Source organism: Falco rusticolus, chromosome 4, assembly GCF_015220075.1.
Source record: "Falco rusticolus isolate bFalRus1 chromosome 4, bFalRus1.pri, whole genome shotgun sequence".
Taxonomy (NCBI): domain Eukaryota; kingdom Metazoa; phylum Chordata; class Aves; order Falconiformes; family Falconidae; genus Falco; species Falco rusticolus.
Window position 1 is genome coordinate 30,661,409 of NC_051190.1, and position 143,464 is coordinate 30,804,872.

The 143,464-nt window shown below is 50.3% G+C and overlaps 1 protein-coding gene across 4 annotated transcripts; it reads right to left on the reverse strand.

Annotated features, from left to right (window-relative positions):
• Positions 1-5,396: 5,396 nt before the first annotated feature.
• ELFN1 (extracellular leucine rich repeat and fibronectin type III domain containing 1) lies at positions 5,397-114,365 on the reverse strand. 4 transcript variants are annotated; one of them, XM_037386659.1, is made up of 4 exons: positions 113,781-114,365; positions 90,906-91,018; positions 54,623-54,757; positions 5,397-8,969 (listed from the first exon to the last, which is right to left on the reverse strand). In XM_037386659.1, exon 4 carries the CDS (start codon positions 8,531-8,533, stop codon positions 6,143-6,145), a length of 2,391 nt encoding a protein of 796 aa, XP_037242556.1. In that variant the 5' UTR covers positions 8,534-8,969; positions 54,623-54,757; positions 90,906-91,018; positions 113,781-114,365; the 3' UTR covers positions 5,397-6,142. The 4 variants fall into 4 exon arrangements, with proteins under 4 accessions (XP_037242556.1, XP_037242552.1, XP_037242554.1 ...); XM_037386655.1 differs by having other exon boundaries at positions 5,397-8,972; XM_037386657.1 differs by lacking the exon at positions 113,781-114,365 and adding an exon at positions 110,493-110,947 and having other exon boundaries at positions 5,397-8,972.
• Positions 114,366-143,464: the final 29,099 nt, after the last annotated feature.

A 143,464-nucleotide genomic window follows, 5' to 3' on the forward strand; every position in this document is an offset into this window, starting at 1 on the left:
CTGGACCCCTCTTCACCCAAAGGATTTCTACGACCAAGCCACCTCCACCATGCTGTCCCCCGCCCTTGCTAACCCCCTGCTCCTGCAAACGAGGTGATTGATTGCTCCAGAGCCCGACAGGCAGCCAGGCTGCAGCAAGCGCGTGATCGGGGTTTTGTGTTGCAGCTCCTGATTTCTGCAGAGCCACATCCACGACAGCGACGAGACTGGGGGTCTCGGGCAACAGAGCTCTTGGTTCAACAACACCCAGCCCCAGTTCAGGAAGGGCTGATCTAGAAGCAGGGCAGAGGGGAGTATTGGGAGGGGGGTTCGCTGGGGTTGTGGCGAGTGAGGGGACGTGCAGGTGCAGGAGCTGGCTGGGCTGCTGAGGTTTGTGCCCAGGGCCCCGGGAGAACCACTGGCAGAGCAGACCTGGGTGTGGATGCTTGGGCTGACCCATAAGCATCAATGGGGCTGGAAGAGAGATAGCTCCAGTGGCACTTGCAGCCCTAGGAGAGGTCCCACCACCCAGCAAGCGCTGCAGGACACTGGCTTGAGTTGAGCGGAGCCACTGCAGTCTGGCTGTTGTGACCGCCTGGGTGGTGAATGGGGAGCACCTTTTCGCCTCAGGGCCCCAATGCATCCTCGCAGATGCCTTCCCATGGGATCTGCACCTGCTTTCATGGCAGACTCAGCTGAAGCCAGCAGGATGCTCAAATGGCAGACTGGGGGCAGGTGTGACACCTCCAACAAGCATCAGGTGCAAAGAATGAGGCAGCCACCAGCTCCAGGGCTGTCACATCCCTTCTTAAGTGCTTTGCTGCCTTGGGGAGGAGCCTGGCCAGGCAGTGCCTGCCACCACTGCCACTTTTTAATTTTTTTTATTTTATTTTTTTTTCCTCCTCTCTTTCCCCTGTGTTTCTGCCTGTGGATGTTACACTTCTCCCAGGCCATGCTTTGAAACACGTGGATACAACTGCCATGCACGCCGGGGCAGGTGGGTACCCTCAGGAACACTGGGCTTAAATGGCCCATGTCTGTATGGAGGGATGCTTCTGTCCTAATTTACAGACTTTTAATTAATAACCTGGCTCTAGATATCACGCAGGCTTTGCAACATGTGGCAGGGTCCTTTGCTGACTCTGGACCAGGGCAAGGATTGGGCTGTGGGTAACGTGGGGTTGGATTTACACTCCAACAAGAAGCTGTCTTTGCTGGGATGCTGGGGGAGGGTTCAGAGGGGGGATTTTCAGCCTTGCCTCAGTTTTGCACTTGAAGATTGCTCAAACAACAGCAGTTTTGTGGACACTAAAAGGGAATCAGCAGAATACATTTACATATGGCCCCAGGGCTATCATTGTCCTGCAGGGAACAGCAGAGCCCTCCCAGAGGATTCCCATACAGCAGCTATAGGTGGTGGGCAGGCTCACGGGCACAGGGCTGGGAGGGAGCAATGAAGTGGGGGGCTTCAAGGGCCACTGGTGATAGCCCAGCAGCACGGAGTGGAGAGCAGGCACAGGGGCACGCAAGCACCCAAAGAGTTTTGGGAGAGCAGAGGCTGGAGAGTGGTGATGGGAACCTGAAATCCTTGTTGGAGGGCACCATTGTGTCTCACATCGGCTGTGTCGGTGTCCCTTCAACACCTCCGCTGGTGCCTGTGACAGAGGATCTGAGCTGTGCCTGCCGCGGTGGGTTTGGGTCTGCATCCCCTGCCCACCATGCACACCCCATGCCTGACAGGTGGCCCAGGGACCCTGTGGTACAGGAGTGTTCGTTCCCTTGGGGCTCGTCCTGGGGAGGTGACAACACTGAGGGGTAGCTCAGCGCAGCCATGGGCAGCTGCCTTTGGAGCTCTCCAGGAGCAGACATGGCTCCTTCTGACCTTAGCTGGCAAGGAATTTTCTGAGTGATGCGGGGCAGAAGCAGCAATGGGTCCCTCTGCTCCTTTTCTCTGTTTCATCGCCGCAGGGAAACAACTGCTGTCTCTTATAAAAAAAAAAAAAAAAAATCTCTCAGAGCAGCTTTGCTTGCTGCCTTCACTGGCCTCTCTGGGGGCTGCTGCCTGCCCCGTGCCGGGCACAGCTGCTCCCACCGCCTCTGCCTTTCCCTGCCTCTGCATCACACGCCTCTCCCTGCCTTTCATCCCTCTCCCTCCCTTTCTTTTCCCTTTCCTTTGTTCACACTCTCCAGTGGCAGAGCCCAGGCTGCTGTGGGAGGGGGATAGGGGGGCCTGTGTCCTCGGCGCTGGCAGTGGTTTTCTGTGCTGGCCCCCAGCCCACTGGTCCCCACTGGCCCCTGAGGTGGGGCAAAACGAAGGAGAAACCTTTCCCCTGGCCTCCCCTCCACGTGGACCTGTCTTTCCTGTGCCCCCTCCTTTCTGCTTGGCAGGGAGCCCTCCTGCTTTGGATGGGTTTGGGCAATAGGCACAGCCTGGCTGGGCCGGGTATCGTCGCTCTTCACAGAAGCAGTTTGAGAGCTTTGGTGGCTGAAGAGGAGACAAAATAAAGGAGAAAAGCACCCAACACGTCCCAGGTGCTGGAATTATCCCTCTGTCTTCGGAGGGGTCTGTAAAGTGGCTGCTGGCAGGGGATGGAGGATGCTGTGGACAGAGCTCACTAGGCCCTGTGCACAGGTACCCCAGGAGGTCCATGTATAGGGTGGTGGTGGCTTTGAGGGTAGTGGAACTTCTTCCCTTTTCTTGCCTGGTTTCTTTTTTTCTCAGCTCATCTTATGGCATCTCATGCCAACCGTCATGGACCACAGCTGCCGGGACTGCGCCCTGTCTTGGAGGGAGGGCAAGAGGCTGGAAGGTGCTCAGCAGCACAGCATTGCTTCATCACCCAAGGAGCTCCAAGCCCCATGGTGATGCCCTACCAGCTATGGGGTATGGGGAGCTGCGTGTGTGGGTACCTCTCTTGGAGATAGCTTGGAAATGGGGGGACCTAGACCTTTTCTAAGCCTCCTTTTTTCCCAGTTGCAGAGAGTTTGCATCTGGGAAGTGTTTAATTTTGAAAGGGCAGTGCTGCTGTATCACATTGCCTATGTCTGTCTCTGTTGGTTTATGACCAGTGAAATCCTGGTGTGAAAACAGAATCAGGCTTTGATTTCATCTGCCCCTGCTGTTTTATGCCACTAACAACTTTGCATTTCTATAGCGGCTTTTATTCTAGGAGCTAAATGGGCTTCACAGACAGGCAATTAATTAATTGAGCCTCCCCAACCAGCCTACGCCCTCAATGCCATAAGGAAGCATTTTGCAGAGGAGGAAACAGAGGCAGAGGGAAGCAAAATTACTCGCCCCAGGTAAAGTGATGAACTCGCTGTTGACATGCTGCTGCCTCCACAGTGAGGTGTTATGCTCTGCTGGTTGTGCCATTGCTCCTGGCTACGGTGGAGATGGTCATGATGTCATTTCCAAACTGGTGTGGGAACTGGTCTCGATGGGGGGAGTGGCTGAGAAAGGTCTTTTGGTGTATCTATCAGTGACTGCCATTGCCGGAGCTTCTGAGCCCAAATTAACTCACAAACTGCCACCACCTTTGAGCATCCCAGCCTCTTGCTGAGGAATCCTTGGAGTCCACAAAACACTGCCAGGAGGCCCCGCTACCATTTCCCCTATCCAGTCTTGGTGACCAGCTCCTGGTTCTCCAAGAGGCACCCAGGGCTTGCAAGGGAAGGTGGTTTCAGCTGCAGGTTTTGCTTTGGTCCAGGTGCTACAGCTGATATTTGGGGAGGGACCCACCATGGTGTCATGGAACAAGAAAGGGGCGATCCTCAGCTTCCCTTTCCCAGTCCTGCTCGCTGGCTGGTGAGCACAATGCAGCCCTGGGAAGCTGTGTGCTGGATCTGGGGCACCTGGAGGAGGTAGAGGGATGCGCCTTTGCTCATGGCAGAGTGAATGTGTTCCTGGGGAAATTGCCTGCCTTTTATTATGAAACCCTGCTAATGGTTTGTTGTCTACACAAATAACCATGGGGAATGAACTAGTGCACTTCCCAGCCTGCTCCATGTCTTCCTGGCTCAGCTCCTTTCTGAACAAACATAACCTTTTGCAAGAATACCTGTCAAAATCACTTTGAAATATTGAAGTAACAGGATGGGATACATTTTGCTCCTGGGCCCTAGTGCTCATCTGTCAGGACTCAGGATGTCCATCCCAAGAGACTTGTGAGCAGGATGCAGGGGAAAAACGCCAGCAAGCAGCAGGGCCCCGAAGGGCTGCTCTGGGGGCGCTTATTGCCTCACTGTGCTGGCTCACTGGGCTCCCACCCACTCACTGGGGGGGGCACAGCAGCTCCCTCACCCTCGTGTGGCCCCCACTTTGAGTTGGTTATGGGGTGAGGTGGGAGGGCTTGTGACTCAGCTGGAGCTAATCAGGGCAAAACTGTGTCCTTCAGCCACCAGCATGGCCTGGGATTGCCTGCATGGCCTCAACACTGCCATCCTCCTCCTCACCCCATGAGTAGGGCATCATCTGGGAGTATTTTAAGGATGGGGCAAAAAGCGAACGAGTCTTGGACAGGCATTGGAGAGCAATGGTTGAGGGGCATGTGGCTGCTTGGGTGGACATGAGATATGAACGTGGGGCCATCTCCTTCCCTTCCAGTCTTGGAGTCCCAAGGGCTGTTGAGGGGTTTCCCAGAGCGTCCTTCTCCAAAGCCACTCACATGGAATGAGTCCAACTGGCTCATGGGCAGCACTAGGGCTGTGGGCAGGAGGTGCTGCAGTCCCTGCCCGAGGCTGTGCCTGCATTTGGGGTTACCCATGGAGGACCTGCTGGATGTGTGGTGATGGGAGTCCCAGGTGTGAATGGCAGGATTCCTGCCCCGGGGCCTGTGCCTACCCTAATAGCTCTCAATACGGACAAGCTGTAAACACTTAGTGTCTTCTCCCTCAGCTAAAATCACCCTCAATGATGTCCTTCTCTGGAGAACGGCCGCAGGCTTTCTGCTCTAGCTCATCCATGGCTCCCCATCTTGAAAGATAACCCCTGCCCCCCCCCACCCCCAGCGGCTGGCCCCAAGGGCCACCGCTCTCCTGATATGTCTGTTTAGAGGAGGAGACCAATACCTTTTAATTTTCAGGAGAAATCCCGTGGCATGGTGGCACCTGCTCAACCAAAAGCCCTTCACTTCTCATCACCTTCCCTGTTCCTGGTGGTGATGGTCTCCCACCTGGAATAAGGTGGGGGATTCTGCTTTCCTGGGTGTGTTCCTCTGTGTGCTTGGAAGTGATGAGAACTCGGACACAGACAATTGTTGGGAGATATCAAAACAAAACACTTAGAAACCCAAGCAATCCCCTGCCTTGCAAAAAACATCCCATCAACCATCCAACCACCAACCAACAAAGTAGTCCTTCAAACCAAACTCCGTCTCTTTCTCTAAAATCCATGATTAAAACCTGGTACAAACAGGTGAATATAGATATATATATATATATTTTTAGTAGATGTAGTATTGTGGGTTTTTTTCTCCTCTCTCTTTCTCATTATACAGCAAACATTGCAAATATAGAAATTTTCTCTGTACAATTAACGACTTCGGTTTACAATGCAATGTGTGGTAAAACCTCTCAGTGAGTGAAAATGTGAACGGGCCTTCAACCGGGTGAAAGTCTAAACTGGAAGACTCCGTTTGCAAAAACAGCCCAAAGGATGGATCTCCTTCTGGTCTCTTTTTGGGTTTTGTTGCTGTTTTTGTTGCTGTTGATTTTGGAAGGGAAGGAAGGAAGAACACAAACTGTTCACAAAGAATCCACAAAATCACGGAATAGGGACTCATGCAATGTAATATTGGGAAACGCCAGACCTCAGCTCTCTGCCCGCTCTTTCACTTTCTTTTTATATTCAATTTTTTCTTTTTTTCTTATTTTTTTAAAAAATCAAAATGAAACAAAACTTTTTTTTTCACTCCACAGTTTGTTTGTTTTGTAAAGTTTGTGTTCAAATTTGGTGCGTGTCTCACCAAAGTGAGGACATTTTAATATCTCGCTTTATATATTATCTAGAATATTTATAGATTTTCATAATTTGTTCTCTTTTTATTTTTATTGATTCTTTTTTTTAAATTTTATTTTGTTTCAAAGATAGTCTGAATAAAAATAGCTGCTGCGGATTTCTTTTGGTCCAGTTAGTGTGTTAAGTCACGAGTAGTGTGAGGACTCAGGACTTTTGCTGGGCAGAGACGCCCTTCCAGTAGTCTAAGATGTCGTGAAGATCCTCATCTTTGGCAAACTGGACCTTTTTGCGTAGGGCATGGCCGGCTGCCATATACTCCTCCTCATCTTTGTGCCGCTTGCGATTGAGTTTGAAGCGCTCCCAGATGCTGTGCGATGGTTTGCAGGTGTACTCTGGGCTGGAGGTGTAGCTCAGGTTGTGATACTGAGGCGAGAGCTGGGAATAGGCCAGGTCTCTGGGGCGAGGACGGGTCAGAGGCTCCAGGATGGAGGGCTTTCGCCCAGCCATGCTGTCGTGCTGCTCGCCTTGGTGCGAGCTGGGATATGAGTGCCGGTGTTCGCTGTACTGCCGGATCTTCTCTGCCTCTGCCCGCAGGATGGCCGCAGCCGGTGTCACAGTGAGGATGGTGTCGGTGGTGGGGGACGTCTTCTCGATGTATTTGGCTTCTGATTTGTGGCCCGATCCCTCAGAGCGGTAGGACCTGGGGCTCCGTATGGAGCCACTGGAAGAGGTGCTGGAGCGTTTGGGGGCTGCCTCCATGCTGTGGTGTCGCTGGAGAGGGTGGTTGTAGCTTTCCTTGTAGACGGGGGAGAGGAATCCATGCTTGCTGGGGATCTGCTCTGATAAGAGCACCAGCTGAGGCTCCACCGTGGAGACTGCCCCCGATTTCACCCCTTGGAAAGAGGTGGACTCAGATTTCAAGGCATCGATGCAGTTGTTGATGATCTGGTTCACCTTGTCCACCTCCTTGGCAATGGTGGAGATCTCAGCCACAGAGCTCTGGGTGTCCGGTGGCAGGGACAGCTCGCAGTCTCGCCTCTCAGGCTGCTCGCCCGTCCTCACCTCCATGTAGTTGCCCTTAGTGGCCTTGGGGGTCTCGCTGCTGTCAATCAGCTTGTACTGCTCGACCTCACCAGCAGAAGGCAGGTAGGGGATGCGGGTGACCGTCTCCCCACCCAGCATCTGTCCCTGGGACAACTGGGTGATGCTGGTTGTCTCCATTTCTGGCCCGTATTTCAGCTCGATGATGGTCTTCTTCATGCTGCTGGCAGCCTTTTTGTGCTTCTCCTCCTGCTGGCGCCTTTTCCGGAGACAGTAATACACAACGCCCAGGACAATCACCATGCCAAAGAGACAGCCCAGGATTGTCATGATATAATGAGTGGCAGTGGAAGGGGTGGGGACCGGCTCCTTGCGGCTGGGTCTGGTGGGTGTGATGGTGACGCAGGTGTGGTTGTACTTGGAGTATTGGTGGACAGAGACTACACAGTAGGTGTAATCTCTTTGTGCTACTAGGTTGCTCACGGTGATGTTCTCCTCCTTCTTCCTGAGCTTGGTGATCATGGAGGAGAAGCCGTTTTCAAACTGGGAGAGGATGTACATCTTGCTGAAGGGGTAGGGGATCTGCACGGTGAGGACAGCTGAGTTGTGGTTGAGGTGCTTCACCTGGATGTTGGGGCGCACCTCCATTTCGCTGATGGGCGTGAAGAGGGAGAACTGCGGAGTCGTGCCGTCACCAGAGGAGCACTCCTCCTCGGAGCAGGGGCTTTCGGAGGGCACGGTGGTCACCTGGTACCTGGGAGGGATAAAACGAGGGATCACAGTGTAGGAGCCACCAGTGCAAAGGGAAGAGAGCATGCTCAGAGCATTGCGGTAGCCAGTCCGGCCTTGGCCTAGCAAATAGTAGCCCGTGTAGTCAGGTGGGGAGTCGCACTGCATCCGGTCATACGTGCGTGTCATGTTGGTGAAAGCCTCCAGCCATTGCAGGAAGCCGAGGAGCTCGCAGGAGCAGTAGAAGGGGTTACTGTAGAGTTCACAGACAGAGAGCTTGTTTAGGCCCCGAAAAGTGTTGCTGTCGAGTCTCTGGATCCTGTTCATGGACAGGTCAATGTTCACTATGTTGGGGCACTCCCAGAAGGCATTGGGGGTGACGGACTCAATGAGGTTGGCCTGGAGATAGAGGTACTCCAGCTTCCCCAGGCCCCGGAGGATGCCCTCGGTGAGGTTCCTCAGTCGGTTGTAACCCAGCTGCAGCACCTGGAGGTTGAACTGTCCTGAAAAGGCACCGTCCTCGATGTAGGAGATCTCGTTCTTTGTCAGGTTGAGGTATGTCAGGTTGCCGAAGCGGCTGAGCGAGGCGTACTGCACGCTCTTGATCTTGTTGTCATTCAGCCGCAAGTCCACGATGGTGCTGTTGATCTGCTGGGGGATGGACTCATAGGGGGGCTGGTTCTGGCTGCAGATGGCCAACCAGACAAAGCCCTTGTCCCCCTCGATGAGCCAGCAGTCTGCTCGCACCCCGCTGGCGTGCAGGAGGGAGACGGCTGCCACGCACATGCAGAGGGCTGACGTCGCGGCCCACCGGCGACCTGCCATCTGGAAGGGCGGCGCGGAGAAGGGGTTCCTGGTCTGCTGGAAGCGGGGAGCGGGACGGGGGCCGGGAAGACGTGGGCTAGTGCTTCTTCGGCAGCTTCGCTCGCCTCTCCCTTCTCCTCATGGCTTGGAGACGGGGGGGAAGCGTCTGTGGAGAGAAAGGACCTCGGTGCCCACGGTACTCGGCAGCCACCGGCCAGGGGCTACTACCAAGGCCTGGGTGGCTGAGGCTGGTCCCACATCACCAGGGCTCTGGCATCTCGGGGAGGGAGTCATGAAGTTCGGTGCCTGTGTGGAGGAGTCCCTCTGGCTTAGAGACAAGCCTTCCTCTCACTTCTTATAGTACATCTCCTCGTTTTCTTTTTGCTGCCCATCGTGACACTGGTCCCCATCTCCACACGCTTCCGTGGGCCTGTCCCTTCTCAGTCCCTTGGCTCACCTGCTTAAAACAAAACACAAGCACAAACTGAACACCACAGAAAGGCACTTAGCACTTAGGGGCGTTGGAGATGCATCCAACTGCCCTCTTAATGTTAGGTGTTCGCCTTCTAGCTCTGGCCACCAGCTCTCAAGGAGCCAATTAAACCTCAACTTTAATTGGGTGCTGCCACCAGTGGCACTTGGCAGCACAAGGGAAGGTGGTCATTGACTGCGGAGGTCATTGACTGCGGAGGTCATCCTCTGAGTTTGTTGTCCAGCATCACGTTATACGCAGATGAGAGACGAACGCACATCCAAGGCATCATTTGTCTGACCTATTTACGTGTCTACCTTAGCAGGGGAGGAGTGATGCCCCAGAAGTGTCTGTTCCTCTCTGCTGAGAGCAGATGAAGTCTAGACAACTCACTCTGATGTAGATTTGATGCTGCAGTGTTTTGCTGAGGGGAATCCTAACTGTCTCCTGTGCTGGTGTGCACAGCAGCAGTGCCCACAGAAGGGGATGCAGGTTGAGGACACCGTGTCTCTCTGACTGCATTGCTGCCTGGCATCTAGGATAAAGCCCAGCATCGAGCTCTCATCCTGTTTCTGGGAACCTGAGCAGCAGTTCCAGGGCACTCTCTGACTGCAAAACACGCTAGCATGACTGTCCACCATCTGACGTCCTTGTCTGGGGCTGGGTCTTGCTGCTTGTCTCCAAGACCTCTCTCTCCCTCTTGGGTGAAATGATGCAGAGGTGGGGAAGAACCTCCAACCTTTCAGTGGTGTAACAAGAGTATTTGCAGAAGATGGGACAAGATCTTCCCTCCACAGCCAGAAGCAACTGTTTGAACACCAGGAAGTCTTCACCAGACACAAACCTATGGTGCTGCCAGCAACCTCACTTCCCGCAGAAAAATTCTCATTCCTGGTTTACATTTTCCATTATTTTTCCTGCATTTTTGACTTAATATAAATATCCATGGACAGCCCTTCTACTTCTTTTGTAATTTCTCAGGGAAACAGGAAGGCGAACATAGAGAGGAGGGAACTGCATGAGCCTCAGCATCTCCTGGGTCATACTTTTTCACAAGATGTTGCAAATATCATCCATGGACATCTCTGCTGCAAAACAGCTCTCTGGGCTGGTAGGACAGATGCAGTGAGGTGTTGTAGCAGAGATGGAGTTGCCGACAAATGGGGAAAAAACATCATGGCCTACCTAGAAAAATCCTTCTTGGGATTTTGTTGGGAACAGGAGCTCTGATTGTCTCCCTTGTCCCAGGGCAGACTGTAGGAGGCAGGGAAGACACCACCAGTACTCCTTGAAAACACAACTGGTAGGAACTGGAGGTTTCTTGGGCATCCATGAAGGAGACAGGGGCACATCTTACATCTAAATTGCCTTTCATTGGATCTGCAAAATAGTATAAATCCAGAAATTGGTTTCCAAACCATTCCCCAGTGCCCAGGCAGTGAAGGGACTGTGCTTGGTGCTGCATGCCCGAAAATTGTGTGAGGCTGATTGTCAAGGGGTGTTTAGATGCAGATGCCATACCCTCACCCTGTCCTGAAGAAACCATGTTCTTTTCCACCCACAGTACCAGGCAATGAAGCAGACCATGTTTCACTGCAGAGATTGCTGTTAACCATCCACAGTTTATACCTCAGTAAACAGGCCAGTAATAATCAGCAGCAAAACAGTTTATTTGTTCTTCCTGCATTGTGTACAATGAGTCTATTCCCTGGTGGTCTAGCTGGGTTTCTATTACATGAATAACAAGATCTGCTCTCACGTCAGCTCCCTGCACATGAGACTCTCCAGCCACCTTGTCCTCCAGCAGACACCCCACCAGCTGCTCGGGGAGGTGAGGCTGTGGGGGAAAACAACAGGCAGACACTCAGTGCCCCCCCAGAAGGCAGGGTGTGCACTACACCCTTCTGGAAGACTGTACTGCCTGCAGCAGCTGTGCAGTCACACATGGTGGGATGTTCTGGCCCTAAGGCGATGCTTCTGTCGAGCCCTGCCTGGTACTTGCAGGTCTTTGCCTCCCCAGCGAATGGTGCTGTCCTAGCCCAGCTACGTATGGCAGAAAGCTCAACAAAACCAGATTTTCAAAAGTTTAGTCTAGAAGTGGAGCTTGGTGGAAGAGATGCTGAGGGTAAGGCAGCTGAATCTCACCTCTCCTCTTTCCTGGGGGTAGAAACCTGGACTTTAGCATGCTTTTACGTTGCTGTTCCAGCTGAAGCCCTCATAGCACCACAGTGATACTGATACTGTAGGTAACCCTGTTGTGGGGAACTGTACCTGCTGCACTGGCAGGAGCACATTTATAAGGATGTGCTGTCCCTGCCCTGGGAGGCTTTGCCAGGACCTGGCAGCCCATTTTGGCGTAGCTGAATCCTTGGAGCCAGTGAGGAAGGGAAGAGGGACTGTGCTCCCTGGGGCACTGCATATGAATGTCCCCCCTTACCATCCCCCCAGCTGGTGGGGAGGCACGGGCTGCAGTGCCATGCTGAAAGACGTCTGTCTGCTGCTACATCCCTCCTGGCACTGGGCAACTCAATTAACCTCGCTGTGCTCCAGCCTCCTCTCCAGTACCATGAGATAATGATAGTGCTTCAGAGGGCTGTGGGAGACAAGGAAAATGCCCTGAGCACCTCTTGTTAGGATGAAAATCCCAGCACACGCGTTGTGCTGCAGGTGGGGACTTTCTCCCCTTCCAGCTGCAGGCTGGGCTCTAGATGTGCCTGCTTTCCTCTGCCACAGGGACCAGCCTGGTCTCCAGCCCGGTCTCCAGCCCTCAGCCTGCCTCCCGTGGAGGTGCACATGGCCTCTAAGGGTGTGGGAGAAGGGTCGTCCTGGCCTGCAGAGCCATAAGCAATGGCTTGCCCCGGTTGTCCCTTTGGGATGGCACAGAGGGTGCTTTCCTTGCCTGCTGCCCTGCAGTGCCTGCCCTTGGTGTGACCATCTCCCCGTCTTCTTCCATGGGCTTGTGCATTATGGGGACCTCCCACAGGCAGGGGAAGCCCTGCCAAACTGAGACAGCACAGGCAGCAGGGAGTGATGCATCTTGGCATACTCTCTTTAGCAGGCACTTATTCTGTCTCCTCTAACTCCCATTTTGACCTAACTATCCTCTCTGGGCAAACCTGTGGTTGGGATTGCTCTGCAGAGTCAAACTAGCCTTTTTCTGGCACAGGAAGGTTTCTTGTCACTCCTCCCTGGGGAGGCTGTGGGCTGCAGCCTATGTCAAAGGGTGTTAGCTAGGGGAGTGGGACCATCCATGTGAGCAAAGAGCAGAGACAGACTCTCCACGGACCTTGCCAGGTTGATATCTGATAGCCTTCTCATCACCTGTGTCCCTCTCTCATCTAATTGGAGGTGTCAGGGATGAAGAAGAGCAATGGTAACTACTCAAACACGTTCAATAAGGCTCCTGCTGTGTGTTTTCTCTTTTTTCCTGTACATTGCCTATCAGATGAGTCCTTCCCAACAACAGAAAGGAGAAAAAGCATTTTATCAGCAGCCTGAGTTTAATTTCAGCTCATTAAAGCAAGCAATTTGCTGGTTTATTTGCTTTGCAAAGTGTGAATAAAATGACAGCATTAAAGAGACGTAAGAGAGGAAAGAGGGGCTAATCTCCCTCTTTATTAGATTGCCAGGACATGACTGCGGAGTGGAGGAGTGGGTCTTGTTTCTTTGCACAGTAGGCATAATTGTTCGTCTTGTTGGCTTCTGAAAGTCTTCTTCCCAGCATCACTCCGACACGGGTGCGCATGGGTGCGTGCCTGCGTGTGTGTGCTGCGACATCAGCCAAGCGCTGAGCATCCCACAAGGAAGGACATGAGCGGGGGCACTCACAGCAGCTCCCGACTCATCTCCCTGTAACGGCAGATAACAGACATGCAGGAGGTTTCTCCTCCCTCCCTTTTCTACCTTTTACCTCACCTCTAGTCTCCCTTTTCTGTTTGTTTCTGCTTCTGAAATCCCAGGTTTATTCTTGCGTGTTAGAAATAGAGCAGCCGGTCGGCCAAGGAGCCTTTGCTGTCCCTGACCTGCTGCAGCTGGGACGTGGCTCTGGAGGGGAGGGGAGAGACCTCCCTACCTCTTCCCCACAGGCTGAATAAAAATCAGTAAGAAAAGCTAGTGTTTTAACCCTCCTGCCTGACTGATTTGTCCTTACCCAGCTGTCCTGGCTTTATTTTCCTGGTAACCCACTGGCACACCACTTTTCCCAGTCCTCTGACCCTCCAGGGCTGCCTGGGGAAACCTGGGAACAAACCAGCTACAACTCCAATGTGAAAAACCACCAGGAAAGTGGAGATTTGGGGTTCTCCTTCGCTGGTTGAGAAAGAAGCTGAAGAGAGGCATGAAGATGGTGTGGAATAACAATAGCAACAATTTGAAATGATGAATTTAATCTCAATCAGAGGTGTCTTGAACCATAGCATCATGCTGAAGATGACAACAGGCCACGTCCATGGGGAGCCCATGGTACACACTGAGCACCTTGCAGGAAATATCATTCCTGCACAGTTACCTGTGCACTGCAGACGCTGCTGTACGTCCCTTTACTTCTGCTTTCACAAAGCAGCATGGTTTGAGATGTCAGGCTCATGTGGCTCACAGAGGCCAGCAAATGGGCAGCGGCAGCTCCCTCACTCCTTGATGCTCCTATGCATTACCTCTGATCTCCAGTATCCCTGCTGGAGCCCGGATCCATGCTTCGCCCTGCTAATCCTCAACCCTGACCTGTGATGTCCTCCCCTCCTACCTGTCCCCTCTTCACCAGCTCTGGTCCCCAGCAACAACCCAGCGGCAAAGAGGGACTGCTGTGATTTTGTGATGTGCACAAGGCTGCAGCTGGGTTTTGGAGCCCCACTTTGTCTTTTTCTTTCCACCTCCCTTGCTGTGGTTTTTCAGCCAGGACGAGGTTGCTGCTGCTCATCCAGTGCAGGCTGGCTGGGAAGTTTTTGCTTCTATCTCCCAACTAATGGCATCTCGGTAAATTAAACCAGAGCAGCAGCTGCAAGAAAGCAAACAAAGCAGCCATGGGGGCTGGGTAGGTAAAGGGAGGGCAAGCTGGCCAGCACATGTAATAATATGCTGTCCTGGCACTCAATGCCTGATTTTGTTATTCTACTGAATGAGTTATTTCAAACTGTGGATTAGATTTACTGAGTGAAGGCAAGGAGCCAGATTAACATGCGCGTGTGTGTGTGCGTGCGTATACATGCACACACACTAGTGCTCCTCTCCTTGGCATTTCTGCATCTCCGTAACTTCATTCTCCCTAGCTGCTCCATCTCCTGCTGGCTGCACTTCAGCTTCTCTTAGACCCCTTTCACAGTTGCTTGGGCCATTTTACCAGTAAATGAAGGAGCCCCACTACACAGAGAGCCATACTGAGACGGGAGCAATACATTACAAATCAGAAATGTCTAGTCACCCAAAGAGGTGGGGAGATAAAACTTGGCTAACAGCCACCAAATTTTAAAATGAACCTCGGCTCTTCATTATATGTAAAATAATCCAAGGAGGCAGCTCCAAGATGGCAGAGAAAACATTTATCAGTGATGAAGTCTCCCCTAAATGGCTTGACGTCCATCCTGTATATGTCAGGTGGGGAAAGGAGGCTTCCAGGCAGGTTTTTTCTGCTCATTCGTATTCCTGGTGTTTGCTACATGCCTCCTGCCGGGTGATGTTGGTCAGAATCACAACCACGCTGAATAATAAAGATGCCCAGGCCTGTAAAATTCAAATTCATTTTGTATCCAGAGGTCCTGGTACTAATATTGCCTGCACAGACGGGGTTTAGGCAGCTTTATCTACATCCCAACCTTATTCCCAAATGCTTCACAGTGTTAGATAATAGAGTTCTCCAGCCAATTCTACTCTCTCTCCTGCTATTATTTATTATTTAAGAAAAATAGGCAAGGGAGAAGAGATACATTTTACCACTGAGGTTTGAAGAGAGATGAAGAATGAATGAAGCAGAGCGGTAAAAGGGGCTGAGCGAGAAGTGCCCAGTATCGCATACAGGATAGCTTTTACTGAGACCTTGGGACCAGGTGACAAGTAGCCATATGGGAGGGATGGGGAGGATATCACTTTTCTGGGGTAGGCTGGGAGAAAACAAACAGAAATTACACGCTTGGTCTCTATACAGGGGCATTACTATTACTGGCGTAATGACACTTGGGGGCTCTATGCAGAGCTAGGGCCAATGTTTCTCTCCTTGGGTTGTTCCTATCAAGGGGAATGCAAGTCAGCAGAGATCAAGACACTGATGGCTCTGCAGTGTCCACAGACTGGCTGATGGATCATTTTGCAGCCTCTTTGCAGGAGGCATGGGCCTGTCTGCAGACCAGTGGCTGGATGAATGTCAGTCTGAGGAGCCTAAAATGCACCTGGTTGCCAAGACCCTGAAGACACTAATGACCCTGATCAGCCTCACCTGGGGCCTCCATTCACACCCTCTGCCCACAGGCTCCAGAACTCCATATAAGCTCAGCCCTGAGTCTCCAGCCTCCTTCCTGAGCTTTGTTGTTGGGGTCCTGCCTTCAGGATAGACCTCAGACCTCTGTGGTAGGTGGCTTATCTTCTGGATGGATCCCTCAGACATGACCTGTAACTTGTGTCTGGTGCTGCTCCTGGCCCCATCTCCTTTTGCTCCTGGCTGGGCTCCTTGGATGGACCCTGGCTATGGCTCACCTCTTGCCTTGCCTGGGGCTGTCAATGGACCCTGTTGCCAGCACCTTGCCTGCTGCGTTCCTGTGCTGGGAGACCACCACCCTTGGTGGGGAGGGACCCCCCTGAGCTGAGGTCACCCCTGGCTCCTGCATGCCTTCCCTTTGAGCAGCCAGCCCCTGCTGCTGCCTGACATGGACTGCCAGAGGAGGCAGCTTACTCTGCGGCTGGTCACGTGGGGAGTTCACCAGTAAAATGGTTTTCTAATGTAAAATGCACTTTCTGGAAAATTAGTCCTTTAGCTGGAAAGCTGTCATCTTTCTTGGAAGTTGAGATTCAGGCTAGTTTAGTTGTGAACTTGCGGGTGCTGTAGTGAACGGCTGGAACAAACACATTTGCACCAACATTTTTAAGAACATTTTTGTTCTATGGCAAAATAAATTCTGGGTTAAAATGACAATATTTTCCAGACAGGTTACCTCTTGGGATTTCAGGAAATATAGATATTCTGCTTTTCACTTGGCTGCAGTCTGAAGTCATTTACATCCATCTCGTGCTGCTTAGCTTCCAGGGTCTATCGAGATGACAACCCTATTGCACACTGCTGTGGGCCACTGAGCAAAATTCTCCACTGAGTTTAAGTAAATGCATAAATGATCTTCCTGGTGAAGAACCCCTTAAGCTCAGCTGGGTTATCTGTGCATTAAACGGCCCCCTGAAATATCATCATGGGCAGATAGGAAATGTCAGCTCCAGCCCAGGACAGTGCAGCTGAGCCCTCAAAGAGCCAAGGAGAGCAATTAGAGGGGCAGTCAGAGCAAGGTGAAAAGGAAAAAGATTTTAGGGGATGTAGAGAGCGAAGAGCTCTGATCAGGTACAATACTAGTAATAAGAAAAGCGTGTTTCTGTGGGAGAAAGCCTCTCTAATATTTACTTGATGGGGTTCTTAGAAATAATCAGCCTGAATCACAGCTCCATTATGGATGGTTATACTGACGTTAGGCTGGGGGAAAGCAGAGGTCTGGTGTGGAAGCAGGACTCCCATTTTCCCCCTGCAAATAGTGCTGAAGATCAAAGCATGTTTTTCCAGCACTGATACAATGGAGGAAGCCAGCGCCATGCTGGGAAGCAAAGCTGCCGGTGTTCCTCAGCATTGACAATCTGAACTGTGCCTTCTCTCTGCTGCATTGTCATCCTCCCTCAGATCTTTGCTGCTATTTGGAAGAGAGTTTTACTGCTTTCATTCATTAATTTATTTTTGCAGGAGGCCTGCATAACCCTTTGCTTCCCAGATGGGAAAATCCGCTTCTATGGAGAATGAAACCTGGGGGTGGATCCATGAAATGGTAAGCTTTGTTAAAAATTACTTTGAGGTGCAAGTGTTTTGTTGGGATTTTTTATGGTCCTGTTTTCGAAAGGACTCTTCCCTCTCTGCCCCACTCTTTCCCGGTGGAGGGGTCTCAAGTTAGAAGGTGTGGGGGTCTCCAGTACCTCAGTTGCAGTTTCCATGTAGGCTGTACTGGCGAGTGTCGGCAGACAAGAAAATACATTGCACACGTAGGACCTCGTGGTAATGGTCTGCTGTGATCTCCAGGTAGGCAAAAATGAATTCACCTTTTTGTCAGAAGTGTCCTGCACACAGGACTTGCTGTGGCTGTGCTGTAGGCAAATACCTTTGCTAACCTCTTACTGACTCATTCACCTTCAAAGGTGGTCCTGCTTCCCTGGCTGGAGGTGACTTCCAGGTATTTCTTCCAACCTAAATTATTTTGTGAATTTTAATGATCTAGCTCTTCTCCTCTGGAGCTAAGCAGCCCCTTTCAGGCTGAACCCTCTGGCTCTCCACTTTTTGAAGGGGGTTTCAGCCCAGACACAGCATGTCTGGCAAGCCCCAGTGCCCTACAGGCCTAATTTTAGCTCAGTGCTGCAGGCTGGCTTCTTGTCATGGGTCGGGAGAAGGTTAATGATCGTCTGGGCAGCTCTCCAAAACCAATCTAATGTTTATTCAGGATAACAGCATTGCAGAGGAAACCAAGCATGACCACCTTCCATGCACAGCTTACCCAGCATGGCCCTGCTCTTGCACGCAGCTCTGCTGGAGGAGCTCAGCTCTGTGTGCTCCTGGAGGAGGGACCCTCTTCTCCTTCCCTAGGTCAAGGCAGATCCTCTGCCACACTTCCAACCCTGCCCATGCCCTGACCTCTTAACCTGAACAGATGCTGTATTTCTACAGGGAAACACTTTAGAAGTCTGTGGGTCTGTTGCTTCAGCAGGAGAAATAAATGCTCGGCTTTCCTGCTAAAATTTTATAGGACACCCATGGGCCAAATACCCATACTCCAAATAAATGTCCATCCCACAAGTACCCTTGTTGGCCTCTGTGAAGGGAGGGTGCTCAGCCTCACTGCACCCTCCAGGTCCCTGCAGTGCTAGGAGGAGCTGAGGGGGGTGGGATGGTGGTGGCTTGGTGGGCTTGGATGTTGCAGGTCTATGCTTCAGCTGGGTCTGGGATGGGAGTGAGAGGATGAAGGGCTGGTGCAGATTAGCATGTGAGGCTGCAGAGGGACGCAAGATAGCGGTGACTGTACCCTCTGGCAGAGGGCAGAGCCCATAAGATGGTTGTGGTAGGTGTTTATTCACCTCAGCTCCTTTCAACAGCTTAATTTCAGCCATGAACTTACAGCCTGTTCCTCCCATCAGCGCAGCCCCTGCCATGCCTTTGACACCACATGAATGGCCATGCAGTGGACTCATCCCAAGGATACCCTGCACCTGTAGGGAGGCGAGTACACTGCTTGCTTGGGGCTCCCCTTGGGGTCCCACAGGGCTCCATGAAGAGTTTGGCTCCAAGAAGAGCCTGAAAGTCTGAGACGTGTTGTGCTGAGGGAAATTACTCTCCTTCAGCAACAAGTACTCACAGACATACATGGCCAGCAGCAGAGCTTTTGCTGCTTCCCTTGGGGTCCAGAAAAATTGTACTGATAGCAAAAAGTGCTGTCTGAGAGAGCCCTGAGATGCTGGTACTGGCTTCACCAGCAACAATCCCAAAATAGCTGGTACTTGCTGGCTTCACAGGCATGCTCTGCGAGGCGTCATGAGAACACCTATTTAGTAGGGTATCTGGAGAGTCTGGGGAAGTGCTTTCTCCTAGCTGAAATGGTCAGGGAGTTGGCTGGGAAGCCAGGTAGTCATATTTGGGTGGAGCTGATATTAGTCTTATTTGATTGTTTACAGCATGGTTAATGTGGCTTCTAGATTTCTGAGCAGGTATCTTTACTATGTTAAATCCAAATGGAATAAAGATATGGCTCTGCTGCAGGCTTGGCTGGTTAAAGTGGGTGCCAGTCAGTGTTCCTCTCAAGGCTAGCTGATTTCCCACTGAAAATTGGGTGAAAAAATGCACTCGTGGGAATAAGCAAAGCCCATTCTTGCCCATAGAGGATGCTCAGCCACGGTTATGAGGGACCATTGGCTCTCTCCTCAATGGTGCCGGCAAGCCTAAAGCCCAACTAAATGGCCTTCCACCCAAAAAATGTGTGGGTGGAAGCAGAGAAGCTTGGAAAAATGGATCATGTACCTGCTAAGCTCTGTCCAAGATAAATTAGTTTTGTTTTGACACATGGTTAATGCTGAATTGCTGGTGGAAAAGCAGCTGTAGGAGCTACTGGTGTGTTAGCGAGGACTTGCCGCATGTCAAAGCCCTTCTTTAACATCATATCTGCTCCTCAGCAGAGTCTGTGGCCACTCTCCGGGCCAGTGTATTACCCTGCTTGTCCAGAGACCTCCAAAAGATATGGAGAGTGGCAAGAAAAACTTGCAAGTCCAAGACAAAAGCAGCAGGGAGCTATGCCAGGATTTGGATTGTCTGTCCTTTTCATAAACATTTCCTGTGGAGGTTACCCAAGTTGAAAAAGCAAGTGAACCCAGAACACCTACCCTCTCTGGAGGAATGGAGTTTATCGTTAATAATCTACTGCTAAAAGAGTAACATCTGTTTTGGACAAACTGTAATGAGATTTAAACCCCAGGTGGAGGGAGGACTTCACAGTAATAAATGACTTTCTGTATGTCTAAATAGTTTTAATTTTTTTTCTGGCAGAAATAGCTGCTTTTCACCTCAGGCTTCTTTTTGCCAGCTCTTTTTGTTTAATGATTGCTATTAATTTCCAAGGTGGCAGATGGATTCTAGCCTGGTGTAGTCTGAAATGAGGAAAAACAGCCCATGAAGGTGCAAGCTTGCTGTGAAAGTGCACAGGTCACACGTGCTGGTGGGATGCCATGTGTGGGTGTTTGCTTTCCAGGGGAACTATTGCTTCTTGGTAGCTGCTCCCCACTCCTGGGATGTTTGAGCATCTCTCCCTCCAGTAGGAAAGAGAATTAACTTTTCTGGTCACTGCTAGTAGCTCTGCCTGTTCAGACCTTGATTTGACAAAGCTGCCGATTTTGGCAAGGCTTTGGGAGGAATTCAAAGCAGCACTTAAGTGCTTTGCTAAATCTAAGCTGAAGTGAGCTAGAGAGCAGCATGTGGTCTCCAGAACATGGGAAGGAGCTCCCTGCCCTGTCTGGCCAATGCCTGTGGCTGGGTGCTTGGGCATGAGACACAGACATATTTTCAGTGTTTTCCCTGTGTATTGTGGTTCTTTTTTTTCATAGTGTGGGATACTCCAAATAAGCAATCCTTCCCTATCATCTGGCTGTGGAGCAAGTGGCTGCTGTTGAACCCAGCACACCCTGCCACAAGCTCCTAGTGCCCAAAGCAGGACTTGATCCTGTCTGCCACCACCTCCTTCTCAAGTAGAAGCCCACTGAACAGCTAATCCCAATTAATGCTACAGTGTGCTGGGGTGCCCTCCTTTCTCCTTGCCCTGCCATGGAGCTTCTCTGGACTTTGCTCAGGATGCAGGTGTGAAGGTTACGTGGGTGGCCAGGTGAGAAGCTGGGTCCAGGAAATGAGGCTGATGGACCAGCATCACCAGCAGCGGTGCCCTGGCTGCCCCAAGACACGAGCATGGAAGAGGACAGGGGAAGGACGGAGAGTTTTTGTTGCCTGGGACTGAGTGAGCCCTGGGGATGGGAGGGAAGGGGGTAGAGATAGAAAGTGCAGCATCTCAGGTGATGCAGATAATCTCCTTTAATCTCCTGCTCAAAATAACCCAAAGTCAAGTAAAGGAGGGATTATATGGCCTAAGCCACTGTTATCGCTAGGGTGTAACAGACTTAGGTTGCATCCGAAGGGCTGCTGAGGAGGAAGAGGAGCTGCAGCAAATACTGGTCTGCTGGAAATGCCTCCCCAGTAAGGGTGGCTGGGTGGGCTGCGGACCCTCCTGGGGTAGCCCAAGGAGAGTAGGTGCTACAGGGTGGGCAGCTGCCGGCAGACTCAGGAGCCTGCACAGGGACCTGGTCCCAGGGGAGAGACTGTCTTAGATGCCCACTTGTCACCTTGGCATTACTGATGGGTTTATTCTTAGTGCAGGATCCAAAGTGCTTTATAGCCATTAATTATCCTAATGGGGAAGCAGTGACCATCAAACTCACTTTACAGATGAGAAACAGAGCCCACGAGGAGGTAAATGACACATCAGGGGCTGGGGCAGGGCTAGAGTGAGGTGGTCGGTCCCTGCCCTCCCAGCTCCCTCCAGTTTTACTGGGCCTCTTGCATCCTCTGGAATGCATGTTCGCAGCAGCCATGAGGCATGATGCTGAAGGCATCAGCTACCCTTTTCCAAAAAGCCGTACCAAGGCTTGGCTGCTGTGCTGCTGCCAGAGAAAACTGAATTGCAGAGCCCTATTCATCAGCTCTTGGCGATGCCCACAAGATAGCAGCAGCACGGAGATGATGCGAGGCGGGCTTGCAACAGGGAGGGAGCAGAGCATGTTCATTTTAATGAGCTTGTCCCTGCCTAAAGGAGAGAGAAAGCGAGAGGCCAACCTGGTTTAATAAACTCTAGCATGCAGATTTAATCAGATGGATCATTGTTCCCCTGCACAGGGATGAATATATTAAAAAAAATGATTCAAACTTTTTCCCTTTGTTTTTCATTTGTATTATGTACTATGGTGTGATAAAACATCCTGGGGCCAACTTGCAAGGCAACAAAAGAGGCTGTGAAGGAGAGCAAGATGTGAGTGAGTGCAGGCGCAGTGGGGAGGGAGGCTGCTGGTGGGCAGGGCTCGAAGTGAGGGCTGCGGCATCCTCAGCCCCACACCAAAACCCTGGGGAAGATGCAGCTCTGGGGTCTGACCTGCTGTCAGCTCCTTTTCAGGCCTCCAGCACCAAGCCTTGACAGTGCAGGAAGGTTGTGATCTGGGATGACTAATAGGAGTTGAAGTCCAGTGCACTAAAAGCTGTCCCTGGTCAAACTAGAGACCTCCGTCTCACTACAGGAATGTCTGTGCATGAGTGTATCCCTGTGCTCCTGCCCCATGGGGTAAGTGGGACTCACCCAGTCCCCTACATTCTGCAGGGACACCAGCTAGGGTGGCGTGTTGGTGGTGGTTTGGGGTTAGATGGCACTTGCCTTCAAGGGAATCATGCAACAGGACAAAGTTTCCTCTGGATTCTCTCCTCCTCACCAGGAGTCACTTCACCGCTGCCTCTCCATTGCACCATGTGCCAGGCAACTAGGAGTGGGGTCTCAGGTGCTGCTTGGTGGAGAATTATGTACAGAGAAATTAAATGTCTCTGGCTGCAAACTGTTGCGTGCACAGCAGCAAGGCAAGGGCTGTATGACATGAGGGAGCAGGGCTCTGCCACTGCTCACTGGCTGAGTGCCACATCAGTGTGCTACTGCCTGTCCCTGGGGGCAGTGGACACTGCAGCGAGGCATGGGAAGATGTTAATCCAGCACAGCGCGAAATGGGTCTACAGGCAGGATTGTATGAGTGCGTAACTCGGCAGCGCATGGCTCTGGGCTTGAAAGTCTCTTGCTATGTGGGTGTGAATAAAGCCAGCTTAGGCAAAACAGTCTCTTGTGCTAAGTCCTGGACAGACCACCTGGAGCTATGGTCAAGGACAGCCTTTAGGGGCCTCCGAGCTGCCTCTGTGAAATTCACCTCCTTTGCCCTGCCCAAGCTCATTGTCCTTGGCTTAGGCACAGGCTTAAGAACCTCCAGCCCTTGCTTTGCTCACTCTTTTCTGGCCCCTCAGGCTGCGTGCCACCCTGAGACGTGAGGAATTGGCTCTCCAAGGCTGGGACAGGGCAATCAGCTGGATTTTAATTGCTTTCCTCTAATATTAAAGCCAGAGCTGCCTAGCTGCATTGATGTATGGTGAGAAAGCCATCGGGAGGAGAGACAGCCTCCCTGGCAGGTTACAGGGTGACATTTGGCTAACGGCAGCCCAGAGGCATTTTTAGTGGGGGCTACAGGTCTTCCTGCCACGGAACAAGGCTGTGCCTGGCAGTTTGCAGCCCAGCCCAGGACAACAGGCTGGGTTTGTGGTGAGAACCCAGGAATGCTCTCAGCTTGGTCCCCACCTTCCTTCAGGACTGTCACCCCACCAGTGAACCGTGGGGGCAATGGTCGTGTTGGAGGAGGGGGAAACGGTGTGTCCTTCCTTTGGAAAGATTGCTCTAAATGTGTGTCATTGCTCGTTCACGGAAAAGTCACTTATGGCCACTTGGTGTTAACATCACAGACTTCGGGCTTCTAACACACCCCCATGCTACTGCTTCATTACTTTATCCATTACTGTTCATAAACACTAATAAATAATTCTATTTTCATTCCTACCATGGTTTAAGTGGTCATTAATTGTGGTTTATATGCTGTCTTTGTGTATTTGTGTACGATAGCTTCTTCATGATTCCTTGATTAACTGTGATTGATTGTGTATTTTAAAATCAATTAAAAGTTTCAACACTAAAAGGTAGAGTCTTTAGCAGTAATGCTCCAAGACATTGGCATTTATAATGGAGCTATTATAGTGCTGGGATGCATTAGTGTGGCACGCGGTGATCTTATTTCCAGATCTATGCGGATACGTACGCACATGTGAGTGTGCATATGTCTGTGTCTCTTTTGTGTGATTTATATGGCTGGGAGAGGGTGTATGGTATGGGAAAGAAAGCTAGCTTCTCACAGGGTTGTTGGACCACATCGGGGCTGGCTTTGTGAGCAGCCAGGTAATCACCCGCTCCCTTCCCTAAGACACAAATGCAAGGGCTGGGTCCCAGGACCCCACAATTTCCTTGCTGGCCTGATAACACTCCGTATTAGTTTTCTGTTTGAAAAGAGGAGCTGGCTGCCAATACCCTCAGCTGAACGGGGCCACAAAGAGGGATGTGCGTCTTTCTGTGCTGCTGTTTTACCGAGTGTATCTGTGCCTTGGTGGGGTGGAGGTGGGGGATACATGGGAGGATAGAGGGGACTGTGAAGGCGTACGTTCATAGCGGTGCTGATACAATGCTGATATGATGCAGGAGGAGGGAGCAGGATGGCCACCACCTGGGCACAAGGGCATGTGCTGGAGCACATCTCTCTGCCCTACAGCATCATGCCTGTATTATATCAGTCCTCAGCTCCTCATGTTGCTGTTGTGCCGGGAAAATGTCTGTGACCAGCACCAGAACAGGAGGAAATGGGGTTAACGCAACTCTCTGTGCTTCTTGCCTTCCCTGTAAATCTGAACTCTGCATACCTCTGTGCACACCAGAGCATCTCTGCCCAAGCAACTTCTCCAGGCCCATGCAGTGGATTAGGGGTGAGAACACCACAGAACAGATTTTGTGCAGGTGCTCTGAGGGGGAGCAAAATCCCCAAGGAGCCAGTGGGAAATCGGGCCCTTGTAATCAATCCCCTGCTTGTCCCCGCATCCTCCTGGATATCTGGCTGCTGCAACAAGCAGGGCCCTCCCAGCCATCTGCCAGCTCGGACAGAGCATTCCTGCACGTTAATCTTCTCAGAGACGTCACCCAACCTTCACCTAGCTGCATGCTGCAAAAAATGCCTCGGTACCCCCAGTACAGCTGCTGGGAGCACCCGTTAGGGGAAATCACCAGTCTTGTTAGATGATGGGGGGACCATTTTGTGCAAGCCCTGGAATGGGATCACTCTGTCGTATTAACTCGCCTACTTGCATTGATGTTAATGAAATAAAGAAATATAATGGTTCCAGACTTTTAAACTTCTTATAGCTCGATTTGCATAATGGCCACTGCTACCCTGAACAGGAACCGATCTGTCGAAAAATATTGTTCTAGTACTCTATCATTCAGCTCAATGGAAGGCGCAGATTGGCCCACAGGGGCAGTTTTTTGCTGATGGAGTGGAGTTTGCCTAGTGCCGAACATAAAAAGCTAAAATTAGGATGCAATCCAATATTGTAAAAAAGAAATTGGTTAAAAGTTATAGATCAATAACTGTTAACGTGACTCTATTTTTCAGACAGATCATGTTTACTGCTGCTGGTGACGTGGAGGCAGGCGCCTTTGTGCTGGCTGAAGCAACTCCGTGGTTCCCCCTTGGAGGAGCCTGCAGCTGCCAGTCAAGGCTCAGCTGTCCTGAAGAACCCTGTGAACTTACTATGGTGCATGGAATTTCTTGTGGAAGTTTGTCCCCCTTTTCCCTGGACTATGAAGAGGTTGGTGAGAGCTGTACCCAGCACCTAGGGCTGGCTGCCAGCCCCGTCTCTGCCTTCCTGCATGACCCTTGCCACCAGGCTGTGAGCCCAAGGAGTGATGCCAGTGCTCTGGGAGCATCCCTGGAAGATAGATCATGTCTCACTCTTCAGTGTCCTGATCTCCACTCCTCGATGCCCTAGAGCAACCCTACTTGATGCCTACTTGATTACCTAGACCTCTGCTCTTCCATGCCCTAGATCGCTGTTCCTTGATTATCTAGATCTCTGCTCCTTGATTACTCACATCTTTTCTCCTCCATACCCTAGATCTCTCCTCCTTGATTACTCACATCTCGGCTCCTCTGTGCCCTAGATCTCTTCTCCTTGATTATCCAGATGTCTGTTCTTTGATGCCCTAGATTTCCACTCATCAGTGCCCTAGATCTCTGCCTGCCGCCAAGACTGCCTCTCCCAGCAGATGATTCCTGCAGTGCTTCCAGCTCTTCGAGAGCAACTGGATGCTTTCACCCCTGTGGGGAGCAAGGACTCAGCCTTGGCATGTGACTATCATATCTATAAAGTGAGGTAAGCATCCTTCCCCTTCACTGGGTGTATTTAAACCATGACGCCCACACGGCAGGGACTGTCTCTCTCCATCAGAGTGTGTTTGGGTGTACAGACCCGAATGCTCAGCTACGGTGAGGGGAACAGGGGAGCATGCAGGAGCGGGGAGCCAGCCGAGCATCACAAGCCAGCGTGACGATGGCCCTTCTGCCCCAGTGACCTTGGGCTCGCCTCCGACAGCTCATTACAGTCTGCCTTTGATCACTTGCCTCTCCCCTTCTCTGTACTTGGAATGCTGGAGAGCTTTCCTGACCGATATCATCAAAAAGGACATTTTTATTTCCAAAATATACAATGTAATTAGAACTGCGAAGGGAGAGAGCAGCCAGTCCATAAAAACACCCGCTCTGCGACAGTCTCTGTCCTGACTCTGCGGGAACTGGGGACAAAAGACTCCTGGTTTTCATGAGAACAGGGTGGTTTCCAAATATTGGAAATACCCCTCAGGTCCTAGCTAAAAAGAGGCTCTTCCACTGCGTGAGAAGGGTTTGGTGTGGAAATGCCCTCACCTGCAGTCAAATGTGCTTTGCTGAATTGGGACCCGTTGCAAGCATGGACTGAATAGCTGCAGCCAGCAACAGAGACCCTCATATCCCACCATCACCCACAGTCTTGCTAACACTCTCCCTGAATGGGGACCATTTACAGCTTTCCAGGGTCCTCTCCCTGCAGGAAGCTGGGCAGGTCCATCTCATGGCACGGGAGGCGCGGGTTTGCATCCAGCTGCGGGCTGTGGAGGGGGCTGCCTAACATGCCAAGGTCCAGCCGTTCCTCTCTCTGCAGCTGCCTCATGAAACAGCTGACGTCTTAAAAATTGATGGGGTTCATTTCCTGCCTCCGTGCACTTACTCGAAGCACCCGCTCTGCCATTACTAGAGATGTCCACATTAATTACTATCACAACCCAAGTACCTTTGCGTGCGCGCCCTTGCCTGGAGAGTCTGTCCCAGCAGTGACCTGCATTTCTCTCCCCTCGAGACCTTTCCCATAACTGGGATTTCCAATGCTGCTGCCTGCAGGAGAATATAGCTGATGCTGAGTTAGCCCCGGGGGAGGAGGACAGGCAATCAGATAGGTCTGCTGACAGGTTGTCTCTAGCCCAGGCTCAGAGGCTCACCTGGAGCATGGGGGTTTCCTTCTCCTCTTTCTCCCCTTGCCTCATTGAGCAGCAGAATTGGTCCTGCCCCATCTCTGGGGCTTGGGCTTTTCCACATTGCATCAGTGATTTAAATGTTCATGGGGAGCAAAAGGCTGATGCTATGGCTAGGTGGTGGAAGTGCTTCCCTGGGACTGTATGGAGTCCTTGCACTGAGTCCCTATAGGTCTGAGCCCCAGGGACCACCTTCAGGTTTCCACTAGTGAGCCTTTCTGAACAGAAACCTCTAGTTTCTAAGGAAAATAATCAAGTAATGGAAAAAAGCCCAGCTCACTCTAAACATAGCTTCTGGGGGGTGGGGACAGGCCATTCTGGTCTGCTTTTCAGTGCCCTGTGGAGTGCAGAAAATTAAAAATCTCATCTTTTTTGCATAAAATGCTGATTATCCAGTGTTAACTTAGACCGTGAAAGAACATGCATGAAAGAGATAAAGCACTAGAAATTACGAGGGAATGGGAGCCAGAAACTTAAAGGATCATCAGTAAAGCACCTTCAGCATGGACTGAATAGCACCCAACCTAGATATTGCACAGTCTAGTCAAAAGCCTGACCAAAAGTGTACTTCGAATGCATGAACACACCAAAATCAGGACCTGGACGAGATCAACAAGTACAAGAGAACACAACCTTCCTTCAGGATACTTCATTCCTGCCTTTTGCTGTTCACTTCAGAACCTCTGGGAAACACCAAGCCTACAAAACAATCAGCAGCAGTTCTCTGGAAAAAAGTCTACAAATTATAGCGGGTCATGAGCTGAACATGAGGTATCAGTGTTGCATCAAGAGGCAGACAGTGCCCTGGGATATACAAGCTGCATGTGGCCTAAAGACTCACAAAATCATCTTTCTTGTTCATTCATGGCTGGTGAGGTCTATGCTGGAGTAGATTCTGGTACTGGCAGCTTGTATCAAAAAGGAGGTGGCACTGCTGCAGGCAGCGCAGAGGAACAGAATGATCAGAGGTCTACAAGACATGACCTACAAAGAAAGATTGAAAGAACTGGGTTATTTAGCCTAAAAGAGATGATGGAAGAAGAGATGTGATAACAGTCTTCAAGTGCTTAAAAGGCTGCTGCCACGGGGAAGAGAATAATCTGTTCTTTATGTCCATAGTGGACAGGACAAGAAATAATCGGCTTAAATTACAGCAAGAGAAATCAGGTTAGACATCAGGACAAAAACAGCTCGTGGAGCATGGCAGTGAGTTACCTGGGAGGTGGAGGGGCTCTGTCACTACAAACACACGAACGCTGTTTGGGGGGCAGGTTGGAAAACATCCATGGGGGGGTGATGTGCTGGGGCAGGACTGCACCCTCTCCATGTCCCTGTGGTGCCTTCAATGTGATGCCTGCTGCTCTGGATGGTCCAAAGCGACACTGTCCCACAGCAATTGCTGCAGCGGGCTGGCTAACTCCCAGGCACCTCACTTTTTGATAGGAAAATCTGATTTTGTGGCAGACTGGGGACACAAAATTTTGGGTTATTTTTCTTGCAGCAAAGAAATTCTTCCAAATGGATATCCCCTCCCCGCCTCATCTCTTCCAGCCACTCTATTGCAACACAAAGTGAGGCATCCCAGCCACTCTGCACGGGCAAACTGAAATGACACCATCCAAATGAAACCTGTTTGATAATGTCCTTGCTGAAAACATCAATGAAATCAATCTCTCCCCTCCAAACAATTAGGTGGAACTGAATCACCAGTTTCTGAGTGAATAGACCTGCCTTGAGATGTTTTTCAGCCAGCTCAGACGATTGTTGCTACCTGAGAGGCAAAAAGAAAACACAAAAGGGCTCCTTCCAACCCAGGTGTGTCCCGGCTGGGCAGCAGCCAGTGTGCCAGCAGTGAGCATGGAGCATCCACCAGGATGTCCACGAGCAGCTCAATCCACTTCCACTCAGCAGCGCCTCCGCCACGCTGCTAAACATGCACCTATGGGCTAAAGGTTAAGAGATTCTGCATTCTCATGAGAAATTGTTATTTCCCCTGGATTCCAAGAGCAATCCTTTATTTTAAAACCTGCCTCCTAATTAATTTTATATTTACCCATAAAATCTTGGCCACGCTTTCTGAGAGTTGCAGTCTTTTGGAAAGGCCAAGTTTTAAATAGAGCTGACTCAGCAGAAGCTAGCTTGATTGAAGCAGTGCCTGTTGGAGTTTATACCACTCCTGGGCAGAACTGAAAACAAAGCAGCAGCAACTGGGCTCTCGCTGGTTTGGTTTTTTTTTCTCCACAGGCTCTTGGCTATGTGCAGCAAACCTTGCTGCTGAATTGCAGGGCTGGGGCTGGTCAAGTGGAGGAGAGCAGAAGGGAGCTGGAAGACTCCCTGCTGTGCACCCCATATTCTGTTGACTTAAAGTTTAATACAGCTGAGATGAAAATATATTAAAAAAAAAAAAAAAGAAGAAAAAGGAAGAAATAATGAAAAAAAATTAAAACTCTGCAAGCAATTAATTTTCAGCCTCACTACCCAGCATCAGTCTCAAAGACAGGAGTGGGGATGCAACTAATACTTAGCTTATTAAAATATCACTCTGATTCCCCCCAGGATGCTCTGGGACAGGCAAGCCCTGCCCAAGGAAAGATTGTCCCAGCTCCCTCCCACACAGCAGGGGCATACTGGGACTTGGACTCATTTTAACACAGCCCACAGTGCTAAGCCTGCTTCTGCCTTTCTTTTCCTGTGTTGTGATCGCCTTAGTTGTTGTGCCTGTGGCGCAGCTTGGCTTCTGGACACGATGGCAGCATATCTTGTTTGTTCGTGTTCACAGGGCAGTGCTGCCCCAAGCAGCTCTTGCCTGGCAGATCAGTGTCTCCTCCACAGCACTAGAGCCTAGCCTTCATCCTCAGGCTCTCATCCTCATCCAAGAGCTGGAGCTGGATGGAGATGGGTCATGGAGGATGGCCAAGCTGTCCTGCCAATGTAGCATGGGGGGACTGCAGTGGGATCCTGTCCCGGGTGGACCAAGATTCCTTTATTTCAAGGAAAAAAATCATTTTAGGCTCAAGGGAAAAACAGAAGAGTGCTGGAAGTTGACCATCTTCTCATACCCTGGAGAGTGTCTGCTTCTGATGTCCTCACTGTTATGAGGCGTTTGAGTGACTGCTGGGCTATGAAATATGACTTTTTGAATTGACAGCTCATGCCATGTACAAACAAAGCCCAAAAGACAGTCCAGAGCTGCTTAGCAGGAGCAGGCTGATAGCTAAGTACACAGCAGAAACCTAACGAGAACACCAGCACCTCCTAACTCCAGCTTCGTTCAGAAAGCCAAGAATACAGAAGTGAGTCAATTTGTGTCCGATGTCATAGTCAACATGCCAGTGGAGATGCCTAGAAGGAATAATACCATCAACTGGCAAGGTGGCAGCTGCATTCATCAGTGCAAACAAGAGCTGGTCATCCATAATCCAGCAGTATCGAAGACCAGTACTTCAGCTCCAATGTTATTTCCACCATTAAAGTATGGATAGGAACGCTTGAAATTTGTCAGCAGCCCCAACAGATGTGTCACTGCTGAGGGCCAACGCCAGACAGTGATCCTGGGGTATGAAATGCTATGAATTTATCTTAGCAAATGCTGAGAATCATCAGGGGATTCAAACCTCCTCAACCCCCAAGTCCTCTGGAGAAGGCAGCAAGCATGTTCCTGGGACGTGCATCAGTAATGATGATCAATGACCTGTTGAAGTGGAGCAGCCCCAAACCTGCACGTTGGGCACCCTCCCCCCGGGCTGGAGGTGGGGACCAGCCTGCACTAGGCAGCGATTTGGGGCCACCTCTAACACAAGCCGAAACGTGGTGCCTGGTGGGTTTGTGCCACAGAGACAACACACGGGACCCTGCTGTCTTCTCCTCTATGTGTGGGGTTTGCCTCCAACCCGCCGGCACGAGCATAAAACCACAAGGCAACCTGCCAGCTCCTGTCCTTCCCTTGGGAGCTGGGAAGGAGGGTGGGAAACATGCTGCAGGTCCCCAGTAACTCATGCCTGCTGCCGCCTTCTTGCGAGAGCACTCCATCAGCCGTGCCTGTCATTTGCCGATGGGGGTTCACCGCCACCGTGCCGATCCCTGCGAGAGATAGCATTATCTTCACCCTGCCACTCGCGCCGCTGCTGCTCTGTTTGCCAGGGAGTGATTTGTGCAGGGAGATAACTTCCCTCCAGGGTCACATCCTGCCTTCCCCTGTGCAAAGTGATGGGATTCCTGACTGTCACAGGGCTGTGATACCCAGGGAGAAGCACCGGGTGCAGGGTGGGGGGGTTGCCAGCCTCAGGGTGGTCCACAGTGCAGTGGCTGCAAGGAGAGAAGCAGTGAGTCCCCAGCAAGGACCCTCCTCTTATTTTCCCCTTCTCAGGGGGAAAAGGGTGATTTGAACCCCATAGGCCTCCGAGAGTTGCGCGGTGTTATTCATGTAGCAGCTAATGGAGCTCATTCAATCCGTAAAGATTTTAAGTCAGGGGTTTGATGTTAATTATGGACCAAAACATTTAATAGCCCGCTACACTTCCACGAGGCATTTTTTTAATTAAAAAATGATATATTGCACAAAAGGGGGAAAAAAGGGAGAGGAATAATTGAAGATTGTTTTATTCCAGAATGAGCCGAGGCAGGGAAGGCAGCGAGGAGCCGGCATGTCGGGGAACGTGATGGCAATGCCACAAGCCAGGAGCTGGTGGTGCAGGAAGCTGGGGAGGGAGCAGCCTCATCCTGCCAGGAGAAGGTGCCCAGGAAGGGGAGAACAGCCTGGACAGAGGCAGGTAGGTGGCCATCCAGGTTGGGCTTTTGGCCACTGCGTTGGCTTACCTCTACCTGTGGAATCATTTGCTTGTGCTGCAGAAGACTGTTTCACATCCCTTTCTGAATCTCTATCAGCTGTCTCTCAAGAAAAACGTCTAAACCCCCAGGGTGGAAATTAGTCTGGAATAGGTCAGGGATGAAAAAAACCCTGACATGTCTCGCTCTGATGCTACTCCATTTTTCATTCAATATTTAAAGACGTGTTTGAGCACGGGCAGGCCTGAGATGCATTCAAATAGCTGTGCAAAATGAAAGATCTTCAGCAGAGCAAACCAACACTTCCCCTGCCTTGGGCAGTGCCAGGCTGCTGGTGGTCCACAGGGCAGGGGGCAGCAAGAGAGAGCCCAGGAGGGAGCAGCTCCAGGTAGGAGGTTGTTATTTAGCTAACTCAAGACAGGAGGAAGAGAAGTGGGATGGAAACATGGCCCAAGGCTGCCCAGGTAAAGTTAGTGACTGCTTAAAATTAGAAGTAGCAGCAGTATGACCCCCAAGTCCCTGGCCATGGACGGACTTGTCCAAGTCCTCCTGCATCTCCAGCTCTGCGCCTTGCTGTTGTTCACTTCCCCCAACTCTACAATGGGAATAATGTTATTCTCTCCTCACAGGGTTTTGAGATGCTCAGTTACTATGGTGATGGGGCCATAAAAGTACCAAAGATAGCAAGAACAATAATAATATCAGACATGGTAGGAGCCAAATAATTGCATTTAGGGCACGCACACAACACAGAAGAGAGCCACCTCCATGCACCGCAGCTCTCAAACCCTGAAGACAAAACTTTTTGTTGTATCAGTGGGTTCACAGCCTACTTAAAGGGCTAATTTCCAATTCCTGCAACATCCACCCAAATGCGAGGAGAGGCCGCCAACAGCCACAGCTCCAGGACTGGTCCTATCTCTCCCCCATGCCAGCCAGGAAGAGGGGGGCCAACAGGACTGACGGCCCCTCGCCAATGCAGACATCAAATGTTCCTCGCACCAGTGCTGTAACACAAAGTCCCCACAGATGTTTGGCCACCGCATTGTTTGGCCAGCTGAGCGTTTTGCCGCCCAGAGAGGCGAGTGTGCCCAGCACAATGCTGCTGATGGCTTGCCTCTTTGTCTCTGCTGAGTGGAGTGCTCGCCTCATTATTTTTTTTAATTTATGGGGTTTTAATTGAAAAATGTATAACATCTGTGGCTGCTTAATAACACCTGTGTGCGACAAGGCTGCTTTTCAGCAGTGATTGTCACAGCGTTCTCATCTGGGCAACGCTGAGCCAGTGCTACGTGGCCTCCTCTGAACTGCTCAGGCAAGTATGATCCTTGGAGGGCACGTAATTAACAGGTGATGCACAGTAAGATGCTGTGAAAGAAATACGAGAAACATCCCTTCTTACAAGGGGAAAGCTTGGAGATGAGCAGGTGATGAGTTTGTAATGCCTTTTCTGTAGAAGTATGAAGAAATGCCTGCTGGCACGCACACGGAGAGCTGGGCTGCCGACTGAACTCTGGTGTTACGGCCAGAGGATGTGCAGAGGGGACAGCACTGTGGGCTGTGTTTGCACCCCAGTCCTTGCCAGGTCCCCAGCTGGTGGCTGCCCCCAGCTCTAGCCCAGGAGGTGCCTGCTTCCTGATGAGGGCACGGGCAAGGCTCACCCCCCCACGCCACACCAGCCCTTCCCGTGCCACCGGCAGTGACTTACTGCTCTGGTATTTGCTGAGCCCAGGGGGGCTGTTGGCAACAGGAATATAAACTGCCCTTCTGCCATTTACACAGCAGCTCTGTGACAGCTGCGGGGGCCCGCCGTGCGCACTCGTGCTCTAACAAACATTTGCATGTTTGCAGCATCCCAGCTGCGGGCTGGGAGGTGTCACCACTCGTGCTGCTGCACGAAGCACGGGGAGCTGCTGCAGCACTGGCGTCGCAAGCCTGGGAGCTGTGGACCTTGCCACAACAAATGCAGAAGGCAGCAGGTACCCCTGGATGGCCGAAAGCCCAGAATCCTTCTCCATCATCATGAGGTCTGGTGCCCCAGCACTGCCCAGGTAATTTTTACCATGAGTAAGAGGATCCTTAAGCTCATTGCTGGTGTTGCCACCCAAATCCTCATGGTTTTGTCAGCCTTGAGTGCTGAGGCAGCTCCTAACAAAAGCTGCCTCCTTGCAGCATCTCCTGGGGCTTGCTGGTGCTGGCTGTAGCAGTTTGCCTGTTCAGAAAGCAGCCTGGGAGGCTTACAGCTCACAGCAGAGCTGGTGGTAGCGTGAGCGAGTGGGGGGCAGTGGGGCCACAGCTCCGGCTGTGCCCAGGCTGAGGTTTCTTACTTGCAGGAGCCTCCCTGCACAAAGCTGGAGGAGGTTTTATCCACTCCTCACAGCTCTGGGAAGCTCAGGCTGCTCTGAAATCCCTCTTCCCGCTGTGACTTGGTAAATAAATAAAATCCTGTTCCCTGCTGAGCTCAGTAGTGGAAACAGGGCTGCCAGGGCAGCAGACAACCAGCCTTCTCTGGGCTTCACCAGGGCTGGCGGGTAGAAAGCAGGGGCCAGCAGAATGGTTTGGCCAGGGAATAATGGAAACATTTCCATGTCCAGCCCTTTGTCACTGCAGCTTAGTAACACCCTCCATGTAACAGGGGGTATTTGAGCAGATCTCCTCCTTGCACATCTCCAGTGCAGCCCCTGCTGCTCTCCCCTTCAGCACAGTGAGCTTCAGCATCACACCCCCTCCCTCACTCAGGCGTTCAGGCTATGAATTCCCCTCATCTCTCAGAGTACATAAAAAAATCAATGTAATTATGCAGCAAATATTAATTATGGTAAAAAAATGCAATTGAGAAGGATTGATCTGGAGGAGGGCTGCAGCTAGCCACCAAATTACTGAAAATAAAGTCAGCGGGGCTGGTCCAAACAGCAAAGCAACCTTGGAGACACCTGGCTTCGCCATTTTAGTCTCTGGTTTCTTTTATTGTCTTTTCCAGCCTGTGGTAAGGCAAATAGAGGAGTGGATGAATTTGAATGTGTGTGTAGATGTACCCTGGTGCCCCTGGTCATGCTAGCCAAACCCTAAAGGTTTCGGCATGATCAGGCATGGAGTCACTGCAGAGACATCGGAGGGGTGGGTGGTGCAGACCCTTCTCAGATGGTACTGTAAGATACAGGAACAACTCAACCTGGTAATTTGCTCACTGCAAAGTCATGCTTGTCTCCATCTTCTTCCCCAGTCTTAGACCCTGAATAGGCTCTTTAGATATCTCCACGATGGACAGAAATGAAATTGTGGTTTGACAGCAGAAGAAACTCGGAGCAGAAGTGTGGCTGGGAGCATCTTGCCCAGGTATGTGAGGGACACAGCCAGCAGGACCCTGGGTGGGTGGTATGAACTTGGGACACTGGGGATGTAACCCCTGTGGGCCCCGGGAGGTTGGCCAAGACCTGGTATGGCTGGTAAGAGGACATGAAACAACAGGAAGCAAATTGCTTGTCTGAGCCTGGTAATCCCAAGAACATGGCTAATCCTGCTTGGGGTGCTGGTGAAACCTCATCCCTGCGGTGTGGGAGAAAGTGGGACAGATGCTTCTTCATTTGGTTTTGGAAGCCCTCCAGGGGACAGGGCTCCCACAGACCCTTTACAGCCTGCACCAGCTCTCAGCCAACCTTGCTTTTAGGAAGCTTCTCCTGAGCATTTAACCCGAGGCCTCTTGGCTGCAGTTTAAACCTATTACAGCTTGTCCAACCCTCAACCAATTGATGACTGTCATTTTTATAACTGCACGCTGGATGAATGCTACGCATCCCCTCACCTTCAGTCATCTCTATCCTTGGGCCCCAAACCAGCTCCTTCAGTCTATCTTCCCAGGACATGTTTTCCAAACTCTCCAAACCCCCTCAATTTGTCTGAATCTCTTAAAGTCTGATGCCGAAAACTGGAGAAATATATCTCCGGCTGATGCCTCGCTGCCACTAAACAAAGCCAAATAAATTACCTCGCTGTCTTCCATCTGAAACTGTTACTACATCTGCGGGCAAGATGTGCCTTTTCTTTCCCTTCCTAAAGCATCAGGTTATTGCCTGCTGCTGAGTTTTAGGGCTACTCTGCTGCTCCAGCCTTGGCCGCTCTCCTGCTGGCTTGCCAGTTCTTCCTCCTCTTATATCTGCGATTTTGATATTGCCTTCCTAAGTGAAACACTTTGCACTTGACTTTATTGAATTTCAGTGTATTGATTTTGGGCCATTTCTCCAATTTATCAAGATCATTTTTCTCTGAGGAATCTTGCAGCAGCTTGTCTTGTGTCTACTCTGTTGACAAAAGGTCTTTAGTCCTCAGGGCTACCAAGCCAGGACTTTGCATTAGTCCTTAAAATAGTCGGAAAGAACCACATGGGAGGCATGGGGACAGTGGAGGATGGAGGTGGCAGGCTGGCCCACACAGAAATGGCCCCATGCTGCCATCTCAGCCAGGCAAGGTGCAGAAATGACAGAAGGTGACAGAATATGATGGAAATGTTAACGGGTCCCCCTGAGGGTGAGAGCAAGGATACCTGCTGAGAGATGCTGGGACCCTGCTGCAGCCCCAAGGTCAGCCCTGGAGCCGGGGGGTTGGAGGGGAGGTGAAAACAGGGATTTAATGCTCCCTCTTTCTTTTTAGGCCAGCGCATGATGAGCTGCCCTGTTCCCACCTGGGGGCTCGCCAGCAGACCAGGAGAAGCCCTGCAGCATCAGACATTGATGGCACTATTTGGGGACAACAAAAGCTGGACTGTGACGAAGACAGAAATCCACCCTGGTGTGTACAAATCAGGTCAGATGGTTTTGTTGTTATTATTGTTGCCCAAAGGTTGAGTGCTCCCCTGTTTAAGGCAGAGAAAGAGGCTTGAGCCACTGCTTGTCCCAGGGTGGAAGGAGCAGAAGCACAAGGCTTTGGAGGAGCCTTATGGACCTACACCTATTCTCCCATGGCACTTTTCTCCCTTTGCTTCTCCCATGAGCTTGCCAGCAGCACCTTCCCCTGTCTCCTCCTCCTGCCCCCTAGGGCAAGCTGACATTCAGGCAACAATTACCCAGGAATTTCCTAGAAAACTTTGCAAAAAAACCACCTCCTGCAGAACTGCCTCCTGCTAAGTCCCCATTCTTCCACAGGGAGCTGGGGAAACAGCTGAGCTTCACCTGCAGGCATAGCAGGAAGGCTGGGGAAAGCCTTAGGAAAGAGAGATGCAAACAAACCTGGGGAGGGGGCAAAGCAGAGGCATAATGGAGAAGCTGGAGCAGCTTGAGAGATGGCAGTGAAAACAGTTTCCTTGGGAAAAGGCTGGCAAGCCTCTACTGGTAAAAGGACAGCAAGGGAGAGATGGGAGAGCTCCTCTGGGTGTGGAGACCATGGGGAGAGAAGAGCAAGGTTCAGGTGAAGCTCTGGCAGCCATAGGGGCTCACCTTGGTCCTTGACATGGTAATGATGCAGACATACACGTGTGATGAGCCCCGATCTGCACACACTTTAAAATCTAAGTAGCTTATGAATAAGTCATAATGTCTTATTCCCAGTGCCATAATCTATATTTAATTAAGAAAATAACTAAACGGTGGCAGTAAATGGGGTTGTGTGGAGAAATGGAGACAGAAACACTATCAGATAAGCTGCAGTAAGGAGAACAAATGGCAGCCTCAGCATGGCAGAGGCAGCAGAGCCGTGGGCTCCAGCTTGGCTGTGAACTCAAGGCAACCTGGCCTGCAGAAGACCTGTCTATAGCAAAGTCTGCCACAGGCAGCTTCTTTGGTCAACAGATGAGCTGCAAGTTGGCCAACAGTGACTGGTTCATTCACATGCAAGTGTGAATTTTCCCTCCTGTTCAGTCCTGGTGGTGATGCTGGACTGTGCATAGAAAGCAATGCACCAACGTGCCAAAGCCGCCCATGCCCTACATGGGAAAATTCAACAGCACCCAAAGCAGCACCTTCAACACTGCTACAAGCTGTCTGGTGCCTGCTTCTTATGACATTTCTGTGCTAAAGCATCTTTGGCTGGGATGCTCCAAATGTCTTGCAATGGCAAATCAAAGCAAGCCCTGCAGCTGACTAGCACTCAGGGCTGGCACGCCAGAGCAATCCACGCTGTCAGACTGGAAGGTGCCATGCCAAGCCAGCACCCAAAGCATGTAGAGGCGTTCATATTACATATGCAAGAGTTTGTCAGACCAGGCCAGAACCCATGGCAGTCCTCTGATGGATCCCTTAATGTACCCCTGGGACCACTGTCCTTTTCACCATCACCTCGGTGCCCATGGGCACTAGCTACTTTTCAGAGGTCTTCGCCAACTTGCAGCCAGTGCCAGGCCAGAGACTGGAGTTTGGCTTTTCTCCTGGTCTCTGTGCTGAGAGCACTGTGGATGGTGCTGATGTCAGCTCTGATCAGCTCCTCTTTGGAGAAGAGAGAAGAGAGACAGCAGTGTGGCCATAGATAGCCCAAGGGCTCTGCACCTGTGTCCAGAGCCCTTCCAACACCACCAAAAGCACTTCCAGCTACAGCCTTTCCCACCTGGCATCTTCCATGAGTTCCCCAAAGCATTGCTGTAGCCTTGCTCCGTTAACCGTGTTTTGCTTATCATTTCATTCGTGGGGTCTGCAAGTGACAGATACCTCTCTGCTTCCTTGGATTGTCAGTAGTGGAACTTAGAACAAGTTTTAAAGGCTGGGTTAAGAAAAACAAAAAAAGTCTCAGTCCACATACTATATATTATAAAGAGACCATCTGGTTTTTAAATTGAAAAACAACAATAATCACTGCTAAGAGCCTGCTGAACAAAAGCAGCCTTATTACTACTGGGACAGATTCATTTTTACGAAAAGAACACAAATATTTTTCAAGCTGCTCCTGAGCTCCTGAAGTTGCTAACGTCCTGCTGCTTCCCCTCCTCTCTGTCCCAGGGAGCCCCAGGAGGCACAGAGCTGTGGCAGGGATGGGGAGCATCGGGTGGGCAGTGCAAAGCAGGGACAATCCCTTTGGCTGTGGGCAAGAGAGAGGGAAGTCCTGTGGGGGAGACCCAGCTAAGCCAGGCTGCAAAGCGTGAGAGGTGCTGTCTGGTTTTAATTGCTCTCTTTTCCTCTGACTGCTGTTTTATGGCAGGGTGACAGGAGGTCTGCAGAAGCCCATGGATTAGCCTGGGTGTAGCTGAGGAGTGGGGATGGGACAGGCTGTGTTGCAAGGGGCACAGCCATTCAGGTAAGCTTGTCTTTCAATTCCTATTAAGCAAAAGAAAAGCACAATTTCCAGAGAGGCCCTGGTGTGCACAGAGCCCACAGTGGGCACCTGCCACTGTGAAGGTACTGTGCTGAGCAGTATGGTCCGTGGGGGGCAGGTGTATGAGCTGCAGGGACTTCTTGGATTTGGATTATCACGGGGAGATAGCTAACTCCACCTCGCTGTCCCATCAGAGCTGACACACTGCCAATAACAAGGTCCAGAGATAGGCAATGGATGTGCTGGTAGCCCTGCAAAGCCTGGAAGTAGAGGGATGGGATCCCCAAAACTGCCTGCCTGCCACTCCTTGACCAGAACATGCAGGGAGATGGGTCTGCAGCAATTGCCATTGGGAGCAGGGTGCACCTCAGCAAGAGCATTGCCACCAGGTACCAGGGCTGGGAGAGTGCACAGCAGCGAAGCATGGGAATGGGATAACCATCACTCCTGCAGGGTGCTGCCCCTGAGGCAGGTTGCACTTAAGAGTGGTGGCCCTGCAGGAGCATCATCCTGGGCACCACAGGGAGTCCAAGGGCTGTCCGGGGGGTGCAGAGCAGGCTGAGTTCTTATACAGCACAAACATGGGAATGGAAAATGAAAGCAGCCCCATGCCAAGGTCCTGAGATCTTTATTTCCTCTCTTCCCAGGCCATAGTATGGTGAAATGCCCACAAGCCAAGTGCTGGCTGCTAAATCCAGTCTGCCACGTACTTTGGGAACAGCATGGCACCATGGAAATCACCAACAGGGTGCAAAGGTGGCCACCAACCCAGAGCCAGGAGCATGGCTTGAGCCGGTGGGAGACTGGAGCCAGTGGAGCTAACACTATCTTATCTGGGTTTCAGTCCCTGAATCCGAGGGCTGGACAGCATTACCCAGTACTGATGCAGAGCCAGCATCTGAGTGACTGCAGAAGAAACTCACACGTGCTGGATCTCTGCCTGGGCGCCGTTTCAGGCACGGCTGCCAGCAGGCTCATACAATTGGCCTGTCCTGTGTTATGATCAGAACAAGTGACGTGGGATTGACAGTGTCCCACAGCCCTGGTCACACCAGCAGTTACCCCGAGCACAGGGCTGGAGCAGCCATGCCTTGGAGATGGGGCTAAGATGGTCCTTCTCGCTGCCAGAGTCTGAGTGTGGCTGCAGGGGAGGAAGCACGGACTTGTAAGGTCAGTCTACCAAGTGCTGCTGGCTTCTCCATGTGGGAAGCTGTCTTTCTGAGTGCAAGTTCAAAAGATACAGGCAGCTAAGAAAGGTGCAACCTTGGAGAGGGAGGAGAAAGGAAAGGTACAAAAACAATTTAATAATGAATATATTATGTACACATGTCATGCCGCTTGCCTGCTGGCATGGATTAATATCCATAAATCAAAGAGGAAGGGACTGTTTTTAATGCTGGGGATGGATGCTGGTCCTCAGAAAATTGCTAAGGGGGCATTAATGAGGAGAGACATCTGGGAATGGCTCCAGGTGCATTGGCTGCATGCACGGGAAATTCTGCAGAACTGTTATCAGAATTTATTCCTGTGCTGTGGACGCATGCGGTCCATGATGAAAAAAGTGTGGGGGCCATGGGTCCCCATGTGAAGGCGTTGGTCAAGCTCAGGAGGAAGGTGTACAGTCCCTTGGTTCTCTGCTCCACATCTTCCTTTCTCCAAGCCTGGGCTTGCACATCAGGAAAGCTGCCCTCGACTTTTGACTTTGTTCAGCAAGAAGATCCACAACGGGCTAAGTGACCGGACAGTCTTGGCCCGTGAAAGCCAGGAGCCAAAACTAAGGTGGGGCATGCTGTAACATCCATGCTGCCTCTGCTGGGCATGCAGTCACCAGAGACAGGAGTCAGGGACAGTGTTATCTCACAGCCACCAGGATTGCCATGACACAGAGGATAGGGAGCCTCTTCCCACCGTTTAAATAAGCATTGGATCGGGCAGAGATAAGGCTAGCCCCTTGGTACTAGAAGGAGCCCTCCAGATGCAAAAGAAGGAGCTCTGATGTTACTTGGAAGGGACAGAGGCTGAAAGCGTGGAGCATCCCTCTGCAGCATTCCTGGAGCCCACCCTGAGGGTGGCTGGTGGGTATCTGAGCAAGGGGCAATTGCCCTGCTGAACAGGCACAAGCCCCAGCACATTAATCAGTTTGCCCTCCTCAGCATGATTCCCCTGCAGCAGCCCAAGGCCCCTGCCAGGATACCAGAGGGACGTTAAACTCAGTGGAGATGGCACAATGCAACCCCTCACATCCCGGGGAAGGCTCCGCATGGCGGGGGCTGCTGTTGGGAAGGGGTGGGGGGGTCACTTCTGCTGTCAGGATTTTTTCCAAAGGAGAGGGAATTGAGTGCCAGGATTTCATTAATCACATTTCATGTGCATTTTAAAAACCCATACAATCTTCACTTTTTAAGAACATCGCCCTCGCCTTCTCCTCTCCCACCCGCCCTGTAATCTGGCATTGGTGGCCTCTTGTGCCTGATCTCCCTCTGCCCTTCTCGGGACCACCTCCTTCCACTCACACTGACCCATTTTAGCCATCAGATTTACAGCCAAGTGGCTCACCCGTGGGAAGAGGCTGGATTCACAGAATAAATTTGCAGAGCCAGGGAGGCAGACGGGGACAAGTGAGCAGAAACAGTCTCTCCAGGAGAGAGATACCCACACCCGGTTGCGTGGGGAGTGATGAGAAACCTGTCAGGGAGACAACTGGGAGCAAAGGATGCTAAGAAAGCATACATTCACAGTGTGAATGGATTAGAGGGGAAAAGAAAACAGAGCATGGAAGAGGGGAGCACAGGGCAGCAGGAGGGAAGCCCACCAGTCAGCCAAGGAAACAAACCCCATCATGGCACGGCTGCTATTTTTCAGGTTGCACTGCAAAGAAAACGTGATTTAGGAGAAAGCTTGGTCCTAGCAGGGGGAAATGTGCTGCCAGGAGCGTGACAACGGACATGGGTAGGGCAGGACAGGGAGCAGGTGAGTTGCTGGCTTGGAGGACGGAAGGGGGAAGCTTGGAGGCTCTCAAAGGCTGCAGGGACTGAGCCGTGCAGAAGGAAAGGAGGACTGGAGGAGGCTGAGCATTTGGAGACGCCCCAGCATTTCAGGGCTTACTTGAAGTGAACAGCCAGCTCCTTCAAGGTTCACATCTCATCTGATGGAACAGCCTCAGCTCCTGAGAGTGGAGCAGAAGTAACTGCTGTCCCAGGGTCCCGGTGGAGGAATGGAAACCCCAAGCAAGAGATCCAGAGGGTTGCTACAAGCAAACCCATGTGGTAACACAAGAAAGCCATGCTGGGGCTGAGCTCACAGGCAGACAAGCTTAGCCCTCGGAGAGCAGGGAATTGCTGTCTGTCTGTGTCTCTCCCTGTTTTCCCTGATTTTATTGTGTTTTGTTTAATTGAATCACACACACACATGCACACAAAGCACTTGTGGTGTAAAGTCTGTAAGGAAATGAGCAGCAAATTAACGTTCCAGGAGGAGTGATGCCGAGCAAACACATGACACTCGGCACAAGCCGCAAGCAGGAGGGGAGTGAAGCAGCAGGAGGAAAGGGAGAAAGAGGAGAAACCTGCAGAGAGGGAAGAAGGAGCTGCATGAGGGTTTTCCAGGGGGGAAATGCAGCTCAAAAGAAGCAGAACAAGGGAAAGAGGAAAACCAGAGAGAAGGGAGACAGCAGCAGAGATGATGCTGGTGTTACCTGTGAGGTCACTGTGCCCAAACTCCCTGGTCCCTGTGCAGAGCAGTTCAGAGCAGGGGAAGAGGAAGCTCCCACAGCTCAGGGCTGGGGGACAGCTGCGCTGAAGGGACAAAGTCCCAGGGGTCCTTCTCTGCTCCAGGGTTCTGCTGCCCAAATACAAACAAAACACCCCTCTGGACACAGCACATTAGTCCACCCAGGCCTCAGTCGTGAGCTGCTCAGCCTCTCTTGGCATGGCAGTTGTGCCCCTCTCTCAGCCCACAGCCCAGCTAGGACCCCTGCTCCCCTTCCTCTTGTGATGACTGGTGTACCTGCAACTCTATGCAAGATGCTTGTCCTCAGGAAAATATCAGATACTGAGGAATGATGGACATAGAGGGTGAGACCGTGATGTGCTGGGGGATGTGCTCCAGCACTCCTCATCCCCAAGGAGCAGCACCCCAATGCACCATCCAAACCCTGGATGACCGGTGCAGCCCTCAGCCGAGGCAGAGGTGGAAGACCAGCAATCTCCTCCACTGTGACCGCAGTGCAGAGGGCAGGGATGCCAGAGGGGAAGGAGCATCTCCAGGACAGAGGGCTGACTGTGCGGAAAGGCAGCTCTCTGGCCTCTCCTCACCTCGCAGCTCACCCCACGCAGGAGATGCTGGGAGGTCGTGCAACACTGGTCAGCCACTCCAGGAGATGAGATGCTCTTCAGCGCTGGAGAAGTGCAGTTAAAGGACGTAAGCATCCTGCCCAGGCTTGCTGTGACAGGCCTCACATGTGTTTAGTCACATCCAGGTATGAAGCCACTCTGGAAACCAAGACATTTATTCAAAGGAGCAGTAGCATTGCACACACATCTCCCTGTGTGAAGGAGAACTTCAAAACAGCTGACAGTCACAGAGCCCAGCAGTAACCTTTGGCTAATTAGCTGTCTTTATTTCCTTGCAGTTTATTTTTACACTTCTTGGGCTCTGAAATGCATTTGCTGTAATGTCATAAAGGTTGTGGTAAATATAAAGCTTCCTAGCAATAACTATATCCACCCCGCTGGGCTTTTGGGACTGATAGCTACAGCTTGCCTTGGGACAGGCGGGCTGACAACGCGCTGCTGAGGTTTTTGTCTTGCACAGGACTTATGGAGACTGCACTGGTGGCAATGACAAAGGCTCCTGGGGCAAAGCAGGTACCTCTATCTCCTAAGGTCAAATCACAGATGAACAGGAAAGACGGAGGGACAAGGAAGCCTGCAGGATGCAAAGCCATGATCCAGCTCAGGAAGCAAGAGGTAAGGTCAGGGAAAGTGGGCAACTAGAAAGGTGGGAGTGATGCTGAACTCGCAGAGGAGCAGGTGGGCTCCATTCTAAGCATTAATTAAATCTTCAGCTGGAGCTGCTGTCCAGAGAGCCTCCCTGCTCCTGGGCAGAGGAAAAGGGAGCTGGGAAAGATGCTGTTGTCAGATCTCAACCAAGAAGGGATGCGATAGCCCCAGGCCCCGTTGGGGTAGATGACTGTGCTTATGGAAGTGGGTCACTCTGCTCTCCACCCCACCTACGCTTGAAACAAGCCTGTGTTTCATGCACCACTGCACAGCGCCACAGCCTCCCAGTGACCCTTGTCAGATGGTGGGGACTGTCACTGGCTGGGACCTGACCTCCCAGGGCTCCCCTAGCAAAACTGACCCCACAGCTGCTGGAGGAGCTCACAGCCCCCGCTGACACCCCCTCCTTGGTCCCAGGAGCTTCCCACTTTTCACACACTAGAGCAGGTTTGCATGTCAGCGCTGACGACTTCCATTTGGGCAAGGTGTTGGGGTTAAGCTGAGGGTGACCACAGCCTGAGCTATTCCTGCTTCTCTCCATAGAGGCACACAGCCCACGCTGCCGGCAGCTTGCAGAGCATCTGCCTCCCACTGCCTCCTGCGGGTCCAGACCCAGCGCTGGGCAGAGGCGTGAGACCAGGCTGAGCGGCACTGTCAGGAAACGCAAAGGGTAAGAAAACAGCTTCATTATCTCTGAGCTGTGATCTCCAGCACAAACCACTCAATATGTGGCTCCCCCTGGACTGTGCACAGAGATCAGTGAAACCAGAGAAGACACCATTGCATTAATGATCAGAAACGAAGCAACACTCCTCTGTCCCCAGATCAGTGCTACACTGGTGAGGAGACCTCTGAGTACCTGCAGATGGGTGACTGGCACCCAGTGCTTCAAACAGCCTTCACCCCTTGGCTGCTGCTCCACCTGCCTGGCTGGGTGTAAGTCTTAGGACTGCCCCGGGTACCAGTCGGGAGAACTCGGTGCCAATTAAAATCCAGGCTGCCGTATCCTTTGAACTGCAGGGAAACAAAGCCTGTGAATTCAACCCTTCTCTTTTTTTTTTCTCCCAAATGATGTCAGGAGTTGAAGAGACAGAACAGCACTGAGTGCAATTGTTAAAAGCTGCTGGCTATTTCAGCGTGCTGCTTGAACTCCACCAGCGCAGGCTGTGCAGAGTTGGTAGCCCAGCCGCTTAGCTCCAGATCTTTAATTTTAAGGGTCAAATCATTAAGAATGGTCTCAGTGAATTTAATAGGAAGTTAACCTTTGCCTCAGCTATGTAAAATCAACAAGAAATTCCCAGCTGACCATAGTGATATGCTGTCCCACCTCCAAGCCAAAGCATCCCTTCCTATAAGTCAAACTCATGTATTTTCATTTTTAAACCCACTCTTACAATTAAAGCTTACGCTGCCTGATCAGAACCAAAATGCCTCAGATGACTGGCAAGAAGACAAAAGGCTTGATCTGGGGCCTGACATCAGCCTGAGCCCCCCCACTTCTGCTGAGTCTCAGGTATTTCAGGACCGAGCTCTCTGCTGGGATGATACACCTGCATCTTTGCAGCGCAAGGCACAGCACGGCTCCGTTCAGCCCCTCGGTGTGCAGCCAGTGGGGCCCTGACCGCACCAGCACATCTCTTTGGCTAACACGCAAGCACCTTCAAAGCCCTTTGCAGCTCCCTGTACCCACAACCTGCACCTGAGTTGTTTTAAAACACAAATAGCACGGGCACAGTTTCAAAGCATCTTACCAACCATAAGGCTTGTGAGCGGAGCAAGGCACTTCGTTACTTAGTCTTAAAACCACACACAGAGATGATGGTGAGCGATAAGCAGTAAAGGTTTCAGTGACAAGGAAGGAGTTATAGTTCCAAGCAGGTAAGGAGGGACCTGCAGCACTGAGCCCTCACCTCTACCAGCTCTTTTATTCCCCATCCCCATACACCTCAGACACCTGTGGGGGACAGCTGTGTAATCATCTGAGCTCTCTGGCTTGGCCAGAGCCATGGCATGATGCAGGGATCCTTTAAAGGAGTTGGTACCATTCAGGAAGGAAAGGTCCTGAGCTCATAGGTCATGCATATATACGTGCGTATACATTATTTATACCCTCCACATGACAGCTGCTGGCTGTATCTACAGACTCTTTCCACTGACGCCTCTCTCTGAGTCATGGCTGCGTAAAGCTCCTTGACAGACCTGGAGGATGAGAGATGTGGTAAAATCCCAAACATGAGTATTGCATCAAAGGTACAGTGATTATCAGAGTGCAGATAAATAACAGCTTCCTCACAATTCTGGGGGCGGAGGGAGAGCTAGGGCTGTCTAACCAGCCTCTTGGAGCTTTCATCCCAGGGGGTGGTAGTAGCACGGGACCCAGACCCAGGGACAGAGTGTGTCTGTGCTTGTGGCTCCAGGGCCAGTCCCAGCTGCTCCACTGAGGTGTGCCGAGGGTGTCTGTCCATGCTGTTGGCAAAGGAGCTGGGAAGCTCGATGAGGAGCTGGCAGGTAGACTTGAGTGGGATTTCTTCTGCATGGAGAGCTCTGACAGTCCTCCACATGTGCCTGGCTGCGTAAGTGTCTTCATTTGGCTGATACTCAGGAGAAAGCCTCATGTGAGACTTTCAGAGGATGTTGCACACAAATGGTGGGAGATTGCCCCACATAACCTTATGGATGGGCTGTGGTGAGCCAAAGCCCATGGCCCTGTGCAGTGCAAAGTGAAGAGGGGTGGCTGGGACAGTACCAGCAACCTGTCCTGCCACTGCATCTCCCCTCTCCTGATGGTTTTCATTCTCTCATTATCATCTTCTTTATTTTCCCCAGGACTTTCCCCTGCTCTGAAACTGCTGCTGTGTCAGCTGCGCAAGATGCGGGAAGGATACGTGAGCATCCTAATGGATACAACAGACACTTTCCAACAGCAGGTACCCTGTGCTGCAATCGGCATTCACATTTACAGCCACTATTTCAACCAGTCCTTGAGGCCGGACAGGAGGTTTTCCACCCATACGATGCTGGAGCCCAGCTCTGGGGGATAGCTGCAACCCCAAAGAACCAGCGCCCATGTACAACCCTGCCCAGCACCATTAGGCTCCGAGGCCTTGGCAGCAGCACGGGGTAAAAGCTGCCCCATCCTACCCCCCCTCCACTCTGTGAATAGCTGCAGAAGCAAGACATTGGGGAAGATCGTTACTTTCAGAGTGGGTTCACTAGCAGGGAAATGTGCTCCTTCCAACCCCACCTCTCTACATTGTCAGTGACTCCCCACCACCACCCCGTATTACATTTTATTCTAAAAGTGCAAAGCAATTTCCATTGAGGGTAGGGACACTGAAGCACAGAGAAAGAGGAGAATAATATCTTATCTTTCTTTAATCCCTACTATCCCAAAGGATCCCGGTGCCATTTGCTTTACTTTCTATATGTATGCACAGTTAATTAGCATTACCACAGAACTGCAGGTATTCAGACTTAGTAGAGGGAATATCTTGTAATAGGAGGGTAAGCAAATTGTTTCTGCTGTTTCTATTACAGCCAACTTTGATTATCCAGGGTAATGGGATAACAGGGACAAAGCAAAAACATGGATAACATGAAACCTATGCAAATTAAGCTAGAAAAAAAGTGATGCTGAGAGTAATGGAGGAAAGAAAGGTCAGCGATACTGATTTAAGGAGCATGGGAGATCCCTGTGCTAGCACTGCCCTAAGCTCATAAATTCATACATGCCGGTACCTGGGCATAGTAGTTACAGAGCAAATCTATAGGGTCTGTCACTATGCAGGGGAAGCGGAGACATCCCCTGCACAGCAAAGCCAAGCTGCAGCAAAGGGAGGCGAATTGCATTAAAGCCGAGCATTTCCAAGCCTCCATGTGAGGGATTTGTCATTAAAATGAGTAAGATTTGGGCACTCAACCCACCTCCTCCCTACATGAACAGGAAGGAGCCCAATTTAAAGGTCAGAGTCTTAATGGCTTTCATTGTGTATATACCAGGATAAATCCTCTCCAAACAGAAATCCAGCACCTGCTTGGTGAGCCACAGCCACTGAAGGAGCACGACAAGAGCATCCATAGCTGAGGAGGTATAGGTATACAGATAGGTATAGCTTCTCCAAAGGGGAAGCTGAGAGTAGAGCTGACTCCAACCGCATCTCCTGATAATTATGGCCCAAGCTGAGGAAGGAAAGAGCACTTGAGTTCCTCTGTAGTCCCCCGTCTCGGCAAAGACCGGATTCACTCTGCTCTGCCAAAGGGGATTTTCAAATCCTCAGCACCAATATCGTGGAGGCAGCTCTGAAAAATCACTGGTGGTGGGTGGATAAAAAGGGCACCAGTGGAGATGAGACAGAAAGAAGACAGGGAGGAATCTTTGAGGAAGACGAACCTTCTTAATAGGTTTTATTGATTTAACCCAAAGAGAGAACAGTAGGGGGAAATTTATGCCATTTAAATGCAAACCAGCAATAAAAATAATCATTAGAGTCATAATCTCAATCTGTTAGCATTTTATGTAGAAATGAGCTTAATGGGAAATATTTTCCATGTAAACTATTTGCATTTACTTAATACGAGTGAGCCTCTTAAATATAACTCAATCATTATCACAGACTTTTTTTTAAGGGGTTGTTTGCAGCCCCTGGTTCTTTGAAATGCCTGATGATTTCACAGCCTGACTTGGAGAAGCTGCTGACCCACCCCAGCTGTGGCCCGGTACCCATATCCCTGTGGATATTCCTGTTTCCATACTGGAAATACATGCAGATTTCGATGGCAGTTAGAAACCATCACTCTTCGCCCAAATGGTGCTGAGATTTCATGACCAGCCATGAGGGCTGCATCGCCCACTCAGATCTTGGGGCCTTTAATTCAGGAAAAGTAACTTTAAAGCGTGTTTCCAGGCCCTTCATCTTCCAAAAGAAGTGCGAACCACCTGACAATCTTTCTTAGCTTTCCCTCTTGTAAAAGAGGAGGAAAATGTGGGCTTTTCCCTTTGTGGAGGAGCTGCAGGGCTGGCAGTGAAGACGCCAAACCTGCAGCCTGGGCAGGATGCCCTTGCCCAGCGCAGGAGGGGGAACTGGACCTGTCCGCCGGCTTCCCAGAAGGAGCTTTTCTGGCCAGGATCAGCCCCCATGGGGACACGGCACTGCCCACGTGCAGGTGGTCAGGGGAGGTCACTGTCCCTGTGACTCCCACGCCACGCACATCTCGGCCACAAAGAAAGAAATAAATACCCTCATCTGCCTGGGGGCACCTTTTAATCTTCTTGCTAGATTTTCATACACTAGTCCGGAGTCTCAGCTGGGCCAGGAGTGATCTCATTTAGCATTCCATTCACAGGGCTCTGCTAAACCCAAGCTGCTATTTCATGCCACGTGCTGATAGGGGCTAGAGCCACCCTCCTTCATGGCACCAGGGGGGTCCCACCACCCTGCAGCAGCCCATACCCAGCCCCAGCGGGGAAAACACCCCATGGAGGTGGCCACCCACACCAGCATCCCCAGTGCTGGGAAGCTCCCAAGCCCCTTGCAGACCCGCTGGTGGCTGGATGCTTGCAGGTGGTGGTTGCTGGAGCAGCGGCTCTCCAGGAGCCAGGCAGCTGCCAGGGTCCCCTGCCAGGGGCTGCATTGGCTGAAGCCACCGCAGCTCCTGGAGCGGGTCTGGCCCTGCATCCACAGCCTGAGGAGCTGATCCAGCCCCCAGATCATCGCCAGGTCTCCAAATGCGCACGGAACCTCATGCTGGGTGGGTAATTCAGGCTCGCAAGGGGGTTATTAAAATCCGTTCAAAGCTAATGTCAGCCATTTCAGTGTTAATGTCAGTGGCTGAGAGGCACAGCAGGAGCCGGGGGAGAAGGACTTTGATTTCCCCACTTTAATTTCCAGGCGGGGTGGGCTTGGCGGGCAGTGGTGGGAGATGGGGAACAGCAGCAGCAGGTGGGAGCGTGTGGTGCCACATCTCACGCCACAGATGTGTGGGATCCACAGTTTGATCCCATCATCCAAACATCTCACTCTGTGTTTTACTTGACAGCATCTATCTCTTGCTGAGTGTTTCAGAGGCACGTTAGCTGCCAGGATCCCAGCAGGTGAGTCTGGCTGGAGCACTCAGCTCCAGCGCAGCAGCTGGAAAGGGGATGACGGTGCTGCTCTGCACTGGGCTTCATCGCGTCTGGCAGGTGGGACCGGGCATCACACCCAGGCACTTCCCATCAGCTGCATTTTGGAGTTCAAACCTCTTCCCCCAACTTCAGCCTTGGGTCTGTGCTGACTCACAACCCCTTGGAGCCGCTGGGGATGAAAGCAGGGCTGGAATTTGCTCATGTTGGTCAGGTGAGTCCAAACCAGCTCCTGGATTTTGAAAAAAGCCAGGTAATTTCAGGATGTGGTTACCATCATGCAGGCTAAGTTAAGAGTAATCAGAGCTTCGGGCTATAAGCCGATTCTCTGCGAGTCTCAGGAAGGAATTAGCCCCATCTCCTTCGCCCTGTGCCACCCAGCAGCGTTTGCACACATGGACACACACCTGGCAAGAGGCTGAGCCATGGGGACACGCGCGTCCCAATGCTTGCTGGAGACAGGGTGACAAGGACCCTGTGCAGGCACTGCAGAGGTCCCATGGGCAGAAGAAGAGGCATGCAGAACAAAGAAAATCTGCTCTGACCATGGGCTGCAGGGCAGTTATTGCCCTACCTCCTTGCACAGGCACGGCAGTGCTGGGACTTTTGAGGTGTCTTTCCCTGGGAGGTTCCCACCCTGTTTCTCCCCTGGTTTCGGCATGTTTGCAGCAGGGATTCCTCCACACTGGCTGAGAAATGCATCATTGCAGTCTCTTAATAACTCGTCCTGGCTGAAAGCTTCTCCTTGTCTGCAAATACTATGTGTATAACAGTGGCCTCATTTCATACTATGGAAGAGCATCGGATGCAGCCAAACTTACTGAAGATGGCTTAAATGATCCAGTTTTGACATGTCGTTATGTAGTCTAAAGATTTCATTGAGTTTTTAGGTTAGAAGGCACTGTAACTGTAGTCTGACCTCCTAGACAGGGAATTTTACCCAGTGATTTAAAGCAAATCTGACCATTAAGCTCCATCCTTCTGACAGGCAAAAATTAGCCTGGTTCATAAGCAAGAGGGGTGGCTGCTGAAGGCAGATTGGTCACAAGTCACAAGGCCAAAATATTGACCAGCATCTCTGAAGGGCAGCAGGTCCTGGCTGATGATACTGCCACAAACTGGGTTGTTTTGCTTTAGTTTGTCTGATTTGTGAAATGAAGTAACAAAACAGTTCTGAGGTCAAAGCTAGCATTCAAAAGCAATACTGGTACCGCTGTTGGCACCTATAAAAGTGCTGCTACTCAAAAATCAACAGTATCAGAGAAAAATGAAAGTCTAGTGGTTGCTAGCGCTGGGCCAGATGGGTCGCTGAGGATGACAGGAGATGTGTCCCATGACAGGAGATGTCCCCCATCCCATGTCCCTGCCCTGCTGCCCCGGTGCTGGGGTGGCTGGGGGAGAGGGACCAGGGAGGTGGGAAGGAGCTGCGTCTCCCTGTGGCCAGCATCTCTTGCCATGTGGCAGGTTACCAAGCAGCTGAGAGTGGGCAACGATTTCTTTCGCCAATTTTCTAATTTATGAAATAAGCAAGAAAATAAATCAAGCTGACAGTCACCCAGGTGGTTTTGAGCCTGGGCTCCTCACAATCGCCTTGTTCTTCCAGCCCATTTTATAACAGGGTTATAACCTGAGGACACGGCAATAACTCCTGCTATAATCTTTTCTTTACTAACGACACTTAGCAGATGGAGTCATTTAGAGGTGCTCACGTTTAAATGAGTGGCTTGCCCTGAAAGGGACAGAGCTGGGGCTGCTGGCAAGGTTTTCGGGATCATTAGCCTAGAAAATGCTTAGCAGGGGAAGCAGTTGGCAGGCAGATTTCACGGACATGGCACCGTTGTCCTCTGCCAGCAAAATTACAAGGCTGAAATCCTGGAGCTGGATGGGGCCAAACTGTTCACAGCAAACAGTTTAATTGATGAATGAAGTGAATTGCCCAGGAGATGATTTTTAGTCATCTGCTTATTGCATGAAGCCGCTTGGAGAAGGGTTCATACAGTCAGGTGTAACCAGCGACCTGCCCACAGCAGGGATGGCTGGCCAGGGCTCCCCATCATGTGGACCTTCACCAGAGTCACCTGGGCATCTGCTGCCTGTATGAGCAAGACAGTGCCGCGAGCACAGCTAGCTCCAGGCTTGCCAATCCAAAGATGTTATGCTTCCCTACAAATGTTACTGCTCTTAAGCCTTCATGGGTAGACCAATGACGGGACCACACAGAAGATCTCAGCACTGGCTGTTTGAGAGGAAGCCTACACAACGTAAAGGACGGCACCAAACTGAACAGCAACACCTACTTTTCAGCTTCTGCAAGAAATTCAGCAGCAATCTCAGAGGACTCTCCTCCCTAGCTCCCTGACCCCTGCACAATGTTGCACAGGCCACCTTCATAAGCTCCTTTCATTTAGTCTAATAAAGTAAATTAGCTCTGCAGCTCTTCCAAGGAGAATAGCCATGAAAATGTACATTGAGAAGAATGCCTGTAACCCTTGAAAATAACTCTTGCTTGTGAAAAGGCTTCTGAGAAATTAATAGAAGGGACAATAATTACCAAAGAAAGGGGAAATATTGTTCATGCTGTCTGGGCAGCATTTGACCCAGCCCTTGCAGAGGCTGGGGAGAAGAAGGAGGAAGGAGGCAGGGAGCTGAGACATTAATGGCAATCTTTGTTCTGTGGGGAGCAATATCTCACAGTGTCCACAGCGACCAATCCCAAATTATTCAGCCTAATAGTTGTCAAAACAAACTCTTATTCCACTCCTTTGTGGCAGGCATGAAGCTTTCTCTGCAAGTCCCATTTTACATCTTTGGTAACTCAGTGCTGGATGGTATAACACTCAATTGTGAAAACCCTGCAGGAGCCTTTGATGCAAGCGTCTTCGAGACGAAGGGCTTATCAGCTCAAATAACACGACTGTCTTTTATCCTTTGTGTCCCAAGCCTGCTGTTTTGGCACTTATATTTGTAATTCATTGCCTAGCTCTGGGTCTGGATCCATCAGGACAGGCAACACTGTCTATCTATCTGTCTGCATTGCTGAGATATTTGTGCCTGCCCCGAGGGACCTGAGCATCTAAGCTCTGCTTATCTTCAATGATGCTTAGGTTCCTAATTGGTTAAAAGTCACTTTGGAAAGGGGGTCTTAAGAGCTGTAGACTTGTAGATGCTTTCAAAATGACTACCCCCAGGCCAGGCTGTCCATCTTTCCCTCCCTCAAATCAAGGACTGTATCCTCTTGGTCCCATCTGGCCTCCAGAGATGCCTGTGTAGCTCCAGCACCTCTGTCCCTCCCTTCCAGACCAACGCCAGCCTGCAGAGCTGCACTCCTTTCACCAGCACTACATTTTCTTCAAAAATGGACAAATGAGGTGGAAGAAGAAAAGGTGAAAACATGATAATAGCTGTGGGAAAAGGCCGCTGAGGTAGACTTGACAATGCTGGAAATGGAGGCTTGGAGAAAAGTTTTTCTCCAAAAATTACTCTTTTCAATCTCAACAGCACACTGAAGAGAAGTTTAAGCACACTTTTTAACACCTTTTGTACTCAAATTCCAAATTCACCTGTCTACCCAAGCAATAACAGAAATAATCTTTTTTTATCCAGCTGCACATTTTGCTATAGAAATTTGTTTCCATTAAACTATTCCCTTTTGTCCTCTTAAAAAGCATATTTTAAATAATAACAGTGTAAAAAAAAATTATATACTACCCAAAAAACTCAGCCCTGTCGACTGTGCACTTTTATACAAAAGTTATCTCTTTCTTTTGAAGGATTGATGAAAACCCTTTTCATAATGTCAAGGTGGAGATGAGAAAGAGGGAGAAAATTCCTGAGTGCCCAGCACAGCTAGCCATTTCAACAGGAAACACAGGGCAAGCTCTGGTCTTAGAAAACTAAGTCACAGCACCAACATGAACCTGATGTTCTCTTTCTGCTTTGTAAAATACAATTTTGTAGAAGCTGAGGTGGAGGCACACATTGTGCTTCTCATCTGGGGGGAAAAAAAGAAGCATTTTTTCCATATTCCTTAAACCTTAACAGGGGATATTCCTTAAAACTTAACAGAAGGTATTCCCTAAATCTTAACAGAAGAATGGGAATTCAATCTTAAAAAAATAAAATTAAAAATTATAACCATGATATCTTTCACTGCTACCACACTTCCAGGAGTGCAGCAGCCCCAGCTCAGCCATTCAGGGCTTCCCCAGGAAGGTCCACACTTGGCCAGTGCTAGAGAAGAGGTCCACCAGTAAATCACCCCAGGAGCAGCAATGTGAGAAACACAACCCTGGATCGCTGTCCATGTCCGCACCAGCCTCTTCCCTCTTGGAAATGAATGCCATGAGGCTCCCCTTCGCAATCAACTCCTGGGGAAGATGCCCAGGTACTTAAACCCTCCCCGGAGAGTTTCCATCCACACCATCCCTGCTGGCTCTCTCCCGTGGCCAGCTGTCTCACACCAGCTACTTGTCTCACTCTGGAGATGCAATCGCTAAGGTCACTCCTTACCTTTGTGCCTGTGTGTCACTGCTGGTTCTTGCTACGGTCATGAATGTCTCCTAGCAGTTGTCTGCAGGGGCTGGGAGGCACACGGGGCGCAGCATTCAGGATCCCGCAAGGTGGTCACCAAGCCCAGTATTTGAACTGCAAGGGAAAAAAGAACACATGAGAGATCAGGGGGTGTGAAAGATGGACGGCTTGATTAACGTGAAACCATCCCAGGGACAGTGCAGCTACTCAAGTCACGGATCAGGCACAGAGATGTAGGGACAGACATAAACGAGAAGAAGTCCAAGGGGAGGTCCAAATGAGATCAGCTGCTCGGCATAGTAACTAAAAGGGAAAAGAAATCCACCCGCCAGCAGCGGAGGGACCATAAGAAATGCTGGAAGGAGACCTGGGACTGAAGTAAGAAGAATGGGACAAATGCCAGATGGGGCCTGAAGGAGATGCAGGGAAGATGGATAGCTCTGGGCACGCACGGGGCAGGCGGTACCAGACAGACACTAACGCAGAGCTCCTGGAGGAGTGTCACCCAGCACGGACAGATTTTAATGAGCTTAATAATCATCCTTACTCCTGGGGACTGGTCTCATAAATGTGGATTTAAATCTTCAGTGTGATTTTATTGTCCTATATATATATTCCAACCCCCTCTCTGTTTTCCTTTTACTTTGGGATGCCTGGCTGGCCAGGGCTCTCTGTGCTTACCACTGCTGTCAAGCTCCTGCTCACCTGTGATGCAAGACAACCAGTATAGCAAGAAGAAGTGACACTGAACGTAACAGTACTCATCTTTGTGATATTCAGTGTCTTGTTTTATTATCATCAACATAATAACAATAATAACAATAGTAGTGACAACAATTTTATTATTCCTCCTGCTGGTAATATTCAGACGTGACTGAAGAGGTATTTCAGAAAGACGACACAAATCCAGTGCAAGATCCAGGACAACAGGGCAGTTAATTAAATGTCAGAGTGATGGACAGAGCTGAGACAAGCCTGGAACAGTATCAGAGAGCTGGACAACCTGTGACAAGTGCAGGGAGATGGATGGATCTAGGACACATCCCAGACCTCTCCCTCAGCGGAGGCAGAACCCTCCTACCTACACGCATCTTTAAACACAACATTGCTCCCTGCTCTGTCGCTGTTTCATTGACTTATGCAGGTGAGGAAATTTTCTGGAGAAAGCTGCCTTCCAAGCCGTATCACCGATCACAGTCTGATCCAGTGACATTTTATTACCTCCAAATGGTGCAAAGGAAATAAAGAGCCCCATTGAAAATGACAGCATCTTAAATGTGGTTTTAAACCAGCGTATGCGTGAACTCACAGCAGGTAGGATTTTTTTTCGAAAAAGATTTCTTCTCCTTTTTCCAAACTAGACATACACAAGAGAGGCAAGCAGAGGACAGTGAACAGGGAGAGAGAATGGCAGCTGGAGGGTGTTGCAAAACTCTTAAGAATAAATATTACAGAACGAAAGCAAGCCTGTGACACACTGGACAATCTGTACGTCATCGGGAGAGCGGAGAGCATAATAGAGTAATCAATCAGGTAGACGAGGGTGAGAAGTGTCACGGGGAGGCAATAGGTAGTTGGAGGTCAGTTATGAAATATAATCTCTAAATTGGAAGAAGGACAGTAGCACAAGAACAATGACAGGTATTTGAATGCAGGTAGGCGAACATCAGATTGGTGATTTCCAGGAGAGCGAATGTCAGATGAGAATATTATGGGGGTAAGAAAAAATAACCTGGTATTTTAGAGATGGGCACATATTCTGTAAAGTGAAAGGCTGAACTGGCAAGACTTTAAAGTGTAGCTCCATTTCAGAAAATGCTGTTGAAAGTCAGACAGTGGGGCTCCCTGTTGCTTGTTCCTCTGAGTTTCCAGACAAAGTTTGTCAGGTTAGAAGCAAAACAAGTGATGCTTTTCCTAAGCGTGTCCTGCAAATACCACTTGGGATCTGAAAGCCAAGCCAGATCCTTTCCAGTTTGTGCTTTCTCATCAGTGATCCTGGCACACGTAATCTCTAATCTAGTTAGTTAAAATGCAGGGAAGTTGCACGTTGCTATGCATGATAAGATGGGGATTCTGCAGGTGAATTTAATTATTCCTTCTACAGGGAAAGTGGGAGTCAATAACGCACAACTCACTCTTCATTAGCTATCTGGGCTGCACAGTGACAAGAAGCCAGGCAGCATCATTTACTTCTCTTGCTAAGATAAGCAGGTATAGTACTATTACACCCAAAGAAAAGCTTGACTTAACATCAGGTTGTTTCTACTGACACTTTTCTGACCTTAACTGCATATTACAAAGGATCACACAGTCCCTCTAACAACAGCTAGACCCAAGCAATTAGAGCTGAATGAACAATTTGTAATGAATAATCGGTTTGGCAAACTTCACCTCATTTTATGCTCAGGAAATGTTCACACGCAGATTGCAAAGTTCTCACATTTCTTTGTTAATGGAAATAACTTGCCATTTTTTCCCCTGAGCAAACAGCACCGTAACAGTTCATTGAAAACAATCTATATTCCAAACATAGGCTGCGCTGATGGGTTATGCCGGCCACGTGGTGCTGTTTCAGCTTCTCCATTGGGTGAGGGACCGGAGCAGCTCTAAGAATTGCAAATCATGACTGTTACTTCTCTCATTTGAAATCCCCTTTTGCCGAACCTATCAGCGTTAGAGCACATTCACTGGACCGAATATCAGCCATGGATACGGGCAATGTGGGAACAGAGTCAGCTGTGGCCCCTCTGCAGCTGATGGAGAGGGCCAGGTATGTTCAGAGGCCACTGGGAAGGTGGACACCAAGGACATGCTGGAGAACCTGGAGACCTTAGGATGAAAAGCCTGACTCCCTTAAACCTTGTGCTTAACAGTCCATGTCCTGCACTGGCTGGGGCGGGCCAGATCCTGCAGAGAAAGGGGCACCCATCTGTACCCCAGCCAGGGGGACTCTGCCTGCGTGGGGCTGGACCAAGGGCCAGCAGCTGCCCTGCCTGGCTGCTAATGAAGCCCAGAACAATGTGTGCTCTAACGGGCCGAGACACGCAGGGAGATAAGTGAGCACAGGACAATAAATCAGGTTTTCAAAAGAGAGCATATTAGGAGATCAATGGGACAGATATTAGACCAAAGGAGCAAGCACCAGAGACAGGAGCGATTCTGTTCCTCCTCCTTCCCCTCGTTGCTAAGGTGTTGGGTGGTTTTTTTCCCATTTAATAACATCCTCGTTGTTTTTAAATGAGCAGCAAAGCCAGTGGGTTCCACGTGGCATTAGCAATGTGTTTGTAAAAGGGAAAGTGACTGGCTCCTAGCAGGATTTGATAAAAGCCTCTCCAAGCTCTGAGTGATTTACAGCTCGGGAAAACAAACACGGACTGATACAAATGCAGCAAGAGGCAAAGACGGCACCGACATCCAGGTACACTCAATTACCAATTCATCAGCCCGAGTGAACTTGAAGGGCTTTTCAAACTCTACACGGCTCTAAATTAAAGGAAATCCTTAGATGGATAGCATTCTGCGATAGGGGGAGAAGAAGACTAATTTGTTCATCTCCAGCTCAGGAGCCCTTGTCTTTTGTGGGCAAAGGGGGCGGCTGGCAGCTCCCACTCCCCACGTGAGACCAGGGAAAGGACCAAATGTCAAGATGAGTTTTGCGTGCAGCTGCAAAGCTGCCGGCACACACCTTTCCCTCCCCACCATGCCATGCCCCAGTCCCCAGACAGCCTTTCTTTCCTGTCTCTACTAGAAACTCCACTTTTGCCTGCCCTGGAGGTATTTATGGCAAAGCTGTGAAAATAACCGATTTTTTGGATCATTGGCTGAAATTAAAAAAATGGACAGAAAAAAATCACTGCACAGTGACCCCAAATTGGAATTGCCCAGGCTCTCCACGGCAAAATATATATAGAAAAAAAATATATATCTACAGTCAACCAATTGTTTAATTCAATCTGAAACTAACTCATGGGGAATGTCATTTTTCCCTCCATCCCCTGCCTAGAAACCCATTTTTTCACAAGAAGAGATGATTTACAGCTTCCCAGCTCCACGCTCCAGCAGCACTGACACCGATGTAGTGTTTGATATCTTCCCCCATCGCATGAAGCTCTTCAGCGGCTGGGGATGGGGCCCTTCAGTGCTATTGTGATAAAACCTCAGAGGCAGCTGGGGGTAGCAGCAGCATCACAGGAACAGAGGGAGTCCAGCCGCCAAAAGACTGCGAGAAACTCTTTGTTAATTGTTCATGCAGAAAGTGTTTTCATTTCAGTGTCTAATTGATATCTTGGGGAAAAAGCATCTTTGGAAAAGACAGCACATCCTCCCCAGCCGCTGCCTGTGCATGCTCAGGCGAGGCACCCCACGCTGCCTGTGCTGGTGGAGTGATTTGCTGTCCCCAGCGCTGCAGTGCTGCCCCCGTCCCCCTGCCCCATGTCCTCATCCCACAGGTCTGGAAAGCTGAACCAGCAGGAGAGCCCTGGGGCGGCTGGGAGGGAGGGTGCTGAGCTCAGCCACCTCTCAGACCTTTGCTAGAGAGGAAACTTTGGAGAGTTTTGCACTGAAAGATGCCCGTTCATCAGCACGGAGAAATGTGTCAGCCTCCAGTCTTCACTCAGGGGTAGGGACTGCCCACATCCCTACAGGAGCTTCCAGCACCATCCCCCCTCCTGCCAGGAGCATCAAGCCCTTAATTTTCCACTGGATATCAGTCCTCCTCCCTCCTCTTTCCTTAGGCCTCCTCCAAAGACAGCAGCCATCGCTCACACATACAGCTCCAAGGCTAGCTCTGAACTATTTAAAAGCACAGCAGGTATTTTAATTTTTCACGTCAAGCACACCTTGCTTGCTAACAACTTGCTGAAGCAGTCACAGCCAGCACAGGGCAGGGAAGAGCCCTGCCAATGGCCTGGCCTCGGGGCAAAGCTTGGGGCTGCAAAAACAGCCATGACCAGCTGTTGTCACCAAGGGCATGGGGACACTTGGGTGACGAGCACCCTGGCAGATCTGCCTAGCTCCATGCACAACCACTTGCGCACCCCATCCATCATCCAGCCACCTGCCCAGCATACCCTGCCGCCACCGGTACAGCACCTCGTGTGCTCCAGGCCTGGGGTATCTGCCGAATGGTCTGTTATTACTGCGGGCTGCTGTGGCCTGTGCTGATAGATTAGCTCTCATAATATTTTAAGGGCGCTGGAATTACCAAGATGCAAGGAAATAGAGGGATGCTCATACAGCGCAGCTGGGCAGCTTCAGACCAAGACAATAGCAGGGATGGCGCAATTCTTTACTGCCTTGAGCTGCTCCCAGGGTTATGTGCGAAGAGCTGCTTTGGAAATCAAGTCTTTGCCACCATGCAGCAATGTCTCTGCTTGCTTCTTCCTTCCCAGTACCATCAGAAATATTTGCTGCAATAGCATCTGCTCGTCTGACCCACATCCCTCCCTGAGGCCTGGCACTGGGGGCTTGAGGCAGAACAAGCTCATCTTTTGCAAGGGGAAATAGGTGCAGAAAGAAGGATGGTGTCCCACCTTCACGGCTGGAAGAAAACCAGCTTGTTTTCAAGGGAGCCAGGCTCGCACCAGGCTCACAGAGGCTGTTCTCAGCTCCAGAGCGCAGGCGTGGGGCAAAGACAGGCATCCCACCTGCAGAAGAATCAGGCTGTGGGGTCCTTCACTTTGACCCCACTGAGTCCCAATTAAATGAGAGCTCAGGATTTCTAGCTGAGGTTGTTCCTTTCCCTTGGAGGTTGCTCTTGGTTATTTCTGACATTAAGTGGCTCTTCTTCCCTGCCTTTGCTCACCATTGCCTCACTGTAAATTTGGAGGAATTCCAAGAATATTCAGGATCTGCTTTCCCCCACCTCTATGCGAGCAAGAGCCTCATCACGCGTAACCCTGAGCTACAGGGCTCTTCTCTAGCAGTAACACCCCATGGGCAAAGCCTGCGAGCAGAGAGTGCCCCGCAAAAACACGTCCCCTGGTTGCAGAGCTGGGGTCCTCAAGCCTCCTGGACCGTCAGAGTCAGTCCCTCTCTTTTTAACCTATGTGCTTTTTAATGCTAATTTCCACCACATGCCCAGTTCGAAGCCCTAATAATGAACAACTGCTTTCTTCCTTTCCTTCTGATTTCATATTCATGAGTCAGGGTTTCCTGGCACTAAACATAAATGCTAAACGGAAATCGCTGCACAGTGACATGTCTGTGTAGCTTCACTGTCCATTTATTTGCCTTTTCAAAGAGCTGCTGTGTTAAGCAAACATCTCTGCCTGGATCCTATCTGGAGGAGTTTGTCTGGTACGGCATGGTGCCTGCCGGGGTGGGGGAAGCGACTCCGTGTGATGGTGTTTCATAGCTCTGATTTCGCTTCAGGGTATTTCTTGTACAATAGCTTGAGCTTGGTGAATACCTCAACCTTTTCTTAAACATTTGCTTGAATCTTGGCAGGCTGCATTCAGAGCTGACACAGGGAGGACCGAAGCAGGGAAGTCCCAGAGAGAAATACATCCAGTGCTTTGGCTTGGACCCCACCGAGGGCTCCTGCAGGCAACTGGGGGCAGGTGTCTTGGCAGGGGAGCCAAAGAGACACCTGTAACAGCACTGGGCAAATCATTTTTTCTGGCAACTAGGCAATTCACACACATATGCAAAAAAACCCAAAAAAATTTCTAGATTCATCTAAACTTACTGTCTTCTCCCAAAAAAGAGGGACAAAAGAAATCTTAAAAAAATGAATGTTTTCTGTTACCCATAATGGTCAAAATGTTTCAGTTTTTTCCTTGAAGACTCTGCTTCCATGTTGAACTGAATTTTGTAAAACAGCAAGGGCAAAAAGTAATCTCAAAGCAAAAATCAAAGGAATTAAATCTTCATGTATTCCAAGGTAAACAGAGAAGTTCTCTGCAGAGCCACTGAAGATGAGTAGTCTCTCCTTCTTCTATCTTGCCTGGGATGGAAACTTTAGACACACAAACTGTCACCCTGAAGTCCCCTCTCCAACAGCCCATCCCGCCCGTAGAGCAACACATCTGCTCACCTCTGCTGATGAACCATGTTGTCCTATTGGAGACATCATCATCCTCACCTATCTGCTCTGCAATCAAACAGGGACAGATATCACCACCCTGGGAGCAAAGATAACTACCTGGGGCTGAAGCTGGGGTTTGGTGGCCTCCACTCACTGTCTGGTCTCTTCAAGGAAACACCAGCTGAAGGTGGCTTTGCTCTAAGACATGCACTGGAAAGGGGAACAGCTGATGTTCAAGCGCCCTGGGCTGCTCTGCAGGTTTTGCTCCTCCAGTGGTCATCTCTATGGGGCAAGGTGAGCAGCGAGGAGCTGCAATGGTGGATACAGCAGCTCTTTGCTTGTCCAATGTGAGCGGCTTTACCACCTCTCAGCTGCCTCCACTGCAGCCTCCTTCAGGGCTCCACGGATGCACTGCAGCTCTTCATGGTCTTGTTACTCTTGCCTTCTCCCATTCCTCCTGCAGTCACCCATCGCCTTTCCCTGCCTGCCTTTCCCCAAATGCTTTAACAAATAAGCTCATAGGGAAGGCAAGAGAGGCGTCAGAGATGAATTTCAGACCATTGGAAATGAACTCACTAACGTGAGTGCCTGCAACTACCAGCTGAAGAGTTGTGCTCTTGCTCGTGGAGGACATGCTGCATGGCATGTGTTCAATCAAAGTAATCAATGGGGACCACACTTTTAATATTATCTACATGGAACAGACTTATTGTGAGGAAATTATGCAGCAATATTTAATGGTGCCAATGATTCAGCAAGTAATAGAAAGAAATATTCCTCAAACCATCACCAGCTTCTCATGGATAACTCCCAGATGGGACTGAGGGTAAAAACCCTTTCACTAAAAAGCTATTCAGTTATGGTAAAACTGCCATATGTGTCTCACTGAGACAGAAGAAGACTGATTGTCAAAAGTGACTTCAGCTTGAAAGCTGCAGGGAAATCAGAAAGCTACTTCGCATTTGAACAGGAGCTTTGAAATCTGTCTTTAGGGACCTGAAAGCATAGCTAGATCTCACACAGCTGAAGGTGTCTTGCAGCTGGGTGTCTAGGTTTAGGTAATTGTCTAGACTCCTTTTATCATCAGTGAACAGAGAGATGCACACCAACCCCCAGAGAGTGATTCATTCTTCCTGTCTTAGACATCTATTTTTGGATGGGATGAATTACATTCTGGAGGTGTTGAACTTTCTCTACCGACTACGGAGGAGTCTAGATGATGAACTTAACCTAGACACTCAACCTTTATATTGCTAAAACAGGCAGTGCTTGACTGGTGAGAGCAACCAACGTTGTGGCAATCCACTGTCATAGCAATGGTAAACTGGGAGCTCTTGGCCAACACCTACAGCCATCAGACACAAGGGCAGCAGTTCTCTCTGCAGGAAGGAGATGGAGGAGGAGAAACCCTCTCTCCTCATCACAAGCACACACTGTGGTAATCTCAATATTTAACTAAGACCTGAGGACACTCTGGTGCCTGCTCATCTCACCTAATACACTTAAGACTCGCAAAAGGTACAGATTACATCCAATCCCTTCCAAAGCGTGGCATGAAAGTTGTAATTTTGCAAGCAGGGACTGGTGTCTCAGCTGAGGGTAGCCTTTCAAAAAGATCAAGCCTTTTATTGAGCTGGGGGCTTCCCGAGATTAGCAATCCCAAACTTCCAAAAATCAACAATTTACTTCCGAAAAATCAGCTGTATCCTTGTACCCATCCTCCTGGTTTTGAGCAGCCATGTTTTGCAGTTTTAAGGGTCGGTTGCAACCTTGGGAGCTATTTTTATACAAAAGGCTCCACGTCTTGGTTTTGCCATAGTCCAGGGTCAATGCTACTAACCTACACTGCAAAAATAATCCTCCTGTCTTCTGGGGGGCTTCTCTTCCAGAAACCAAGGAGATTATTACTGCCATGACTTCAGTGGGGGCCAATTTCAGTCCTCTCAGAAGAGCAAGATCCACACACCTCTTGGAGCCATCACGCCCAAACCCCTCCAGCTTCCACTCCTGCAAAATCCCATGGGCCAGGTTATCTGTGCAAAACCCGGGACTGGAGATCCAGGAACTCTATGGGAAAGCCAGAGACTGAAACTTCAATGATCAACATGAGTAAACCAAAGAGAAATAGGGAAATAAATGGAAGGAGAAGTTACCAGAGGAAGGCCAGGTTGCCATCTATAAACAGCCTTCCAAGGGAGATGTTTGCAACCGGTTCTGAGTGGGGCAGCTAAATCACGAATAGCGTGTCAGGACCCTTACCCAAAGCCAACAAACATGCAGGAAGAGTGGGAATATAATTCCTGAGGCTAAAGACAAATATGGAGGATTTTTTAACTACCCAGAGCTGTGAGCTTTAATTCACAAGGAGAAAGACTCGTGCTCTTTCCTGGGGCGTACTACTGCCAGAAGCAAAATGCAGCTGACAACAAAAAGCCGATGGCTGGAAGCCAAGGGGTTCCTTAGCAGGCAGGGAAACGCCTTAGAGACCTTGGTTCTCCATACCAATTGGCTTAAGGCCTCTCAAAAAAAAACCTAACAGTGGGGTTTTTTTTCCTGACTCAACTGGAAAATCAAAGACGGATCATACTTATTTAAGGGGATGTTCACGGTGCTCATGGGAATGTGTTCAAGATGAGGTTGAGCAAGACCTTCCGTTCATGGCGTGATACCAAAGGTATTGTAGATACATGAGGTGTGCATCTATCTGTCTAGGAACATACACACATGCATGACGCATGGCTTCTTAGAGCCTAGTGATATAAATTAAGACTCCTGTGAATGAAACAGATTTGCTTCATGGTATGACAGTCCAGCAGGACGGGTACAGCACTGACGGCTTGCTTTCTCCTTTTTGGCTTGGTTTCTCTTTTTCTGCCTGCTTCAGCCACTGAGTTACCTGGGACAAGTTTCTACAGCTGTGCCTCAATTTTCCTGTATTTAAAAGCAGGCTATTGTGACTGTGAGGTGTTGGAGATGTCTGAAGGAAAGACACCGCATGAGAGATTTTTCTATTTTAAACCATCAAAAGTGCTAGCCAAATGCTAGTTCTTAAATACAGCTGGTGAGTATATAAGGAAAATTGATTTCTGCAGGAGACTACATCATTTAACTGAAAAGTCAATAATCATCTTCCATACTAGCGTTTAAATATTTGATCGAAAACATTCAGATAACAGTATATTTTTGGTTCAGACTGTTCACTGGAAAGCAGGGAAAACACAGCATTAGACTCAGGATTAAATACTATGTTGACAGAGAACACAAATGTCAGTATGACCATCTTAGAAAAGATATTTTAGAATATGTAAAATTAAATGACTCAGGATTACTCATGATAACTTACAAGAAGCAGTGAAAGCTCTTATTTCAGGAAAATTCTTCTAATTGCTAGCAATGTAAAGAAATAGAGTGATAGAAAAAAATGCCTCCCTTGATAAAGAAACACAAAGACCTCAGGCTCCAAAGATGAACACTGTAAACCAAAAGCAAGACAGAACACTAAGAAGTCCAACAGAAATCTCAATACATAATCAAAGGAAAAGGCAAAATCACAAATAAAAATGTCCAAAGGAGACTTCCATGAAAAGGGCAGTAAGATACAAGAGTTTGGCTTGCCTTCTTACAAGGGAGTCCATATATATGAACAAAAATATGGAATTTTTTCATAACAAACGCAAAATTATTTTGATAAGATGATGAAGCTCAGTCAGGGAAAAAGATAAAAAACCAAAAAGCCCAACACTACAGTATCAAACCAATAGTCAAAGGCCTAAAATAACATTTCATTCCTAGCAAAGAGAATCACCAGCTAGCTCTACAGTCAGGCACTCCTGGTCAGACGGTTTTCCACTTTCCTACCAGAAAGTTGCATTTCAGCAAAACTGAAATTTCTCCTGGCATGAAGTAACTCTGGTAAAATCACATTTTAAAAGAATTAGGAATGTTTTGATAAATCAAGCATTTAATTTTGAAGACTTCAGGAGAATTTTGCATTTCTGTTTTAATCACATAATACAATCTTCAAACAGTCATATCTAAATGACGTTAAATTAACGTGAAATATATTTTAATATAACTTCATATTCCATCCAGAATCTAAATGAACGTCAAAGTCTTATAATTTCCTGCAAGACACAAATTCTTCTATCACCTCATTGCTAAATTTTCAGGTTTTCCAGGCATCTATTCCAGAACTTGTTCTGAAACATAAGGAAAAGGTAAGACTCTTGAAAACCATGAGGTACATTGTTGTTTTCTAACATGAACCAAAGGGAATTCTACAAGGAACCATAACTGCAGCCCAAATATCAGACCAAAATACGCGCATAAGGACTGTAGTCTGTTAAAACACCCTCGCTGCACAGTGAACTGCATTCACCCAACCTAGGTGAAGAAATAGGAATTTAAAAATACTTCTGGGTACAGAAAAAGCATCTGACTGTGTAGAGTGGCCATTCCTTGTGAACCTTCCTTTTTTTGTCTGTTTGATTTATATTTAGAAATGCTATAAATATCTCCTATGTAATCAAATGAAATAATGTTTTGATAGATGATTCATTCATTTAATCTCCCCAAAAGAAAGGCTGCAGATAAGACTGTTTTCACTGCATCTGTTCATCTGGCAGAAGAAAATAATTTCAATGAAAATGTTGCAAAACCCAACCCCTTCTACCCAGATGCTATATTTCCATGTTTCTGATGCCATCCTGCCTGCAACCATTTTTTTAGATTTACATGAATTAACTAGTGTAGGACAGATACCAGACTACAAAGTAAGTATTCAAAAAAGTAATGGTTGCTTTTGATGATGACTTTGGAAGCTCAAACAAAAGCTGTAATCTCTTGTCCATATATAAAAATAAACATTATGGGATGGGTTTAATACACCTAAAAGTTTCATCCCATAGGGTGCTTTTATCTAAGTTTCAGAACAAAACTGCAATCTAGAACAAAGTATGCAGGTTCCAACTAGGCAGATAATGCAGCATGTGGATGAACATATTTCTTGCTGATTTCTACTAATTCTGTGGGTTACTTCTGCAACTATCCAAAATCTCTTTGGCAGTTAGAAAAAAGTGCAACCATAACTTTACGGGCTTTTTTTTAATAATAAAACTCATTGAGCCAAGCATAGTTCTTCACAGCTGTTTTTAGAGCAAACTAGCATTAAGCTTCAAGTAAAAGTACTGACCAGAAGAAAAATAGATATATGGGATGGAAGTTAGGAATAATTTGCATTGAATCCAAACTGGAGACTCTTTCAACCTCCATAGGTCTTTTCACAACTGAGTTTAAAGAATCAACCACCAAGAAAAATCTGTAGTGTAAGATAACACCATAAGGTAATGCCCTATTCTGTGCTCACCTGCACCAAATTGAGTTAATTGTAGTGATGCAAAGTTTGTACAATGTATAGAGCAAGGGAAAACTAACCCTTTTGGTCTCAGGGAACGGGTGAAAGATGCAACATAATAAAATTTTCCACAATTATGACCCTCCTGTTTTTTTCTAAAGCACCTGACTATTAGGAAAACAGCCTAGAAGATTACACAAAGTACTTGGGATTTATATGGTAATAACAATTGTATGGTGTAGCCAGGGAGTAGGATTACCTATGATCTAATGAGCTGAAAAGGCAGGTTCTAACTCTGCAAAAGTCTGATGGCAAATTTAAAGTCTCCTGGAGCATGGTGGCAAGCAGGAGAGCAAAAGAAAAAAATATTTGTCAGTGGTTTCAGCATGACTGTTTTACAGCATCAAGTCCTTACTGCTCTCAAGATTTTTATAGGCTTCACATCAAGAAACAGATAATAAAAGACAAAAATCAGGAAAACGATTAAAATTAGTTACAGTGAGAGGGTCCTTTTTGCCTGTGCCCCTTGTAATGCAACTATACACCAAACAAAATTATATTGCACTAAAACAGATGAACAGGAGAATTCTGCTGCCATCAGGCAAAAGCCATAGGTAAAGTCCTGGCAAGGTCTGAATTTAAAAACAAGCCATCAAGATAAAAGCAATTGCTTTTCAAACGGACAGGCGAAAAGGGATTGATATAATATGATCAAGTAGCTATTGCATGTAATTTGATGGCAAGTCTGTATAAAATTTAATATAGCGTCTATTGTGCCTCTTCCAGATTCTGGTCTTGATGTGACTGGCACGTGAGTAGTGCTGGAGAAACTGCAGTGGGTAAAGGAGCTTCCAACGTGTAATTTGGTTTAGTCCTAAAATACAGACATATTGTCAGGAAATAGTAACTGTTACCAAAATACTGCTGGAATGAAAAATGCTGTGTTCTTTCCACTGGAAATAATCTTGGGACAAGAAGATACCAAAATAGCCAACAGTAAAACACAAAGTCCTTGTCAGGAGAACATGCCCTGACTCGGCAAAACAGGTAAATAGGTGCTTGTGTTAAGGGAGTTCTGCCCAGTTGAAATCACTTGTGTGTTACAATTTTAGGCATGTTTATGCCCCCTTGAAATCAGTTGGATGCTAAACTGGGTTGTGGTAGGGATCCTCCACGTTCCCATGGTAGGCTGGAAGCTATGGCACCAAGTATGGGGAAAACAGAGAGCTGAGAGGGTAATTCATCTGAAAAAAAAAGGCTGAAGAGCTGTAAAACTCTGCAACGCCTTTTTGCTGCAAAATACACAGCAAGACAGGAGTGGAGAAATGGATCATTTAAGATGGGACTGAACAGACTTGTATTCTGCTAGTCTGCAGAGTTGATAACCCATGGGATGCTTTGGGTCTTTGCCTTGTCCTGGTGCCAGCAGAAGGGACCAGTTCCTCTCTGGGCTCTCCTAAACACAGCAAACCCAAGTGTAGGGGCAGGATTTAAGGAATCAATTCCACTCCAACCCATGAGCATGTGTAGCCTTGACATAACTTAAAGGTCCCCTGTCTTGTGTCGTTCAGATCTCAACTTCCACTGATGGCCTCCCTAAGAAGACCATGGATGGAGGCCAGTGCGAGGTGTGTAGCAACCCTCATGCCTGAAGGCAGCGGTTTGTGACCCTTCCCCACACAAACGGAGAACTGCTCCCACCGTGAGTCTTAGATCCAAGGACAGGTCATTAAATATTTACTTCAAAATCTAGATTTTCATTTTCAGCTGTTTGATCTTTTCTTTTTTTTCCTCTTTACTCATTCTTGAGTATTTAGTCCCATCCCACAGCTCCTGAGTAGATGTGTTAAAAATAAAATAACAACCAGGGGTGGGATTTTCCAAAGCACTCAGCATTGCCTGACTCTGTTCTCTTTGAAGTCAGCAGGAGTTTTATTATCAACTTCAATGGGAGCGGTTAAGCCCATGCTACACATTGTGAACGTGCATATTCATGAAGCAAGCAGAATTTGCTAATGGAACATGGATTCAAAGGGCTGATAAGATTTTAGTGAAAAAGCTACTTGAAAAGAAAAAAAAAACCCAAAACAAACAAAAAAAACCCAAACCAACAAGTAGTTCCAGAGCACTTGAATGATGAAATCCTGCTTTTCTTGAGCTTGATTGACTTGGGTGCCCGAGAAGGTGCGTGTGCTGATTGAAGTCCTTCCTGTGGGTGGGGTGCTGAGATGTGAGCTCTCTCCCAGATGGATTCGCCGGCATCAAATAAAAGCTCAGCACAACATGGCAGCTTTTTCCTCAGTAGAAGTAGGGCAGCTCTCTTCTACCTCTGCCTGTCTGCTCAAACCTTGAGGGAACTTGCTATTTTTGAGACTGTTACCCTCCATCAAATTTGGCTGGAGTTGGATAATACACTTAAAAGTTGCCAGGCATATACACGCAGGTATGCACCCGCTCCACGTGAGCATGAAATCCACGTTTTTGCAGGCAGTCATGTTAAGGCCTCTCAGAATCAAGTTTTGAGGGAGTGAAAAAGATGGATTCAGAGCAGCTGATCAGAGAGATGAACCACAATCCTCTGAGAATCTCAGCTACAGAGAAGGTGCTAAGAGAAGGGCTACTCTTGAGGAAAGAGGATGAAGACAAGAATATGGTCCTTGAGAGTATTTAGGAAAATGGCTGCTGAGATAAGTGTACATTCCAGCTAAGAAATTGCCATATATAAATGTGACAAATTTGCCCAAAGTACTCAAAATGCCTAAAAAAATACAGCATTTTAAGGATGCAGAGTTTTTGAGGAACAGAGGCACTGTACTTCTGGAAAGCCAGGCCACTTCCATTCTGGAAAGCCAAAGCATCTTTGCCTGCACAAAGAAAACGAAGGGAAGCTGCAACAGCGACTGGTCCCTTTGGCATCTGGGCTAAAGCAGCCCAAGAGGAAGACAGAGCGAGCTGGATCGGTCCCCAGACCCCTTTCATATGAGAATCCAGACTCTCAGGAACAAAGCCTGGCAACGGACCTTCCCTGCCAAGAGCAGCCCACTGCCAGCCCAGGTGCTCACATGCACTGTCACTGCCTTTGGCACCAGGGATGTCCAGAGAAGAGGTTCAATTCTCTTTCCACTCTACAATTTCCACACCGCTGACAACTCAGAAAACAATTCAAGAGGGAATTCAAAGGATCTGTTGAAATTTCAACGAGGAAATCTGAGTGAGTGAGCATATGTAAATAGAAAGAATGAGTAGCACATAATTACATCAAATTGTTACTTAGCAAGGGAAGTAAATAACCCAAAATATGCAGAGCAAAAAATGGCGATGAATTAGAACTAATTACTTAAGGCTAATTAAAATAAGAATGGCTTGAATTGAAATATGTTAATAGCATTGAACCTGCCACCTATGAGGGAATTTAAATAAAAATTGTAATGCTTCAACCTTCACCTGATGGGAGTGGGAAGTTGGGATTTGGAGCTCATGGCCGCTTTGAGGGTATTGACCACAGCAATGCGTTATTTATCGTTAAGCTTGGAATGGACTGGAATTTTCTGGTGGGTGCAGGTCTCCTGGTCACAGGCATAAAGAGGTTTTCTTGGATGATGGATATGAAGTGGAGAAAATACTGCAACGGGCAAAACCTAAATCCCTCAAAGACAGCTAGATCTGGGGTACCTCCCCATGCCAGGAAGCACTATGGTTGAAGAGAGTGAAAGAGAGGCACAAAATAATGAGATCATGAAGAAAGAAGGAGGGAATAAGAGAGACTGAAGGAGCAAGTGGGAATGAAGTAGATACAGAAAGTCTAGAGCCATGACAAATCATAACCAGATTCAATTACACAAGCCCACTGGGCTACGACATCTGCCAAAGGTCACTGGATTCCTGTCTTTGCAATTAAGAAACAAGCGGCTTCGTTGGTTGCACCCCATGGCCCAGCTGTCTGGTGCAGGTGTCCAGGGGCCAGCGGCATCACTCGCGGCTGTAAGTACCTGCACCAAGAGCAGGGCACTAACAAGCAAGTCCAGAGAGCATGGACAGCCCCATTTAGGAGACGAATGTGTCTGAGCCATGCACCAACTCCTAGCATTTAACTAGCACACCAAAGTGCTCCCATGCCAGCAACTCCTGCCCTGCCAGTGGGCAGAGGGGAAACCTCAAAAAGCAGGAAAGCCTGGTTCAGCATCTTCTTGCCATACAGCAGCCAGGTCACAGGGCCCAGCTTGGGCTTCACCACCACCCTGTGTAGGCTTGTGCTCCAACCCATCCTCAGCTGCAACCACTAATCCCAGTAGACTCAGATCCATGCTGCGCATGGACTCACCCGGTTCCATGGCAGCATCTGCATGTGGAGAAATCCTGGACTCCTACTTGCCACAAGGAGTGAGTTCCCTGGCTGTCCACCATGCTCTGGGGCTCACCTCTGAGCGCTGAGCTGGGCATGAGGCTCTCCCTGCTCCTCCAGGAGCTGAGCTCTTAGCTGTGTTTACCACCTCACTCTTTTCAGTTCACCTGGGCCACACTGGAGGTGAAAACCTCTTACCCCTTTGCCACCCTGAGATTCACATGAAACCCATAAGCTCCATGTCCCAGCATACTGTGTGGACACAGGGACCATGAAGGGGATGGAAGATGAGATACAGGAGAGATGCAGCCTTTCTAATTTCATGCCAATTCCTGGGCTGGCTTTTGAGCCAACTGAACGGAAAGCTGGTGCCAGGCTTGCTGCCGGCTGATGAATCCAATTGGATTCATCTTGGAGCTGTGCATCTGAGAAAGCACTTAAGCCCAAGCAGGGCTGGGCTCTCCCCAGAGGGTATGGGATGCTGTGAAACATCAGCAGAGGTGCTGCAGTCACAGATGCCCTGCCCTGTCTGTAACAGCCTTCTCAGCATGGACCAGGGGCCAAGACTGGGGCTGCAAAAGCCACCTGACAGCATCCACAGACTGACTGCCTAAGTCCTGCACTGGTGATGGTAGCAAGCCTGGGATTGATTTCCTGAACTATAGGTGGTGATCTACCGGTGACCACCTCCTCAGAGCATAATTTGTACCAAATGCCAGCCAGGACAGGTGACAGTGGGACACACCTTTGGAACACATCACGGTACTGAGTAGCAGGGCTCTGCTCTGAGCACGCCAGCAGGGCAGATCCATACCAGGGTTTCTCCAGCCTCCCGCAGAGATAAAAATTTACCTCCTAGAAAAACAGAGTTCAGACTCGCCACTCCTCCTGTCCATGGAGGAGCTGTGGCAAACTGGGAACAGGTCCCTGTGAGCCTGCTGCCAAGGTCCCAACATCCCCATGGCTGCCCTGCCTGACCCTTCACCTTCCAAGGAGGGAAGCCCTGACATGGTGAGGATGCTGCCTCGGCAGACACAAGCAGTCAGCTGAAAGACATTTCCTCTTTGTTTCTCTACTCGGTGTAATGAATCCTGCCTCCCACTCAGATCTGCGAAGTAAGAGGAGTTATTGTGAGTAATCCCCACTTCGGCATCTTCTGCTGTAATCGCACAGAAAGCACATTAGTGATTTTTTTTTTTCTAGGACAAGGAGAAATTCATCAAACTGCAATCCAGGGAGAGCACACACAAGAGAGAGAAAGCCAACAACAACACACACGTACCCTGCAAAAATCCCAAAGTTGACATTTACATTTCAAACACTTGTAACAGCTAAACAAATAACAGTAATTATATTATTTGCATACTTTGTTAAATAATTGTTTGTTAGGTAAAGGGAGCCTCTGTGTGTGTGCACCAGGAGTGGATGCTCGAAGTCTGGGCAGGCAGAAGAGCTGCTTCTTCCCTTCCCAGGTGCCCTGTTTGCTTCACAAAATGGTGACAAGTGACCCAAAGCACAGGCCAGTACGTGGGGTGTGCTGATATACAGGACACGGAGGTATGGGGGCAGGAGGCCCTTGGCTCTAAGGATGACTGTGAGAGGCACTCGTGCTGCCCAGGAGCTGCATCACCTCCCTGAGTGCACCAGCAAGCTTATCGCTCCAGACATGAACACCAGCACTTGCCAAGGTGAAGCTCCCGTGCTCTGAGCAAGAATTTGGGACTGCAGAATGGGCCGTCCCCAAAGAGAGCTGCAGAAGAAAGCAGGGGAAGGCAGAAAAGCTGGATGGAGCCTTTTGGCAGCTCTCAGAGGGAAGGTCCCCCCTTGCAGCACCACAGGCTGAACACCCCTCTGACAACGACGCCTGACTCAGAGCCCACTGACAGCCTCGTGGCTGGCAATTTCCCTTTGCTCCTGCAAAAGCATCTCAGCTTTTATCCCTTCCTGCTCAGCTCCTTCGGCAGACAGCTAATTGAAGGGTTTTTCTTTCATTTCTAGTACAGAAAGCCCAGTAAATGCCTTTTAATCTGCCCAGCTTTCCCCGTGATTGGCTCTGTTTATCCTCTTGCCACTCCTATCCCTTTTTTTTTTTTTTTTTAAATAGACTTGAAGTACGCAAACTGATGGAGAGAGGAGAAGCCTTCTGCCTTGCCTCACATGGTCAGAAAAGGTGGAGCAGAGCCAGAGCCACTGCATCTTTTCACACCTGGCTGGAACCAGGTCAGGCAGCTAATGCGTTTCTCAGGCTCAGTGGCTACTTGTTGGAGACACACGAATGCTGCTCGGCTGTTTGAATGCTGGAGGCTGGGAGAAGAAATTCCAGCAAGAGACATATGTGTCAGAAGGCAGAGAGGGATGTGATGCCAGGAAAACAAAAAATGACATGCGCATGGAGAGCACTGCTTTGTGCCATGAAAGGAGACATAGATTTAATAAAGGCTTTATGACTTTCAAACTGTCCCTCACAGCCTCAGTTAAGGGAGGAGATTTCATTAACCCTGAGAGCGAGTGCTCGTGCCCTGCCAATGGATGAAATTCCAGCTCCAGACGTTAAAACTGTCCATGTGGGTCCATTAGCCTGGGAGCAGAACCGTGCTAATTCTGCATCCCACATCCCAAGTTTGTTTCCCCAACCAACAGCAGGAAAGTCACAGTCCCAAGGAGGAACCCAGACACGCGCTGGCTGTGATCTGTGCAGCTCGCATTTTCACGTGTACAACTAAGGGCATCCCATGGGGCTGGGGAAGAGAAATCCTCCAAAATAACATTTCTCCCCTCAGAACATTTTCACTGGAAACATTTATATTTACCCTTCAGCCAAAACTTATTCCTGATATTTTATTTTTTTCCTGTAAGTTGAAAGAACATTTTCCAGTTCAACTCTAGTTCTTTCAAGTAGAAAGTAGAAATGTTCGGTGTTCTTTAATGACTCCTTTCTCCTTTCTCTCCCACTACCCTGCTTTTTACTTAGAGTTAAAAAAAAAAGGAAATGAAGGAAGGAAAACTAAGAAAATCAGAGAGAACTTTTTTTCCATTAGTTTCAAATAACTTGAAACAACTTTTTTTTCTTTTTCTTTTTTTTCAAAAAAAGTGATTTTGAAGGATGCAAAAGCTTTATGCAAACCTTTTTATGTAGGTCCAAAGATCTTTTTCCCAGGATAAAAAAAAAAAGAAGAAGCCACAACCAAACAAAAAACCTTAATGTGTGCAAAACAATGTAGACCAGCTCTAAAAATAAGTTTTGCCCCAACTGACCATGCCTTGGTGTCACCTTCTCCTGCCTCGAGCACCCTGCTTTCCTCTCCTGCCTTTCCAGCCTGCAGCTGAAGCGTGCACAAGGCACACTGTGTGTACTGCACAACCAGGGCTACGCTAAGGTCCACAAAGGTTTACACTCACTTTGCACAAGTGCAAACGCCTTCTCTCCACGAATACATCCTCCATCATGCAGTCCTGCTGCCCTGCATCTCTTAATGAAGGCAGGACTCCGGGGCCAGGTGAGAAATCTCAGCATCCTACCCACATGCTGATACATCACCCCTGGCTTGCAGGAAAAAAATGATCCTTTGTGCTAGACACCGATCCAATTTAGCCAGTCAAATGAGAGACGCTCATTAAAAAAGTAATGAGCAACCGAGGCAATTTTTTTTTTAAAGCTTTTTGATTAGGTAGACTTGCTGGGGAATGCTGCACACAGCATGAGGTAACGTTCCCGTGAAGGCAGCAGTGGTTAGGGAGGAGGTGGGCTGCCAGGGAGAGGGAGTCAGAGCCTAGTTCCTCGGGATGGCTGAGCGCTTTGCTGACCGAAGGGGAGCGAGATGCAGCCACGGTGTGACAGCATGACCATGTCTGTGCCTGCACACCGCCTCGAGTCAGAGCTCTGGGATGCCGTCATCCCAGTTCGGTGCAGCAAGGGAGCCTGAGCTGACAAAAACACGTGTAGCAGCTCCAGGAGCTGAGAAGGGACGCGCCTGCAGGTCACCACAGCAGCTCCGACGCTGCAAAGAGCGGTGTCAGCTTCAAGCAGGGCTAAAAGGGTTCTCCCCTCCACTCTGCTCCAGCACCATCACCTCGAGGGAGGTTTGACAATGTGAGCAGGGTCAAGGCAGGAGTCAGAGCTGTCCCCACAGCATCGTGGGAGAGGCTGGCACGTGTCAGCCAGGGCAGAGCTGGAAGCCTCAGAAAGTATGCTTGGTTTAGGAGAAAAAGGCAAAAAATCAGAGAGAAAAGAAGTGCAATTCCTGCCTGCCTTTAAATAAAATAAAAAAAAGTTCATGGAAATGGACAAATTTTGCTTCAAAAGATATTTAACACTTCATTTTGCTTCATCCCTTTTGAATACTTCTTATAAAACACAAAGGCTTTAAACAAAAGGTCATTAAGAGATAAAGAATTGAAGTCCTTGTGAGAATGAAAAGAGAAGGGATCTTGACATTTTTAACTGGGTTTTTTTTCCCCTTTTTTCCAAAATGAAAATTAATCAACATTGATTTGATTTCACACACAAAAGCCCATTTTGTGGAAGTGGCATTTGCTGACAGAGAGCTGTTTGGACAAGAAAATTCCAGCCAGAGGAGCACAGAATACACTGCACACCATTAGGGTACACAAGCTGCAAGGGCACCAGTCTCCCAGGGTTCGTAATAAATCCTGTCCTTTTTCTGGGTCAAGAAACTCATAGCTGTCTGGAGGTTATGCTAACATGCCAGGGCCTGGGGACTGATGTCGAGATCTGAGGAATTCCTGTTGCCTGGAATAGAAACAATGAAATTGTTCCAAGACACCATTTATTCCCAGGTGCCTGTGAGCTGTCATTTCTGGGGAAGATGAACAATTTGAGAGGATCTAATACCTTCAGAAATAATTCAGGAAGACAGAATTCATTCAGCTCCCCTGGCCAATAATCAATGGGACTCATGAGAGTCAGAGGAGGACAGAGGGGATCCGACCACCAGCTCTCCCAAACCAGGTGAGCTTGTGCAGTCATGCAGGGGGCGAAGATAAAGGTTTTGAGCAGCTCTGCCTGGAAGAACACGCGTGGTCCTTAGGGGCTGGGTGGGAGCAGTGAGGACCAAGGGATACAGTCACCAGGGGGCTGGCAGCTGCAGGCTGGCAGCAGGATGCTGCTCTGCCAGCGTATTAAGGACCAGCCTAGTCCTCTTGCCTTGAGCCTTGTGCTACTCTAGCATCCCAGTTCTCCCAACAAATGCCCGTTTTATCATGCCTCCTTTCACCTGTCCGTCAGTTCTAGTCTAAGGACTTGATAAGGACTAACAGAGACTGCTCTATCTGGGAACAAGCAAGCGATGCTATGAACAGCAGAGGTGCAGAGAATGGCCCCTTAGATATTTGTCAAATAGCTGTGAGTCATCCTGAATGTGCCACAGCCTTTACGTGTGATGAAGGGTCAGAGAAGGGACAGCACGGAAAGAAGCTACCTGCTTCCCAATGTGACATGACGACACATTAAGCCCAGGTACCAGAACCAGTCCTGCACCCCTACAGCACTGCCCTGGCTGTGCGCAGCATCCCTCCTGGCTTGCATTCACTTCCCTACATATAGCACTGCAAAGCACCTCAGGTCCCTCTGTGTATGTCAGGGAGCAGAGAAAATGGCAAGGGAAAGGCAAACAAAGTGAACAGGAAAAGCATAACAAAAACAGGGGAAAGTCTTCCCACACTACTCCGTGCTTTCAAGTAAATGAGGCTAATTAACTAACTGCCTAAATTATTAGGGCTATTTTTACCCTTGTATGAAGGCTTGGCATTACTGCCAATTCCTTAAAACTCAGCACCGAACTCTCAACTTATCAGAAGGTTAATGAAGCAAAGCCCCTGGCGTGGGGAGCCGGAGGGCAGAGCAGCTGCTGGGCCAGGGCTGGGGCTCAGGTGGGTGCTGCTGCTGCAGGGAAGGAGTATCTGCAGCAGAACAGCCCCGGCCGGGTGATGCTGTTTAACACAGAAGTTCAGTTTTATTTGCTGAAACCTCACCTGCAGCTGAATCTGACTCCCAGTAAAAGATTTCTTCTACAGCTAAGCACCCCCCTCTGCTCCACCAGCTTCCCACTGTAGCCAAGGTGATAGAAGCTGATTTGGAGGAAGAATTTCACACCCAGGCAAGAGAAGGGGAAGAGTGATGCTAACGGTGTGTCAACACGCCAGTCCTGGCAGTGACTGCCGCTCTCATGGGCAGACCCAGAGTAACCTTGGACAACCAGGCAGGAAGCACAGATAGTGCACAACTCAGTATCAGCAGCAAAACCTGCTTGAAAATGCTTTTTGGCCACCAGGGATGTGCAACTAAGCCACCATTGACCCATCTAGCTTGGGGCAAGCTGGTAAAGGTGGGGATGTGGCTGCAAGTGGGGACTTTGGGTCTGCACCTGAAGGAGGATGGAGCTTGCTGGGGATGGTTTTAACAGCTGGTTTGGGAGTTGGCTGGGATTTTAATCTACAGAGTTCGCTATCATTGACAGCACTGCAGTGGAGTTCTCACACCTCAGCACTGTCAGCTCCGGTCTCCTGAACCAGCTAGTAGTAAAGAACCCCCCTCCCAGGGCTGGCTGGAGCCCCTGCTCCTCCTGGAGAAGCCACAGGGCTCTGCGAGCCCCAGCACCGGGCACCCACGTCTGCCCAAGGAAACAAGCACTTTTCAAGCCTGGTTTCCCCGCTGCTGCCTTGGGGAGCAAGTTCAACCCTGCGTGTGCTGCTTCCAGAACTAATTGGGCTTTGCTGTGCTAGTGACGCCTGGTGTCTCCATGCTTATGAAATGGGCTGCAGCCAACTAACCAAAGCATGTGTGTCTTTCTCCCAGTGGGGAGTTAAAAGCAATGTTGTTTCTGACAGAGCAGCTAGTGGGACTCTCCAGATGTATTTACCAAGATGCACCTGTTGCTCCTTCCACTGGGGACACCAGTCACTGTAGAACAGTCACCGCCGCTTTGTACACCAGCCCTGAAAATCTCTGGAATGAGATACATTCTTTGCAAATAGGGAACTGATGCTACATGACCTATACATACAAAGTCATCTCTTCATCACACGCACACAAGTGTCTCCTTCCCAAATTATCCAGACCGTCCTCCACAAATGGAAAGTGCTAATCCATCTGCTGTAACCTCCCAACTGACCACACACACCATCCCAGGCACGCAGCCTCCATTCAGGCAGGAATCCAAGGCGGCAGAAGCTCCCTTGGTTTTCTTGGGTTTTGAGGGATTTTTTTCCCAAAAGAAAATTAGATGTTTTCTCCTCTTCAGCTACATGCCAACATCTTAGGTCCCTAGTGGAAATTTCAGTTAACTCCATTAAAATCCCCCAGTCATTCCTGCTGAAGAGTAAGTCCCCTCAGGAGCAAGAAGATTGATAGACTCCTTTTCTGTAATAAACCTCACTTATCAGCTGTAATGAGCTGACTGACATTTCAAGCCTGGCTCTTCTCTCAACACACAAGTACACAACAGTTTGGGGTGGCAAGTCTCTTCCAGGCACGTCACTGAGGAGCTGGGCAAGTGACAGTCCTCTGTCCTTTGGATGCACGAATGAGCTCTCCTCTGAGTTATGTCTAAGAATCTCTGTACCATTGGACCAGCCATGGCTTAGTGGGGCTGAGTCCTGGAGATCTCCTCACAGCCTCTCTGGCCACCTGTTCTGGTGCTGTATCACACTCTTGGTGTACATCTCTTTCCAAATTCCTGACCTGAACCTCCCAAGCTGCTTTTGTGCCCATTGCCCCCATTAGGCTGCTGCCACTATTGAGAAGAGTTTGGCTCTATCAACTTTGCAAGCTCTGTCCAAGCAGCTGTAGTTATTTGATGCTGCCCTTCAAACGTGGATCCTGCTGGCCATCAGGATGCAGAGTCTTTGGATGCCCTGAAACACTGGTCTGAAACTGCTGGTGAAGGGAATATCAGCACCACATTAAACTATAAAGTAAGCCACAGACTTCTTCAGGCCAGTTTCTGCCCAGGCACTCGTCCCTCCAACGGGGTTCCTTGACCCTTCACAACTGTTTTGGTAGGGATCAGTAAGATGATGAAGGTGGACCAGATGGCAACCACTGCTGTACTTAGCAATGCTTGAAGGACACCTCACAACTCAGCTAGCAAGGTAATATGTCTTACCACAACCTTTTGATATCTTTCTTTTCTATCCACAGACTCTTTTCCCCACACGCTGGCCATCTTATTTGCTGAAGACCCTGTCTCGTGGGGGGCTGGCCAGCTTTTGCTGATGAAAAATGTCATTTTTTGAGGTTTCTCTAATCCAAAGTGGAATCTCTGCTAGATCAGGCTCTTTTCTCTTAAAAAAGACGAATAATTTCAACTATTTTGCCAGTGGAGCACAGGGAACCACTGTCCCAAAGTTTTGTGAATAAGAAACAGAGATTAGGGTCCCTGGGGTGATTTGGCAGGAATCTCCACCACTATTCAGGGGCCTTCCTGTGTGTGAAACGGAAAGAGCAATGCTGCCCTGTAGCTCCCTGTTTGCAACGTACTTAGAAATTCTTGAATACCTGGCACTAGACATGCTGTATTATCTCCTACCTCACCTCCTGCATCTAAAGCTGGCGGCCTGGCAAAGGGAATCATTCCAGATTTGTGCTGTCCAGAAAACAGCCTGGCAGGAAGATCTGCAAGTCATGTCTCCCCACTCCATGCCATCTCCTACCCCATTGCTCAGTAACCCACTAGAGATGATGAAACCTGGGCTCTCCATCCTAGGATTAGTTGGCAGCCCCAGTCCAGGAACTCACTGCCTGCTGCCAGCTCCAAGGGCTGCTCACTGCCTACTGCCATCACATTCGATGTCCCCCCCAAGACACCACGACCTCAGCCACTACTGCAGAGAAACCACACCCAGTGCTGCCCATTCCCCGCATGCCTAGGGACCAGCAGGGAGACTGGGTGACTCTGGGGACACAAGAGAAATCACTCCTTCTGCAATATTTGCAATATAGGAGAATAACCTGGTTTCTTTATCCCTCCCATCCCCAAGCCCACATCGCAGTGGAGACAGAGAGGACTTCAGGACACTGCTCTTTCCTTGTTGCCCTATGGCAGGTCCTGATGGAGGTGTTGGAGCAAAAGGAGGAAAGGTCTGATTCCATTTACCAAGTGCCTCTCCCCAGCACAGATGCAAGTCAGATGCAATTTCCCAGTGTTGCCTTCTGCATATTTCACCCACTGACAGATTTGCATATATTTGAATACAATACAAAGCTGCAGACACTATCAAAAGAGTTTAGAGAGGAAAGGGCAGGAGAACTTTGTCCTTTTTCTTTAGGCTTATGAAAGATGGCACTCTGAGAGCTCAGAGAAGGGGCATTGCCAGGCAGGAGCTGTGCCAGACCCTCAGCTGAGCAAGCACTGCTTGGTGGGACAGACAGGAGGCAAGGGAGGCTTCAGCAGCTGAGTCCAAGCATCTGAGATGCTCAGGGCAGCCACTGGCACCGGTGATGCTGGGGTACAGCATTTAGTAACCTCAACCCCTGCCAGTACCACCTGAGAGAGCAGGCTGTCAGCTCCAAACTTACACACAGCATCTCTCCAGAGATAGGAAAAACCCCTTGGATAATGCAACGCTTTCATGGGAATGCCCCACTGGTGAAAGAGGGCATTCCCCAGGAGGTCCCTGCACAGACACAGGTAGGTAACACAAACCTTTAACACACGCTCAATAAAAAGCAGCACTGTGCTAGATGATTCAATCCCCCATGTACCTGTGGGAAGTGGGGAATACATCCTGCTCACCAGAGCTGTGAAACGTATTCACCTGTTGCAGGAATTAATCCTTCTTTTACTAACAGAGAGTGGCAGAGCTGTGCACACAGAAATCCTGTCTGAAATGAATCCCTGATAAAGAGGAAGCCAAGTTAAAAGGTGAGTTTTACTGCCTGCCAAGGCTTTAGGTTTTTAAAGGGTTTCTTGTAGAATTACTGTATTAGCAGGCTATTATGGGCATAGATATCAAACTGCTATGCACAGCAAGAAAAAGCATGGAATTTTTGAGATGGGCAAGAAACGCATGGAAAAAATGAGGCAGAAGAGGGCAAGAGGGGGAGAGAGAAGAAGCAGTGATGTGCAGAGGGGAGGGAGGCAGATAAATTATGGAGGAGATAGTGGAAAGGGGGTGAAGAAGAAAGCAACGAGCAGTAGGGTAAGGAGAAAAGAGAAAGATAAAAAGAGGAGGAGAAAGGGAAAGAAGAGATAAATGAGGGCAAAGACCAACTCATCATTTCGCAATTCCACCCCGGTGGAGAGGAAAATTGATGTCTGGAGCTTTTTTATGGCCAACCTCCTGGGCACGGGACAAAAGACAAGTTATTACCCAACCCCAGGTCAGGTCTGTAGCCTGCCAACTGCTTAGACACATTCAGAGAGCCCATGAGAGCTGTAAATCAAGGGGGCCAAAGAGATCACAGAGAGGCTGGGACCAGGCACAGAGCAGCAGCGAGCTCAGCAAATGCAATATAATCACAGGAGAGGTGCGAGCCCCGGAGCAACACAGGCTGACAAAGAGCGCCCAGCCCTAAAGGGCTCTGCTCATCTCTCCTTCACACCATTCCTAAGGACAGCGCTCCCCCAGAGATGCAAGTCCCCCTGCACTTCCTCCTGATTTCTCTTCCCATTGATTTTGAGGCTCTGAATACCATTTATTTTTGCTTGCTTGATTCACTCATTCATTGAATAAAGGCATCATCACTATTATTATTATTATCCCCGTCATCGGGCTCCTCATCACACATTATATTATTTGCATTGCAGAGCTGGAAGATTTCAGGTTGAGGCAGGAAATTTGTGTGAGTTGTTATTACTGCAATCAGATGAAGTGAGAATTGGATCGGCAAAGGCTGCCAGAGCGCAGCTCTCCCAGCAGGACACAGCGGCTCTGCCCAATCCGGGGAAGCTGCCATTTTACTGCGCGGGGCCCGCCAGCAATTTCAGACTTGCCTTCGCTGTCCCATCCCTCCCTTCCATCCCACCACCCCACTCCGCTGGCTACCAGCAGAGAACGAGGAAACGCATCGGTACAGGAGGGCAAGGAATCAGAAAAGACTTGGCGAGATTGCACATTTTCTGCCTTGCTGATGGTATTTATTAGACAACAGAAAATAGCTATTTTACCATCTGCCTTGTAAAAAAAAAAAAAATCCTCATTAAATTAATGGAATGTGCAGCTGCCGAACAGAGTGTTCCTCTCCCTGCTGCCTCCCCAGCAGCCCAGCACTTGCTGGAGCAGGGAATCAGGCTGCCAAAAGTAGCTGAGGCTAACTCAGGCTGGTGCGGTGGGAGAGGACGGACAGATGGACGGCCAGCCTCCTGCTCCTCCCCGTCCCCAGGCTCTGGCCAGGGGACCTATGGGTGCCCTCACACGGGGCGCAAGGGCTGCCTTGCTCGCTGTGTTACGGAGCAGAGGGCTCATCCCCTCCCTGCATGGTCTCTGCTTGTGAAGGGCACTGGACAAGTCTGCTCAGCAGGGTGTAAATGTCTCCTTTTGCCTAAGCAGAACGTGATCCAGACATCAGGTTGCGGAGGTCAGAGCTGCCCAGTGCCCTATGCTGAGCATGGTGGGATTTGGCAGCAAGTCAAGTCCTAATTTCCATGTCTCTGCCACCTCAATCAACATGAGCTAGTCAATGCACCTCTATCATCCCCCTCTACATGCCAAAGTTTGATCTGAGCTGGTGCTTGCCCTGTGGAGGTGTTCAGCTGACATCTCAAAACTAAGAAAGTCTCAAGACTGGCTGACTGCATAGCCCAGAGCAGCTCCTACACACAAGTCTTTATTTTGGCTGAGAACAGACCAAAAATCATGAACAGAATCCTTTCTCAATCCCAGCAAGACAGGAACATCATAAACCAAAGGTCCTGGATGATTTTAATGATGTTAATGGAGCCAGGAAAACAGCAGCAGTTTAATACCAGTGTTACCAATTCATTTCTACTTGGCACTGAAGAGGACTTAAGGGTTTTAAGTGAACCTTTTCTTCTGACATCTGGTGGAGCATGAGTATTTGATGGAGGAATAGTTGCCAAAGTCCCGTATTACCTGTGGCTTTGGGGAGCCGGTCCACCAGTTTGCATCACCAAGGTCTCCCAGAGGTACCAGATACCACAACACACTGCCTTAGCTAATATACTCATTGCCTTACCACCTCATCACACCTGAAAAGTGATGTCTAGGACTGCTTTGGGTCCAGCAGTTTTCCTAAGGAAATTAAGCCCTTTGTTAGATGTCTCAGCACTGACGATGCTTCAGCATCTCTGCAATATAATCCACATCTAATCCCTACTTGCATTTTCTGCTGCTAACCCCTCTGCTAATGCCAGGGAGTTCCCAGTGCCTGCATTGCTCCCCTGAAGCAATGGTCCTCTCCTCCTATTCCTAGGAGGCTTTTCTATATATATACTTTTCACCTAAACTAGTTTTTACCTATCTTTTGCAGGAAACTTGCTCGTTTAGCAGCTACAAAGCAGTTGGGGAAAGCTGACCCTGGGAGACGGGTCTGGCTGCAGGGAAATTGTTTCCATTGTGTCCGTGGGGGAAGCAGGAGATGGCCTCTTAAATTCCAGCCCGCAAAGGAAAGTTACAGGACTACAGCATGTCGAATCACTTCATGCCGAAATAAATCCTGACATAATAAGTCCTAATACAGCCAAAGAAACTATTACAGTCAGTCACAAGAATAATCCACGCTGAGAATCGGTGAAAATGCCTCTCCCCAGTGGAATAACATGGCTCCAGAGGCTCAGTTCCAGTCAAAGACGATAATTTCATGTTTACCCAACAGATGAGGGCAGCTCCAAAAGGCAAACGTTTGTTGCCAAAAACACTCCGCTGAAGTGGGATTTTGCCACCTCCCATCAAAGACTTGCTTTTTAAACCAATGAGCAGGAAGAAAAGGGAAGACCATGAAAGACAGAGATCAAATCAAAGTCCAGAAGGATGTCAAGGCTGTCTCTTACACCATTGCCTTCAGTCCTATCAATCCTTCATTAGCGGCAGTAAGGGCATAACGCCAACCTAAATGCTTCACAAGCACAGATTTCCCAGGTTTCAGAGGTTAATGGCAAAACGTCTCCCAGACTTTGCCTCCACTGCCAGATCTGTAGGCAGAACTGTGTCTGCAAGTCACTGACCTCCTCTGCGGCACCAGCTGTTGTCTGTACAGGGCTGTGGGGGTGCTTGCACGCGTGGATCCCAGCCACGCGGTGCACACACGCTGCCTCGGCCACTCTCGGTGGTGCCACTCTCCCAGCAGACCTGCTGGACAGGGCCACGGGGCTGCTGACCCTCCTCGTGGAGTGGCTCACAGGGTCATCTTAGAAAGCAAGTTAGCCAAAAAGATGTGGCAGAGTAGCAAAAACACAGGGACAGGCATTTTTTTTCCTTGAAAAACCATTTGCTTTCTTAGAGAAAAAATCTATCGTCCATTTAAAAAAAAAAAAACAAAACAAAACCCAAACAGTTCCTTTAATTAAACCTTGAAGAGAATTTTGATAAAAACACTGACATTTTGCAAAGTTGCCCTTGGACAAATCATAAGCATTGAAAGCTCTGAGACACGGACACGGTGGAAGCACCTCTGCGCATGCCAGGGCGTTCGGGAAGGACATCCATCTTCCTGCAGTCAGGTGTGCCAGCAGTTCTGTGATGGTCCTCATGCGTCTGTCCTTCCCATACCCACGTGAGATGTACGTGGCACGTGGGGCTGTGGCAGGCCGGGGAGACAGCCAAGAGAAGGTCGCAGGGTTGCACAGAGTTAGAAGAAAACACTGCGTGCGTGTCGCAGCACTGTGCATGCTCGGCTCGGCAGTCAGCGAGGAGGGACTTTGTGCCTGTATGTCTCCTGGTGCTTGCACCTGATCTTCATCTCCTGATGCAGACACAGAACTGCATCACTTCACAAAACTCAGGACACACTTTTACAGCTGGCTGGGGTCAGGGTCGCTGGCTGGGACAGCGAGAGGTGAAGCACTGCTCTGAAATTTCATGTAACTCATTCATTCCAGGGGGATCTGTGGAGCCACAGGTTGATGCAGTGCCCACAGTTCTCTGACACCTCCAACGCTCAGGTCCTTGCACAAAGGGATGCTTCCACCTCGTGAGCCAGAAATGCTGGTGTTCAGGCTTTCTCCTGCTAATGAACATTTTTATACATCACCTCTCACTCAAGGTCTCAGCTGCAGACAGCAGCCCTTCTGTAGGCCCGTGGCCACCTGCAATCATCCATGGAGGAAAATGGAAGAGACAGTTGGTGAAGGACCTCATCACCCCGGTCTGCACAGGGCTGATGCACAGGTGAGAAGACATCATTTTTTAACACCATGGGTCTCATCTCAGCATCATCTTCCTGTCACTCCATGCCCCTGCTTCTCCGGTATGTAGGGGAGCACTGGGTTCACACTAACAAATCTGAGCGTCCCCAGATGATTAAAGGAAGCACTGCCTTTTACATCGCTCTGACTGGGGTTGATAGCTCTGTAGAGTTGGACACTTGGCTCTAATGAGGTGTGAAAATCTCCCTGCTGTGGCCAGTCATTGCCAGCTGTGGAAAATAAGGAGAAAGGTGGAGAGGGAAAAAAAAAAAGAAAAAAACACCACCAAAACTAAAAAGCAACCTTCTCCAGCAGGAGTCCCTGGTCCTTCCAGGGCTTCGCTGACTGCCTCCATGTGGCTGGGAGAGGCAGCCCTGCTTCACAGTGCCAGCAGGGATGCGGGTGTGTGGCACTGGTGGCTTTTCAGTGGCAGCAGATGAATCAGGGTCCCGCTCCAGTGCAGGTCAGCATGACCAAAGCAGCCGAGCAGTGTTGGAAGCTTGCTCCCGGACAGGGAACACCTGCAGGTTTCACGATGGGCTCCATCCTGGCTCTGTCTGGTCCCACCAATATTGTTGTGTTGGTGTTGGAGGGGTATTATCCGAGACCGGGGTGTTGCAGTGTGCACAGTCTGCCCGGCACAGCCGTGCTCCTGGAGCATCGCTCAAGGCCACGACTCCTCCAAGCGAGACACCTGCAGTGAGCTGGGTGGCAGACCCAGCCCCGGGGTGGCGCAGAACACACCAGCACCCCCAGCACAGCAGCTTCACTGCAAGTCCTGTGGGCACGGGAAGAAGGATCTGAGCAAGCAAACCGTGCTGCCCCTGATGCACAGGGACCGCTGGCTGACACCTCTTCAGATTAGTCCCCATGGCTGTCGCTGACAGGGGACCAGCCGTCAGCCCTCTGCACAGTGGCGATGTGAGCCCAGCCAGCTCGTTCACTGCCACCTTTCCCCGCCACCTTCCCCCGCTGCTAACCTCCTAATGAGACCCAAATTCAAAGCAAATCTCGGCATGCACAGTCCAGTCCTTCCCCTCCGGAGAAGTTTGCTTTTCAGAGGCTCTGCTGGCTGAGGTTCGCTGTTCTGCGGCAGAGGGGAATGGCCGGGTGGGCTTCGAGATGAAGGATGCGTTTCCTCACGCTCGGATGGGGCTGAACAGATGCACAGGGGGAGGCCAGGCACTGGCCGGAGGCATCCTGCAGTGAGTGACCCTCAATGTGACATTGATGGCTCTTAATTCTTAAGCCTGCTTTGGAAGGATTTCAGTAGATCCTATTTAATCACTGCAGCCTCTTCATCTCCCCTGTCTCAGCTCGGGGTAGCATTACGTGTTCTCCTCCACCAGCTACCTCCAAGAACTGGCCACCCTCCTCTTCCTCCACAGGTCCCCGATACAGCAACCACCACCCAGCCCTTCAGCCGCCGAAGCCACAGCCGCCCTCGGCTTGTTTATTAATGCACAGCTCAAACAGCATCTGCTTAATTTCCCCTGCCCTGGTCCACAGGAGGACTCCATCTCTCGCTAACGAAGGGCACAGCTTCCTGCAGGTGTGCTCCCAGCTCCCCACAACCGGGCTGTGCCATGCATAGCATTAAATATTTAAGCACTTGTCAAAATGTTGTAACGATTTTTTTGTCTTGTTCCATTAGCTCCATTTCCAAAGGCCACCACTGGAACTACTGAACATTTATTTCTATTGAATCCAGCTTAGAAGTTATGATCTGAGAAACAGGGAGACAGGACAGTATGTTCTGCGGTGCCTGCTTTTCCCCACCACCGCTCAGCTGAGACACGTCGGCCTTTGAAATATCATTTTTATTCCTACCTTAGAAAACCTAAAATAAAAAGATTGATTCTTCCACCTGCTTGATTTGCTTCTGCTGGCTAAATAAGGTACATAAATATCAGTCAGATGGCTTCCCCATGTAAGTTTTGGGGCCGTTGGTTTAAATGCCTTGCGCAGTTTGTGGTACCAGCCGTGTGAGCTGGATTTCCTCCCCAGGTGCAAAATAGTGTGTTGTTATTACGTGATTTTCCTGTTGCTAGAGAGGTGCACACATTCATCTTCCTCCCTCGCTGTCTGTGCATGAACAGCATCTTATTATGCTAATACTATGAGTATTAGACAAAAGGCACTGAAGAAAGCCAATGGAGACAGCAGTTTGGACTGGGGGTAAAGCATGGGGGGGTGGGCTGCAGGGGCTTATGTCCCCCAGATTTGCTTTAGGTTCACAGTTATCACTGAGAGGTGCAGAGCCAGAGGGAGTTGCATGGGGTAGGGGACAGCCATGGCCCCCAGGGACACTGGGGACATGCCCAATGCACCAGCCCTTGGCCACGGGATCCCGCAGCAGGGCCACTGCAGGATCCCACAGCAGGGCCCCGCAAGCAAACCCCAAGTTTGCACAAGGGAGCTGGGCTTGCTACGGGCCGGGGGATGGGACTGCTGGTGGCAGCCCCATGGTCACACCAGGCTTCCTTCCTTTGGGATAAAAAAAGGGAAATCTAAAGCATTCTTAAAGACTTCCCCGCGTTTTAATTCCTCTCTATTTAAAGGCATGTGAAAGCCCAAGAGTTCCAGCTCTGCCGCCTGCGCCTGGATGCTCCAAAGTTGTAATCCCCACTAGTGACATCACGGGCTGTTGCCATGGGGATGTCACAAACTCAGCGCTGTGGCTTCACCATGGCGGGGATGGGCAGCAAGGGAGGCAGCGCTTCCCAACCACCAGTGTCTCCGGTAATTAGCAAACTGGCACGGAAAACGAGGATGAAGCACAAGATAGGAACATAAAACCATTTTGTAAGTATGATCTATTGGAAAGTATTCCCTCATGAGAAAGTGCCTCCTTAATGGATCCTGCACTCTTAAGTAAACCACGAAAGGCACAGAATAAAATAGAAATTATAGTGATTTGTTTTATTGGGCATTTCATTGAGTAATTAAGAGGATAATTAGGAGAAGGAACATTAAAAGGCGTTACGCTCAGCCCTTGTCTTGCTCCAGGGGAGCAAGCTACTGAATGTGCAGCATCATCCCATGTTTCCCTGTGCTAACACAGGGTTCCCTGGGGTGAAGGAGGCACACATGGACATGCTGCAGCACAATGGGTCACACGTAGGACGGGAGGGGATGAAAAAGCATCTCCCCCGTGGGCTGGCAGGACGCCGGAGCTCTCCCAAGAAATGCAGGGTGGGAATGGCAGGTTGCAGGGAGCAAACCCCATCTTCACAGCATCTCTTGGCATGTGATGTCAGGCATTGATGCTTGTGCATCCTGTGTTTCAGTGCAAGGCAGGCTAAAGGGAGAAATGTAAACCAGCCCTAGCTGCAGAGGAGCTCTGGGGAGAGCTCACCACTGTGAAATGTGCTGATGAAGCACCACGGCCAAGGCAGAAGTGGCAAAAAGCTCAGCACGATGGTTACCCTGTGCCAAGAGAGTCACTCTGTCATCTGCCCCCCTTTTAACACCTATGCCCCATTTTGCCTCCTGACCTTTTTCTGGGCAAAATATGTATAAAAGCACCTGTATAACTAATCCAGATCCAGACAGGACGCAACACGTCTCCCAGAGCCCTCAGCAGTCACAACTCTAAGCCACTTCTCTGAGATACCCAGCATCTCCCATAGGCAAGGAAACCTCACTGCTGGCCGACACATCCATGAAACAAAGACCCACTCAAGCAACAAAAGCTGCAGCTCCTTTCCAACCATCAGCACATCTCACTCCACCCCATTTACCCACGGCATGGCCATGCTCCAGCACAGATGTCAGGATACCAGGTCCCACTACTGCAGCCCACACGACATGCTGCGGACCTCAGTGCTCACACACTGCCATCGCCTAAGAGACCCCAGGTGAAAGCCAGCCCCAGTGAGAGCAATCTGCCCACTGCAAGCCCCAGATGGTTGCTGCAGGGAGCAAACACAAGCACGGCGATGGGGAAACGCAAACTGGAGTGATGGACACCATGAAAAGAAAGGACTTTACTGAAAGCAGTCCCGTTGGACTTGCTTTTGTAAACACTGACATGATAGATTGGCTAATTCACATTATGGCCTCAAACCACTCGCTCAGGGGACAAAATAAGCAACCAACCAACCCAGATAAATGAGAAACCCCAACCTGCAGCATGGCAGTGCTGACCAGTTGCCAAGAATTAAGTAGCTCTTAGGTCCTTGCTTGCTCCAGGACCACATATTTAGGAAAGCACATCATCTTACATGCAGGAAAAGGCTGGCTTGTTTTAAACTGGCCTCTGTGGATAGAAAACCTTTTTTTCTCCCTAGGGTAATGGATGTGATGGCTATAATCCAGTTGCCATGCTGGGCCAGTGTTTCAGGGACAGTGGCTTGTCAGCGTTGAGCCCAAAGTGTCCGGCAACTATCAGAAAATCCATGTTCAGAAAGTCAGCAGCCTTCCCTTTCCCTGTCCTGGGAACCACTGCTCCTCTCCATCCTCCCCTGACCGGGCGAAGCAACCCCCATCCCCTTCAAAGCAAAGTAAAACTGGCTTTTTGTCTCATTGCTGGCCCTTTTTTTATTGCATTTTGCATATTGCAACAAGAGCAGCTTGTTGTGAGACCCAAGCGCTCGGCACAGCCCTAAAACAAGGCTCCTGTTTGAAGTGCACGGATTGAGGCTGGACTAAGAAAGCCCAGGAGTGTCTAGCTCTGCCCCTACACTAAAAAGGCTGCTCAGCAGCAGCAGCCAACACAGCTTCATGCTGCTCAGCCCTTCGCACAATCCCTAAGAAACCAGTACAGTGGAGGGGAAGCGGTGATTTCATATGCAATGTTGGACTTGACCCGGGGAGTGGGTAATCGCCAAGCATGTGCTCTGCTTTCCGATGCCGCTGCAGGGAGGAGAGCAGAGCTGCCTCGTCACCAGAGCACCCAGCGCTGCCCTAACCCTGCCATCATCGAGAGGAGCTGGACAATTAACTTCCACAGGAGCAGCTTAAAACCAACACCAAATGCAAGCCAAAAAACCACTGTTAACCACCTCTACCCTGTCAGGCAGAGCAGATGGAGCCCAGAGCTGCCTGGGTGCAGGTCCCAGGTAGACAACTTATCTGTGCCTTGAGACAAGTTTAGAGAATCGCTTCTGAATTTCCTGCTTGCAGACACCTTATTCACCCCCTCTAGTCAATGCAACAAGCAGGTTTAGTGCAACGCAAACGGGGAACAGAGGATAAAACAAAATACCAGCCCATACCTGAAGGTGCATCCTTCCTTTCTCACCAAGCAGTGGGGAGGACGTTGCTGTCTCTCGGTAATTTTCCAACATCCTGTGTTGCAGGTAGATTTATGCACTGATCAGAGTTGGAGCTGTTAATAAAAAAGCGCAAAGAAAAGGGATTTTACTGTGAAGTGTAAGGCTGCTTTTCTTACAGCTTTTCATTATCATGACTTTCTCTTTTTTTAATCTGTTCTTTCTGTGATTGACCATGTTTGGGGTTCAAAGCTTTAAAAATAAACCGCGGATCTTCTTTCATCTACTATGCATGAGAGAGTCAGAATCGTTATGTGGCTTAAATGGGTATTTTGGGAGGGACCCCAGACCAAGCAGTTCCTACTTGAACCAGGAGCCAGAGGGATGAAGCTAATTTGCAAATAATGTTACATGCTGGTTTTACTTGAACTCAAGGGAAAAGGCTGCAGTGGCTACTTGTCATTCTTTGTGAGAAATTGAAAAAAATGGAAATTGAGTTCACTAGTAAAAAAAATACATCTATATTTAAAAAAAAAAAAAAAAAAGTGTTCTGCAGCAAACCAATTTCTCCTGCACCAGGGGAATGTCCCAGAACTGCAATGAAGCCATGCCTCAGCATGTACCACTGCTGCTGCCTGGGTGCTGGGGACAAACAGCCTGGCTGCCCTTTTCCCGAGAGCAGATCTTTAACTCGGAAAGCTGCGAGCATTTCTCCAGCTCAACTTGAACCATTCTTCCTTACGCAGTTCACAAGACAACTTTCCCCTTCAGCATCGCAAATGCCTTCCCCCAGGAGGGGGCAGCTCCGGTATCTGCAGCGCGGCATCTTTACAGTGAATTGCCTATCGATGACTTTGTGGCTAATACATACAATGAGAAGCAGAGGAGCTAATATAATGTAATTTTCCATGTTTACTGCATTATTACAGTGGTTGAATCTGCTGATTAGTTCCTATTTTTCTTGCCATCTCTTCCTGAGCATCCCTTTCATTTTTGCCCTGCTTATCTGCATACAGAGTCATTTATCCGTACGGCTGGTGTAACAGCAAGCAGGGCCAAAGCTATCATTCCTCCTCCCTTTCAAATTTAATCTTGCAGACCTCAATCTTTGTGATACCGCTATTATTTTGTCCATATCTGATCTAACAGGAACCAGCCATTATTTTTTGCCTTAAAAAAAAAGAAAAACAGAGAAAACTAATCCGAGCAAAAGATAATGATGGCTGTGGCACTAATGATCCCTGGCGTACCTCCTCGCAATGAATCTGGTGCTAAAACAGGCCGTTTGTTTCCCTTCCCTCTACATAACTGCAGGACTGACCCCTCACGCACAGGCAGCTCCCCACAGCATTGCCCTCATCTCCCGGGGGATTCATTGCACTGCCAACTATCTCAGCAGTCCTCCTTATTGTCTTAACTTATTTACCCAAATAGTGGAAAAACAACTCAAGTGGAGCCGGACGCTCTCCAACAACATGACTGCAACCGGCTTCTTCAGTTTTGTTTCCCTACAAGCTAGAAAAGCCTCTTCCTCCCATGGTTATTAATTGAAAAGGGCGGGGGGGGAGATTTCCTGCAATCTGAACAGAAAGTCCTCCTCATTACTGTTCCTTGAAGATCACGGCAAGACATTTTGCCCCCCGGCTTCCCTAATGCTCCCCATCTCCCAGCTCTGAGCAGAATATCGCACCGGCTGGAGACCATCACTGAAGCATCAAGCCAAGCCGTTCTGCATGTGCCAACCACATCAGCCAGCAGGGATTTACTTGGGAGAGATGAGGAGACAAATTGAGGAATCCCTCTCCTCCCTTTCCCTGCACCCCAAACAGCCAGAAGTTTTTCAAGCAGCAGATGTGCCTGCCCAGCCTCCTCACTGCACATCCCCAGTCTGCACCATCACTCTGTGGTTTCCATCTGCGCCGTGCTCTTCACCCCTGCCTGCAGCCCAGAGACCTTCACATGCCCTCTCCTTCCCCCAGGAATATTACAAATAAATCACGGGGCCACATCCAGCTCTTGGTCGGTGCTGCAGGTGGGGACTTGGAGATGCTTCAAAGGCAGACAGCACCAGCAGGGCACAGGACCCTGCCTGTCCCCTGCACCAGGAAGGATTTACACAGGCAAGACCTGTGGAAACCAAACCGAGCCCTTCCCCACATCCCCTGCCGAATGGATCTGGTTTGGGGAACGCCTTGCTCACAGCGACATGGAGCTCCCAGCTGCCCAAGCTGTAGCACTGCAGAAACCTGAGCATTTCTTGGTCTAGATACAACATAGCATGTATTATAGTTATTATTAATGAAAGATTAAATGTTATAAAAAGCATTATTAAATTTAAAGCTAATAATCATCAGCTGTCCCTCACTTCACCCTGCAAGCCTGAGAGCTATAATGAAAGAGCAAATTCCAGTTCAGAGCATCTTTAACAGAGGCTGCCGTGATCCAGAGCCCAGCTCCGCAGCTCAGAGCCACAGGCATTTTCTAGGATGAGTGAGGAACCTCAAAGATCTTCTAATGTGAATGACCATAAAAAGCCAGAAATGGCAGAAAAATAACTCTCTGTTACTCTTGCCTTTGGAAAGGACTCACGTCAGTCTCCCAGCTCCGCAACAACAAGTTGTTTTCTTGTGTCCCAGCCTGCACCCATATCATCACCCCAAGAGCTCAGGTTTGCACAGTGACCTGTGTCACAGCAGTCATTAGATGGTGATAACCCACTTTATTACCAAGAAAAAGTCCACATTTCCAGAAGTGTTCTTTGCCCTCATCCTCCTTGGGAAAATGCAGCTCTTTACAGTCTCATGGGAGCACGAGCCAAACAAAACGGACCCTTCACAAAGGAGTTCTCATGGGACAGGACTGTGACCCTGTGACCAGGTAACACTCATCTCACCTCCCAAAAGCAGCATCTGCTCCCATCAGAGGCGCTCGATCAGCACCAGGGGAGACCAGGAGCAGGGCTGTTTCTGCCCTGAATCCTCCAGCATCTCAGCAGGACAAGCAGAACAGGCAGCCACCCGCCCGGAGCACAATTCTGATATCTGGGACCAACAACCAGGACCAAGACCTGTGTTTAAAGACTGTACCAGCCTCAGGACCGAGACCTGTGCTTCAGCACCTGCCTGCCCACCGATACTGCTGTGAGCCACACCAATACGAGATGCTGCAGAGCAAGAAGGCGACAAGGAGCACTTTCTTTGCTTCCCCAGGTCTTTCTGAGCATGCAAAGACCTGGATCTTCACCTGAAGGCTAATTCTCACCCTCCTTTGGCCCAGTTTTTTGTAGTTTTTCTACAATCCAGAATACATTTGAGCAATCAGCACAACATTTAGTGAGAAAATCGTATGCTACATTTCCACTTGGCACAACTTTGAAATGGTTAAGCCGTTAAGCCCTGAAAGGGAAGTTTGAAGAATACAGTGGAAAAAAAAAGAAGCCAAAACCAAAAATAAACCAACAGTGGCAAAATTAGAGCATGACATAAAGGAACTGTTTGAATGGATCCCTTCTCCCAGAGAAACGGTGCATGCTGGCTGCTGCTTCCCCGTGTCAGGATCTCCACAGTTGTGTAGTGCTTGGACTTTCATTACGACAGCAGGGAAAATAACAAACTCAAAGTCAACATTAGCACTAGCACACAAGAGAGGGAGAAAGTTTTCCTAAGATGGCATCAAACCTCTTACAAGCTTGTCTAAACCACAGCCACATTGCCCCCGAGGCCCCCTTTGCCCATCTCATTCTCCCCCAGCAAGGGGGATGCTACCAGGGCAGGAAGGTGTTGCTTGTGCAAGGACTGGCAACGGTCCAGGCTGGGGAGAGGCCATGGCAGGCACCACAGAAATGCTTGTGTATCCACATTTTCCAGATAAACCCTTCCAAAGAGAAGCAAATCCTGCCTCAGTCTGCAGCTTAGCTTCACGCAACACAACCCCAGGGATGCTGGTCCCTCTAAGGACAGCCAGGCTCTGCCCAGGGCATTCAGCGGGACACGGAGGACTCCCCACCTTCACTCCAACCGACCTGCTTTGTACAATGCAGTGACAGCTGTGCAGCCCCTACGTCCCCTGTGTCACTCAAAGATCCCTCTTGAATTATGCATTGCTTTGCTGCTGCGCGCGCTGACTTGGTGACTTACTTACACCGCCAGCTACTGGGCTGAAGGACACCGCTCCAATGACAACCATTTTATATTGATTTTTGTCATAAAATGCGATGCAATGCTGAATCAAAAGACCTCCCAGAATCCATACATGTGACAATGTCCCACTACAACTGTGACACAAAACATTAAGGTAATGACAGTGCCAATGGCATTCCTACCTGCTGCTTTTAGGTCCACCCAACCCAGTGCAGCTGAGAGAAACAAGGGCTCTTTTCCTCCCACTCCAGCCTTCCCTGGGTGGCTGCAGAGCGTTTGCTATTCTTGCAACAGGGTGCTCTCTCCTGGGAGGGCTTGGATCAGAGATACCCAGGTTAGGTCACCCACAGAGGTAACAGTGGGAAAAACCTTGTTCCCCAGCATACTCGCATCTGTGCACATCTCTGCAGAGGTCAAACACACTCCTGATCAGGGCATCTCCTGTCCAGTTCTGTACATTAACCCAGCTTCAGCTGGGCATGATAAAGACAAATAAACAGCCAGAGACAGCCTTTCCTCCATCCCCTAAAACTTCTCCAGCTCAGGTCCTCCCCCTGTCTTTCTGAAGTGCCAGAGGATCTTGCACTGGGTCCACATAGCCACAGGATGAAACCCGTGACCTGTACCCCCAAATACCTCCAATCCCCCAGGGAGGCAGAGACCTAAGCACCCAACCCATCATCTACATTCATCCTAGGAGCAGTTTTAAGACTCGCCTAGACAAAGTCAACACCAGCCTGATACACCACTGGCAAAAGTCCTGCTTCAAGAAGAAAACTGGACTGAGGAATTTCAGAGCTCCCTTGTGCCAGCATTTCCGAGTCCCACCTTGTGATCTCCCCTCCTGGATTCACCCTCCTCCACAATCTTGAAATTGCAATTCCTCTGAAAAGCTCTAAGTGGCTATAAGGGAAGAATCTCATATCTGAAGCATTGACAAAACCCTGGGATTTAATTTTTATTGCAAAACCAAAGCCCCCCACCCCCCGCCCATGGCCCTTCCCTAACGACAAACAGCATCTCTGTAGCTGCCGATTGCTCCTGAATTGCAGCAGAGTTACAAACAGGTTGCGAGATGAGGTAGAGCACGCGGTGACCTGCAGAGGACTTGGGCTAAGAAAACAGCATGATAAATAATTACTTTATTGCAAGTCAAGGGGCAGCATTTCCACAATGAGAAGAACTTTGTGCTGGTTTTTATATCGCAAATCCCTTCCACAGTGCTGTCTCAAGGAGCCCTTGCTCCTCATCCCTCAGGGATGAAGACATTCAGGCACCCCCAGCCTCCATTGAGGAACCAGGCTGGCAGGATACAGCTCAGCAGCCTCATCCCAGGGCACTATTTCTACTTCAGGCAGGGGGAATAATTCTTCTGGATAACGTGGGTAACAGCGCAGTCCTGCTCATTGTCAGGGATGCACCCAGCCTCCACTGACTAGTGTGCACTCCAAAATCCCTTTTGTTATTTCAACCTTCCTCCATCCCATTTCCAAGTAAGCTACTGGGGTTCATGGGAGGCTGGAGCTGGATCTTTAGATGTCGTACAGCTCACAGAATAATGCCTAAACAAGCACACACCTCCTCCTTCCTTCATCCGAAGTGCCATGTTATCAAGCACTGAGTCTCTTTAAAGAAATTACTGTGCAAGTGTCCCTACTGCAGCACAGCAAAATAAATGAACACAGGGTGGAAATAAATCAGTATCTATGGAGGAGGTCTCCTGCCCATGGGCACTTCAGGGAGAGTATGGATATTTTTCCACATTGGCAGCCTGATGACTTTCGATGCAATACATGACTTCATGACAAAAGATGCCGAGAAGGTGCCGGAGGAAGAAGGGAAACTGTTTTTCCCCTTCCTTTTGATTTACACATGGTTCTGCTGGCACTGGCTCCTGGACATGTATTTCTCCATGCTCAGCTACTGCTGAGCATGATAATACAGAAGCACAGGCCCAGGAATTCACTGTCTGCGGGCTGTACTGTAGATCAGCAGCGTGATGAGAAAAAGGCTTATTAGCATTGCCATCATTTGGTATTTGCAGCGGGATGCCAAGAGTACAGAACGGCCATGGTAAAAAGCATCCCATTTAACCTTCACACCACACACCATCCTGAAAACATTACCCATCACAGGCCTGGCGTCAAACCCTCCCCACCAGCCCCCCATGCCAACCCACGATGGAGAGGCAATTGAAAGCGGCTCTCAGGTGCCCGGAGCATGGGGCCAGGGCAAGCTCACAGCACCCAGCACTGTGCCCAAGGTTGCTGACACTGCTCAAGCCACCATTAGCCAAAAGCAGCCCTTTGGCTGCTCTCAAGCACATCAAGTGTTCAGTCCTCAGCTAAGGAGCTGGGGAACACCAGGAGAGGCTGGAAGACAAGCAGTTGTGTTATCACGCATTCACCATCAGGAATGAGAGCACAACTCAACACATGTGTCCTCCCTTGGCTTCAAGGCCACCAATGCATTGACATTCCCAGCTGATTCAGGGCTCTTACTTGCACTTTGATCCCAGCCATGGCCAGGAGCTCTGTGAAGGCTTTCCAAGCAAACCCAGGAGTTCCTCTAGGACTGGCAGCATTGGTTTTCATCTGTGCAATCCTTTGTGGATGCTCCTAGAGCAGAGCATGGGAGAGTGATGGAGAGATTTTAGCTATTTATGAATTAGAAGAGTGGTTTACATTTTAAACGGGAAGATAGAGGAGATTTTGCTCAGAATAAGGGCTTTTTTTCCTTTAGTTTTTTCTAAATTGCTTTCCTAATCATTAGTACTTCTTGCCACGATGAACAACCAGGCAATTCCATCATGTTACCTTGGACATATGATGGCAGGCAGCTAATGCAATTGGTCATAAATCATGTCCCTTTCAATCTCCATTATATAGGAAGAGCAAATTTATTATGATGCATGTGTCATTACACACCAATGCTTTTCCATTATCATATAACTAGATACCCCCAAGGTTCATAATTTGCAGTATAATAGTAATTTTTAAAGAACCATTGGTAATCAATAGCCCTCAGCATCCCTGTCAGGATCATTTGCAAAACAAATAACAACACTGATCTCAAACAACTTTACAGGAGGGATATTTAATCCCAATGAACTGCATTATATGATGGATAAGCGAGGAATCCTAGACTATGTATCATGTATTTTCCTTGGATTAAATATCACTTCAATCAATGTTGCTACCAGCTGTACAATGCCACCTGTGTTTTCACTAAGTAATGCTGAAGTATTGTCTTACAAATAGACATCAGCTACGTGCCAGGCACCAGAACCACGTGGCAGCTCCATGGGGTGCGAGGAGGAGGACAAGGCAGAGGGCAGAGCAGCAAGTTAGCCGGCAGGATGCTGCACGCGGAGCACACAGCAGCAGGTGAAGCTGGGGGCAGAGGGCTGCCAGGGACCCCATGAACTGCGGTAGCAGGCATTTACCGCAGCCACGACAGTGGCCCGTGGGTGGGCGAGCAGGGGCGGCGCTCAGCCCCATGCTTGTGGGGCTCGAGCCCCAGCGGGCTGGGCACAGCAGAGGTGATGCTCTCTCCTGGACTGGGTTTGCTCGGCAGAGCTCACTGAGGCAGGGCCCTGCCCTCGTTACCAAAACATCCAGTTCAGCCTCCACAACGAAATCAAATCACCAGCAGAAGGAGGTGCTGGTTTCAGCCGCCTGTCGATACAGAGCTTGGGTTTAACCGAGTTACCGTTTATAACTCTACAAAAGCGCTAGGTAGTATCATTTAAAAAGAGGTTCAGCCGTCTGCCTCATTAGCTAACAGACAGACCTTACAGACAACAAACAGAAGCTCGATTTACTTATTGCTTCTCCTTTTCCTGCAGCATGCACTGCCCCAGGCTGTAATTGGAAAGGCAGCTTTGTCCCGACCATCCCTGCCCTGGCTGCGGTCAGCCTGTCTCACGTCCATCTGCATCCCAGGCTGTGACAACTTTTAATGGAGCTTTTACATGCAAAAACTGAGACAGAAGCAGCTGACCCAGCAGGATCCCGTGCAACCAGCGCATGGAGAGGCACTGATGGGGACAGCGCCGACCCCAGACGCTGGCACGTCCCCACGCTCACCTGGCTGTGCTGCAGCCTGCAAGACACGGCAGGCGGCATCCAGCCCAGGGCTCCCTAACGAACACCTCCAAAGTCAGATTAAAGACAGGCACGACGTCTGTGCTTCAGCAGCCTCGTTATCGGGGAGCCTGAGTTACCTGTTGCATGGCTGAGAGCCGGCCAGCACCTGCCTCTCTCCTTATGGATGGCTTTCCAAGGCATGAAATCCACATTTAAATTTTCTACACAAGTTTCTGCCTCTTCGGAGCTCTCCGGCAGAACCGTATCTCACTACTTGCAGCTGGAGGCACCTTTAGCAAAATCTTCAGCTCCCAGTGATGTGGAAAAATTCATGCATTTCTCTCCTCAAGTAAGCGCAGATCTGGCATTCACAGCACTTCCCAGCGATAAGCCCTGAATCACTCATCACTAGAAACCCCGCACTTTGGTACGGACGGACAGATCGGGATAAAAAAAAAAACCACAACACACACCCTTGGACCTTAACTAAACATTTTAGCTGCTGGAGATTACAGAATCCTATTTAGCGATATCAGAGAGCATTTTCCACAGAGGAAACATCTTCAACCTGGTTACAGGAAACCAGGAAAATTAAATATTTGGGGAGGAAGAAGAAACTCCACAGAGTTTTGCTTCCTTCGGTTCATTTTTAGAGACAAACATGTTTTAGAAATGGGATTAGTTGAGGCACCCTGGCACCCCTTCCCACTCGGTGGCAACTCAACTGGTCTGCACACTCCTGCAAGCTCCTGGGCTGCCCCAAGGAAAATGCCATTAAAGAAAATACAGCTATTTTTAAAGTAGAAGGACAAATTCTCCTCCCAGTTACACCAGTGACCTCGTGACTCTCCACAAGGCTGGGCAGGCACAGCTCTCACTTGGGGTTATTTTGAGCATCCTCCAGGGTCACCAAGCACCCAGCAGATAGTAAGTGCAGAGAAGCAGAATGAGACCCTCACCCTTAGATAGTCAGACCCAACCTGTTAAAACGCTGACAATTTTCACCGACTAGAGGGTGAAATGAATCCCCTGTTAAAATAAAACACTTTTAATCAAAACCCTTCAGCCAGCCTGGATCTGGAGGGGGCACAGCCACCTCCCCCCGTACAAGCCCACGCCGAGCAGGGGTGGCACCCCTGTTGCCATGCCTGCTCAAGCACTACAACACAACGCATGCAGTACAAGCTCGTTCAGGGCTCTTCCACAGATGAAATATTTAAATATTTTATATATTGCAATCCCTTTTAGTTTAAATCAGATGGAATTGCTATAAACTGACTTGCTCTCCCCATCACTTTTTTTTTTTTTTACCTTCTACCTGCAGTTTCATCAGGCTGTCATCCAGCATGAGCTTAGAGCTTCATGAGTACAACCCATGCTGGCAAATAGATGGAGACCTCTCAGAAAGCTCAGATGCTGCACAGTGATGAGGAAGCACCTTTTGCTCCCTCTTGAACAAGCATCAGGGCTGCGGCGTGGCTGAAGGGATATCACAAATCAAAAGCGATGCAGAGCCTGGACTTTCCCCAGCTGGATTTGCCCGGCTGGGATGAGCACTGCCTGCCTTGCCATGCCACCCAACCTGTCGGCATCACCCGCTTTGGGAGCTGCTGCTCTCACCCCCAAGGCAGCAGCCGCATTTTAGCTGCCATTAACACCAGTAAAAGCAAGACACAGGGCAAGTTCTGGAAGATAGGATGTGTCTGAGCATATGGGCAGAGAATTACACGTTGGTCACAACACAAAACCTCCCAGAGCATCAGGCTGGGAGGAATTTCCCAGCTCATGTGGTCCAGGGGAGATGCTACTGCAACACTCAGGCTTTCACCCAACTGCCATGCCCAGCTCTAGAGCATCCCAAGAGGCTGCACACAGGCAGCAGCTTCATTAGCAAACTCAACGGACAATGAATGATCAAAGCAACCAGCAATTCCACCCAAATTCACCCCCATGTTCTCACCCTGGAGGCCAGCAGACCCAACACTACTACCCGTGGTGCAAGGGAAGAGAGGACACATCCGCAGGCAGGGAGGGAAGGTCTGTCCCTTGGACTGCAGAAGCCTAAAGATGGAAAACGCTTACAGCTGCGTATGCATCCATATGCATAAGAGAACAGGCCCTGATCCAGCACACGCTTACGTCAATCTGCCGTCACCAAGATTTAGGAGAACATTTAAAATTAAGCAAAAATTTCCTTGCGCTGCAAAACTAAGGACAAAGAAGGGAAATAAGTCTCATGGTGGAAGCAGAAGCAGGTGTCACAGCACTTGGTCCCAGCACAGGCTCCAGCACCAACACCCCAGGTAACCCTGGGCATGTCACTTCACCTCCGAGTTTTACCCACCAAATGCTGCTGCTGGCTCTCCAGGCACAGCTCCCCTTACAGCTGTAAAAGGCTCTCCGATGGTCACAAAAAACCTCATCAGCTTTGAAGGCTGTTTCCCATCTGGTCCCCATTGCCAGCCCTTTACACACTGTTTGCAGAAGAGCAGGTCACCTGTTACTCAGCAGCTCCAAGGAACCCCACAAGCCCTGGCTCTGAGGAGCTGCTTATAATCTAAATCACAGAAGATAGTCAGGATTTACAACAACACTTCCGATTTTGCCTGCTGAAAATAAAGACACCAGCACTTCAAAATAAATGGGGAGAAGAGCAAGATCAATGAGTGAAACACTTATTTCCCAACCCAGTCTAATTAAAATGCAGTATATTACTCCGTTCACCATCACAAGTAAGACTTCCAGTGCTAAAGGGAGTGCATTATCCTAAAGGCTATACTATATAACATGATCATGGTTTATGGCTGTTTTGTTAGTAAGATAGGGACTGGAAAGGACAAAAAAAAAAAAAAAAAAATCAGAGCAGGAACTAGTAATTCTTCATTGAAAGAGGGTAGGGAAAGCCATGCAGAAAGTTTCAGGCTTTTACTTTAAGCCAACGTGGAATTAGAACCGAGGTCACAACTGGAAAGGATTTTCATAGAGAAGAGGACTTCTCTGTGAAAGTGAAGTATGGGAAGCTCAAGATTAAAAAACTGACCCACGGAGCAAACACGGCAAACTTCTCTGAACTTTGATGGGGTAGTGGTGTTTGCTTTGCTTGTAAGCATTACGGTTGGACTTGATCTTAAGGGTCTTTCCCAGCCTAAATGATTCTATGATTTCTTGGGGAGCTTTAAGAATTGCATCCCACAGATTTATTTCCCCTCCTCTCTTTAAAGGTAAAGCAGTGACACAAACTCCACAGCCCAATCTCTGCACCTTTGTGAACTGGGACAGCTGTTGAAATATGTTGATTTATTGAAGTTTTCCATTTACTCCTCTGCGGTGGATGTTCTCCAGAAGCAGCTGCATTACTCCTGTGCCTACACTTCGGCATTTCCCTAGACAAGTAGGAGCCAGACCAAGTGAGCAACACGGGGTGGGCTCAGCCAGGTGCCCATCCCCACCATGCACCCACCCAGCCCGTTTGCACCCTGCAGTTACAGTCCTGCCTGCCTAGCAGAGCTGGGTGACGCACAGCTCAGCCCCACTGCCACCTCAGCATCCAGCTCTGCTGCACACTTTGCAAAGCAGTCTCTTCCTGACATGGGCCAGGTCCTTGCAGCTTCTAGGGACAGGGGCTCAAACCCAGCCAGCACAGAAGATCAATGGTGCCTTAAAACACCAGAGGTAGGTTTGAACTCCTGGATTTTAAACAGAAAGCCGCTTCCAGCAGCTCTCCATCCCCTTGGGCCACACGCCAGACCTTGCAATTCACTGCTCAGCATTGCCTTCCCAGGAGAAGGCAGCTGGAAGTGACATTACTGCAGTGCCTCCCTCCATCCCCAGGAGTTAATCGGTTCAGTGACACCAGCAGTCACATCCTTGGTCCTGCAGGCCCTGATGGATGCCCTGTCTGCCACACTCACTACATCTACTCACAGCATTTGTACCTGCTGCACCCTGAGCAGGGGCAGAACCAGCATGAGGGTTACAGGGTTTATTTCCAAGCCACTTCCTGGGGCAGGAGTAAAGCAGAAGCAGGTATTTTTCAGATGTTCAAAACCTTTTTTTAAAAAAAAAAATTAATCATTGCCTTCTTTTGCACTGCTTTAACAACTTGACTCTTTTTGCACTGAGAGCTCAGAAGGGTGGGTGGGAAATGCCTCTTCAGTGCTGTTCCACACACTACTACTTCTATTCAAGCAGGGCTGGGCACAAACTTCTCAGCACAGTGATGAAAAGAAACTGCTTCAATTCCTCAGCTGTCCCAGGATTTTTTCTTGTGATCAGACTGACCAGCCACCCAGCCTGGAGAGGGAAGAGTTAATAATGTCACAAGATAAGCACTTGGGCCATGCAATTACCATCTCTGGCTAGAATACCTTGGTGAACCACCAGCAATAACGGGTCTAGCACTGAGCTGAAGTCAAGACATTTATCCCTTGACAATGCTCTATTGCAACAACTTTATTTTGATGATACCAGATGATTAACGCTTACAGCTGCTGTCATTTCCTTTGATAGATTTTGGGGCTGTGGAGTGACATTTGCTCAATGCATCGTTCTTGAAAAGCTGCACTCATCGTAGCGGAGAGAGCGCTGCTCCATGCGCCCAGCCATCAGCAACCAGGCTTTCCGCAAGCTGCGGGTGACCAGGAGAGTGACTCTGTGGATGCTCACGGAAAGCCTTGCCTGGCAAAGGCTGCGGGGCAAGAGCAATGTGCCAACGTTGTAAGAAATGGCAAGAGTTCATCTTATCCAGTGGAAAGGGAAGAGACTGTTGGTTACAAACTCACACCGCGAGCCACAGCAGACTGTGCTGTTTTGCCACAAACACACTGGAAGATCAGATCCCAAGCTGAGACTCTCCAAGGCTGAGTTACAGCCGTACCAAGCTCTCACAACTGCTCTTGAGGCCAAAAAGCATCCAAAATCAGATCGATCAATCAGTGAAACAATGGACAAATGCCTTAACAACAGCATTCGCTAAAAGAAAAAAAAAAAACCACAACAAACCCACCAAACAGCTTGGAAACCTTAATTTTAACCTCTGCACCTCCAGGTTCCCCCCACCCGTAACATGAGGACAAGAATCATCTACCTCAGCCGGCTGCTGCAAGGTTTTCCTAATCAATCAGCTCATTAATTCATGCAAAGCATTAGATAAACAGCAGATGGATGGCTTTACACAGTAGTCTTTTCTACAGTGAAATATTTCTACTTAATTCTCTGCCCACAGCTGCCTGCCCACTCCCCTCTCCGTGGCACAGCGCGATCCAGGCTCACGTACGGACACCCACCAGGTCTGGAGCAGCGGGGGCTCCCCTAGACCCCAACAGCACCCGCAGCCACGTGGGATTCCCTGGCTGGAGACACAGATCTTACAGATTTGATTTTCATCTCGTCATATTTAAAAGCTGTCTCGGGAGCGTAATGATTTTAAATTCACTCACCGCCACAGTCAATCAATGGAGCGGCGGCGGCTGCTAGTGCCTGGCTAGCGGGCAGTGATGAATGGGGCTTTCGAGGCTGCATCTCTCGCCTCCGAGCGAGAGGAGAGCGTGGGCAGAGGGTGGGGAAGAGAAGCAAAGCCAGAAAAGGGAACCAAAAGGAAGAGACAGGGCAAAGGGTAGGAAAGCCCAGCCTGCTCACTGCAAACTGGGGACAGGCGTTTATCTGCTTCTGCAAGGCACGGCTTGGAGGGAGCAGCCTTGGCTTGCGTTAGTCTCCCTGATCGGTTATCATCCTATATCTTAAATAAACCAGCTAATACATTTATTATAAGTCAGCATTAACCCCAAACCTGGCTTGTGCAGAGGACAAGAGCCCCAGCTGCCAGCCTCCACCTCGCACGTGCCCCTGACCCAGCTTTCCTTTCCAGGAGGAGCTGAAGAGCAAACACCCGAACACCACTCTCAAGAGCATGTCTGCCCCCAGGACAAAGCGATAAAGGGCACAGCGCTGCCCCTCAGCTCTTCCCATGCAGAAGCAGCTGGACATGAGCCCCACTGGGTGACACTCAGCACCCTGTGCCACCCCATCCCTGGGCAGCTTCAGGTGCCAGCAGCAGAGGAGCAGCCCTGTGTGCTCACAGCCACCACGGGGGGACAGGGAGCACCTGTCTCTGCAACTACTGTCAGTTTCCAGGAGGGAAAAAAACAAATGCAGGCAAAAATCCCCCTGCTGGGGGAACCCAAGGGGCCTAATCCTGCTCATCACCCTGCTCTACCGAGGAAGGATGCTGCTCAGCATTTGAAAGGAGCCACTTCACATCTGGGCTCTGTTTCTCTTTCTTTCTCCAATTACAGGGTCAGGTCAGTGCTATGCAGTCTGTGACCATAAAAATATTCATAATATGGAAAACTGTTATTACCAAAGAAGCTGTAGTTTGTGGTGTGAGCATCACAGCTGAGTGCTATGAGTCTCAGAGCGGGGAAAGAGTCAAAAAATGAAAACCACCACACCAGCAAAATAAAAGTAGAAGGCAATAAAAGTAAATTAATGATGTTGCTCCAATTTGAGCAAACACTAATTAAGAATGGGTAATTGAATTAAGGCATTATTTAGAAACCCAAACAACTCCTGAGCTGGGTTATAAATACATTATAGGGTTCCTGTGACATCACATATCTCTCATACCTTACTACCCACAATTTATTTTAATGTCACCAGATTCTCCAGATTTATTTAAGTCCTCATCACTCACCATTGTTTTGCATTTACCCTATATATCTATATCCTCTCCCCTCCATTCCACACCCCCAAGTGCTCCATATGAGGCGGTGATGAACATTGGATAAGTCAAACCTGTGTAATTAGCTCAGCTCATCAACCACTCCCCCCCCCCCATGCCCAGTAGCCACAGGTCTGGGTCTAATTTGTTTACAGCCTGGAAAAATATCAAATAACTCATTAGAAAACAAATCCATCCTCTAGAAATACATTTTTTTTCTACAGCTCCAAGTGTTGGTTTGCTCCGCGTTACACTGGGAAAGGCACTGCACAAGCAGGATCTAAGCCTGGCCCAGAACAGGTCAAAAAACCAGCATCATCACACTCTGGAAATAGAGGAAAACAGCATCTCAAGCAAAAGGAAAAGAGAAGAAAGAAAAAAAAATAAGTCAGCCCCTCTAAGGTTTCACAGCAAATGTTTGTACCTGTGAAAGGTCCTGAGATACTGCATTTGCAGCTGGGACAGTGCTTTGGGTATTTAGCAAGAGGCTTTACATACATTATTCTTCCCTCCTCCTGAGCCCTTTGCAGTGAGGCTTACAGTTCTTACCACACCTGCATTTTTAGGAAAAGACACAAATACACCAAAAGGGAAGAAAGGAAATGTTTAAAACCACTAAAGACGCTTGTAAGGAAAGCAGCATGAGAAAACAACATGGACAAATCCAAGTTCACACACATATATAGCTCTAGGAAAGTGAAAAAAGCAGCAGTGTTGAAGTGCTTTGTGCTGAGGTATGAGCATATACTGTAGCAAAATATACATGCTGTTTATAAAACCTACTGGAAAACTTTTCCCTAAAATATGCCGTATAAAGTATAAAACTTTATTATCTCTGCCTGTCCATTTTACAAATATATACACAAACAAGTTGCCAAATCTGCCTGCAGTTTAACTCCATTAAATCCAATGAATGAGTTTGGCCCACAAAAAACTCCGCACTTACTGCAATAAAGCTAAAAGCTGACAGCTGATACAGTAAAACACATACATTTCCATAGACTTATTCCTGCTGATTTAAAAATATGAGCGAGCTACAGGGAATGCCCTTGTCCAGCTCCTAAAGAAATGCTGAAATGGTGGAGGGAAAAAACCCTAAACCCGGGAGTTTTCTTCTTCAGTTCCCCCTAACCACAAAGGGGAGAGGGCTGGGGGGAAGACGGTGGGGTTGTGTTTATTTGGCTTTTCCCACTGAGAGCCCTGACTGCATACAACACGTGTTTGAACAAAACACCTTGGTCCCCAAGTTGGGCAGGACCCGATCCAGCAGGAGCGGGGGTCACAGATCTGAACCCCATCCTGGGACACCTGCTTCTCCCCCACTGGTCCCCAGAAGGGAGAACGCGCTCAGGCTCCTGGGGCAGGGGACACGGGATGCTCTGCTCCCCAAGGCAGCTGGCCACAAGTCCATTTTCAGGGCATTTTCCTCGTGGTCAGTGGTTCTCCAGCCACTGGGTCATCTTGAACTATACCTTGAACCTTACATTGCATGGGGGACCATGCCAGGCAGTACAGAACCTGGACCCAAGTGACAGATTGTAAGCTTCCCCTGACTGACAGGGGATTTTCTTTCTGTTGAAGTTTTGGGGTTTTTTTAATGCACACAGCTGTCATAACCACACCAACTCCCATCTCCACCACCTCAACCTCCTGCCATGCCCCTCCAACTCCCTTACCTGGGCTGATGCGCACACTGCACCCTCAGGGCCACCTCCTCCAGACCCTCCTGCCCCAGCTCCTTGTGGTACATGGAGGCTCCAGGTATCCCTCACCTGGAGCTAACTCTCACAGCCTCTTAGATATTAATTATTATTTGCTTCTTTTATGGGGACATCTCAGGGACCCAGATGACTCTTGTGCTAGGGGTTGTACACAACATTCAACACTCCAGCAGCCAAAATACAGCTCACGTACCGTTTCATGCTCTTCCTCCTTTTTCTCCGCACCAAACCAGTGCTCTCACGGGGGTGCAGCAGACACTGGACCATAGCACAGGATCTCAACTCCAGTCCCTCTACCCCAAGGTCCCCACAACCCTACTGCTTTCATAGCTCCGTCTCCTGCCTCACCCACAGCTTGAAGCCATGCATGGCACTGTAGCTGTCCCGCTAAGCCCACCCAGGTCCTCTCCTCCCCACCAGCCTCCTCTGGGCCCAGTTTGCTGGTGACCATCACACCACCATCTCACCACACCCACTCAGCCCCAGTGCTGTCCTGCCAGGCTCACTCAGACTCTCCCCAGGCCCTGAGTCCACAACACACAAAAAATCCAGCAACCATACCGGGTCATGCAAAACACCACCCAAGGCTGTGCCCCCAGCTCATACTCCCTTACAACCCTGCAGCAGCTTTCCTGCCCTCCACCTCAAAGCCTTACTGATGACTCCACCAGCTGCCTCCCCACAGCCCCATCACAAACAGCTCACAAAGGCACGTAGAGCAAGCCCCCAGCCTCACATCCTCCCCTCCTAAGACTACTCACTGTCCTGCAGCAGCTCCTTAAATCCCTCTGCTCCACCCAGCTTCCCAGTGCCCTTTGCTGAGAAAACATGTAAACCTAGGCTTTTGCTACACCTGGAGTTAACAACAATTTGCAGCTGAGTGCCAATGCTGCGGGTGTTGCTGTGCTGCTGTGGCTTTTCTTGGTGTGAAATCCCAGCCCTGGAGCAGCCTGCAGGGAAACTCCACCCGGACCAGCACGGCTGGGATGCGCCTGGCTGCTGTCTCCCATATCCCTCTGGGACACAGGGCTTCACTGATGTAACCCGCTTGCTTGTCCCCAGCACGCGCGCATGGGGGAAAATACGCATCAGAAAAAAAATGCCCAAGGATGGTGTTGAGACTGTTCAAACCAGTGGGACAACACTGAGCTCTCCAGGGCAGGGACCACGCATCCTGCCCATGTCACAGCTTCTCCATCCTCAGCGCTACATTCAGAGCCCGACTCAGAAACCTCCAAAGCACCGGCCACATCCTTCTGTTTGCATCCATTGTGCAATCCTATATTTAGCATATGATGGGAGAACTGAAATAAATAATACATAGCTCATAACAGTAAACCTTGCACCTCGAACAAGCCAAAAGCCTGACCTTTCATAGTTAAGCCGTCCTGGTGAGAGGTTAGATCTTGTGTTTTCTGATCATCAAACAGGAAAGCATTAGCCAGACAGGGAGAACAAGCTCTTATCTAGACCTGATTTCTTTCCCCTCCAGGGGATCCTGTAGGATATTTCAGTTCTCGCTTGCTCGCTGTATGACTCTTCCCTCCCCCAGTTGCTTAAAATCAGCCAAATTCACAATCTAATCTGGCCAGGAGTCAAAGGGGAGAAAAATCAAGTCCTAATGCAGTGACTACTTTGAATGGGGAATTGAAGCCAATCAGAAAGGCATTATTGATCCCTGCTCAGAGCACCTCGGTCAGGGAGAGGAAGGCTGCGGGCAGCCGCAGAGCTGCCCACTACAGCCAGCCAGAGCTGCCCTGCCAGGCCTGCAGCTCTCCCAGCGCTCGCCCGGGCCGGCAGCCGGCCCTGTCCCGCAAAATTCCCTGCCCGTGCTTGCAGGCAGGGAGAGCACACACCACCCCTGTGCCAGCACCGGCGAGCACCCACAGAGTCCACTAGCCCAGGGCATACACGTGTGTGCAGGAGCGTGACCCGTGTGCTAGCTACCGCGGCACATCGGTGCACAAACACTTCTAGCGTGCATGGCTTTGGAGTGGACCCATCTGCAAGAGCAAGGCTGCTACATCAAGGCTGTGCATGCATGCATGTGTGCACAGCAAGGCTACACATATTTAAGCAGTGCTAGTGCGGGGCAGCTCTGCACAAGAGCCAAAGTGCAGGCTGCAGGGCTGGGAAGGGGGCGTGCATGTGTGTGCATGTCCCCCCGCAGCTGCCCCTAACCCGCAGGCAGGGTCCCTGCAGTGGGCAGGGGAAGGTAGCGGGGTGGCTCACTCCAGGCAGCGGGGCAGGTGTGGCAGAGGACCGGGAGCAGCCGGCCGAGGTTGGGCTCAGCTCTGGGCATCCCTGGGTGACATCCCGATGCTCTGGCCCGCGATAGCGCTGGCTACACGCTCCTCTGCCTTATGTAACCGCGGCAGGGATGTAGCGGCAAAGGGGGGACAGAGATGCGGGAGGGAGAGGGGCTGCCCACCGCCCCCCTCCCAAAGCAAAGGGGGCCGCAGGCGAAGCTGGATGCTCCCGGTAGGGTAAATCCTGCCGCCAGGCCGAGGCGGCTGCGTTGGCAGCGGGTGGGCTGGGCCGGGCTCGGGGCCGCCCGATGCGGGGCAGGTCCGGTGCCGGTGCCGGTCCCCGCCGGGGAGCCCAGGGCCAGGCACGGTCCCCGCCGCGGCAGCGCCCAGCACCGGCCGGCCGGCTGCTCCCTGCCCGGGGAGGGGGCTCAGACCGGAGCCCCCCCCCGGAGCCAGCGGGACGCGGGGCGGCAGTACCGGGGGGGGAGTCCCGGGAAGTTTGGGGAATCCTACATTTTGCAAGGAGGCAGGAAGGAAACGCCTCCCCTAAAAATTAAAAAAACAAACCAAAGCCACGCGGGGTGCCGGTAGCTCCTGTCCCCCCCGCTCGGGCTGTGCCCCCCAACCTGCCAGCCCGGGCACCGCGGAGCCGTGCGGCCGCCGGCACCTCCTTACCTGCCGGCGTCACGTCTGCTGCTGCCTGCCCTGCTCCAGCTCTTCCTCCTCTTCTCCTCCCTCCTCCTCCTCCTCCTCTCTCCCTCTCCCTGCTGCTTGGGGCTCTTTATGGAGATTCATTCATTCATGCCTTCCCATCGGTCCCTCAGCGTTTCCCTGCCTCCCGGAGGCAGACCGTGTGACGCCTCGCCCCTTTCCAGCCACTTTCTGCTGTCACAGAGCGGCGCTGCCCCAGCTCGGAGCGGTGGCCAGGCTGGGACACGCGTGGGCAGCGCGGGGCCGTGGGAGCGTTCCCCAGCGTGGGGTGGGGGGAGTGGGCACGGCACAGAGCCGCCCCGGGGGAGTACAGGCGGTCTTTGGCGCCCGTCACCAGGGCGTCGGGTCGCCCCCGGGGCTTTCCACGCTGCCCTTCGCCCGCCCCGTCCCACGCCACGCCGCTGCCCCACGGCCGCTCGCTCCCTGCCGGCCCCACCGAGAGCGGCTGCCGCGGAGGGCGCGGGAGGGGGGGGGAGGGGGCGCATCCCCACTCCGGCCCCCGGGCAACCCTCGTCCCCTTTTTCCTTCTCTGCTCTGCCTCCCATCCCCCCGATCAACGCGTCCTTCCTCCCCCTCCCGCTGCCTCCGCAACAGCGGCAGGACCGCATCCCGCCCCGCATCCCGCCCCGCCGGGCGCTGCCCCATCCGCGCCGTTTACAAAAGCGCTGACTCAAGCTGGGAGAGGAGCGGCCGAGCCCGGCGCGGGGAGCCAGGGCTCCCGGCCAGCCCTGCACGGGTACTCCCGGCACGGGTACCCCCCGCACGGGGAGGGCGCCCCCATCCCGGGGGCCGCTCGCTCCTCCCGGTCCCCGGGCAAAGTTCAGCCCTGCCCAGACGGGGGTCCCTCCCTGCCCAGCGCTGCCTGCCCTCCCTCTGCACTTTGGGCGGGGGGGCGCTGGGGACACGCTCCTGGCCCCCACCGACACCCCCCCGCTGCCCATTGCCCCTCGCTGCCTGCACTCCCCGCCAGGCCGGGGCAAACCCGGGGGATCTGGGGCGGGGTAAGCCCTGCAAGGTGCCAGGCAGCACGGCGGGAGGTGCTGAGGGGGGTGTTATTTTAGGTGCTAAACTTGAGGAGGGGTACCTCCTCTCTGCACAGGCACGGGGCAACGCTTTCCAGCCAGGCAGGGCGGAAAAATCCGCTTTTTCCCTTAAAGACATGGTCGGAAATAAGAAGAGCGGCATCTGGGTTTGGGCGCTGCCGGAGCCTTCAGAGCGACAAACCGATAATTTGGGCTGAAACCCCTTAAAAATACTCCCCGGAGGGCCCCGCCCGCCCCCCGCCGTGCCGTGCCGTGCCGCTTCCACAGGCGGTGCCACCCCCTTTGCAACATTGCCATCAATTTCTATTAACGATCGCTTTATTCACCGCTGCAAACTTCTAAATATTTAATACCGTGCAAACCGGCACAGAAACGCACGGAGCCGCCGGGAGGAGGCGAGTCCTCGGCTGGGGAGGGCGTAAGCGGCTGCCTCCGGCTGAGGCCGGCGGCCCCGCTGCCTCTGCCCCCGGGGGAGCCTGTTGATATCGTGCCCCCCCCCTCCCCCCCTTCCCCTCCCTCCGCTGGGCTTTCCCAGGGCTGCAAGTCACTGCCTGGACATGGGCAGCATCGCGGTCCCCCCGGGCTGCCCGGCCCGGGGAAGGCAGGGATGAGCGGGGATGCGGAGGTTGCTGGCCGGGAAGAGCTGGAGGAGGACAGCAGGGTGCGGGGCGGGGGAGGTGACACACCCCGACAGGCCAGTATGTCCCCCAGCACCGGGGCGCTGCTGCCGGCCGGGTCCCGCCGCGCACGGAGCATCTCCGCTCTACACCGAGCGGGACGGGGGCTGGGGGCCGCCGGGGGCTGGGCTGGGTGGAGGGGTTCTGAGGGGGGGGGGGGGCTGCCCCTCACAGCCCTGGCATCCCCGGACACAAAGGCACGGCCCTGCCGGCAACGTCAGGCAGAACTCAGGTGGGGGGCGGTCCTGCACAGGGACCCCTCAAGAAGAAAGGGGGGAGCATCCCAGCCAGACGCCGGGGAGCGGACGGGACACCCCTCCTCTCGCCGCCCCGCGGACCCCCATCCCCGGCCGAACTTCATTAAGGTGCAATCAAGAAAACTGGCAACTCCGGCCGCGGTTTAACACCGGCTCCGCCAACCCCGGTCCTCTGGGCTCAGCCCGAATTTGGGAACTGAGAGGGAACTTCAGAGCAACATCTGTCATAATAATTAAAACTCCACACACACACACCGGGCAGGAACACGCTCCCGTGTCCCCCCGTGCCCCCTTTTTTTTAAACAAACAAACAAACAAACAAGCAAGCGAAAGCGGCTCAAACTCACAGGCAGGCACCTGCCCCCCCGCCTCCCCCCAGCACCGGGGGACCGGGGACCGGCCCCCGGGTGGATGCGATGCCCCCCCCACCGGAGCACGGACACCCCCGCCTCCAGCTACGGCCGCCCTCCTCCACTAATTTTCTTTAATTAAAGCTCTATGTGCGGCACGTTTCGTGAGGACAGAAATAGCCGCTGAAGGAGCACATGTGGGGAGGCAGGTCCACGCTGCCGGCGTGGGAATGCGGGGGGGAACAGAGCCCGGGCGCGGCTCGGCCACAGCCCCCACTCCAAAGCCGGGGCCGCCGGGGTTATTTGGGGTGGTGGGTGCGCTCCGTGTGGCGGGGAGGGGATGCGGCCCGGAGCCCCCTGTCCCCGGGGGGACGCTGCTGCCGCCCGCGGCGCTGCCTCTTCCCCCGGAGCACCGGGGCTTCCCGCAGGCAACAGTTGCGGCGCCGGTGGCACGCAGGGGCTCTCCCGGGGGCAGGGGGCTCCGGCCCGGGCGCAGCCCGCGGGCGGCGGGGAGACCCCGGGAGACCCAGGGCGTGGGGATCCCCCGTGGGCAGAGGCGGAACACGGGCCGGGCGGCCGGCGGGGCTCCCCCTGCTCCGCGCCCCCAAGCCGGGGAGAGCCGCTCTGGGCCCGACCTGCCCCCCCGGGGGCAAGGGGGACCGGGAGCGGCTCCAGCCGAGACCGAGGACTCCCCGGCCGCGCAGGGGACGGCGCCCCGCTGCCCCCGCCGTCCTCTCCCACCGAAGCCCCAACCTGAGCCGCCGCCGCTAAAAGTTTGGCGACACGGAGCGGCCACGGGCCCTGCGCGGGGCTCCGGGGCTCGCCGGGCAGCGGCGGGGGGACCCCGGGTGCGGGGCAGGGGCGGGGGGGCTCAGCCCGGGGCGGGGGCCGGGCGGGCTGCGGCGGGGGCTGCGGGCGCACCTACCTGCTCCGGCGGCGGCCCCCGGCGCTCGGCGGCGCGCCCAGCCCCGAGGCGCGGTGATGGGCGGCGGGCGCACCCGCGGCTGCGGCTCCCCGCGCCCTCCCAGGCGGGCGGGCCGGGGGCAGGAGGCGGGCAGGGAAACGCAGCCGGAGCCGAGCAAATCCCGACGCTGGAGCCGGCCTCCGAGAAGAGAAGGGCTGCAGCTCCTCACTGCGTCAGGCGGAGAGCCCTGCCCGTGCAGGCGGCGCCGGGCAGCGCTGCCAGGCCCGGGGGGCTGCCATCGGCACGGCACGGCTCGGCTCGGCACGGCTGGGATGGGCTCGGCGCGGCTCGGCGGGGATGAGCTCGGCTCGGCTGGGATGGGCTCGGTTCGGCGCGGCGCGGTGCGGTGCGGGCGGCTCGGGGTGCGGGCCGAGCGTCTCGGTGCGGTGCGGCTCGGCTCGGCTCGGCCTAGAACGGCCCGGTTCGTCTCGGTGCAGCTTGGCTAGGCTCGGCACAGCACGGCACGGCTCGGTTGAGCCTGGCTCGCCCGGGTTTGATGCGACCCGGCTGGGTCCGGCCGCGCTGTCACGGCACTGAACGATAAGCGGCTTGGCCGGGAGAGCCGGGCTGGCACGGGGGAGAGGGGGGACGGGTGTGCGTGTGTGAGACACCGCGTTTGACACTTGCATGTGTGACACTGTGTGACACTGTGCATGTGTGTGACACTGTGCGTGTGAGACACTGTGACACTTGCATGTGTGACACTGTGTGACACTGTATGTGTGTGACACTGTGACACCGTGACACCCTGTGTGTGTGTGTGGCACTGACACCACGTGTGTGTGTGTGTGTGTGTGACAGTGACACCTTGTGAGAGTGGGGGGCATGTTGGTGTCTAAAGGTGTGAGTGTGCTTGTCAGGGACATCTGTGTGCGTATGACACTGTGCTGTGTGTGTGGTGACACCCTGGGGGGTGCCGGGGTGAGTGTGTTGGGGTGTGTGTCTGTATGGGGGGGGGGGGTACCCACGCATGTGTGGGTGTGACAGGCCACGGGGGGAGCACAGGAGCCTGCGTGTGCCTGTATTTATGCACATGTGTCTCTGTCAGCCCATGTGAACACCTCTGTCCCCATGTGTGCATGACAGCCCTCCACCCCACCCCTCACCCCAAGCCTGAACCTCTGTGGGTCAGACTGGGCCCAGCTGGGCAGCACCAGGTGGCACTGGGAGCATGGGGGCTGGGGTGAGGCCCGATGGGGCTGGGCCAGGACCCCCATCTGCAGCCCCCCAGGAGCCGCAGCCCCCCAGGATCTGCAGCCCCCATGCTCAGCCCTCACCAGCCATCCTCCTGCCCCAGACCACTCCTCACCTGACCCAGAGACAGACATCCCACCTCCCCATTTCTGTTGAAAAATTTTTTTTCATGCTGTTTTAGCAACACCACACACGACTTCAGAGTGATTAAAGGGTGGCTGGCACTGAGCCGGCCCTGGAGCTGAAATGCTCTCCTACCTCCCCAGGCACTGTCATCCGTGGCAAAGGACTGGCCAGTGTGTTTCATGGGGTGGCCCAAGGTGTCTCACGCTGTCTCCAAAACCATCTTCGAGTCTGCGAGTCCCTTTTACAGCCCTGCAAGGAGATGGCAGGGGAGACAGAGAAGGTGGGGTGCAGGAGAGAAATTTCACTGCTTTCAGTTTAATACCAACACCACCACCACAGCCAAAAAACCTGAAGCGTGGCGTAATAGAGCTGGGAGACAGCCTGGGAACAGGCGAGCCATGGCCCCTCTCCAAACGGCAGCTGGGAACCTGGCGTGATGCTCCGCTGCATTAGACACACAGCCCCAGGGAAGTGCGGGTGGGAATGCAGGGGACACCCCTGTGATGGAGAGGGCAGTGCAGGGGCAAGGGCTCCCACATCCTCTGCTCCACAGCCCGGGTCTGGCCCCCGACCACAGCTGGGGAGGCTGCGGGTCTTGATCTCTGTGCAAGCTGGTTGCTCTGGGGTTCTTAATGTTCCTCTTCCCCTTTCTCACCACCACCTGGGCTCATGCCCTTGGAGCATAGGAGACCCCTCCCTCCCTGGAGCAAGGATATCCCATTTCTCCCTTGTCCTGTAGGATACCCTGAAGTCAAGAAGTTCCTGTTGAAGTTGCTTTGGATTAATAAATGCAGAGGCAGTGACGTGAAATAGGCAGGGGTCTGCCATGAGGATGGCTCTGGGGTCAAATGTCTTCCTGGGGAGACTGGAGGTAAGAGGTCCTATCCCTACCCTGCTTTGCTGGGGAAGGCTCTTGCTCCCAGGGCTTCTATCAGTGAGCTGTCACATCTCCCAGGACACTGAAAGGACACCACCAGGTCCCTCCTATTTTCAGAGGCAGTTTTCCAGGGTGCAGCACCTCCTTGGTGCCATACAGCCCCCGGGACAGCCAGAAGCACTGCCGGTTCATGCCAGCCCCGGAGCTGGAGCTGGCCCCTGGCAGCTGAAGAAGAATCGCCCAGATGGGACAGGGATGCCACCGATGCTGTGCTCCATTGCAGGTCTTCACTCACGGAGATCAGCAGTGAGGAGAGGGATGGTTTGCAAAAGGCTCTCTGCAAATTTGCTGCCTGTTGTCACACAGCCCCCAACTCCCCAGGGCTGCTTTGGGAGAGGCAGCCTTCCAAAGCATCAAGCCTCACCCACGGATGAAGGACAGGCTTTAAAGCAGCATCATTCCTACCAGCTGCCAGGCCAATGGGAGGGGGGAAGACCTGGTGTAATAAAACAACTTTGCAAACTAAGATAAATTAATAAAAGAAGTACTTCTGAGCGAGCTGTTCCAGTTCTTCTGGGAGGAAGTGATGCAGCCCAGCCTCTGGCCCTATATTTAGTAAAAATCTAAACCAGACATTGGTAATATTATTAAAGACAGGAAGGAGTAAAAGAAGACATAGCCTTGCTGGGATGACTGCTCTATTTACGCAAGACGGCAGGAGGAGTGCTGTGAGAAAGGTGTCTCGGGTCAGGAGAGCCTTTGCAGGTCCTTCCCCTCGACCAGCAGACGAAGACGTCTGACACAGCAGGTTCGAGCAGTCCTAACCCACTTTAACGAGTGGTACAGGAGGGAGAGGCGGTTCATCAAACATCGGCCGCTTCTCCCAACACGGTGGAGGTGGTGCAGGAACAAGAGCTCTTCTGCTGCCTTTTGTAGCAACACCTGGAAGGGAAATGCTGGCCAAGGGACAGAGTATTGGCTGGGCAGTGCTCCATTTGTCTGTGCAGAACAGGAAGGAGTTAAGTTAGATAAGGACATCAAAGGCTTTGGAATGTGGTGTGACCTTGGGTGAGTGACATCCCTCCTGGCCTTGCTCAGGGCAGGGACCGAGTGGTCCCACACACAGCCCACACAGCAGCAGGGCTCGACTGTGGATCCTCTTTGTGTCACAGTGATTGTAACAACCTGGTGCCCTCCGAGAGAGGAAAGCGCTTCCCAAAATAGGGGAGTCCAGAGGGAAAGGTGGCAACATGACAGCCTCGTGGCTGCCTCTGTGCAGAGTCTGGGGGAGAGTCTGATGGGACAAGGGATGGAGGTCTGGGATCCTTTGCTCAGTTATACCATTCTTCTCCCCACAAAAGCAATGGCTTCAAGTGTCTTAAAAACCACAAGTGCCTGAACCCCCACAGTGAGACCTGTAACAGCAACAACCCGCTGTGCACTGAGGGCACAAGTCCAACCAGCCTCACTCCACCCAGGACTCAACACGTGCCGTGACAGGGTGCGTTCTCCAGCAAAAAGGAAGAATGATCCTGGCAGGAATAGCATAGTCTTCCCCTTTTCACATCCCTACGAGATAGGCTGGTGTTCCCCAGCTTGGAGAGCAAGTAGATCTGCCCCACCACTGAGTCACCTTCCAGCAATACGAGGGGATGCTGCCATGTGGTTCCTGGCAATGCACCAGTGTGGCTGTGGGTGACTCGCTGTCCGAGGGACAGTTTTTTGCAGCCTGAGATGCTTCTTTGCTGTGGTTGTCAAATCCTATCTAAAAATCATCAGACTAATTAGAAAACAAAAAATGACATTTTATGGGCTGTTAGTGCTGTAAGTGGACTAAGGCCTTATGGTATTTAAAGAATGCTTGGAAAACAACTGCAATATTTACATCTGGGAAAGGCTTACCAGGCTGAGGCAGAAGCTGCATTTCAGAACATTTTTGTTTAACATACTCAGCCTGGTGATGACACATATTACTGCACATCATTACCCCAATTTTTCAGGGTGTTAATACCGCATCCATTGCAAATCATAGCTGCTGTAGAATTGGCAGCTTGGACATGTTTTTATAGATTCCCATTTGTCCTGATTTTCTTTTTAATTTTTGTCTTTGAAACTTTGAAGAAGTCAATTTTACCTCAGCAAAAGGTATCAGCCCTGAGGACAGGGGACTTCTGCCCGCCCACAGCCCAGGTGCAGAGTGGTTGTGCATCACAAATTGCTCTGCTTAGGGCCGGTGGAGACATCCAGGCCTGGCTTGGTCTCTATATCTACCTTCACTTGCTGGTCCTGGCAGCTAAAGTGATGTCCACAGGGATGGTGGAGTTGTCATGCAGACACTCGACTGCTCAACCACCTCTCAAAGTGGAGACGCTTCCCTACACCATGTACTGCTTGTATTGACCATCAAAGTTTGAAAATTGGCTTGATTTGGTCCTGCTTCTCCTCCTTGATGCTGATCGCTACCTCCCTACCATGCTTGCATCCCTGTGGAGCATAAGGAATCCTACAGCTATGACTTCAGATTCAGTGCAGTGAAGGCTGGGTGTCCTTCACAAAGCCCCCAGGGGACTCATCCCACTGTTGATGGTTTCTTTTGGCCCCTCTGGATAGCCTGACACGCTATTGTAGTGCAGATTACATAGCGCCTTCCACCTGAGGACCTCCAAGTGAGTAAACACAGTGAATAATTCATAATGAGTAATTTCTTTAAAGATTTTTGTCTCTTTTTTTTTTCTCTCTCATAAACACATTGTCCACGAAGGGAATGAGAAATTCTCCAGGGCACTTGTTCAGTGTTACTCACAAGTCTCTTTGGTGAGTAACTCTCAGTGTGTGGAGTCTGCCATCAAGTCTTCCAGTTGTAATTTGGGTCATGGCCCAACAAAACACGCATTTCAAACCATGTGTCCCAGGGCAACATCCAAAATCCACTCTGTGTATTTAGCCACCTCCAGATACCAGTGGATGGAGAGAAAAGACTTGTCTCTGCCCTTCTTGGCACTGCACAAACCCAAGACATTGTGACCCCCATATTTACAAGTGGCCACTGATTTGGGGGTCTCATTTAAGACATTAAAGGCATGCCACTGGCACCCAAGGTTTAGTCTCCTTCAGGGTAGTGATACAGGTGAGTCAGCCTGGGTCTTGAGGTCATCACAGCAAAACCCTCCCTTTGTTGCTGTGCCTTCAGTTCTCCTATGCTCCTGGTGTCCACCTGAAGGCATCTCCAGTGACCCTTTGCTTGAGGAGTCTCACCTTGTCACGCATGAGGGGCCTCATCTGTCCCTCAAAAGGCAAGGCTAGCTCAAGGCTTGTCAGTGGCGCTGGCCAAACCAAGTGACGCTATTCCAGGGCTGTCATTGAGATGAACCTACTCAGCTTTGCCAAAGCCATCCCTGAAGCTGATCCCCAGCAAGAAAGGTTGACAGGGAGCACACGCCTGCCTTGGAGACATGTAGATGCAGCATGACTTTCTTTTTATTTACAGAGCATCAGATTGCACATTCCCTAAGAGCTCTGATTCATCCCTCCCAAACCCTAGAACAAATACTCCAAAATGAGTCTACAGCATGGGGACAGGCTTTGTTCAGTGCTATGAAAGAGAGCAGGTAAAGTCATTACCCTCACTTTGCATAGCAAAAATGATATGCATAAAGCTGCATAGAACAACCCTGCAAAGCTCAAAGGAAACAAATGGGCGACTTGCACCATGAATTTCAATGGGACTTTGTGCCGCCAGGATAATAGCCAGTGAGACAGTGAAATATTGCACAGAGAGACATTGGGCAGTAAAAACAAGTTCGACTTGCTAATGCGGTTGAATATCCCGCAATACCGCACAGGGGGAGATTGCAGAGCAATTGCGCAGGGGCACGTGGAGCAGCCTGAGAGATAACGGAGCACATTTGGGTACAGGACAGGAATGATTTGGGATGGTAGCTGGGGGGTGGAGGAGGTCTTTTAAACACAGGGAATTACCCTGTGGCTTCTCACTGGAGTTGCCTCCCCCCACCCTGGCTCGAAGAGCTATTTATCCAGCTTGTCTTAGAGGCAGCACCTGATTTGCAGGGAGGTCTCCAGTCAATTTTTCACACAGGTTAGCTACAGCCCTTGGAGCACCCGACCTGCTGGAGGCCAGCAGTGGCTGCAGGATGGAAATCTGTAGCCAAGTTTCTTATTATTATTCCCAGCAACCACCTTCACACCAGTCCCTGGCTGCTGAACAGAGCCCTGCCTCAGGTTCCTGCTGTGCTGTGGTCCCAAGCAGGACAGAGAAAGGAGAGTCTGCAGGAGAAGGAGCTGGCACCAGGGAGCCCCCGGCCAGGGCTGTAGCATCCAATGCAGCATCCCAGCTTCATGGGGGTGGTACCCCAAAGCATCTCAGCCTCCTGCGAGCTCCCTGCTCCCCCTGCCATCCTTGGTGGGATGGCCTGCAAGCCATGCGCTCAGCAAAATCTCTAAATATTGGCCAAGGAAAATCATCCTCCCATTGACACCCAGAGAAAAGGAGGCTTCCACTTAACTGGATAACTCACCCGAGGCTGGATCAGAGTGAATTAGCATCCTTTAAATTAAAGAGCTTTAAACAGAATGTTCTCCCCAAACTGCCACTATATCCATTTCAATAGTTACAGCAAACACTTTGCAAGTAGACCCAGAGGAAGAGGAAGGAGGAGGGAGAAAGCCAAGGCAGAGAGGATGGGTGATGCTCTGATGCAGCAGCAAGGGGGCCGGGAGATGTCTGTTTGCACCAGGAGCAGCCGCTCTGTTACAGAGGCAAAGATATTAAAGCAAGCAATTCCCTAAAGCACTCTAAACTTTTATAGATTGCTGATGGTGAAAGCAGTAAATGAAAGGACACCTTTGAGTGAGCACTCATGTATTAAACAGTCTTGGAGGCTGTCCCCGTGCAAAATAGAGTATGTCTTTCAAGGCTGTGTAACTCCACAGCAGATACAACAGATGAGGGCTGCTAAATCCAGACAGGGAAACCTCACCAGGACCTTCAAGCTGCATTGTGAAGATGTCCACAACAAGGGCAAATGGCAGTGCAATAGTCTGCCACCGTGGAGACTGGCTACTGGTTCCTGTGTGTGGCCACCTGACTATTTAAGGGTCAGTTGTGTTTTGGGTCAAAGGGACATGGGGAGAAAGAAGAGAACAGCTGAGATGTGTAGGCAAAGCTACAACACAGGACTGGTTTGGTTACAGCTGTGGCCACTTAAACTCTTTGGCTCTGAAAAGCAGAAAAAACTAAGATGCGCTAAAGCAGTGGACAAACTGGAAATTGAGGTGAGAATCCATCTATCCAACACAGCAAATCTGGGATTAATGACACCATCTCAGCTTCCTCTCTCGTTTTAAGGCTGACCGGAGATCCAGGAGACCATGAGCATATTCAGGAAGAGATTTGGAAATGGGTTCAGAATGAGTCATGCGGTGCATCTCCTTTTCCCCAGGATCCTGGGAGCAGAGACCTCTGAGTCCTTCCTCTTTTTCCTCTGACTCCAGGCAGGCTGAGAGCAGCCTTGAAAGAAGAGTGTGGGGAGCAACTCTCGTCCCCCCGCACCAACCCGCAGTGCCAGGACTGCGAAGGCAGCGCTGGGGTAATTTCCCTTTTATTGACACAACGTTCAAAATAGCACAGCACGTGGGGCCGCTGACTCAGAGGTACCCAGGTAAGGAAGGAGCCGCCGGGGAGGCTGCAAAGCTGCAAGCAGATCCCATGACAAGACCCAGCTGCACAGTAACTACAGCCATCCAAAACAGCATTTGTCTCCACTGAGATTCACAAACCCCTTGGGAAGGGAAGGACCTGCTATTCTGCAATGCCGTCAGATCCTGGGGGAATATTTTGCTCAGAGAATGGGAGTTCAGAGGATTTCTGCAGCTTCCCCTCCCAGTCTCAATTTACCTCGCTGAATTAAAAGCAGTGTGGGCTGGAAACAACGTTAAAAGGGAAAAGGAGACAGAAAAATCATGCTGAGTGTATTGTTCTGGATAAATAAGACATAGGCAGGTTGTGGAAGGTAGCTAAACCCATCCCACAAATGGTCTTCTCCTGCCAGGAAGATGTGACAAAAATAATTACTTGGACTATACATAATTATGGTGCTGCTTTGAGGAGCTGCCTGCCCTTGGCAATGTTAAGGGAGCCTTCGCCTGGTATCGGTTAATGACTTTAACCACTAGCCTGTTAATGTCCTGACCCACTACACAGGCTGGGATGTAGCGAGTGATGTAGCTGGGCACCCATCTCTGTGTCTGCCCACCCCAAGGGGCGAGAACCACGTGCTTGTTGCAGGAGAAATGCTCTCAGTTGCCATTCCCAGCTGCACCAGCGCCTGGAGATGGATGAACCCCAGTGTAATCCTGCATGAAAATCTCCGATTGAGAGATGCGCGTTGCCACTGGCAGGGCCAGGTTGGCCCCATAGATGCCAGCAGTGGTTTGTGGTCCTCAGGGGGGGTAGGACCAGTGGTGGAAAACACAGAAATGGTTTGATAATGAAAAAAGAAAGGGAAGAGGTAATAAAGTAACTTTTTTTCTCCCCCAGGTGGAGTAAGCTCCAAATCCCTCCAGTTTTGGTCCAGCTGCCAGAAAAGGACCTGTTCCATGGAATACTTGAGGAAACCTGTGTGGTATAAATTAAATGTTCTTCATTTAATTCTCTCAAAGGAAGAAATAAGATTTTAATTTTTTTTAACTAGCTGTCAAATGCTCTGCAGCTAAAATATCAACAAAGTATGACAGACACAAGATGGAAAAAGCCTCTGAGGTTTCCTTTTATTGACTGGGAAGTCTCTGTTTCTTATCTTATTATCTTCAAGCTAAACTGATACGAGCTGAACAATCAGGAAATTGAATAGCATCACTGGCAAAGACCATCCTCTCCCTAAATAGCTGACAGTGATGGATACCTGAGAAGACCCATCGCTTCAGCACGGTGGGGTGTAACAAAACAGAGCATTTGATCTCGTCCCATACAGCCCGTTCACCTAGAGGTGATGGAGATCCAACATGTCCTGCATCTCCCATAGGTTTATCTGGCAATAATCTAACATTTGGGTCACGTGGAACCAGGTCGCAGATTGATAATCACATACTTGAAGATCACAGGCTATGAAAATTATTGCTGTGCTGGCTGGAATAAATTATGCAAAGCAATGCGTTATCTGGAAGCCTGCAACACACGCACACACACACTTCGGTGATCTATTGCTCTCCATGCAGATGTTCTGCTGCAAAGACATTTTAATTAATACATTGAAAATACATTTCCTGCCTTGTCTGAGCCAGAGACAAGCAGTGAAATGATGCCGAGTAGGGGAAAAGCCCCCATTGCAAGAGAAATTAAGAAGGGAAATACAGCGACTTAAAACCAGGCAGAACGAAGTGGTGTTGGAAGTGGGGCCCAGTTGTGCATTGAGCTGGTGCTGGTGGGAGAGCAAGCAGCAGGGACTGAAGATGCTCTCCTGAAGGCACTATGGGGCTGTAGCTGTAGCACAACTCCCCAGTGCTTACCACCCCTATTCCTCCTCCTGAGGACATCCCTGCACTCACTCTCCATCCACAGCATCCTGCCCACACCAGCAACATCTGGATATAAATGCCTCCTTTCCAGCCAAGGGAAATAATTTGAGAAAGCAGTTTCCATCCCTCAATGCAAACTGAAAGAGTGGGACATTTGCCTTAATTAGGAAAAGGATTTTTGCCTTTTCTCTTTTCTAGTTTATTTTTTCTGACTCTTCTACCTCACCATGAGACTGTCCCATATGGACCAGCCAAGGACCATAGCAGCAGCAATTAATAAAAACAGGCAATGATTGCCCAGCTGTCCTCAGTGCCCACCCCAAGGGGAGCAGCCCTGTGCCCCCATGACCTACTCCTCCCCTGTGCCACTGCAGGCGTTAGAGGCAGCCTCGTCCCTTGCATTGCAAAGAGGAGGTTTAAATTACCCCACCAGCAGGTAGCTGAAGACACCCACAAAAGGATGGGAGAGGAGATGGAGAGGCAGGTCAGCAAGGCATAGACCAAACAGTGGTGCTGATCCAAGTTTGCATCCTGATGGCTTGGGCAAAATCCCGTGGGGAAGGGAGGGCAGGGGAAGGTGGGGCAGGAGGCAGGACAGGCCAGACAGCAGCCAGCCTCCCCAGAGGTGGCACATTCACAGGGACACTGCTCAGCAAGCATGTCCTGCCCAGCTCACAGCTGATTTGTCCACAGTGGGGTTGTTGCAACCATCCAACATGCCCTTCTTGTAAAGTGACGTTTGGCCACAGCCCAGGATTAATCCTGGGTGGGAGAGTAGGAGCCCAGAGCTGTTTTTCCACGGGGAGGGGGACAAGCCTGCAAAGACATGTCGTACCAGGAGCTGAGTGAGGTCTGATGAAAGGAGACAAGTTACCACCCCAGGGTTTGTCCTCACCAAGGGGACACACAGGCAGGTCAGCATGTGGGATGCTGCCCAGCTGGGCACCTCCATCACGGCTCCATCACGACTCATGAAGAGCGATAGCCAAAACCCCCAGCTGAATCTAATCAGCACAGAGGGCTCTGCCTCAAGCAGGGAGAAACCCAGATATATTCCCTGGAGGAAAAGAGATGTGAAATTAGCCTTGCCAGACTAGGGAGTGCTTTTAAATTGCAGCAGAAGTGTTTGAGAGATAGCTCTGCTCTCCACAGGAGCTTCTCCTCATCCTTGGGATTTAAGCCTGTTAATAGTGGAGTATGATGATATTATCTGTTTGTATTGCACTTTTTATCACAAACGGTTCCCAAAGTGATTTGCTATCATGAGCTCTGAGAGCTGCTGAAACACAGGCCCTGTTGGGAAGCAGTGGCAGAGCAGCCACCACCCCTCACAGGTTGGGGAAAGGGGGAATTTGGACTAAGAAAACCACATCCTTGGTTCCTCAGACCCTCGCAGACCAGCGAGGATGTGGGATTTATGGTCCTACCCAAAAGATCTATGTACAAGAAAGTCCACTATGTCTATCTAGCTTGGTGGGATGACAGAGCAAACCCTGACCTTGGCTGGGTTTGGACCAGAAGCTCCCAGGAAAAGCAGCTTCTCCAGCCTCAAGCCCAACCCATCCCATGCTGCTCCGTGCTGAGCCCACAGAGCCCTCAGAGAATGCAGCCTGCGTTCACCCGGCTGCCAGGTACCATCCCTGCTCCCCAGGCAAGAACACATAGAAACACATTTCTCCAGCCCTCCTTGTGGAAAGGACACACAGCAAAACCTGGGGTTATTCTGTAACCTCTAATTAAAAAAACTGCCCATCCCAGCAATATCAGCATATGGACACAGGGAGGATGGTGTTAGAGGGAAAAGAAGATGAAAGGTGGAGGGCTCGGGGAGCAGGAGAAGGACTGAGACTAGGAGAGGAAAAGCAAAAGAAAGATTAACCTTTGGTAAGCAACGGCCAGGAAGGGTGGGAGGGGGAGAGACTCGTGTCAGCCACACAGTCCCTGCTGCTCTGTAGCCCCTGAGGATGCAGGTGATGTCTCTGCCCAAGGATTTATCTCCTTGCAAAAGTTGCAGACCAGATCCCAGAAGCTGATAGCAGTGGCAGCAGGAGAAAATGAAGTGAAAGCCCTTTGCCAGGTGGAGAAAATGCCTGCATCTCTCTCTCACCTTCCCATTGACTCCGAGAGGCTCAGGTGTTGGCATCTTTTCTCCAGCTTCCAGCCCAGAAAAGGAAGGATCAGTGGAGTTACAGATCTCTGACTGGAAGCTCGCTGGTGTGTTTAGACATAAAACTGAGCAGCTTTCTCCCAAAGCGACTGACGGAAGAGCCTAAACCCTGCACCCTCCAGGCCAAAACCCAAACAATCCACCCCACTCGGGTCCAGGGACCCTGATGCTGCAGGATTAACCCGGGCTGCCCTGACCTGCTTTGCACGGGTGTGCTGGGAGCCTGCAGGCAGCTCCCCGTGCCACCCCTGCCACCACCACCGCCACTGGCCACTGCACTCAAGGTCTGGCAATCCTCCAGCGCCGTGCCACCGTCCCCCGTGTGCCCGCCAGAGCAGACAGTGCCTGCCACCATGCATTTGTCGCATCACAAGGAATGGCAAGAGACGGTCCCATAAACCCCAGTGCCTGCACAGGGCAGGCAGCACGCCACAGCTGGTAGTGCAGACAGACCTTCCCGGGAGCACTGCCATGGCTTTGCTTGGGCTGAACCCTGGGGCTGTAGGGGAGGGTGGCTGTGTGCATGGAGCTGGGCTTGCCAGGACTAGCAAAGGCAGGACCAGCTTCTGCCTGAACCACCTGGACATCCAGGCTGGAGGACTGCAGTGCAGTCCTGCAAGCATCACCTGGCATTGCACATAACTAGGACAAGTATTTGTGTGTGTTTTCCTTTGATACAGGAAGACGGACAGACACTTTGCAGAGCCGTTTCCTTCCCTAAAAGCCAAGTGCAGATGCTGTGCCCAATTCTCCTTCCTACGGTCACTTTTAATCAGATGTACTGGTCACAGGCACACAGACCTCAAGAACATCGCGGAGAGGCGAGAGCCTGCAGCTCTGTGCTGGGAATATCAGTGGAGACACAAAGCGATTTCACTCACAGCTACATTGTCGCTTGATTGACACCCTGTAATAAAGAGATTCACCACATAATTACTGTGCATTTGGGATGCAGCACCAGTGGTTTTTTTTAAACCAGTGACAGCTTTAAACAGGAGTAAAAGTATACGTTTTTATTAATGTCATTAGTTGTTTTTGTGTATTTTACAGAAAAGGCTATTCCTTGAAACAGCAATATAGTAAACAACAGCTCAGGTGTCTTCCAGAGACATCTCTACCTCTACTTTCAGATGAACTGTTGAAGCAAACAGAAGGGGAAGGATGTGAGCTGAGATTAAACAAGCAGCAGCTTGACTTGATGATAAGATGGGGCACAGGATAAGCGCTGCTCTTGGGGGCTTCTCACCTCCCCCTGCTATGGGGTAAATGCAGGAGCCTGAAAAGATCTCCTCCACACTTAGTGGACTTAGTGAACTTGCCACGTCTTCACCCGTGACGTGCTGTCAGTGGCTGAGACCTGACCTCTGTTAGCACACCTACAGCTGGGTACAGCCAGGATGGGGGCACAAGTGCCCTGGTATTCAGGTATCTACCCCAGCCTTGCCAGAAAAGATGTTAAACTAGGTATATAACAAATGAGAGAAGGAGCTTGGCATTTACTGGTAGAAAGAAACAATAATAAATGATGTTTTTTATTAAGAAATATTACCTACAAATTTTATTTCTATTCCAAGGGCCTCCAACAGCCAGCAATGTAATAAAGAGGAAAAAGATGGGAAGGGGAAAATTAGAATAATGAAGATGATCAAATAAAAACACACGCATATATATGCCTTAAGTCAATAACACCTAGCTGTTGTGGTTGAGTTTGAGGTTTTTTGCAATGAAAGAAAGGCCACATTTCATAAATTGATACAAATTATCCTGGAATCAAAATGAAAACGGCTACAAAAGAGGTGGTGAAATATTATCAGTCAGGAATGGGAACATGGGTCCCTCCATCACTGTCACCAGGTGCACAGAGCTCAGCTCCAGGGCCTACTGCTCCACCGCGAGGGTTTTGGCTGGTCCCAGGACCCCCAGGAGATGCTGTGGTCTCCCCTCCAGCCTCCACATGACTCCAAAACCACCTGGGTACCACCTGCGGCTGGGTACAGCAGTGTGAGGCAGAGGCAGCCTGCCCTCTGCTCCTACCAGGCATGGGGGAAAATCCCTGACCTTCACAATGATGGACTCGTTTGGGAGTTGGGGGAAATTCAGCTACCAGCTTTCATGAGGCTCCTTGGTCCTGCTCCTCAACCTTCCATCATCACCAGCAAGCCTTTGTAAATCAGAAACACCATTTATTTTCTTCCAGAAGTGTGATCCTGTCTAAGAGCACCTCCTCCCACAGACACGTGCAGCATGGATGCAGCCAGAGCCATCAGCGGGGCTTTGTACCAGCTCTGTGCTTTCCCAGGGCAATTCCAAAGAACCAGGTCAGTATAAAGCACTTCAAGGTAACACCATCACAGCCATACTGGGACTTAACTAACAGAGTACCAGCTCTCCCATTACACCATGCTCGTGGAGGTACCCTCTGCGTGAGCCTGGTACAGCTCCTGGTGTTGCCCCTATATGCCACGGGAGTAAGACACCACCTGGGAATACTCCTCTGCCTCCTACCCTGACTTACATCCACTTCTTGCCGTGACGGGCACGACAGACCCGTCCCAGGGCTGGGTTGCATCTCTGCAGTGGCAGTCACCCATCATTAACCAGGTGACTCAGGGATTTTTCCCGAGCTGCTGCCCAGTTCCCAGCCGATAGCAGAAGTTTTTGCCATCTGCCCTCAACGTGTGTGACCTTGCACTGCTGGCACTCAGATTTAGTATCTTCTACTCATGTTGACATCATCAGGGTCTTCTGGTATGACATTACGTGCCTCTGAACTGAGGGTGCTTCCCAGCATTGCATCTCCAGAGCCTTTCATTAGCCTAAGACTAATTTTTATACCAAGGGCATTCATTAAAATATTATATGATTAAAAAATTGTCATTCCTGAAACCTGCCCTTGAGAAACTTGGTGAACTGACAGCCCCTTGCTCAGTGCCTCTCTGCTCCACACCATCCCACCTTTTATCCAACTAATTCCCACCTCCTCTGGTTTAGTTAATAGGACATGAGACAGGTGAGGCAGCCAGGCTGTGAAACTGCCCAGGAAGTGAATTTGGGGGTAATAATGGAAAAAGATACATGATTTAGAGAAGAGACTGGTATGCATACACACATCTTTCAAAGGCAACCCAGCTCCGAGGTGTGCACCTCAGCAGCCTTGCCTTGGTGGAGAGGAGGGTACCATACAGATGCTCTCAGGGACAGACCAAAGCCATCTGCGGTCCCAGCCATGGCCTGGCACAGTGTGACCCTCCATTCCCATGTCCTGCTGGTCACTCCCTTCTCAGAAGGTGGAAGTGATGTCTGGATTTAAAGGTTTAAATCCGATTTTGCTTAGGAAACACCCTGAAACCTTCCTCTTTGCACACACCCTTCCACAGTGATGCCGGCGCTCCACAGCAGGACCCTCAGCCCACTCCTAGGGAACCACAGACCTGTCCCAGCAGATTTTAACATGGAAGGGAGCAGCATTACAGCATTGCCACATCCCAGAGGGATGTCGCTATTAGTACTCACTGGATGTGGATCACTGAAGTTAGTATCCATGTGTATAATAAAAAAGAGACCAACAGAGAGGATACTAGAAGTACAAGGGACCAGGAAGAGAAGGTACCCAATGGATGGAGGAAACCACAATATCCACAAGGAGCCATTCTGGAGCTCAGCTGATGGGAAGGGCAGGGCACATGTCCTCATGGCCCAAAGTCTTCTTAACTCTTCCCTCCGTCTGAATGGCAGGCAAGAAGTAACCTCAGTGATTGCATATCTTTGTGTGACCCCATCTAAAACTTTCGGCATCAGATAAACAACTCCCAAGGGTCAATTAACAGGTCTTGAGATGATTAGAGTCTGACACTGATGAAACCCAGCAGTAATTAGCAAATTAAAAAAAAAAAAAACACCTTTTGATTAGTACTCAGCATAATTCCCTCCAATTATTCAAAGTTCATGACTACAGGGGGTGGAATATCTCCAGGAATATTTATTTATATCCCTATTTTTTTCCAATCAACTTTGTGAATCTAGTTAATCATCAGCACTTGAACTTGTTAACTTGGAGAGTTTCAGAGCTGTCACTCTGTCTGATTGCTGGAGACAGCCTGGGGAAGAGTTTGGGGAGCACAGAGAATCCAAATACCTGTCTCAGGCAAAGAAAAAGAAACAAAAACCCAAGAAGAAAGCAAAAAAAAAAAAAAAAAAGAATCCAACTCATTGCAGCAGAGGAGAAAATAAAAAAATAAAAATACAATGTTTTCCCTCTGTTTAGAGTCACAGCTTGGTGCTGGCATGTTTTGCATCAGCCTGTCAGATGGTGCTTTGCAAAGGCAGGCAGTACACCTCCTTCTGCACACGGACAAAATCCTCTCTGAAGAGATGCTTATGCCTGCAAAGCCCAGTTTCTGAGCAGGAGCAGCCCAGGCAGCCAAGCTGCTCCTGAAAATATGCTCCATGGTAATGCAGGCAAAGAATGGCCTTAAGCTACTAAGCTTCTTGTCTGCAGGTGCAGTACATCAGTCCCCCAGCCAGCCCTGCATTGTGGCTGGGGCAGGGCTGACCTGCCCATCATCCACGGGAAGCAAGGGCAAGCCACAAAAAAAAAGCTAGAATTGCTCTGGAAGTCATCGTTGCCTGCAGGGAAGCTTTGCTAAAGCATTTCATGCCTGTCTTCAGATGGTATAAGAACAGTTTTCTTGCCCTAAATCCTCCTACATCCTTTCCAGCAGGAGGGAAGGCACCAGGGACCATGAAATCTCTCCTCCCCTATCCCTTCCCAAAGCTGCCCCAACGACCAGTGCTCGCGGCTGTCTGAATGCCAAGATGGGGTGGGGAGCAGCATCCCCACACTGCTGTTGGGGGGTGAGTTTGTGACACCATCCCACAGTCCCATCTGCCCCAGAACTACTGCTGTCTCCTTGCTCTCATAGATGCCTCCAGACCTATGGGAGAGGCAGCTGAACAGGGAGCCAGAGATGCCACCACCTCAAAGGATGGTCGGAGCACCACGGGGCTTTTTTGGAAAAATGATGCAATGGAGCCAGTGCAAACCTTGGGGATTAAAGCTACACTTTGCAGAGAGGACAGGCACCCTCTCATCTCCTGACACAAGGTCTCAGCAGCTCCATCTCTGCTGGCCTTTGCTTCCTACAAGCCATGGTGCTTGGGCAGAGACACTGTCCATCCTGGTGGCAAGCAGGGACTGCGCTTACTGACCTACATGGGCAAGTGCCGTGGGCATGGAGATGTGACCACCTGGAGAGTGGCCTTGCCACTGAGCTGCAACTTCTCCACCCTCTGCTTCATTAAAACCTTCCTCCCTGCCTGAGTGAGCCCTGAAGGATGGAGGAGACTAGTCCCAGATAGGAAGACATACGCTTAAACCTTTCAAAGCCATTTTTCATTGGACTTTTCTATATTCATCACTGCAGACTAACAGAGATTTTCTCTCTAGTTTAGATGATTTTTTTTTTAATTTAATCCTATCCAGTGAGAGCCCTCTAGGGAGCTCCTAACCCTGCTTTAATAACATGCTCATTAGCAAGGTTATTCAGGGAGTGGTTTCTGTTTGACACTCCAGCATCTTTCCAATTAATGTTGCTTTAAAACAAGCAAACCTTAAAAAAGAGAGAATATCAAACAGCTCAGAGTCAGCACTGCAGGAAGCCAGCAATTTCCTCTGGATTTTCATCTCCCTTCTCTCCAAAATTTGGTTCTTAGTATCTCAGCCATTTGCTGAGACAGGACTAAATTAAAAGACTATGAGGTCCTGCCATCCAGGTAGCTCAGGGATGTCAAACCATCAGCCAGCACACCAAGTGGAACACCAAGGGTGGTTTTGTTGAACTGGGTTAGGTCCTGCATGGTGCACGCTCTGGGTCAGACATGTGCAGGGTTGTACCAATGAACACAGGCACTCCCACGGGCCAAGGGACAACAGAGAGACATTTCTTGCCATCTCTGCAACTGGAAATCCCCCAATCAGGTCAACACCTCCCAGCACAGGAGCTCTTTCCCTTGGTCCCTCACTTGGGCATGGCAGCACAGGCTGCTGTAGCAGCCAGCAGGATCCCCGGTAGGGAGGCTGTATGAGCGAAGGGATGTTGCCACAGTTGCTGGAGCAGGGACACAAAACTCCTCTGATATGTCTCCAGGTGACCTGGCTTACCTATATATTTAGAGAATTACTTTTCCCTTTGGCTGTTATCCCGTAATAGGATGCTCTAAGGGATAGAACAGCTCAGAACTGAGTTCTCAGCTCATCTCCATCCAGTGACCTCACACATGGTATTTGCCAGGTATGTGCCTCAGTTTCCCTTCCAAGAAGGAAAGCTCTGGACACACATCCCACAGCGAGGTGCTGATGCCTCTTGGCAGCCAAGAAGAGGGAGAGCCTTGTGCAGCAGGTGCTGCTGTGAAGGTGAAGCATTGCAACATCAGGACACAAGCTACCGAAAATGGTTTCAAAACATGCTCAATTTGCCAACGATAAGCAGGACTGAAGCACTTCCTTCGCTGCCCACCACTTCCCCTGCTGCAGTAACAGGACCTATTAATTTCATTTTAGATGTAGAAAATTGGAATCTGGATTGGAAGCAGGGAAAGCAAAGGCACGCACAGCACACAGCCCACTGCAAAGAAGTACAACCCTTGGCAAGTCAGCAGCTGCAAAGGGAGTGTGACAGGGACAAATTCTGCACTGTCAGAGGGCCAGCACCGCTCCACCAACCAAAAAGAGCTGCAGCCATTTGCACCCCAGCTGAGCGTGGCCCCAGAGGTCTGAGAGCAAGCACTGCTTGGGCCAGCAATGAAATCAAAGCAGGAAAACAGCAAGAGAAGAGATAAGAGGGTTAAGAGCCTGCAAATTCCTAGAGCTGGTAACAATACCAAGAAGAGATTTGCACAGGGCTTCCCTCTGTGTTGTCCTCAAGTAATTCCCCATGATTTGGACTGAAATAAGTGGATAATTGTGTTGCCTACCACAGCTTGCCAAGCACATGCCTCTGCCTGTGACGCAGGGAATAATGTCGGCGTTACCTGGTTGTGTGAACAGCTAAACTCTGAGCGAGTCTGCTGGCATCCTCTGCTCTCGATTATCACAAGTCCCCCTTAGGCTCTTCTCTTTGCCTTCCCCAGTCTTACGCAGAATTTTGGCTCTTTCCTTGTTAATTAAATGACAACCATCTGCAGTCAGAGCTTGAATTACACCTGCCTAAAGCGATCCACAGTGATTGGAATTGTCGTATCATTTTGATTGCAAAGATTCCCATGCAAGTCAAAACAAGCAGGGAGCGCAGGCATATGCTGAGAGCTATTACCAGGGCTGCAAGACAGCTTCCTTTCTGCTGACACGCACCCAAGGCCTATCCCGAGCTCTTCTCTGCAAGAGCTTAAGAGCAAGACTGAGCAGAATTTTTTATTATTTTTTTTTCCCTTGGGCTCTGGCTCCCTGCAATGGTTTTCAGTGGGAGCAGAAGATGCTGACGCCGGCCAGAGCTGTTTGTGGGACCCGAGGTAGTGCTAGAGATGAGGCACAGACCACGTGCATCCAGCTCCACTGTTTCAGGATTATTTCTTTACATCAGGCTTGCAGCAGCTGGTGTTTCCCTGTCTTTGTTTTATGACTGTGGTGGAAGAAGAAAAGCCAATGAAAGGGATATAACTGAAATAGGGCAAGTTAGAAGCAGGCACGTAAAGATGAAAGAGCAGAGATCAATGAGGCTATGTGGAAGCTCTCCCCACAAGCGTTGTGCCAGGATTTCCCTAGGGATTGTCCACTCCTCTCCACGCTGCACTGCGGTGCTAACACCAGTCCTCCTCTGCAGTCGCTCTCCACTCCCCCGTAAAGTCTTCATGATACACGCAGCAAATGGGATAGCCAAGCCTTCCCAGTATGCTGGGAAAAGCCCGTCCCCGTTTGAAACAGGCAGAGCTCATGGGAGGCCGTGATGGCACAGCTACGTCAGGAGCGCTGGGGGGACCTGCAGCTCGGGGAGAAGAGGGTCAAGCATCAGCTGAACCCCTGATCCCCTACTGCCACCAGCTCTCCCATTGAACCAGCCACCATGTTTTCAGTAAGTATCAAACCAGTCAGTAAATGGACAATCCAAGAAGCAAAATCATTCGTGAAAACAGGCTGAATTTGGGAAAACTGCAATGAAAATCCCTGGGGGAGGGAGGCAGAGGGAAGACGTTGCCCTTTTGTAAAAGAAAATTTCCACTGTGGTTTCAAACGGAAGTTTTCTTTAAGACCAGACCTCACTTTCAAAGCAAAGCTGGGAGAAGGCAGGAAAACTTCTTGACAGGTCAAATAACCTAAAGGAACACATTTCAATCCAGGTCCAGTGAGAGAGCTGGGGTCCCCAGCTGAAAGACGAAGGGAGGCAGGGGGGGACCTGAACCAAATTTCCTCCCCTAATTGATTGGATCAGGTACCAGCCAAAAGCTCTCTTGACTCACCAGCTCTGCTCTCCAGCCGAGGGCTGTGCCAGGGGCACCCACAGGACACTGCTGGGGTACATCTTCCTCCTGCTCAATCCTGCTGCGGTGTCATCACTCAGTAATTGCCGTGCCCCTTTCTGCTGCTACAGAAACAGCCATGATGTCATCCCCACAGATGAGGAGGTAGCACAGGAGCTCCCAGGAAGGGCAGAGAGGTCACACAGGATCGTGTCCTCCCTGTGCCAAACCCCAGGCCCCCTGTCCCCGGGCATGCAGAGGTGTGCCAGGGAAGGCAAGAGCTGCAGGAGGAGAGTTGAACAGCCTTCTGTCCTCAGGAAGCACATTTTAAGCTTTCCATAAAAAACGTCACATTTTTTAAAGGTCTGGAATAGATTCTTCAACGTATTGGTTTGGAGCAATAATGACATCCAGTGGCTGGTTAGCTTAGTCCTCAAGGGGAACCGTGCAGGAGCATCCCCTGTCCTGTCCCTGTTCAAGGGTGTTAAACTGGGACAGGCTGGAGCAGACAGTGTTTTGCAGGTCACTCCAGGCTTCTCTTGCACCCGGAAGGAACAGCAGTAGGACAAGCCCTACGGCTACTCCAGCAGCTAGAGAACTTGCTCCCAGGACGTGCTCCCACTGAATCCTCCCCAGCAAGCCCCAAGCCTGCTTCTTTTGAAGTTAAAAGTCTCGATTTCAGGGAGGGAGCAGAATGAGAGCCAAGAGCTCTGCTTCTTCTGGCTGCCCTGGGCATACCCTGAGCTTGCTGGAGGAGCCACATACAGTGAACACCAGCTACAGAAGCGAGCCAGGCAGTGTGGGCACCATACACTGACACAGATTGTGGCACTGGGTGACAAGAGCTGGAACATTTGAGGCCAGGCTGAGCTTTCTATGCCCAGGGAAACCAGGGAACCCTGAAGCACTGGGACAGCATGACAGGGTACATGGACCACAGGATGCCAACACAGGACAACTCGGTGGGGCATTGATGTGCTCATGACAAAAGTGACACCGACCACTACGCCCGACAGCTTTCTCAGCACTGCCCTGAAAGGGGTCCCCAGGCATGTACGCCGTGGGGAAGGGGACAATGCCTGGGGCAAATTTCAACTCCAGACACCTCAGCACAGGAGAAGAACTTTTGTCTACATCGTGGGCAGAGGCACATCTCCTTGGTGTCGGGGAGGTGGTCTGGATTCAGTATCTCCTCCCAGCCACACTGTCCCTCCCTCAGTCCCAGCCAGGATGCATGTGTGGCATTTGCAGAAGCAGTGGCTGGAGATCCTCTTGGCAGCCCTCCTCCTGCAAGGTCAGGCTCGCAAGCAGGCACAAAGCCAACCCCAAAAACCCAAGCAGCATCTCAGGGCCTCTGGCAAGACACAGGGAGTTCTTGTCCCTTTTGGCCAAACCAGGGGCTGGGACAGTACCATTTGAATATCTGAGGCATAGCATATCAGCAGGATTTACATGGCATGAAATGAGACTTAGTGTTTGGGCCTCAGCCACCACAGTGGCTTCATCATGTCCCCTAATGACAGCAAAGGCAGGAGAATGATTTATTTGAAGCCAAAGCCCAGCTGTTGGGTGTTTAAGGTGTCTGACTGCATCTCTTGCAGAAAGCCAGGTTGGCAAAGCCTGTCAGGAGTGGTTTCTCCTCTCAGCCCTGCCAATGATTACTGGGTCAGGCGGAGGTTTTGCTCTGGAGCTGATGGCTTTACATGCATGGATGTCCCCAGTTCCCCTCAAGGCTCCAGCAGCAAATGCAGCTCAGCTCACATGTGCATGCCCAGACCCTGAGCAAGTCACTGAGACATGAAGAATATAGTTATGCAAGCAGAGGAGCGAGCACTAGTGCCTCTGCCCTGGCAGCTCACGAGATGGGCTGAGCTGGCAGAGGGGCTGGCAGAGATAGGGCTGCCAGTGCCACCAGCGGCAGCCGAGCATCCCACCGGGGCTGCACTTGCCACAGGGGCTCTGGCACCCTGCATCACTGCCAGAATGGACCAGATGATTGGGATCGATGTGACTGTAGGCCATGGCCACGGCATGGTCTCAGGAATCTCTCACCCCTCCGCAGTAGCCACGAAGCTCTCCATCGCATGTGCTGTGATGTGTGAGGTTTGTCCCATGCCTGCTTTTCACCTGCTTCTCATCTCAGCTGTAACTGAACCTCAGGAAGAGCCACCTTTGCCCTGGATTAGTAGGTGGAGACATTCATCTCAAAGGAGCCTGGGAGAATGCTGAAGTCAATTAAGCCAGAGGTACTAATTGCAGAGAGTCAACAAGCATCTCTCACTGCCCTGGAAAACATGCAAAGACCCATGAACAATCAGGAACCCAGAAGATTAGTTGATTTAAGGATCATTTCTTTAAAAGTCCATTTTAACAGTAAGGTTACCACCTTACTGCATGATCTGTGCTCTCCACAGTGGCTTGCATTTCCCCAACACCGACTGCACCGGTTTATACCACAGCCTAGAAGCACGCATGCACCTTCATTTCAGTGAGCTGGTGGCTGCAATGGCCTTGCTCACGCTCTTCGCTCCTCCAAGGGGATCGCTGTGGCTGCCCTGCACCCAAGCACAGCTGCAGGGGGGAAGGGCCTCTTGCCATTGCTGTTAGCAGGGCAGGTCTGCGGTTTAACAGTTGTACCAGCCTCAAAGCTGTCTCTCTCCAGCTCACAGGGGAAAGGCACTCTGCCAACATGGTGCTTCTCTGCTGGGTGTTTCACCCAGGTGATGAATGAACAGGTTTCTTGTTCTTTTCTGCTTTTAAAATTAATAGCAAGTGCTCAGAGTCATGTCTGCACGAGAGATGCACTGCAGAGTCCAACGTGTCTCTCTTCTGCTGTTTCTGACAGGCCACCAGTGTTTCAGCAACGCCAGGAGAGGAGAAGCCCTGAGGCTCTCCCTTTGAAGTGCCATGTGCCGGTGTGACAAGGAAACCTCTGCTGAAGTGAGGGAGAGATGAGCCACAGCTGGCCCACGTATTACCTTGGCCAACACATCAACTGGATGGGACACCTTCATCTTTGCAGAGCCTTGGCCAGACACTGCCTGGGTCCAGGAGCCTGTCAGTCTCAGCCAGCTCTTCTCAGCCAGCTGCTGATGCACAGAGAGCAGGAGGCAATCCAGGGCCAGCCACGCTGCAGAGGTTTCTCCCGCAAGAAGAAGAAAGAAGAAAAAGGAAAGGGAAAAAAGAGAGAAAAATGAGAAAAGCTATTGCAGACCCAAAGGACCCTTCCAGCCCAACATTTAATAGGCTTTCTCCTGTTATATTAGCACTAGACAATCAAACTGTTCAGCACAAGGTTATTTCCCTCTAGGATAGAGTGGTGACTTGGCGAATGCTTAAGGAGATCTAACAGACATGTTATTGCATTCCTGAAGGCTGAGGGATCACCAATGACCCATGCTGGTCTCTAATTGCCTCTGTGCTGCTGGGCACGCTGCGTTTGGAACCAGACAAACCGGAGGTCTCAGCTGAGGGAAGTCACCCCAAGCCCTGCCTTTGCCTCGGGGAGGAGGGGACCCCATTCCCTGGCCAGCCTCCGATATTTGGCATTCCTCTCGCCGCTCACCTGCGCAGACACGCGGCTCCGCTGGGCTTCCCAGCGCACTGTTGCCAGCTGCCATTGAACAGCTGCCACTTCGCCCCCCTGAGAGGTCTGTTTCCTAATGCCGCCATCAAATCCTCCATCACTTTGCAAAGTGCTGCGGGAACAAATACAAACCGTACCGACAGCATCCTCCCCGCAGCAGGCTCCTGGGCCTGCGTGGGGACCCGCTGAGCACACTGAGTGCTGTGTGCCCAGCGACCTGCTGCCCACTGCCACCACGGGTCACCAGCCCCAGCCAGCCTGACTGCTAAGAAGTGGGTTTGGGTTATGTAAACTCTTTTTTTTTCTCTCACAGCTCATGCCCATGAGGTACAGTTTTGTCAGTCAGTAATTAGGGAAAATAATTTCTTTCCTTCCTTTAGGCAGGGCTCCTTACATCCTTATACCTTAGCCTGAATCTCCCTGACTTTCCTGCACAGATTTAATTTCCTTAACCTTTTGTTCTGTAACTCCTCACTGCAACTTCCCACTTTGCTTTATTGCCATGCCCCAAGCTGAGTGGGATTCCCCTGTGATCTCCCCTGTGCTGTGCAACACAAAACAGGTCCTGGGTCTTACATGCAGAACCTCCCAGTGGCACATCACCTGCCACAGGATCTTCTCTCACCCTTTCTTTATCTCTCTTTCTCTCTTTCTCTTCCTTCCTTTCTTTCTTTCTTTCTTTCTTTCTTTTTCTTTCTTTCTTTCTTTCTTTCTTTCTTTCCTTTTTTCTTTCTTTCTTTCTCTCTCTCTTTTCTTTCCTTCCTTCCTTTTTCCTTTTTATTTTTTCCTCTTTTCTCTTTTTCTCTTCATTTCTTTCTTCTTCTCTTTCTTTTTCTTTCATACCTCATTTCCTTTCAATGCTCTGATTTCAACCCACGGTCACCATTTCTGTCCTACTGTCCCCCTCTTCATTTAATCAGGCCTCTGATTTACCCAGATCAAGTTATATTATCAAGAATAAAAATACCCATGTAGTTAAAGCTCTGGGGCTGCGAGATACGGGTTTAACTCCCAGCCCTGCCACATTTTGTTTGTGCAGTAAGGTGCTTAGATATGACAGCAGTGACTCCCACAGAAAATCCCTCCTAGGCTTATTTATAGAGGACGGTGCAGTGCATTTGAACATCCAGCCTCTACAGGTGCAGAGTTGCTCAATCCCACATCTTCCTATTCCATGCCGCTCTTCTGTGGAGTTTAGAAACCTCGATACCTCCCCAGCCTGGCACTGCTACGTTGCTAGCATAAATCCCAGCTCCCCTGTGCTGCAGCAGGCCATTTAGATCTCTTTTAAATGACATTACCTTTTTCTTGTATATTTTTGATCCAAAGTACAGGGGAAAGCTAAGAGAGGGAAATCAGCATTTTAACTTGGTGATGAAGCAGTTCATAAGCAAGTCAGCTTATATGTGGGTTTGGGTGATACAGAAATTGGCTAGTGGGAAGAATATTTACAGGAGTCTTTTCCCAGCTTTGGAATTAGAGAAAATAATCCTACTAAATTAAACAAAAGTGATAATAATGTAAAAGAGTGCTTCTTAAACATAACAGCTTCCTTCCTTGCCAGCAACATAGAACTCAATGTTTTCAACACATGTGTAATGCATTTTTAATGTAAACAGCGTGAGGCATAATTCCAGCATAGGATATGAAACAGAAAGTAAAATTGTTCAGGAAGGGAACTGGGGAAATTGCTAACACTGCACACAGAATGAAACTTTCTCTAAATCCCAATCTCTGGCTGCAGGGCATTACAGCATCAATACCATTATCGCTGCGCACCTTGGACAGATTATTGCTATTAATTATGTTAGCAAAATAAAGGATCCTTTCTGGATGGACTGGATGGACAACGTTAAGCCATGCTGGAAAAGCTGGATAAACCTCATTAAGGAGAATTTGGCACTGGGAGAGATAAGGCTGCATGCTCACCGAGTTCAGGATACTTCAAAAGGAAAAATGGCTTGTGATAATGGATTTCTCAGGAGTCAGGACATGACTGGGCACCTCACTCATCCTGCAACCAGCTGCTGACAGGGGAGGGGAGGTCTTTCTGGGAAAAGGCCCTCCACTCACCTTGCCACCTTCTCAGCCAAGTGCTGTAATGGTGCTGCAGCTTAACTGTAATTCTGGGGTCACAAGCCTCTGCCCCTTCGTTTCAGTGCTCCTTGATTAACAAGCATGTAGTGAAAGGGCTGTGGCCCCGGGCCCACAGGCAACAGGATGGAAGATCCCTGGGGAGCTGCTGTTCCGGATGGTTCCCAGGCTGTTGGGCTGCACCTTCTCCTGTGTTTGCTCCATCTTGTGTTTGCATGGAAGACACAGTGAGGGATGAAGGAGTAGGTTTATTATGCATGCAGACAAGAGTGATCAGGGAGGGATGGCAAGGACACTTTGGGGACAAGGCTAGAATTCAAAATTATTTAGACAAGCTGGATGAAATGGCCCCAAATATTGAGGTGAAATGCAAACTGGGGACAACCACAAGGCACTGCCTTTCAGCAGGAGGCACAGACTGCTCACATCCAGGGTGGGAATGAATGGAAGCACGGCCTTTCTTTCAGAAAGGAGCTGGGATAATGCAGACACAAGGCAAGGGTCTGTTATGAGAAGGCATGGGTTCTTGCAGCTCTGTACCAAATGAGGAACGGTCCCTCTCCTTACGTAGCATAAGAAGTAGCAGAGGAGGGATGTTAGCCTTGTCTCTCCCCCAGCTGAACTGCCAAGTCAAGGCCTTTAAATGATAACCTTCACGAGGAAGAAAACAGCCCGTTCTTTGTAGCTGCAGCAGGCAGGACAAGGTGGTGTGGGTTTAAATTGCAGTGACAGCAGATGAGATTAGATGTGGCGGACTGCCTAACAGGGTCTCTGAAGCAAATAACCTTGGGGTATTGGAGGGTCTCCATGTCAAGGGACTTAATAGCACGAGAACTTTTCTCTGCTGTTAGTGTACACATCTCTTCTACCTTTTGTGGTGTCTAAAATGCCATCTTTGTGATGCGAGGAACTTGGGAATTTTACTCGTGCGAGGAGAGGAGCTGGTCTGGGTTCCCTTGAAGCATTCTCCCTAGCACAGAGGAGACAAGGCCAGCTCATTGTTTTACATACTAACACTGCTCTGAATATTGGGAAAAGATAGAAGTGATGCTATTTTTGAAGGCAATATTGAACATAAATAGACATGGCAAGGTGCCATCTTCAAAACATAACTGTTTCCAATAGAGCTGGGTGAGGCATTCAAAGAGTCTTTTGAAAAATCCATTACAGCTCAAAACAAAGAGCTTCTCAGGATGACAGACACATAGGTGCCTCCTTCAGCTCATTCATTAAATAGAAAAATCAGGCCCATTTTCTCCTCATTTTCTTTCATTCAGATTCAGCCCCTCCAGGAAAAAAAAAAAAAGAAACCCAACATTGAAGTTTCTGTTGCAGGGAAGAAGGCAGCACCATTCCAAGTTTTAACAGATCTTCTGTTGATCAGGCTTAAATCCGCTGCATGCTGCCTCCAGTAGAGCTCTCAGCTCCACTGCACTGCTAGTGGCATGGAAGGGACTTACCAGGCAAGCAGAGAAGAGCTCACCAGCTTGCACCCCTCAGCCAGCACTCAAAGCTTCAATACACAGAAGCCTTTCAAGGCTGAAAAGCCCAGGCTTTTACCCTTCCACCGGTAGGTCTTTGAACACCTCTGGGTCTTCATAATGGCAGCATCTGCTTCATCATTTCCATTTCTGCATGAGTCACAGTTTCCCTCATGTACTACTTTTCCTTTCCTGCTCTGCCTCAGATAAGATTTCAGTGTCCCAGAGCAGAGATTTGAGAAACCTCAGGCAATGGATTCAAGTCCAGAAAAAAAATGAATCTTATCTATGACAAAAAGGGAAAAGGAAAGGGGGGAAAAATGTGTTTGTAGTAAAATTGTTAAGAGATCAAATTGGTGCTTCCTTAGGAAGTCCCTGGGTTGTAAAGTGCCATTTAACGTGCACATGATGTGAAATATGAATAGGGCAGGGGTCTGACTCACCCCCAATACAAACCAAGGGAAGAGCTTGAGTCGGCAACACAAGCAGCAATTTGAAGAGGAAAAGGAAAGCCTTTCATTTCACTCTGGATGTGCCTCCAGCCATAGCAGAGGGACAGAGGAAGAAATACAAGTTAGGAAATGCCAAGATGTGGAGATGTGAGCTGAGCGTGCCAGCAGCCTGCCTTGGACACATGCCAGATGAAAGCCACAGGTAAACACAATTCTTTCCCGGTCACGAATCCCACAACCATTGCAAACTTGTGCATGTGAGCAAGGACCTCAGACTGAAAAGGAACAATACGCACTTCAGCTGTGGATCCCCAAGCACTGGGTCACGCTAATCAACCAACCCACACGGTTCCTCTGGCAGTGAGGTTTTTAAAAGACTATTTTAGGAGACAGGACAAGGATCAAATTTTTGAGAAAACCACCAGGACTAGTAATACGATTCTTTAGAAGAAGCTTGTTCTATGTGTTTGCAAGGGAGCTGAATTCTGGGGAGATAAGGCCCTTCTCTAGGAGAAGTCCTCAGGACCCATCCTCGGTTGTGCCCTCCAACTGTCCCAGCAAGACAGCATTGGTGCCCACGTCCTGCCTGGCTGACCCATGCTCTGGACCAAGCAGTGCTGGGGCTCAGGCGTTGAGGACAAACCAAAGCCATTTTTGGTGCATTCTCTATTTCCAGCTGCAGCACAATCAAATCCATCAAATGGGAAGAGGAGTTCAGTTGTCACTGTCACATCCTGGAGGAAGGCTGGGCTGACTCAATTAGAAGACACACACGAGTATTGAATATTGCCAAGTACAAATTCTCTCTCTTCAACTGTGTGGTACACCGTTAGTTTATTTGCCTCCTCCAGGTTATTCTTAATTTCAAAATAACATGATTGTTGTTGTTCCAAATGTACAATACCAATTGACAATATAATATAGCTTGTAATACTGCAGTCCCTACTGGCCTCTGATGAGTTAGTAATTCAACCATCTCATTTCCTCTTTTTTTTTTTTTTTTTTCATTTTTGCTTGTGGATTCCACTCTCTCTGAAAATGTATTTCTTTTTTCTGTTCAAAGCAAAGCCACCTTGCAGCCGTAGGCTGTCTGAAAGATTTTTCTTGCCCTTCGACTCCACCATAGAGGAGGCGGGATCTGTTCCAAAGCTCTCCTCCTGTAATCGCAGCCATTAGTCACGTATCTCATTCCTAGGGAAACTTGTGCCCAAGGCACCAGCGGTGGCAAGGACAGGTTCCTGGGAACCAACTGCTCTCTGTATACTGGGACAACTGTTTTGGAGGGGATAGTAGAGCCTGTGAGCTCCCTACCTCAGTTTACAAGCAAAACGCAAAGGCTGGCACTAAGCAAGGGAAGGATGTAGCAAGCTGAGGTGTTCCAGGTATTAGATCCTCACCGAATGCATCTGCCTACAGATCCCACTTCCTTCAAGTGGGAATTCATCGCCTCTGCCTCTGGGAAAAAAGCCATTAGAGTACCTTGCTATAGACTTATGAGCCCAAAAAACGGTCTCCTGTGGCTGAAAACAGAGATCTCAGGGTCCTGCAGCTCGATCAGAGCAATCAGAAAGGTCCAGCTTTCTACACAAGCATCACCACTCTCCTGTCCTTGCAGTGCAGCCTGGGAGCTCAACTTCTCTCGCACCTGCAGTTTCTTGCGTGGAACCGTCAAAATGCACTGACT

What these genes read in the sequence shown, in the direction of transcription:
- ELFN1 (XM_037386659.1), bottom strand. Translation starts at nt 8,533, where the DNA reads ATGGCAGGTCGCCGGTGGGCCGCGACGTCAGCCCTCTGCATGTGCGTG.